Below are 144,179 nucleotides of genomic sequence, written 5' to 3'. Positions count from 1 at the left end.
CTCAGACTGCTGCAAGTCTTTAGGTAAATTTCCAGAGTTCTAAATATCTGATGCTATTTTTGCAGACTTCCAAAGATTTTATGGAGGAAAGAATTTTCAATGCCTCTCACTCCAACATTTTTGCTGATGTCCTATTACATACTTTTTTGAAACCTAGAACATATTTCTCTTTCCAGTCCCACTACCTTTTCAAACCCTGTCGAGATATTATCTCCTAGGTGTGCCTGTGATTTTTCTGAGGACACTGTCTTTTGGGGACTTGCCACTTTTTTTCCCCTCTACGTCCAAGGAGGCCATGACAAAAAGAGGTGGCAAAGAGACTGAATGCTTCAGAACAGGAGTTCCTGATGATGCCATCAGGATGATGATACCAATACAACTTCAGGGTGGCCTAGATCATTAGATGCAAATAGTCAAGACTGGATCTGTTTTTAAACTGATACACTCTATCCTTAAAAGAACAAACTGGTAAGTTGAAAAATCTCACTTTTCAGGGTTTAAGGGCATAGGTGCTATAGTAAGACAAGAATTCACTATTTCCTAGCAGCGATCATAATGGTACACACATTGTTGAGTCACTATGAAAATTAAGCGGAAAATAATTAAAATCCTTGACAGTGTCTGGCACAGGCATTTTCATTATCACTGTTAGAGCACCAAAACGTAGCAGCAATCCTGTATCGCACACCTAAATAGGAAGGGATGTCAGAAATCCATTCATTCAGTTGCATAACCAGGGCAATAACTCACAATGTCTCAAATCCCTATCAAATGATATCAAGTATATGTTTTAATATTTCCAAGGGAGTTGACTATATCTCAAAGATAGCTCAGTGCACTGCTGAATCACTCTCATTATTAGAAAGCTCCTTCTTCTACTGAGCCCCAAATCTTTCTCCCCCTCTTCCCTTGAATACCTCAAGAATAAAGCTATTACCATTTCAGCGTGACGATTCTTCCACTATCTGAAGGCTTCTCAGAAGCATTTTAACTCTTCCTTCTAGCTCTGGGGAAGAGGTTGGTACTTTTTACTGCTCACCAGCTTTCCCCTACCTCTAACTGCCATTGCCTGAGGTGTCCTGAAATCAAGCGAGATCTGGAAAGTGTGAATAAAGGAAATAAATTTCTTGTCAGATCACAAGAGATCTCATGATCTATTTTCTACCTCACTTCCCGTGACAAATGAATCCCTGCCCCAGCTCTATCCTGTGAACACTATCAGTGAAACGAACACACAAACAGAGAAGAGGTTCAATTTATTGGCTGTTCTTTGGGAAAGGTTATATATAACATTATTGGGGTGAAGTTAAATTCTAGTTACAGATTCATAAAACTTTGCTTTCCACCAAATTAGCTTTTATGAGACTACCAAATCCCCCCTTATCCTCATAGACAGCAAAGGACCTTGATCATAGTCATCATAATTCTGTTTTTCAAATGATTAAAGCAGACATAATACATAATGCAGTTGATATTAAATATATTGAGAATGACAAATCAGTAGAACTACTTTCACTCTTTAGCATTAACTTGTCATTTATAAATGTTCTGTACATACATTTTTTTATTTTAGACTTTCTCCATAAAAGGACTTGTGGACAATTCATTATTATTTGCTATTAGTATATGCACATTTAATTCTTCCAAAATAACATTTAAGATCTCTCTTAGGATGCCTCAGAAATGTTAACCTTTAAGGAACATTCAATTATAAAAATAAAAGCTCAGGTCTTGACTCTATAAGGAAGTTCAGATGTGTCAAGATTTTATTGTTTCCCTCTGACCTGATAAAAACATCCAACAACATACAATGTGCCAGCTTCTTCTTTGCTCAACTCAGAGGAAGTCATATAAAGGAGAAAAAAAAAATGCTTGAAATCACAGTGACCAAAGGATTTGAGTTAATAATTACATTAAATAACCATAACTTTTTGTTTAACTATTCACATTCCACACAGTGGAAATTATCCTTTCCTCCAGATTATTCGCTCTCATTTTTAACTTTGCAGAACTACAATAACAAAAAACAGCTTACAGACGCAGGATGTGTTTTTCTCTTTTAATGCCAAGCACAAAGTGTACATCATAAAATTCATATTTGGTGTTTGGCATTATTTTAATAGGAAAGATCTAGATCACAAATATCTTGCCATAAAAATTCTACTATAGTAATGAAAAAGACATATCATTACATCATCAGTGACTAATACATTAACAGATATGGCACTTTCAATAAATGTTGGAAGATGCATGGGACTTGGGCTAGTTTTAATATAGGCACAAAAAGAAAAGCAGACATCCCCTTCTTTGGGTAGTGCTGTGCTTTTAGGGCAATTATGTTGCTTATTATCCCAGTGAAGTTCATTTTGAGCAAATTCTCTTCACTTTAGTCAAATCCAACTTACATGCAAAACTGTGGTACAAGCTACTAAAAGAAGATTCCTGCTGCCAACTTAAGCCATCTCTTTTTAACAAAATTGCAAGCTTGTGGCAGTTAAAACAACAAGAGAGATTTGGTGTCTGCTGGTTCTGAATGTCATTTTTCCTCTCTAGTGTGGCTGTATATTTTCAGCTCCTTCTCCTTTCTTCTCTCCCACCCTCAAAATTCTAGCTTAGTATTTGCATGCTTAATTAAATCCATTCTGTGCTTTATTGTTGGAGGATGTGGACGATAGAAAGATTTGGGGCAGGGGCTACTGTGGATGTGAAATGCACAGACTATGTGTTAGCACAAATTCTCCTAGTGTAGAATCATCAGTAGTGAGTTTCAATGTTTTAAAATTAGACTCAATATTTTGGGTGTTCAAGATGACTTTCTGCTTCAAAGTATGGTTCCTATTTAGTTGTTAGTGGGGAGAGCACTGGACCAAAACAAAAATAAAATAAAAGCAGCCTCTTTAGTTGCAATGATTCTTTGAACGCGAGAGCCTTCATGGGCAACCTAAATGCAAGTCCATGGTGTTTGTTTCCCATGTTACACATGACTTGGCTGGTGAGACTGAGAAGATGCAAGGCAAAAAGAGTACGGGGGTGGGGTGGTTTACATATAAAACCTCAGGCTTGAAGAAAGCAGGTTGGCCAAATCCAAAATGCAGGAAGGTTTTCCCACCCTGCACTTTGGCCATTAGATAAATCCTAAATAGGCATTGCAAATAACCCAAGTTTAATCAGAGAACAGCAACTACCGGTAGGTTCCGAGTGGCTATAATGTTACATAAATCCTACCAGCAGTAGGACAGCTAATGCACACAAATGCTCTGATTTTTTAACTGGGGTTTCCCTTAGATCCTCAGAGGGTGAAGGAAGAAGTGCAGGTCATACGCCTTACATCTCCTTCCTGCCTTTTAACTACTCCTTAGCCAGAAGCAATTGCCTTCCTTGTCTTACTCTGCTCTGCTCTCCAGCTCAATCTCCTGCTGCTGCTAAGTCACTTCAGTTGTGTCCGACTCTGTGTGACCCCATAGACGGCAGCCCACCAGGCTCCCCCGTCCCTGGGATTCTCCAGGCAAGAATACTGGAGTGGGTTGCCATTGCCTTCTCTGGCTCAGTCTCCTAACGATGGCTAAAACAGACCCTGAATGAGTGGAAAGGAGCAGGCCCTAAACTCTCTTATCTCAGCCAGGTCCCTCGCTGTCAAGTACACTCAGCAAAGGACCAACAGGACTGTGGTTCTCAGAAGCACCACACAGGAACAATGAACCGGGGAAAAGGTGATGATAACTCAGCCAAAAGGACAGATAATCAGACCTTTTGCTTATGAGGTTTTTGTCTTTTTCCTATTCCTGTGTAGGAGTTTCTGAATTACATCTTTTGTCCATCTGAGGGGCAAAGCAGGAGGGGCTGTTTTGGTTTCACTCACTTCTGAAAATAGGAGTGGTCAATATTTATGTTTTAAGTTTGGAATTGAGTTACAGCTAATTTCAACAGTCACAGTGACTGCCAAAGTTAATGATTTTTTGGCAATTCTATTTCTCTTCTTTAAACATCAGGGGAAATTTTGCTAAAGCATGGGTCTCACTGTGTTTGGAGGTTGGCCTTTCCATACTCTGCCCATCTCCTGCCTGAATTTTGCTGGACCAACTGGTCCTCGCCTGCAATCTCTCTCTTCTCTCAACCCTCTATCCTTCTTGCCCTTGCACCATCAGCTTCCCCCCGAGTCTGAAAGGTCTTCCCCAAATAGGAAACATTTGCATCTATGATCAAGCAAGTTGCTTTAGAACCCTTGACAGGGAAGGTGGTGGACAGAAATAGTCACTGAGATCCTAAGAAGGGATGAATTGTGAGAGGGAAGAGGAAGGAGGGAAGCAAGCACAGGGTAAAACATCTTTTCCAAGGCCAGGGCAGCACAAAACAGGTCTCATGCCCTCAGAGAAGCCTCTCCATTAATATTCATTTGGAGGGCACGTGGAAGACCAAGGCAGACCCAGACCACAGCCTGCCCACCACCCCCTCCCCCCAAAGTGCCTGGGGTAGTAGCTTGGGTTTTTTTGTGTCATCCCGCAAGGAAGCAGATACATTTACATACTAGGAAGTGCCCTCTAGCAGAGACTGTGTTTCCTCTGGTGTCTGCAAACACCCACAGGCACCCACAAACACTCAGGAGCACAAACTACGCACTAGCAGGCTCCTGGGAGGAGGCAGCTGGTGGTCCTTCTTGCCTCTGGGTTTAAGCCAAGTAAGAATCAGGTTGATTGAGGTCTGTCTCTGGGCCCGCCTGGGGCCTGCATCCCAAGGACAGGCTGGGTGTGCCTGGCTTTAATCCAAATCGATGGATATGCAACGACACTGCTTGACACGCGTGACCCTCTTCTTCTTGGTGGGTGGCTGGAGTTCAGGACAGTTGAGCGTGACCATCATGGTGGTGAATTTCTTGGGCTTGCAAAAGGAGCAGGACTGAAAGGAGCCCTCCTCCTTCCGGATGTGCCTGGGGATGTAGAAGGAGTTGCACTGGCCGTAGCAGAAGCGGTTGATGATGGTGCGGCTGTTGCAGCCCTCCTCGTGGATGGTCTGCTTCAGCGGCTGGGTTTTGCACCAGTCTCGCTTCAGGTATTTGCGCTCGGTCACATGCAGGGCCTCCTGGCTGGACTCCAGCACCTCCTCTCCGGGCATGGCAGTGCCCCGCCCCTGGCCCCGCCCCCGGTTCCTGGAGCCAGGCTGCTGGGGAGACTGAGTCTGCTCCGAGTCATTGTGCTGGGCCTTGTCTGGTGGGGGGATAGCCCCTTGGGACCCCTTCTTTTTCCCCTCAGCAGCTGGCAACAGGGTCCCCAAGAGGAGAAGCAGGGCTCCCACAGTGTAGGCTGTGCGGCTCATGCTAAAGAGAGGAGACAGAGAGAGGAGGCATGAAAAATGGAAAAGTTAATTAACAAAAGCATTAATAAAACAGCCAGTATTTTATCAGGCACTTGGTAAACACTTGATGTAAGTGATTTCTTTTGTTTTCACAATATCTCCAGGAATTAGGTACTGCTGTTCTCATTACCCTCTGACCCATGAAGCCATGAATTAGCTCATCCAGAGTTATACAGCAAATAAGCCAAGATACGGACTCAACTGGGAATTCTAAGGTGGCTGAGTGGTAAAGAATCTGCCTGCCAATGCAGGAGACTCAGGAGACATAGGTTCAATCCCTGGGTAGGGGAAGATTTCCTGCAGCAGGAAATAGCAACCCACTCCAGTATTCTTGCCTGAAAATCCCATGAACAGTGTGCGTGTGTGTTCAATCACTCAGTCGTGTTGGACTCTTTGCGGCTCTATGGACTGTGGCCCCCCCAGGCTCCTCTGTTCATGGGATTCTCCAGGCAAAAATACTGGAGTGGGTTGCCATTTTCTCCTACAGGGGATCTTCCCAACCCAGGAATGGAACCTGCATCTCCTGAGTCTCCTGCACTGCAAGGAGATTCTAAACCACTGAGCTACCAGGAAACCCACCCGTGAGCCATACAAAAAGGCAAAAGGATATGACACCAGAATATGATTCCCCCCCCACCTGCCCAGGTCAGAAGGTGTCCAATAGGCTACAGGGGAAGAGCAGAGGGCAATTACTAATAGCTTCAGAAAGAATGAAGTGGCTGAGCCAAAGCAGAAATGACTTGCAGTTGTGGGATGTGTCTGGTGGTGAAAGTAAACTCCAGTGCTGTAAAGAACAATATTACATAGGAACCTGGAATGTTAGGTCCACAAATCAAGATAAATTGGACATGGTCAGGCAGGAGATGGCAAGATTGAACATCAACATCTTAGAGATCTGTGAACTAAAATGGACCAGAATGGGCAACTTTAATTCAGATGACCATTGTATCTACTACTGTGGGCAAGAATCCCTTAGTAGAAATGGAGTAGCCTTCATAGTCAACAAAAGAATCTGAAATGCAGTACTTGGGTGCAACCTTAAAAATGACAGAGTGATCTTGGTTCATTTCCAAGGCAAACCATTCAACATCATAGTAATCCAAGTCTATGCCCCAACCACTGGTGCTGAAGAAGCTGAAGTTAACCAGTTCTGTGAAGACTGACAACACCTTCTGGAACTAACACCAAAAAAAAAAAAAAAAAAGTCCTTTTCATCATAGGGGACTGGAATGCAAAAGTAAAGTCAAGAGGTACCTGGAATAACAGGCAAGTTTGGCCTTAGAGTACAAAATGAAGCAGGGAAAAGGCTAACAGAGATTTGTCAAGAGAACATGCTGGTCATGACAAACACTCTTTTCCAACAACCCAAGAGATAGTTCTACACATGGACATCACCAAATGGTCAATAACGAAATCTGATTATGTTCTTTGCAGCTGAAGATGGAGAAGCTCTATCCAGTCAGCAAAAATAAGACTGGGAGCTGACTGTGGCTCAGATCATGAGCACCTCATTGCAAAATTCAGGCTTAAACTGAAGAAAGTAGGGAAAACCACTATATCATTCAGGTATGACCTAAATCAAATCTCTACGATTATACAGTGGAGGTGATCAATAGATTCAAGGTATTAGATCTGGTAGAGTGCCTGAAGAACTACAATTGGAGGTTCATAACATTGTACAAGAAGCAGTGACCAAAACCATCCCAAAGAAAAAGAAATGCAAGAAGGCAAAATCGTTGTCTTAGGAGGCTTTAAAATAGCTGAGAAAAGAAGAGAAGTAAAGGCAAGGGTAAAGGGAAAGATATACCCAAATGAATGCAAAGTTACAGAGAACAACAAGGGAAGATTTTTAAAAAAAAAGTGGGGGGGGGGCAGTGCTTAAGAGAAAAATGCAAAGAAATAGAGAAAAACAATAGAACAGGAAAAATTAGAAATCTCTTCAAGATATAAAGGGAACATTTCATGCAAGGATGGGCATGATAAAGGACAGAAATGGTAAGGACTTCCCAGAAACAGAAGAGATTAAGAAAAGGTGACATGAATACACAGAAGAACTGTAGAGAAAAGGTCTTAATGACCAGGATAACCATGATGGTGTGGTCACTCACCTAGAGCTGGACATCCTGAAGTGTAAAGTAAGTGAATGGGGGTGATGGAATTCCAGTTGAGCTATTTAAAATTCTAAAAGTTGATGCTGTTAAAGTGCTGCACTTGAAAAAAGTTGCTCAGTCATGAGTCGTGTCAGATTCTTTGAGACCCCATGGGCTGTAGCCTGCCAGGCTCCTCTGGCTATGGAATTCTCCAGGCAAGAATACTGGAGTGGGTAGTCATTCCCTTCTCCAGGGGATCTTCCTGAGGTCTCCTGCATTGCAGGCATATTTTTTACTGTCTGAGCCACTAGGGAAGCCCCCAGTATGTCAGCAAGTTTGGAAAACTCAGCAGTGGCCACAGGACTGGGAAAGGTCAGTTTTCATTCCAATCCCAAAGAAGGGCATTGCCAAAGAATGTTCAGACTACTGCACAATTGTGTGTGTTTCACATGCTAGCAAGGTCACTCTGCTCAAAATCCTTCAAGCTAGGCTTCAGCAATACATGAACTGAGAACTTCCAGATGTACAACCAGGATTTAGAAAAGGAAGAGGAACTAGAGATCAAACTGCCAACATTCGTTGGATCATAGAGAAAGGAAGGGAATTCCAGAAAAGCATCTACTTCTGGTTCATTGACTATGCTAAAGCCTTTGATAGTTTGGATCACAACAAACTGAAAAATTCTTAAAGAGATGGAAGTACCAGACTGCCTTACCTGTCTCTTGAGAAACCTGTATGTGGGTCAAGAAGCAACAGTTAGAACTGGACATGGAACAACTGACTGGTTCTAAATTGGGAAAGGAGGGAGGACAAGGCTGTGTATTGTCACTCTGCTTATTTATCTATATGCAGAGTACATCATGCAAAATGCTGGGCTAAATGAATCACAAGCTGGAATCAAGATTGCCAGGAGAAATAACCTCAGATATGCAGATGATACTACTCGAATGGCAGAAAGTGAAGAGGAACTAAAGAATTTCTTGATGAGGATGAAACAAGAGAGTGAAAAAGCTGGCTTGAAATTCAGCATTAAATAAAGATCATGCCATCCAGTCCCATCACTTCATGGCAAATAGTAGGTGAAAAAGTAGAAGCAGGGACAGAATTTTCTCTTCCTGGGCTCCCAAATCACTGCGGATGTTGACTACAGCCATGAAGTTAAAAGATGCTTGCTTCTTAGAAGAAAAGCTATGACAACCTAGACAGTATATTAAAAAGCAAAGATATCACTTTGACGACAAAGGTCCATATAGTCAAAACTATGGTTTTTCCAGTAGTCATCTATGGATGTGAGAGTTGGACCATAAAGAAGGCAGAGTGCAGAATTGCTGCTTTTGAATTGTAGTGCTGGAGAAGATTCTTGAGAATCCCTTAGACTGCAAGAAGATCAAACCAGTCAACCCTAAGTGACATCAACCCTGAATATTCATTGGAAGGACGGATGCTGAAGCTGATGCTCTAATACTTTGACCACTGAAGAGCTGACTCACTGGAAAAGACCTTGATGCTGGGAAAGTTTGAAGGCAAAAGGAGAAGGGGCTGGTAGAGGATGAGATGGTCAGAAAGCATCACCGACTCAACAGACATAAATCTGAGCAAACTCTGGGAGACAGCGAAGGACAGGGAAGCCTGGTGTGCTGCAATCCATGGGGTTGCAAAGAGTCAGACACAACTTGGCAACTGAGCAACAACAAACACCATGATACAGTTCCAAATGATGAAACATGTCCTTCACATATACATGTGGATCTGCATGGGTGTGTATATGAAATTTACAAGGTAGAAAGTGGGCACAAGAAAACAGGTGTGTGCAAATATTTACATAGGTAAGTGCCAGAGATATGTTGAATAAGTTTATGATAGTGAATTATTATGACTGGGTCTGCAGTTAGATATGGGTCAGCAGGAACAATGGCATATGAACAATGGCAAAAAATTAAAATAAGAGAAGAGGAGGCTATAGGAAAACTGACCAAAAAGAAAGAAAGCAAAGATGGAGAGAGAGAAAAATGAATGGAATGAGGAGTGTAAATCAGAGAAAGGAAGACTATTTTAAAGCAATATATTCAAGGAAGGTGGGGGCAGAGAAGGAAGAACAGGAGACGTGTATTTTTCAAAAGGAGGGTGCAAGAGAGAAGCATCAGAGTATTAAGACTCTCCTGGGACAGTACTTCTCGAACCTGACTTTGCAGACAATACCCAGGGATATAGTTACAATGCAGATTGTCATTCCGTGGGTCTGCCTTTCTAACAAGCTTGGAACAGCAAGGTCTGTGGTACCCACAGCAATGGGGCATGGAAGGTGCTGTGAAAATGTGAAAGGATTTTCTTTTCAGTGAGTGCAGTTGTGAATTCACAGCCTCCCTCCTCAGGCTATAACAGCGAGCCTGATGGATCCTGAGGCTTCTCCTGTCTTGCACCGCCATTGTGGTTCTGAACCCAAGGACACAGCTGTGAAGCACCCATTTGCCTGCTCCCTTCTGACCACCAGTGTGACACATGATAACCACTAAGTGCAGTTGAACAGTAACCTCATCACACCCCTCTAGGAACAATACAGGCTGGAATTAGTAGCTGCAACAGTTACCTTTCAAAGACAAAGGCAGGGTAGAATCTATATCCTCTAAGGGGCAAGTCCTGTAGTAAAGACCATGCAACCCTAAGGATAATGTCAAATTAAGACAATTAAATATGAAAATCAAGATATTCTTAAATGGCACCTTTTAAACATTAACCTAATACTTTTGGGTAAGTTCAAGTTTGCAGCTGATAGTGACATTTAGCTCCTGCTCTGACTACAGACTCCCTGGCTTTTGTCAGTTTATGTTACAACATCCCCATTCTTTAAACAGAGCCTTTTTGGCCTCAACAACAACAAAAAATTAATTTCCTTATTTTGTCTTTTAAAAAAATTGCTCATGAGGACAACCCAGTTACAAAACAGTCTGATTTTCTCCAGAGACCAGGATAACTTGAGCTATGACAAGCTAGTCTCCTGAGCAAATACAGTGTGAATTTGGGAAGCTTTCAAAGTTTCTGTTCTTCACTCAATTCCAGGCCAGGATCTAAACTAAAATTCAGTCTCTGCCCATTTCCAAGAGGAGCGCATAAGACAGCCTTATCTTCCCCATCACTCCTAAAAGGGGCCTCCAGAAAAACTGAAGCCTCCAGAGCAAGACTGCAGAGCCAGCATCACAGAGGCCAATCTGAGACTTGACCAGGAATGTATGATGACTTCACAGGACAGGTTCAAGTCATGGGGTCATGGGGCCAGCCCTACCTACAAACATCTATCCAAAAAATGCAGTTTTCTTTCTCTTCACCGCTTAGGACCTTCTTTATATTCATCTTTTCTTATCTGGCATTTTTCCATCTGTCATTAAATAAAACCAAGTTTGAGAGTTCTAAGGGCTTATTCATTACCTCCTCTTTCATTCCTGGCAGAGTGGGCTCTCTTTTATTCAATGATGATTGTCATGGACCACACTGACCAGCAAAACTTCTGTTCTTTGCATTTAAAATGCATTCCCACAAGCTGATGAGCAGAGCCAACTTTTGATTTCTGTCTCCTTCTAGCCTTGGGAGCTTCTTAATACTTCTCTTCCTTTTTCTAGGAAAACTCCAAATACTCACTACTTTTTACCAGGTCCCAGGAGAACACCATGGGGTTTATTTTCCCATTGAAGCCATTGGATTCACTTGGGCAGAAACCAAGAATAAAGCAGTAAATTCAAAATTAGTCAACTGTGGTTTTCTGTTTTAATTTGGACCAACTTCCTGTTCCTATGGGAGTGTGCAAACCCCATAAGAAAAAGGGGTCTAGAGTGACAGATTCTTTTTAAGAAAAGTAAATTTTTTCTCAAAATAAGATTATGTGTGAAAAAATATTATGAAATGGCTACACAGAAATTTAAAGCTTACTCTTAAATATCTTCAGCTTTTGAGTTGTTAAATCTTATAACTAGTTATTTGGAGAGAAGAAAAAAAAAACACTTTATGAATCTCAGTCAACAGAGACCTCAACTTCTTAGAGCAATGCTCTGAGAACTCTGCATGTCCTACATGAGTAAGGTGGGGGGGGCGCTGGGGGGGGGTGATGAAAACTATACTTAGTCAAGTCATCGTGGTCAATCACTCAGCCTCCCCCCACACCAAATGATCTTGATCATGCATTGAAGGAAATAGGACTGATGTGTTCTTGAAATTCCAATTGTATTGTCACTAAATAATTTGCAATCTGTAAATATCTAGACATGAGGGAAACCAAGAAAATGTAAATTTCTTGCAGATAAATTCTTCACCTTGACATCTAGCAGAGTGCCCCGTTATAAAAAATAGAAGCAAAGACCAACCCAGATTTAGGTCTTATGGATTATCACCCATATTCAACCATGAGCTGAAAACATTTCTGGTAACTTGCATTCTGAAATGATCCACTCACATTATTAAAGCTGCAACTCATGGACCCAGAGTGCATCAGACACCTATAAAGATCTCCCTTATTTCTCCTTTGCAGATAATATTCTTCTTTCCAAAGGCTGCCCCTCAATGCATTTCTGCTTCACCAAATCATGTGATTATATTTTCATGGTGAGTTTTCTCTGCAACTGTTTCCCACCAGCAAGACCCACCCACCCCTACCTATTTTTCCCCTTTACCACTGTCCTCCCCTCTAATCCACTTGTCCCAGAGCACATACTCTCAAAGTATGTCTTCTCTCCCTGATGCTTTCCTTCAGGTTACCCTGAGTGATCAAAAGCAAACATCTGCCCAAAGATATATCAGCCACCATTGTCCTGTGTAGGTCATGGTGATTTATTCTAACCTTCACCAGGCCATAACAATACAATCATCTAATTCTTGGGAATGAGGAATAAAAATGCTATGTGTAACCTGTTTCTAATATCCTCAGTGTCTTTGGGAAAGTTTAGGCCAGCTCCTTTCAGCACTCTTCTTGCCGTATTTCTCATTTTAGCTAACCAACCTGCTTGTAATCAGTTAAATGGAGTGCTGAGTGGGATTAACAGTGAGGAGACAATGATCAGCAAGCCAGATGTCTGTGGCTGAATGTCTGATCAATGTTTTAGAAAGCTATTCAACAGGCGTGACAGCAAATTATTCACCAGTATTAAAAAAAAAAAAGATGGAAATGACAGCAAAGGCTCTAAGTGCAGGCCCAATTATAGAAGACCCTATTTCTTTTTCTTAGGATTAAATCTTTAAGGACAAACATTTTTAATTGGGTCTTTAATTTTTAGAAAGATAGTCAAATTTTAGAAATTGAGCAGTGATGTTCTAAAGAATCTACTGGGTTGATTTTCTGTTTTCAGACAATTTGTGCCAAAATGGTTGGCAAACTAGTAGAGGATAAATCTCACCTGTGTGAACTGCAAGCACACTAGCTGCATCTTTTCTATGTTGAAGGCGAGGCTAAGTCAGGCTGGGGCCCAACACCATAGAGGGCGTAGAAAAGCAACTCACGGGCTCTCCAGGCTCTTGGAAGATTTTTTTTTGGTGAAGTTAACGATAGTATACAATTTTTTGCGGTCAACAGGAAACAAGTTGGAAAGTAATGAATGTTAAATGTTTTTACTAAGCAGCACAATTGAGAGACAGCCAAATCATAGGTACTATGTTGTAGTAAAAGGTGTGTGTCGATCTCTGTGTGAGCAGGACTTGGGATTTAATTTCAAAACCATCTTATGGTACACCTTGAGGTCCTAAAATGTTACTGCCTCTCCAAATGGCACCACTCATAATAAGAGCTACCTGTATTTTTAAACCCTATGTGAGGCAATATACTCAATTCTGACAGAACTTTATAATTGATTTTTTCACAACAAAACAAGAGGTATATAATACCATCTTCCTTTTACCGACAAGGGAATCTAGACTCGTGGGGAAGTCGGGGTTTGAGTCCCATTCTTCTGAGGCCCCAAGCACATGTCCTTAAGAACTATTCTACAGACACACAGCACAGTATTTAATAAGGGGTACATGGCCTTGTTTCTAATGCAATCAAATTTGACGAATACTGTAACTCAAATAATTCTCTATTTTGCTCATATGTGAAGAAAAAAACCTTTCTGATCCCAGGAAATACTGTTGCGCTTCACATTTCTAAGAGCATATGTTAAAACTAAAGACTTCCTTGCAGATGCAAGACATAGGCTGATAACACTGGCCTGGTCTGTTCCTTTCAGTTGGATGCTAAGTCACCTCCTCTACCTGTCCCATGCCTTTTACATAGAAGGTTTAGGTTTTCCATCTGTCCTTCACTTTGTTCTGCACTGCTTTGCTGCTGACAAGCATTTCTTGGGAGAGGGGTTTGTGGCATAAAATTTCTTGGCATTATATCATTTTTAATACTTCAACCTTAAGGGCTTCAGTATAAAGATAAGGCAGGCAGCTTCCATTCAGAGATGCGGGGATGTAATAGGTTTCTACTCTCCCCTGTGTAACCACTAGGTTAGCCAACTTGAATTTCCCATAGATTGTGCATGGGTTAGCAAAACATTTCACTCAAAATGAACTTTTAAGAAAATAGAAAACCGGTGAAATTACAAAGTTTACAAAACACTTTAATTCCTACAATGACCTGGGGGTTAAACACACACATACACACACACACTACAACACGACACCCAGCATCCAAGTTCTAGAGAGCCCTTAAATAATTAATTAATACTGACAATTTGGAGTGTGCAATTTATTCAGTGATGGTTACTGGATCACCTACTGTCGTAAGGTGGAGTGTACCAGAGGGGAGAAGAGAATCTGTGGTTTTCTGAAAATACTTCTTTCCCTCGTTGCTTTGAAAAGTCCACCCTTTCAAGTCCCCCTCTTTCAAAAAAAAAAGAAAAGAAAAGAAAAGAAAAAGACGTGGGGGCTGAAAAACCCTGGGGTGAAAGAAGACTCCTTGCCCTGGGATGGGGGTTATCTTAAACTCTTCTCCGCTATTTATTTATCTTGTGTGTACAGTTAGAGAAAGCCACTACTCTGGGGTCCCTGGGGCAGTGTAAATCCCTGGTGACCCACTTAACACAATAGATTATTTTAATCAACTCGTGTCCTGGCACCATCTCGAAGAGGAACGTAAACAGACGCGCTCACCGCTTGGATCTGCTCTTTGCAGCTGGAGATCCAATTTCCTACCGATGGTCGCCTCTCTGCCCTTGTACCACTTAAGAAGAGACTTTTAACCCCTAATTTCGAGGTTGTATTTCTGTCTAAAAGAGTCGGGATTCAGAGACGGAAGGGGAGGACAAGGCGGCAGCCACCAGATTCTAGCAGGGAGCCCCTTCGGGCCAGCTCTGGGCGCGCTGGCAGGGCTTCACAGGAGAGACTCCTGTCTGCCCCCTGCCTCGCCCGGGGTACCTTATCAGCGCCCCGCTCTAAGAAAAGCCTGTCTGGGGCGCCCCCAAGGAGGTGCTGGGATCCGAAGACAAAGCCAAGTCAGAACGGTGGCGCGTCTGTTTTCCCAAGCCAGAAATCTACAAATAACTCCAACTGGCAAGGTGACGGCCCCCGACACCCTACCAGCCCCTGAGCCTGCTCTGTGAGCTGCACAGCCGTCAGCAAAGTGGCGGATGAAGACGAAGGATGACCTGGGCTTCCAAGCCGGGGACCAGCCTCCCGCGGCCAGTCCCGCGTCGTCCGCGCAGCGATACGCTGCAGGGTCCACTCGGACACAAATTAGGGCGGTACTCGCGGAATGAGGACCCGACGGATTGTCACTGCCCAGCGCCTGACGTCCGCGCTTCAGTCGAGTCGCGCATGGGGCAGGAAGAATCCTAGAAGAGGAAACGCAGCACCCAAGGGTGCGCAGCCCGCAAGTACTGGTGTGTGCTATTTGCGGTGTGAGCACCATGGGCTCGCGGGTCTCGGCGTCCCGGACGGCTCACCGTACCTCACCGGTCCGGTTACCTGACCCTCGGGTTTCCGCCGCGGCTGAACTCCGCAGCTCCGCCGTTGCACACGTCTCCGTCTCACCTTGAGGACAGGCAAATGGATACATCGCTCATTCTCAGGATCTTCCACCCCACCGCAGGATCAGTCACAGCTCTCCGACGGGCGCGCCCTGAAGTCCCCAGACCCAGAGTTCCGCCTCAAACACAGGGGACCCTCTCGTTGCAACTTTTCCCGTCGTCTGTGGTCGAGCCGAAGGGTCCCGCTGCTCCCCACTGCTCCCCGGCGCTCATTCTCCCTCTGCTCCTGCGCTCTGTACGCACGGTCTCCGCGCCCTCACCCAGCGGGCACGCCTGGCAAGCGTGGCTGCCACGCACACTAGCAGAGTATTAGCGGAGCTCTGGGAGGTGGCAATGGGATGCGGGGTTCTTGCTCTTAACCTCCTCTTTCCCAGTCATGCCCTGCACACTGCCCAAGGTGAGGTGAAAGCAGCCAAGACCTCGGGCACGAAGGACCCCGCGATGGTTCTTGAGGGTTCACCCAGGGAACGCGAGGCCTCGGCCTGCGCGCAGGAAGGGCTGTCGCGCACCGAGCGGGACGCGGGAGTCGTTTCCCGACCCCTACACACACATACACACACACCCACACCCACACCCACACCCACACCCACACCCACACGTACACACACACACGCCTGCGTCTCCGCGCTCACCTGTCAACGCGGCGGGCCTTCGGGGCCTGCGCTCTCGACGCGTGGCGCGGTGTGCGGCCGCGGCCAGAGCCGCCCGGGCTCCGCGTGGGGTCCGCGGGGCAGAGAGCACCGCTCTTGCGGCACACTGGGTCGCCCGGTCCGCGAAGGGCGCACCGAGTGAGGGGCATCGCGCCGTCTCCCGTTTAAATGCCGGCGGCGGAGCGCGGCGCGCGGGGCCGCGCCTCTCCATTGGCCAGGCGCCGCCGCCGCCGCGGGACCCGCTATCCGCCCCCTTTCCCGGTACTGCCCCCGCCCCCCGCACCCCTCCTGCCTCCCCGCGGGGTCCCCTCTCTCTGCCGGCCTCGCCTCTTTGTCTGCTCCCCCCGCCCGGACCGGCTGGGAGAGGTCACCCCAGGGAACTGCGCCTGGAATGCACAGCAAATCACATTTTCCGCTCCCGTTGGAGGGGGAAGCGCGGGAGGAAATCCCCCCGGCTCTCGGCCCTTCATTCCTCCTCCGCCCCAGGCCTGGGCTTTTCCTCTCGTCGGCCCCGCGACGCGCTCGTTCGCGGAGACTGCACGGGGAAGAGCAAGAACTCCGTGGGATCGCGACAGATTAGGCGATTCTTTTCCGGTGGAGGCAGCGAGACTGCCGGGAGCTCCGGTTGAGCGGTCGCCACGACTCTGGTGCGGCTCCGCCCGAGGCCCCCAACTTCGAGGGCGCTGACCCCGGCGCCCCCGTTAACCTCGGCGGGCTCGCTGGCCGCCAGCAGGAGCCTGTCGCCAACATGACACCCTTCTCTCCTAGCCCGCCACGGGCGCTTTCAGCTCAGATGCCGGCGGCCTCGGCTGTGAGTGTACAGAGGGAGTAACGGGGGGCAGAATAACCGAAAAGGACCCTAAAAATCTACAATGCAAAGTCAAGGTTTCCATGCAGATTACTTTTAAAAGGGAGAGAACAGTCGCTAGGAGAGGTTTTCCGTAGCAAGTTGAAGATGAATAAATCAAGAAAATAAAAAGTCAGACAAGGAAATAACTCTCTAGAAATGGAAGACAAAAACCTACGTGTGTGAAAAACCGATGTCACATTCTGTATTCATTACTGAGAACCCGATGAAGAGTGGCGAACATATCAAGCGCAGAAATATTTTTTGAAAGATGAGCGAACACTTCCATTTTTTCTCTTAGCTTGGAAATCGGTTCCTCAGAGAAGCCGTAAACTTTTGTATGTCGATGTTAGAAGCCCGTGCAAAAATCGACCCGGCTGCAAGATTTGCAGACCGGCTCCATCAGCGAGGTCAGATGATGACGTTGAAAAACATTTGTTACAGAAGGAAATTTGAAGGTGTTTGTACTGACTACAGCAAAATAAACAAAACAATGAAACCCATCAAAAGGTACTTGTGAAACATTCGTGGTTTAAGTACTTAGCTTAAGAAAACAAAACAAACCCCCAAACAGCCTGGATTTTTTTTTCTCTCTAGGCAGGCATTAGGGGGAGAGAGCAAGAAGTATTGAACTCCTTCTAGATGATGTTAGGAACTTGAAATCGATTTTTCAAAATAAATGAAACAAGAAGGAAGTCTGCATTAAATCACTATCTAGAGAATCTTCATCAATCTGCATGTTTTGTTTGTGCAGACGGCAGTTTCTACCCATGAACTCAGTGCTGCATTTTAAATGTTTTCAGTAATTTTTTGTTTAAAAAAAAAAAAAAAAAGCCATAGTTTGACCCATAGTTTCTAGTTGCCTGCAAGATTCAAACATTCAACAGGGCTCAAAGACTTATCTTGGTCAAGTGGACTGCAGGAGAGATACACAGAAATATACAAAATATTTAGGCAATTAACAGCCCAGCCAAAGCCCACCAAGCTGTAGGAGCCAGCTGCTCTCTCCATGTGTAAACTATTCCACCAAAGAAAAGGAAGCATATTTTACAGATTCATAAACTCCTTCTAATCTAAAATCAGCGCTTTAGTCATGGGTTTTTTTTTTTTTTTCAAGATTCATATAAATTGATCCAAATGAAACTACAGGGACAGAGTTTACCTCCTACATTGGAAGTAATTGTTTTAGAGCCCCAACACTCTGGTTTTGTATATCTCAATCTATCTCCATCACTATCTCTATCTAGTAGGATTCCTCCTCAGGAGGCTTCTCAGACCACACTCCCTACAGTAGAAACACCCCACCCCACCCCGCTATCCCACAGCTCTCTGCCTCATTTCACTGCATCATTTTTCTTCTTTGCAATTTTCTCTCCCTGCCACTAGAATATAAGCTTCATGAGAGTGGGCACTTTGTCTGTCTTGGCACTTTGATTCCCACGAAGTATGTAGAATACAAAGTGTCTAACACAGACTTAGGGTTCAATAAGTAGCTGTGGATTGGAAATATTCAGCATATGCCCACTAGGTATGATTATCAGCTGAACCAATGCTGAGGATATACCCATTCTGCATTGGTAAAGATAGGCCCTCCCCTTGCAGAGTTTATAGTCTACTCTGTTGGTAAATATTTATGTAGAGAGTTAAGCTTTCTGCCTCACATTTGTGTTTCCACAGCTCTCAACCAGTCATTGCAAACCATTATCCAATCTAGATGAAGGCATAAGAGTAAAAATTCTTCAGACCTCTTTAACCATAATTACATAATTGAAACCTGCTCTTACTAAGAGAGGAAAGAAGAAGAATGACTCCATGTAGGCAAACTTAAAATTTGAAATCTGAGATACCTAAACAATAATCACTAAATGATAAATTTCACTTACAGAAATCACTCTCAAATTAATTTGAGGCTGTTATGAGAGAAGTGTCAGTGCTGCTCAGCTACTGGTTTATAAAAGGAAAGTCCATTTCTCTTGTTTTGCTCACCTATCTATAAAACGTGTTTCTCTCCATCTAACTCACAAGATGCTAAGAGGAGGCTACTCTTCCAACCTGGAGAAGAAATTTGAAGGCCTTTGCATGGAAGTTTTTGCTTAGGTCTGCTAAAGCTATTTATGTCTGTTTCCTTAATTTCAGAGACCGTGTGTGCCATCTTGCATTGGCTTAAAAAAGAATAAAGCCCTTTGTCTATTTGGAATTGACCTTATGTGGTGATTGTTTAGTCACTAGGTTGTGTCTGACTCTTATATCCCATGGACTGTAGCCCGCTAGGCTCCTCTGTCCATGGGATTTTCCAGGCAAGAATACTGGAGTGGGTGGCCATTTCCTTCTCCAGGGATCTTCCTAACCCAGGGATCGAACTGGGTCTCCTGCACTGCAGGCAGATTCTTTACCAACTGAGCTATAGAGTCATGTTGACCTTATGTGGTCCTCCTTAAAAAAATGTGATAGTAATCTTGACAGTGATTACAGAGAAAAATATTTGCAATGGTCAAATAACAGTTAAATGATTTACATTCAGAATAGATTCTTTTTATAAAGTAACAAGAAAAAAATTCCACAAATATCTCAATAGGAGTTGGCAAAGCACATGACCAGGCATTTCACAAAAGAAGGAACAGCCAATAAACATGAAAAGATGCAGATTATACTAGTAAATTGTGAAATGCAAACAAATAAGAACTTACCCTTGCTTATCAAGCAGATTAGCAAAGATTTATGTCTGTCAGTATCCAGCATTGAAGAGTATGGAGAAGCAGGTAATTAAATGTATTGCCAATGATACTGTAGATTGGTACAGCCATCTCAGAGAATAATTTGTCAAAATGTGATAAAATTAAACATGTATCCAGTATCTGTGCTGTGCTTAGTTGCTTAGGCATGTCCGACTCTTTGCAACCCCATGGACTGTAGCCCACCAGGCTCCTCTGTCCATGGGGATTCTCCAGGCAAGAATACTGGAGTGGGTAGCTGTTCCCTCCTCCAGAGGATCTTCCTAACCCAGGGATCAAACCCAAATCTCCTGCATGCAAGCGGATTCTTTACCATCTGAACTACCAGGAAGGCACAGACCTAGTGTACCACCCAGCCATTCCACTTCTAGGCAGACACCTTAGAAGAACTTGAGCGCATGTATGAGGAATAGAAACTTATATGAGTACTTCTATTGTAGTTTGTTTATAACAATCTTAGTGCCTATTAACAAGAGTAGGAGAAGGCATAATAAATTATTTTATCCATATAACAAAATGCTTTACAGTTACGAAAAAGAATGTTCTAGATTTTTCCATTTCAACACAACAGCTCAAAAACCTAGAGATGTTTGAAAAAAAGCAAGTTGTAAAATGATACAAGCAGTATGACACCATTATGTATATTTTATAATAAACATATAAAACAATAGTATAAATTGTTTATGGAAACATATGTGTTTGTGTAAATATATAAATAGTGACTTGGAAATCAGACCCTTGATGGTGCCCACCAGAATAGAGTGGGGGAGGGAGTTGAACTGGGGGTTCAAAGACAAAAGAGATTTCAACTTTATAATGCTGTTGAAAGCCTGCTTTTAAAAAAATATTAAAATTAATGTGACAAAAACATTGACAGTTTTCATCTCTGGGTGTGGGCACATGGATATCTGTTAGACTATTCTCTTCATATTTTGGTTATTTTCTCAAATTTCTCAAAATTAAAAAAAAAAAAAAGGATTTGCTCTTTCTATCATGATTTCAAGAGTGATTTTGATCCTCATGTGGGCCCTGAAGACTTTTCCTAAGTGTCCTCTGTAACCAGCTCTAATCAAGATAGGCAGGCTTTCAGAACACATCCAAGCCCCTACTCGTGTCTGTCTGTCTGCAGATCTGAGAGTCAACTTCTGCCTAGTTACCTTGTTCTTCACACGTAAGCAGTAAATTGTTTACTGGTTTTCTGTATATTAAAAAATGCATGTTCATGTGAAAATTCTGAACAATGCTGCCAAATGAAAGGCTGAATCATGCAAATTTTAATACAGTTTGGACTTAATTCTATACAAGTATTTATTGTTCACCTTACATGTACAGTGCAGTATATTAAAGGCAGAAGCAAAAAGTATGGACCAAAGCATGAAAGTCCTTCCCAGTAGATATGTGGACATGGTGGAAAACACTGAACTGGGAGTCAGAAATTCATTTTTCTGATGCAGCATAGGAACCGAGTGCCCCTGGGTTAGATATTTAAACCTTCTAAGCCTGAATTCAATCATCAGGATTATAAGAATGGTAATAATACCAATCTCTAGGTGGATGATGGAACTAAGTAACATAAGCTCCGTGAAAGTGCCAGGCTCATAACAGACACATAATAAACAATGGTATCTGCATGCATACTAGAGTTCAATTGGTAGCTAAAACAAGACAACGAAACTATAATATCAGCATAAGTCATGTCTTTGATTCTTAATTTCGCAGTGTGTAATGCAATGGATGCCACATAGTAGGTGGTTGATAAAGCTCGATGAGTACTTGCAGGGGGAAAAGAAGAAAGAGAGGAAGGAAGAGAGGGAAGGGGAAAAGAGGGAGGAGGGAAAGGAGGAGAAAGGGAAAGGAGAAAAAGAGATAAAAAGAAGCAGTCCTGTTTCAGTAAATGGCACAGCAACTTCTATTTTTGGTAAAACCAGTGAAGAGTATAAATACCCCCACAGAGGGGCAGAGCAAAAAAGCAAACCCTTCTGGCTCTCTTCTGTCTGCGTCGTAAGAATCACTTTAACCCAAACTTATAATCCTCAGGATGTTTTCACTGCAGTGACAAAACTTGAGAAAAAGAGACCAGAAGATACCTGAACACATAACAAGACAGGCTGAAGCTCTGCCAGCCGAGGTCTACTGGCAGAGACATGAGACTGAAACAAGACAGGCAGAGAGAGAAATGTATCACTCGGCAAAAATTCACATCCCCAGTGCCAGAAAATAACAGAACCTGATGGATAGGAAGATCCCATCCTTGTGTGCAGACTCAGTGACTCTTGCTCAGTCTGAAAAGTCTCCATTTGTTTTGACCTCTTTGATGTGACCTTACTCTTAGAAAAAATTGGAGGGAATTTTCATCAATCATTGATTTCCTGCTTTCCGTTAGTATTTGAACTGCTGTGGGTCTTCATTTTCCAAATATTTTTTTGGGGGGACACTTCCCCCCAAAAAGCTGATCCTACTGCAAATTTTAAACGTCGGCACCTTGGAGAAGATCTGCTGAAGGTGCTTGTTAAACTGAAGGTCTCTTGGCTTTACCCCCATTGTCTTTCACTGCCCCGTTCCTTTTTCTTTTACTTTTGGCTCTATTTAACTCACAGCCTTTGTTCCTTTGAGACATTTGCTGTTTATTAGGAGCTATATTTTCGGAGAAGGCAATGGCACCCCACTCCAGTACTCTTGCCTGGAAAATCCCATGGACCGAGGAGTCTGGTAGGCTGCAGTCCATGGGGTCGCTAAGAGTCGGACATGACTGAGCAACTTCACTTTCACTTTTCACTTTCATGCATTGAAGGAAATGGCAACCCACTCCAGTGTTCTTGCCTGGAGAATCCCAGGGATGGGGGAGCCTGGTGGGCTGCCATCTATGGAGTCGCACAGAGTCGGACACAATTGAAGTGACTTAGCAGCAGCAGCAGCAGGAGCTATATTTTACGGCTTTATCTTTTTTTAAGACATGGACATCTATATCTGATTTTGCTCTTGCTATAACTGTCCTAATAAGTAACTTGTTCTGCCTCATTACATTTTTAAAAAAGAGCTTATAACATTGCAAAAATATTAATTCATCCAAGAAAACTTGGGAAAGAGAAAATACAATGAAAATTTCCATAATCTCATCCCACCAAACCACTGTTTACACATACCCAACACACACACACACACACACACACACACAATATTCATATATACATATATGGATTTACTTTCAGTGATATAAAGTGTGTATGTATATCTTAAAATTGATTTTATTAACTGCTTAACATGTTTCAAACCCTAATTTACATCTAATTTAATCTTTATAACAATCCTGTGAAGTTGCTGCTATTATTTGCTCCCTTTGAAGCTGCGGAAATGGATATCCAGAGAGGTTGTGTAACTGTCTCAAGAGCACACGGCTATATGAGACAGAGGAAATATTCACAGCCGGTTGATATTTACACCCCTTCCACACCATACACTGTGTAGTTGAGTCTATACTGCACACTGTGTTAGAGCTAGTATTCAAACACCATGATTGCACCACAAAAAAGCACCTTAAATGCCAAGTAATTTAAATAATTCAGTAGCTGGTATTGTCCAGACATTGACTGTATAAGATGTGAACACATATATGAGAAATACAAATTTATATTCTACATGACTTTATTTATAAAAAATTCTGAATACGTGAACACTGAAAACTCAGGTATGCTGTTTTGTTGGGGCTTCATGTAAAAACTGCTTTATTGTGATTACAATTGTTATTAGTGAGAGACGGTATCAGTCTGTTTTTAAAATTAGGTGTTCATTAATAACCTCAGTGTTGGGGATCTGCTCAGGGTAGAGAAATGGAGAGCTGAAGGTGGGAAAGTAAATTCAAGACCTACTTTCCCATCTAAAGAACAACAGGCACTCATATGTCAATTTGCACTGGGCTCACAAAGGGTTCAAATTTAAATCTCTTTTAAGTCTTGGTTCCTTCTTTACTTGTTCCCTCCCTGGCTTAAAAGGTTGGATCATCTGGAATATGATTTCTCATTCCTTTTTAAAAGAAAGACAAAAAATGTAAACTGTGGGCTCCTCGCTGCTTATGTCAGAGCAATACATGTGTGCTTTATATAAACTAACCATTTGTCTATTAATGTTTGTAAAGAGCTTCGTAGACAGACGGCATTTGGGACACACTCTCTAGAGAAATGTGGTGCCTTTGGAAAGAGGATCAGACAAGGATGAAACCAATGTAAAGAGAAATCCCTTTATGCTCACACCTAGAACGTGAAAGGAAATCTCTAAGATGAGCAGCAAATTGCATTTCCCGCTGTGTTGAAGGCCATGGCACAAAGTAGAACCTTCCAAGGAGATTAGGTAGCTTGGCATTTCATGTTGGTTTTTAGATCCTATGTTAGTTGTCCGTGTGACAAGAGAGAGAAAAATACAGAGGACATACTTCAGACTGGACAGCGTAATAGTGTATTCCCACATACTAGCTTTCAGATGACTTCCCAGGGGGGTTCCTGATGACTGGTTACCCCATCAGCCTGAGTGGTAAGGGGGTCTTGGGATCTCCCAGGGTCATGTGTCTACCTGCCTACACACCCACCATGGTGTAGGGAAATGCAGGTCTGGGCACAGACTCTTAAAGACTGTAATGTGTGGACAACAAACTGGTGAATATAACAAAAAAGAAGCAGACTCCAGATATAGAGAATAAACTAGTGGTTACCAGTGGGGAGCCTGGCGGGCTACAGTCCATGGGGTTGCAAAGAGTCAGACATGACTGAGCAATTAACAGCTAACATTGGTGGGAAAAAGAAGGGGGGAGGGGCAATATAGGGGCAGGAGAGTCAGAGGTGCAAACTATTAGGTATAAAATAAGCTACAGCAATAATTGTACAATGCAAGGAATACAGTCAATATTTTATAATAACTATAAATTTACTTCAATAAAAATAAAATAAATACTGTCAAGAATGGCTCTTAGTCACTGTTACATAGAGCCATAGAAGAAAAACTTTCTGAAATAAATCACAGTGATTCCTGCAGCAGCTACTCTGCTAGCCAGAGAGATCCATGAACATCCATGGGCAGATTAGGGTATACTTTCCTTGGACAAATCTCTGTGGCCATCTCTCAACACCATGCTTAGTCACTCAGTCTTGTCCAACTCTTTGCAACCCTGTGGACTGTAGCCCACCAGGATCCTCTGTCCATGGAGTTTTCCAGGCAAGAATACTGAAGTGGGTTGCCATTTCCTACTCCAGGGGGTCTTCCCAACCCAGGGATTGAACCCACATCTTTTGCACCTCCTGCATTGGCAGGCAGATTCTTTAACAGCTGCACTACCTGGGCAGCCTCAAAAACCTGTCTAGCCAAAACCTCAGGACACTAGCCTGAGCCCCTTGTTATGTTTCCAATATTCCTTGAAAGGATGGAAGGGTGGGAGGGAGAGGGAGAAGGAGGAAAGGGATCAAACAACAGCTTCCCTTAATTGGTACCTAAACTTTGGCTTTGTCTCTCTAAGTGTCTCTTTTAATAGTCATGATTGCTATATGAGCTCTGTGCTGTCAATCTAGGGAAAAGAATCTTGCCACTAGGAAGAGGAATTAGAGTTTGCTTTTGATAAAAACATTTGATATAAAGTTGCGCAAATACAGCTGGAAGAAGACGGGAAAGGAGCTACAAGTGGTTGCTCCTACCCCTGGGGACACTCTCAGTCTCACTTTCTGCAAATCCAGTGCTCTAGCCAGCTGGACCGCGGCTGGTCCCTAAGCATATTCCCAGAGCCCCACTTTCAGGCTTTTGCTCCTGCCGCTCCTTCCACTTGGAATTTCCCACCCTCACCTCTTTTAAATTGAGGCTTCCTTTCAGACCCTTGAGCATTTTCTGTGATTCTAGGAGTATATTTTACTTTGCTTTAGTTGCATGTCTACTTGGTACATCTTTGTCCATGGAATGTAGACTTTGAGATCTGGCATTATTTCATTCTTCATCCTTGAGTTCACTGTGCATCTAGGGTTGTGTCCTGAGCAAAGAAGATGCTCACTCAGTAAATGTTTGTTGAACTGGATTTCAATGAAAATAAAGGAGGCTGAATTGAATGGTATCAAAACTGCCCCAAATCTTATTGCTTTAGTCTGCTGTTTTATCCTATCACCTGTGGAAACTGTATCAGAAGTACTAAGCACTAGTGTTGATCCTTCAGCTAGATGCTGGTGTTGGCCATTCAGATGCTGAGTTCAAGCCCACCTCATCTCTTTGCTGCCAGCACCCCAGTCCGGGTCACAGTCATTTCTCATCTGAATGGATGTGGGATCTCTCTACTGACTGCTCTCCTCCATTCCATTGACATGGACTTGCAGCTGCTGGAGTCAGCTTCTTAAATCACATATTAGATGATGTCCTTCCCTTACCTAAGACCCATTCTTCCTAGCTCTTACCAGTCATATTATTCAGTTTAATTTACCTCATTTTTGTCTGTCTCTTCCACAAGCTCTGGGGGGCAAGGATCATCTCTGCCTGGTTCCCTGTCTCCCCAGGCTCTAGCAGAGTACCTAGAGTATAGTAGATGCTCACAGACATTTGTTAAATGAATAGATAAAAGTGCAGAGTTGTTATCATTCTCCTTTGCATTAGAAGCCTTGCTCTACCTCCAGTTTTCCTGGCTTTTGCACTTTGCTTAGAACTTGCTGGACAAATGAGCATGGAATGGCCCTGGATCTGAGCCTTCCAGTAGAACCTCAGTTCTTAGTTATTTCTTAGTGGAATCAGAGAGCACATCTCTATGCTCTGTGTGCCCCACCCACTGAAGACCAGCCAGTAATGATGGCACAGACTCATTCTGGGAACTTCAGCCACATCCTGTCCCCTTGTAAAACCAATCAGGAAACAACATTCCAAAGACCCCAGAGAAGTGAGGAAGTTTCACTGCCTGCCAGATAGGATAGCATCCACTCCATTAAAAATATCACAGTAAAGTCTCGTGAGAAATTAATAATGCACTGTTTCTCTTGTCTTTGGAGGAGACCTTAAAGATGTGCCATAAGCAGATATTTTCATTTTCTTAGCCTGCTGAAATAGGGCACAAAAGAAGAAAGCGATATTAAATGAGAGAAGGAACATATGTGTATGTGCCCAGGAATGATGCCCATATTGTCAACTGATTTTGGTTTTTACCTTTTTTCTTTGAAGCAGGGTTAAACTACACTTTCAGGGCATCCACATTTCCTGATGCCTTTTCCTTTACTATTTATTGATGGAGGCTTGCCTATCTCATCCTAATTCATCTTGAGGAGACAGGGTATAGTGACAACATTTTATCATGGTTGTTATGGCTTCTGAAAGCTCAGTTCCAAACCACAGGAGTATCTGATCGTCATTTGGCAGGAAGTAGGCTGGTTAGAAAGGTCTGGGGTCGCAGAAAACAATTCAGGTGATGCCAAGTCATGTTTTTCAGATCTGGTAGAATTTTGCGAGACTGACTGTGGTCAGGCGTCGTTCTGTCCACCGTTCAGGGAAGCCTGGCATGCTGCAGTCCGTGGGGTCGCAAAGAGCTGGACACAACTGAGTGACTGAAGAATAACAACAGAGAGCAGTGGAATGCCTGCATCCCACCCAGTCTCTCCTGATCTCTTATCTTCACTGGTGCTCACACTATCTCTGGTTCTAACTATAACCACAACACCCACAATTGTTGTCCCAAATGGACTAGGCATCAGAGTCCCTGGAGGGACTTAAACATTTTTTGATTCTCAGAGCTTGCTCTAGAATACTAAATCAAAATTTCCTGGGCTAGAGCCCAAGAATCTGTATTTTTACAGCACTCTTCAGATGATTCTCTTAAGTAACCAGGTTTGGAAATCACTGGTGTAGAGGAAGGAATTCTATTTGCACCTAAGCTCAACCAGCAATTGCCTAAACAACTTTAGACAAGTCACCTCTTGGACTATCAGGAAAACAGAAGAAATGATACCTTTATAACCAGGATGTGGCACATTTAAAGGACATTACATGTGTGGTCAACCCCTGTGAGTATTTAACAGGCCAAGTTAGTTAATACCCTGCTGGTGACCGAGAGGCTTCCCAGAATCTTTTTTCTGAAACAGTGTTTAACTTCTTCTTCTATGTTTAATTCCTTATGAAAGTTCATTTCTCCCTTTCTCAGTCACCAAGAACAAGGCCATATGTAGATGAATCATAAGACCATCATGCCATGTGTTCTAAGAGCCTTCCAAGTTCATTTCTGTAAGAAATGTTCAACTTTTAATGCATATTGTTTCTCGCTATCTCTTTCCAAATTGCCAGTACAGTTTCCATTTCTGGGAAATTACATAGACATGTCTGGATCCAGCTCTTTTATCTTTACATTTCCAACTGCTCTGTTTTCCTTCTTTCTTCCCATCAAATTTTCATATTTTGACAGTTTTAAGACCAGCTCTTCCTTGATCTTTTCCTTCCTATAATATATTGAATTGAAATGAGCCCATTCTCCTTGGTGTGCCTTCTCTCCAAACACAAAATATTCTAAAGTTCAGATTCTCTGTCTGTGAGTGGGTCAACATCACAAAAAGTTTGTGGTTTCCTCCATCATAAACAACAGTGTTTTAAATGAACTCTGTTTCTTTTCTTCTAAGCATCACAGAAAGGTTGGGACAAAAGGAAATGCATTTTTAGTAAGAAAAGTTACTTATTAAAAATAGTGATGAGAAAAGTATGTAAATTGATTCAGGAGAAAGAATGTGTAAAATGCTTTAACTTAAAAGGAAATACTCGTGTAGACATCCACAATGAATCAGGAGGAAAACACTCTAGCGTCTTGAGAAAAGCTGTTACTCTGTTTAGCATTGACAAATACTGTCCCCCAAAAGCCCTTTCCTCTTATGATGTGGAGGAAGAAGACAAACTGCATGTAAAAGCATCTGGTTATACATACTTCATTTGGGAATGTGTATCCACTTGATCTGAGTATATTAACAAGCATGGTATTAGCTGCTGACAGTGTTTTGTATTGAACACATCCATTTGTAAAAATAAAAGAAATACTCTATTCACTTTTTCAATTCTCTGCTTTATTTAAAAAACTACTGCAATGTGGTTTGAGTTGTGAATCTGTTGAAGACAGCTTTGATGAATCAAGAGTCAGGGCATATGTAAAAAGTGATTTGGAAAATTTTCTCTGGGTTATGAGGGGGTGCGTAGGGGCATCTCTCCATACTCTTTCTTGCTTTTCCATTGGCCCCTTTCACTCTCTAAGTTCATCTACTGTCACAATAAAAATAACTCCCTCTCTCTGATGCCAAACTCTCTCAGAGTTTTCTGGGGGTATGGTTGCCTAATTCAAAAGTTGTTGCTGTTGTCAGTTGCTTGATCATTCCTGACTCTTTGCGACCCCATGGACTGCAGCATGCCAAGCTTCCCTATCCTTCACCATCTCCCAGAGCTTGCTCAGACTTATGCCCACTGAGTCGGTGAAGCCATCCAACCATCTTGTCCTCTGTTGTCCCCTTCTCCTGCCTTCAATCTTTCCCAGCATCAGGGTCTTTTTCCAATGAGTCGGCTCTTCGCATCAGGTGGCCAAAGTATTGGACCTTCAGCTTCAGCATCAGTCCTTCCAATGAATATTCAGGGTTGAAAAGTAATCTGACCATTTTGGATAATAGGTGCCACCTGGATATGATGATGATTCCCCACCAGACACTCCAAAATAGCATCATCCAATCTGAAAGCTTCCAAAAGCCACAGAGGATAAATTAGGTAACAGCCCAACCCAAACCTCAATCAAAAAAAGAGCAAAGTATAGTGAAAAACGAAAAAGAAAAAACCTCTGTGTTCACCTTCTTCATTCATGCCACTGTCAAATGGGGCAGGGGGAGATGGTTCCTATGTCAATGCTGATGATAAAGCTTGAGTGTGATTACACCTTTGCTGCAATTACTCAACATGAATATTTTCATTTCAAAAGGAGTTTGAAATTTCAGTCTACAATTTGGCCATACTTTCTCCTGTGGAGCTACTATAAAATGGTGAATAATGGCTAAACTGAGATCAGGTCAATAGGCCCTACTTTGACCTTCAACAGAGCATTCAACTGACCTGTGCTTCAACTACTCTTAGATGGAAAAGAGAGATTTCCTGATGATTTACTTGATAGAGTTGAGCAGGAAGATATGATACGGACTATGGTCATGTCTAAGAATAATAGCTTATGAATGTTGGCTTAAATTTGTAAATCTATTAGTAATGATGATTAACATTTAGGATCTTCTATGCTGACACTGTGCTAAGTAGCTGAAACATTGGATATGGTCAACTGGTACACAATACTTATTCCTATCACCTTCTTTGTGCCTTTCTGCACAGAAGGACTGGAAAACTAAAAACTGCATTTGCTAACCTGAGGCCAGCAAGGATTCTGGAAGAAAATAAAACATCAGATAGACGCACTCCCATACCCTTTGAAAGAGGAGAGTATTTTTCTGCTGCTGTTTCTGCTATGAGAGACAGTAGCTGCACACTTGTGTCAAGACAGTGGCTTTGGGGGTATCATCATCTGTCAGAGCAGGGTGGTGGTGGTAGTGACATCAGTCACCACTCCCTGATGTCTGGATTCCAGTTATGCTGGTGACCTTGAACTGGTTAGGCCCAGTTGTGGCTTCCTGCCTGCTCCTCCACATCTTCAAATAATTTTCTAAGCACCTAATTCTTTGCATTAAATCACTTTCATCTGGAAATATACAGAGTAAAGAATTTGTTCTGTGCACTGTAATCTGACTAATTCTGAATTTGGCACCTACATCAAGGTTGAATACAGGTGTGGTAGTGCAGGGAATTTGTCCTTACATCAATTTAATGAACTAAGTATTACCTTTCCCACTTGACAGATGAAAGAATTAAAATTCATAGAGACAGAATAACATGCAAGGTCACTCAATTTGTTAATAGCAGAATCCAAGGTCAAATGCAAATCTAATCACAAAGGTTTTTTTTGCCTAACTACTCTGATGGTATGGGATCAACACAGAATATTTATGTACAAAGAGCCAAATATTTTTTTATTTGCTTTTCTGTACAGCACATGAAGGAAGAGTCTACATTTTACGTAGCTTTTATGAGGTTCTCAAATCCTAGAGCATTGCTCAGTATTTGATGCCTAGGTTAGGTCCTTGAAAAATGACTGCTGAAAGAATAAATGAATAAATGGACAGCATTGTGATGAGTTCTGACCAAGGAAAGTGACATCCAAAGACAACCATTTATATGATGGCCTGCTTGTGGTTTTATTAAAGTTGTCCAACTGATTTTATTAGCATATTTCTCACTCCTCATGTGTTCAGTTGCTTCTGCTAAGATTGAGGTGGTTCAGTCTCTAATTCATGTCCAACCCTTGTGACCCCATGGACTGTAGCCTGCCAGGCTCCTCTATGCATGGGATTTCCCAAGCAAGAATACTGGAGTGGGTTGCCATTTCCTTCTCCAGGGGATCTTCCTGATCCAGGGATTGAACCCAGGTTTCCTGCACTGCAGCTGGATTCTTTATGGACTGAGCCACCAGGGAAGCCCATGCCTCCACCAAGAGCGATTACAAGTATTTTTCTGTTTCATGTATATATACACACACACACACTTGGTTTCTGTTGGGAGGAATAGCTGATCAACAGGTTATACTCCCACATCAAAGTCATCAAACAATAGAACATGCAGTCTCTTAGGGTGGACTTTTAGATCTATACATTTCATCCTATCTTGTAGCATCTCTTTTCTAAAAATCTCTTTCTTTACAATTCACAGTAAGGTTTCTGAACCCAAATTCAAGGACATGTTCCTAGCAGAATCTTTGCAAACACCTTGCCTTTGCTTACAAACCTCAGAAGCCAAGGTAAGACAGCCACAAAGCTCTTGCTAGATTTTTCAGGGGTTTCCTCTGTACCAATAGCAACCCATTTCCCCCTCTAAATAGTTATGACAATTTTCAGTGGCCTCTGCTTTCTCAAAAGGCTGGGAGCTACCAGATTTGCTATCCTTGCTTACTTGTTAAGCCACTTCCATGGTGTCTGACTTTTTGTGACCCTTTGGACCGGATGATAGCTTGCCAGACTTTTCTGTCCATGGATTCTCCAAGCAAGAATACTAGAGTGGGTTGCCATGCCCTCCTCCAGGGGATCTTCCTGACCTACGAATGGAACCCGAGTCTCTTGTGTCTCTAGCATTGGCAGGCGGGTTCTTTACCACTAGCACCACCTGGGAAGCCCACCAGATCTGCTATATTCTACATTTTCTTTCAATTACCAAACCCATGAGTATTTTAGGAGGAAATTTGATTCATCTGTTTCTGATTCATCTACAATGAAGTTACCCAACTGAGGAGAGCAGCCCGACAGCCACAGAGTCCTGGTAGAGACTCTTTTATCCTTTAGAAACAGGAAGTCATGAATGTGAAGAACAAGCATTCTGAATCCTGCTGTACTCAGGCTGTTCACAAAACTGAGGCTTCAAGTGGCTTCAGGAAATGTTACTTTCTCAAAATATACACTTCTTTAAGTAGGTCTGGCTTTCAATAGTTCTCCTGATGAATGTCCTGGGAGTTGCTTTTTAGGGGTGATGGAACTCACCCACCCTTCTGACTTCTCCTTGGGACTCCTCTGTGCACTAAGCAAGTTCCCATGGATTAGCCAATGTTTCCCAAGGTCTCACTGTTCTAATTCCCAAAGCAGTTGCCATAGCACAATATAGTTAAAGACTCACATATGTCCTGTTTGCTTCCCACATGGCTACTGGATATTCCCCTGGTCAGAGGAACACCCAAAGATGAAAGGCCATAGTGTAACCCAATGCTGAGGCTGCCCAGAGATCTGCCTTCATGATAAGCAAGGACCACTCCCCTAGTCTAGTCTATTTCCTTGATGATTAAGTCATGCACAGCCATCGTTTGAGTACAGCAAATGGAGATATGTAGCTGGAACACCTTAGCTGCCAATATCTGGATGATGATTCAGAAAAGTAAGGTAAGGTTCTATTTCTGATATTTAAAAGAACTTGACAATCATATATACAACTTATTGTCAGTCTGTCAACTCAACATAAAGTAAAAGGTAATAATGGTAATCTTTTTTCCCCCGTGGCTGCACCATGCAGCTTGCAGGATCTTAGTTTCCAGACCAAAGATTGAACCTGGGCCCCGGCAATGGAAGCTCCAAGTCCTAAGCATTGGACTGCCAGGGAATTCTCTCATTCTTCCTTCTTTACACATACTATAAGATATTCAAACTCATATGACTTATTTAAAACATTTCATAATGGTCATTCATTCAGCAGTTACTGTGTTTATCAGGCCCTATGTAAGTACCAGGATAGAATGCAAAATGAGACACAGTCCATGACCTCAAAGAGTTTATAACCTAGTTGAGTGAGGCAGACACATCATAGACCAATAAGTATTGGCTAGCAGTGTGGTACAAAGATGGGTATTAACTATAGCTATCAAGAGACCAAAATTCAAGTTCCAGCTCTGCCACAGTCACAGAGTCTTGGTTAAGTTATGTAATGTCTCTGCCTTAATTATTTCATCTAGAAAATGTAAGAAGGGAGAATTAAATGATCCACACATACATAACCTGCTCTGCATACGTAGCTCAGTTCAGTCACTCAGTTGTGTCCGACTCCTTGTCACTCCTTGGACTGCAGCATGCCGGGCTTCCTTTTCCATCACCAACTCCCGGAGCTTGCCCAAACTTATGTCCATCTAGTCAGTGATGCCATCCAGCCATCTCATCCTCTGTTGTCCCCTTCTCCTCCTGCCTTTAATCTTTCCCAGCATCAGGGTCTTTTTCCAATGAGTCGTTCTTTGCATCAGGTGGTCAAAGTCTTGGAGTTTCAGCTTCAGCATCAGTCCTTCCAACAAATATTCAGGACTGCTTTCCTTTAGGATGGACTGGTTTGATCTCCTTGCAGTCCAAGGGACTCTCAAGTCTTCTCCACCACCACAGTTCAAAAGCATCAATTCTTCGGTGCTCAGATTTCTTTATGGTCCAACTCTCACATCCATACATGACTACTGGAAAAACCACAGCTTTGACTAGATAGACCTTTGTCAGCTCTGCATACATAGTAACTCATTATTATTATGCCCGGTTACAGGGACTGAATGGAAATACGTGGAGGTCTCCTAGAGACACACTCCTAGGAAGAGTGATAAAAGAGTCAACACTACTTGATGTCGGGGGAAAGAGTGACCTCCTACTGGCTGTATTTCCAGGTGAAAGTTGCTAGGAAGATCTGCCCCATACGTGGGAGCTCATATTCTCTACGAGTGAGTCTTGACTATTCTCATATAATGAGGTGGAGACAATATACTCGCCCAGTCCTGAGTCTACCTAGCTTTACAAATCTCTCCCAGGGCTCACAAGACCTGGAATTTCTATTTGCCTTGACATTTCAGTATTTTTAGCTCCCTTACCACCATCTCCTTTTTTTTTTTTTTCTTGTGTAGATTAGAAACTTGAACAGCCTTTGGCCTGGTCTATACACTACTGCCAGTGATCTTTCTAAAACAAGAAATTATAATGTTCCTACCTCTGATGAAATCCTCTTGAGATTTTTCACCCTTCAGGATAAAATCCATCCTTTCTAGTGTGACCCCTCTAGCTCTTTATGACAGTCTCTGCCTCCCTCACTGGACTCCTCTCTCAGCTCTTCTCTCCATGTTACCCCTAACACTACACCAGACGGGGCTCTCCCAAGCACTGTCGCCTCACTTTCCTCTGTAATTTTGAACATACACTCCTTTGCCTGAAACATTCTCCCTTCCATTCTCCTTCTTGATTTTGAAGAACTCTTTTTTAAAAATTTATTTAAAAAATATTCCTTTAAAAAAATTCTACTTATTTATTTATGGCTGTGCTGGGTCTTCATTTTTGGTGCAGCCTTCCTCTAGCTGCGGACAGTGGGGCTCCTCTCCAGTCGCAGTGGACTTTTTTGTGGCGGCTTCTCTTGTTGTGGAACATGGGCTCTAGGCGTGCAGGCTTCAGTAGCCAAGGCCTGCGAGCTTAGTTGCCCTGTGGCATGTGGAATCTTCCTACACCAGGGATCAAACCTGAGTCCCCTGCATTGGCAGGTGGATCCCTAACCACTGACCACCAGGGAAGCCGTGAAAAACTCTTTTGAGACTCAGCTTGGGTGTAACCTTCTGCTTTCCTTTCCTGACCCTTTCCCTCTGGGTCAGCTGCCCATCTTCTGGGTCCTCATTCTACCTACACAGACTCTGCCATGACTCCTGTCCTCCTACCAGCCCCTCTACATGGTGAGTTCCTTGGGCTCAGAAATCCTTTCTGTCTCCCCACCTAGCTCAGCCTCAGCTCATGAAATGTTTGGATGGAATCACAGAACCTTGGAGAGAATCTCAGCCATCCTCACACATGGAGGTACAGGAATGCCCTCCCCAGAGACTATAAACTAAGTGCCCAATGAAAGTGCAGAGGAGAGAGAGGCAACAGCGCATGGGGGGAGCCCCGTCTGGTGATAGTTTTAGGGGTAACACGGAGAAGTGAGCTGAGAGAGGAGTCCAGCGGGGGAGGCAGAGACTGGCATCAAGAGGCAGAGGAGTCACACACAAGCTTCAGATGCCAGCCTCTTGTGCGTTCAGGGGCAGAGTGAGAATACGATCTGCAGCAGAGACAAAAGTGAGAGGGAGAAGGGCCACTGGCTCTTCTTGGGTATCTAAGTATCCTGGGAAAGGGTGTGGCTGGACCTACTCCGTGTTAGTGTGCTCCTTTGGAGCGAGAGCAGGGGAGAGCATGACGGAGTGGCAGTGTTGGAGCAACTCCACATGCTCTTAGAGCTAGATTGTGCTCTAGAAAGCAGCCATGACTGTGGATGGAGAGAATTTTAACTTCATATTCCAACCATGGAGCTCCACATCAGCCACCCGGCTAGGCAAGTGTCTACACATCAGGCAAGACCACGCTTTACCAACAAGGCTGTGTGGCAGCAAGATGGCAGAGGAGCCTACCAGGATGTAATAATCTCTTCCCACCTGACTTCAGCAGATGGAGTGTCCTGGGGTTCTTAAACTGTTGCTTGGAGGGGCCCTAAGAAGAGAGATTCTGGACCACCTGCCTGGTATGTGCTTGAATGATTATTGAACATAGAACACTGCAGTTGATGGAGAGCGGTGTTGGTTGCAAAGTGGTGAGGAACCCAGTAGCCCACCAGGTGCCCTGTGCAGTTCTGATGCTCTGATGGAGCATCTTTCCCTCTTAAATAGGTGCTTGATGACTCCCAAAGGGCTGAGTTTGGATAAATAGGATACAGTTCTTAAGTGTCAGAGGAAGTGCAGGATTATTTTGTATTGGTCTCCTTTAATTTTATGGCAATTGTGAGATTACTAGGGTCTAGAGGCCCATAATATCTGTCTCTTGTTTGAGCTGATTGACCAGTGGGTTCAGGAGCTGCTGGCCTGATGGATCTACTAGCAATTAACTCTTTGATCTTTCACCTGGTGGTTAGAGGGCATTGAAGATTGTTGGCCATGACATTTCCTTTTGAAATCCCCCTAAGTTTTACTCCACCCTCTTGCCTTTTTCAAGGGCTCCTCAACAGACTTTTCTACTCCTCAGTGACAACCAACATGGCTCACAGTACTAATTTTAGCATTGATTTCTAAGGTTTTGGGGGTCACAGATCCCTTTGAGAATCTGGAACTCCTTCATAAGAGGAAAAGCACCCTTCCAGATATGCATAGGCGCACAGAATCCCACTGAGTGTCAGAGGTTCTTCGACCTCAGATTCAGCCTGCAATCTACAAGCCTGTGTACAACTTTGACCTTGTACAGAACCTTGCTCCCTTGACCTTCCCTATAAGACTTTACCTCTTACATTACTGATTCTGTCTTTGGTTCCCCTGACCTTCTACTTCAAGCCTATTGATCGTCAGCTCCACTCAACTCTACTTGCTGTAGTTGTCACAACAGAGACGTCATTCATTGTTACTTGAAATTTTTCCTTTGCAGAGAATCCAAACTCAGCTTCTCCCAGGCTGCTAACTCTTTTCCGTTTCCCTCTCATTCCCCTTTGTATCGATTGAAGCTTATTTTGGGTCACATCATTTCCATAATTCTTTTGACACTTTTCAGATCAGTTGAGCCAACCTGACCCTTCACAGAGCCTCGTGTCTACAATGGGGCATCTCAGGATTGCTTTTCCTCATGTCTTAGAATCTTGACTCCTTAATGGTGTACATGTGTCAGTTGAGGAGGGCTCACTCTCATGTCTACCCTATCAGCTCTTCCCCTGAAGGTGCTGAGAGTGCCTGGATAAGGTTACTAAACCATGTTGGCAGGGTCCTTACAAATCCAGAGTAAGTTACTAAACTGGGCTCTCAGAGCAGTTCACACCTTTCACCTTTTTCTAATTCCCTATTTCTGTACTACTCAAGATGTTGTTCAAGGGCCAGCAGCAACAGCACTGTCTATGAATTTAAACAAATGCAAAATAGAAGGCTCTTCTGGAACTACTGTATCAGAATGTGCAGTTTTAACAATATCCCTAAGTGAATCATGAACGATTAAGAAACACTCTCCTGTCTGTTCCCCACAGGAGTTGTTCTAAATTTTCTTCCACAATACTTCATTCTTGATTACCCTGTGGATGAGTGTATCAGTCAGGGACCAGTTGGGAAAATAGAAAATATCCTAAGGAATTCACACAGAAATAATTCAATATAGAAAATGGTTTATAGAGGTGATAGAAGGGCCAGGAAGCCAAACAGGAGTTGGTGAAATAAACCAGAGATTAACAATATGACAGAAGCCGTGACCTCCTTAGCTGCAGGGACCAGGGGAAGAGGTGACATAACTAGTGCCCTGGGGGGCCAGGCTTACCTGGCAGGAGATAGAGCCTCAGAGAAGACGCAACTACAGGGCGCAAAAATGAATTACCTGTTTTCTTTCATTTTCTTACTTTCTACTCTGCCCTCAGCCACCTCACGTTAGACCCAGCCAGATGTCAGCTGACAAGGGAGCCTAGGAAACAGGGAAAGGCCAAAAAAAAAAAAAAAAGATGGGGGGGGGGGGCTTGAAAGGCAAATGAGTCAAACAGCCACCTCCTCCTCCTGCTTCACTTATCCTTCCTTCCTCCTGACCTCGGAATATGTCTTTGGCCATCTTTCTTTCCTTCTGGTCAATCTTGGAGAAAAGGTGTCTTTTATTTTTTCTAAGAGAGCTGAAACTGGTATAAACTGTAATTAAAATGCTTATGAAACACAAAATCCCTAGGGTAGACCCTCCCAGCTCTAAACATCTCTGGAATGTGAGTGAATTTTCTTTTAAAATCAGGTGTTAATGATTCTTTTGAAATGATGCTATGGATTGTGGAGAATTTGCCTGCTGAAACCCTCTAGGAAAAATGCTTCCTACTCTGAAACAGGTGCCAATACCTCTCCTAATTTGTATAAGTGATAATAACAGACTCAGGTGCTAACTAAATATGGACAAGCTATTTCTGTTACACAAGTCATTGACATTTAGATTGAATAATCACGTATTAGAGCTTAGGTCTTCCCTGGTGGCTCAGATGGTAAAGCATCTGCTTACAATGTGGGAGACCGGGTTTGATCCCTGGGTCAGGAAGACCCTCTGGAGAAGGAAATGGCAACCCACTCCAGTACTCTTGCCTGGAAAATCCCATGGATGGAAGAGCCTGGTAGGCTACATACAGTCCACAGGGTCACAAAGAGTCAGACACGACTGAGCAATCAAAATATTAGAGCTTCCCAGGTGGCGCTAATGGTAGAGAACCTGCCTGCCAGTGCAGGAGACATGAGTTTGACTCCTGGGTCGGGAAGGTCCCCGGAGGAGGGCATGGCAACCTACTCCAGTATTCTTACCTGGAGAATTCCATGGACAGAGGAGCCTGGTAGGCTAAAGCCCATAGGGTCGCAAAGGGTCACACACGACTGAAGCGACTTAGCACGTAGCACACTTTCACTTATTAAAATGAAAAATGATCATTCTAGGACTTCCCTGGCAGTCCAGTGGTTAAGATTCTGTGCGTCTAATGCAGGAGACCCAGGATCGATCCCTAATCAGGGAGCTAAGATCTCACACGCTGTGTTGTGCAGTCAAAAAATTTTTAAAAAGAAAAAAGAATGATTTTTGTCCCTGAGTGCTTTCTCACTGTCATCTCCCTTCTATAGAAAAGGAAATTGAGGCCAATGATATCAAAGCCTGAAACCATCATCTCCTTTACAGCTGTACAGTGAGGAGGTATAAAGAGCACAAAAACAATCTCACCAATGAACTAATTCCCACCAGCCTTTCTCTGAATTGATTTTCTCACTTGGGAGGGCTCAGCTGAAAGAAGAGGGCACGAGTCTTCAGAAACATGCAGGAAAGCACGTCTGCATCTGCATTCCAAGATTTAAAAGTAGCGTGGAGCTGACTGACCTACCTGGAGCTCACAGATTGGATGCTTTGCTGCCTGAGGACTTTGCTGGTGTCAGTCTGAATCCCCAGTGCACCGCCCGCCCCTACCCCCCACCAGAGCCCAGCTCTGTGCCTGACACATGGTAGAAACCCAAAGTCTGCTGAATAAATAAAACAACTCAGTCAGTTGACCTTAGTCCCTGTTTGTTGACTGTGCCACTTTCAGCTTTTCATGGAAGCTGAGTCTCAGTTCCATCATCTGTAAAATGGGACTGATAATACCAACTCCATATTTACTTCACAGTATTGTTAAAATAAGATCATATTTAAGATTTTGTCCTAGTAAGCAATCATTCATATAATGCTCTAAATTTAATTTTTAAAATTAATTTTTTTAATTTTAAAAATTTAGAGCCTCAAATTTTAAAAAATTCACATACCTGTGCTTGCACATTTATTAAGATGTACCCAAGTGAAATGTGTCAGCTCCTCCTCTTGGATACTGTTTCCTTTACTGGTGTGTAACAGTGCATAAGGGCTGACTGAACTGCACAATAAAAATCAAATGCCAGCTTTTTATAGTCTTGGCCAAAACATTGCCACCCAAAACACCATTTTAAATTGCAAGAAATCAGAGGACATTTCATTCATTTGCTTTTTATTGTTGTTGACACATACACTTCAATCTTAATGCTCAATGCAGATCCACATTTAAAGGGGAAAAAAAGCTCTTACCCTAATTTAGCAGAAAGCAGAGCTATCGGCATGAAGGACAACACAATACCAAAATACGTTTGCTTTTCGTCTATACTTATCTGCATTAGAAACATGCTGCCCTTCACAGGGGCTCTAACAACACATGCGCAGAAGCAGTACCAAGGAGGTATAGCAGGTCACAGGAATTTCCACACTGCGTCTTCACTTTACTCTGGGTCCTTATCTTCCTCTGAAAAATGGGGGACTGACTTCTTTGCAACAACATTGTCCAGTCTCTGTCCTTGTAGATACGGATTGACACTCTGAAAAATATACATGGTTTAGAATCATACGTGAATAACAGATACAGACATCTCACAGAAGAGGTGAACGAGAACTCTTTCTCACCTATTGGGTTAACTAGGTTACAGTGGAGCCTGCTGCTGCTGCTGCTAAGTCGCTTCAGTCGTGTCCGACTCTTTGCGACCCCATAGACGGCAGCCCACCAGGCTCTCCCATCCCTGGGATTCTCCAGGCAAGAATACTGGAGTAGGTTGCCATTTCCTTCTCCAATGCATGAAAGTGAAGTTGCTCAGTCGTGTCCGACTCTTAGCGACCCCATGGACTGCAGCCTACCAGGCTCCTCCATCCATGGGATTTTTCCAGGCAAGAGTACTGGAGTGGGGTGTCATTGCCTTCTCCAATCAATACCTCAGTAGCCAGAGAAACACTGACTGACAGATGTGTCTAATTATTTCTTTAACACAACTTTTTCACACAACTCATTATCAGATGCAGTTTGGTTCTGCTCCCTTTTTTGGAATAAAGGTTTGAAGTGAACCAGCTAATAAACCCTCACTATTAACTTAAATACAAAGCCTCACATGAAACAGAATTATTATCTCATGGGCTTAGAGAAGAGAGAATACAAACTGAATTAAACCATTTTACAAGAAGAATGTTCTAAAGAAGAGGACAGAATGGAGCCAAATGGGAAGAGTGGTCACAGATTACCTGCTGCTGTGACTGACTTCTTCCAAAGCAGCATTCCACTTAAAAAGGACTCATCAAGGGCTCTAGCTATCACTGTCACCTTCTCTCAGTCAAATTCAAAAGCCAAAGGAAAGGAAATTATACAGAAAGCATCTTTATTTATTATTATTTTTTAGGATGTATAAAATAGTGATATTTTATTTTTAAAATTTTTAATTGTAATATAACTGATTAACAATTTAGCTTCAGGTGTACAGCAAATACATATGTCCACTCTTTTTTTAAATTTTTTAAGATTCTCTTCCCATATAGGCCATTACAGAGTACTGAGTGGAGTTTCCTGTGCTACATAGCAGGTTCTTACTAGTTACTTATTTTATATATAGTAATGTGTATAGTGAAAATTGCTCAGTTGTGTCCGATTCTTTGTGACCCCATGGACTATACAATCCATGCAATTCTCCAGGCCAGAATACTGGAGTGGGTAGCCATTCCCTTCTCCAGGGGATCTTCCCAACCCAGGTATTGAACCCAGGTCTCCCACATTGCAGGCGGGTTCTTTACCAGCTGAACCACCAGGGGAGCATAATGTGTATATGTCAGTCCCAATTTATTCTGTCTCCCCCTTATTCCCTGGTAACCGTAAGTTTGTTTCCTACATCTGTGACTCCAAACTACAGAGGTATTACCTCATCGGTCAGAATGGTCATCAAAAATCTATAAACACTAAATGCTGGAGAGGGTGTGGAAAAAAGGGAACTCTCCTACACTGCTGATAGGAACATAAATTGGTACATCCACTATGGAGAACAGTATGGAGGTTCCTTGAAAAAACTAAAAATAGAACTATCATATGATCCAGCAATCTACTGTTGGGCATATACCCAGAGAAAACCATAATTAGAAAAGATACATGCCCTCCAAAGTTCATTACAGCTCTATTTACAGTAGCAGGACATGGAAGCAACCTAAACACCCATCAACGGAGGAATGGATAAAGAAGATGTGGTCCATATATACAATGGAATATTATTCAGCTATAAAAAGAACAAAAGAATGCCATTTGCAGCAACATGGATGAACCTAGAGATTGTCATACTGAGTGAAGCAAGTCAGACACATAAAGACAAATGACACACGACATCACTTATATGTGGAATCAAAAAAAAAAGTGCAAATAAACTTATTTACATAACTCCTTTATTTTTGACTCAAGACTCCGCTGTCTGAAATTCTTTTCATCTGTTGATATCCTGAATGAGTCAATGTTTTTCCATTCCTTCTTTATTTTATACCTATTTTTTGAGGTTTGGATTTGAACTAGGAATTGGAGTTTTATAACAGTATGTAGCAAGCAGACAAAAATTCAGGTTTTGAAAGGTATTTGTTTATTGAAGTTGTCTTCCAATAATTAAACATAAGAAAGAAACTGTAGTTACAATATATCTGCAATCCCATGGCACCTCTAGGCCCCACGGATGAATGGAGGCATTTCACAGGGGCTCTCTCTTGCCCACGGGACATTGTCTGCTATGACTTTTGAGCAGACGTTCTCCTAAATAGAAGGCCTGGAAACTGAGTTTAGTATTTAAAAATGTACTTCCACATTCTGATAGGTAAAAGTATGAATGATGAAAGGCCCAACTTATCCTGCAAAAATGCATCACAAACAAGCTGAGAATTACGAAGTATGCCATGTTCTTATTGATCTGAAAAGTGGTATGTCACCAAATAACAGTACTTTGCTGGGAAGCATCTTTAAAATATTTTAAATAATTACTTTTTAATATTAGGAATTGTCAACTAGAATGGCCTGGCTTAACCCAGAGAATCATTTCAGAATCTCTAGCTAGGTGGAGCACATATGGACTGAAAAAGTACATTCAGTACTATAAATATTTTTTATTTTTTCTTAGTAAAAATATATTCTGAAATTTCTAACTATTTAAAAGGATATGAAATATTCATTTAAAAATATTTTTTCTAAGCTATGCTCTTTATATGATTTTTGAGCATTTAAAAAATTTGATATCAACATATAGCTGATTAACAATATTGTGATAGTTTCAGGTGGTGAGCAAAGGGACTCAGTCATACATATACATGTATCCCTTCATGATAGTCATGTTTATCAAATATAGAAATAAAAGGTTGACGAACTCTTTAGATAAGATAAATAGCAGATCTCAAATATTAACAAGACACCTCCTAAGAATTAAAAATTTGTTGCCATTTAAAAGGTCATCTATGGACCTTTTCTTCTTGAAGCAACTAGGAATTCAACTGGATTTGAGCAACTTTAGAAAGATACCTAAAACCACCCAAGGCTCTGTTGAAATTCTGGGGAGAAGCCGTCCTGATAAGGGACTGTCATGAGAGCAAGTCTTTCTGCCCAGACCTAGGCCACAACAGATGAAGCAGGGAATGAAGGAGCTCAATTAATGGGGAAGTAAAAGGAGCAATCACTTGAACTTCTTTGGTAAATGTCTGAGTCCTGAATCCTACATACAAAGTTGATAATAATGATGTGTGTGCATGCTCAGTTTCTCAGTTGTGTCTGACTTTTTGGTGACCCCATGGACTGTAGCCTGCTAGGCTCCTCTGTTCATGGGATTTCCCAGGCAAGAATACTGGAGTGGGTTGCCATTTCCTCCTTCAGGGGATCTTCCTGACCCAGGGATCGAATCCTCGTCTCCTGCATCAGCAGGCATATTCTTTACCACTGAGCCACCAGGGAAGCCCAATAGTGATGATACTTGGTTTTAAATACCTTCTGAAGAACTCAAGGCACTTAGATATTTACCTTCTCCCTTGGGTGAGAGACTGGCTAGGTTACACAGTTGCTATTTCACAACTGACAGAACCATTGGGATTGGACCCTTGCCTCTGATGACCTCTGGAAACCCAAAGCAGATGCTGAGCTTCACTGGAGAAAGCCCTGATTTTTCACAATAGCAAGCCCATAATTTCTTCATATTGATTTGTATACTGAAGGGAGCGGTCAAAGTCATCAATCAAGATGGGAACACAATCTGAGGTCTGATGACAGGGGAGGTAAGTTCTGTTTCTCCTCCAGACCTGAGAGGCCCCTGGTTTATGGCATGAGCATGGATCTTTGTAGATGTCTGAGAATAGGAAGAACTTGATACCTCTGGGTCAAAGCGACCCTATTTTCATAAATTCTCAGCCTTTCCTATGTGGAGTAAGATGAAGCCAAAATAAAATCCTTTATAACATGTGTGCTAGCCAAACTGAGTTTTGGTCATCACTGGTCTCATACAAAAATGACCTAAATCATGACCTGCAGTCATTAACCAAGGCAGGCCAGGAGGAATAGTGAGCCAGGCAGCAGAGACAATTAAAGCTTCATGCTAAGACACCCATTTCAGTATGGTCACTGTTCTTATTTGGAAATGTCCTTATTGTCCCATGGGGAGACATTCAAGCCATCTTACTGGTAAATTATGTGTATTCTGAACTCCTGGAATAGAATTTCTTGATGTTCCCTCAAGATCACATTACACCCTTCAGACCTTCCCTGCCACCATCTACCACTGGAAACTGTAATCATCCAAGAAAAATCTCTGAATAACCCCATTAACTCTCTGAACATCTGTTTCCAAAGCAAAACTTTGCTTCTTGAATAGAAAACTGGTCATGGGTCTTCTGTATTTTGTCAGGCAGCACAGGGGCTTGGAACTTTTCATTTTGGGGGCCTGAGGAATTAATGCTGAGTCCAGAAAACCTACACCTCTTCAAGTATTCTGACTAGATTTGGCAAAACTATTCAGAAAGGCCTCAATGACCACTGTCCAAACTCCCCAGTTTTGCCAGGATCCAGGTACTTCCTAGTCTAAATAAATAGTCAGTGGCCTTGCATGTATGGTTTGGTTTGTATATTTTAACTAAGATGGTTACTATCTGGCAGCATTTTATTATGGAACAAGCAGACTTTAACTTTTAAAATCTGGTTAAAAAAAAAAAAAAAAAAAGCAGGTGGGACTTCCCTGGTGGTCCAGTGATTGAGACTCCATGCTGCCAATGTTGTAGGCAGAAGCAGGTTGTGGGAGGGGCACAGGTTCAATGCCTGGTGGGGGAACTAAGATCCCACAGGCTGTTCAGTGCTGCCAAAATTTTGCTTTTAAATGGCAGGTGGCCTGGCACTTTTGTCTAAAAAGGCACCAACCACCGGCCACTTGTTCAGTCTCAACACCATCAAATACACTGGAAGCCCAAAGTCAAGTGACATTAGCTTTACAAGAGGAATCACTGTAGTGGCTAAATGAACAGCACCTTGGGCAGCCCTGGGATGGTGAATAACTAACCCTGCAAATTCCGGTCAGTAAACAAATAAAATGGACCTAGTGGATTTTTACATCAATCTGGCTGGACCAAGAAAAAAAAGTATGCAGAAGGAATGAGATTTGTTCATGTCATCTTTTGCCCCGACATTTCTTCAAAATTATTGCCTGGAGCAGGCAGTTCAACACTTCCTGGTTCTTGGTTTGAGTTTTTATGTAATTGATGCAGATGGATTTGTGGGCAGTTTCCCCCCGTGGCCTATAGATCCTTTGAGGAAGGACATATCACTGCTGTACTCTGCACATCCCTATCTACACCCACGGGTGGGATGCAACTGATTTTTTGTGAGTGCAATGATGGTGGTGGATTTGCCACAAAACTTACTGTGCCAGATGAATAACCAAAGGATCTACTGTATAGCACAGGGAACTCTGCTCAGTGTTATGTGGCAGCCTAGATGGGAGGGGAGTTTGGGGAAGAATGGATACATGTATATGTATGGCTGAGTCCCTTTGCTGTCCACCTGAAACAATCACAACATTGTATAGTCATGCCTGTACTCCAATACAAAATAAGTTTAAAGTTAAAAAAAAAATTAAGCTTGTCCAGTGGGAAAGGATGGGGGAAGAGATGGAGGGAAGGGATAGTTAGGGAGTTTGGGAAGGTCATGTACACACTGCTATATTTAAAATGAATAACCAACAAGGACCTACCGCACAGCACATGAACTCTGCTCAATGTTATGTGGCAGCCTGGATGGGAGGGGAGTTTCGGGCAGAACGGATACATGTATATGTATGGCTGAGTCCCTCTGGTGTCTACCTGACACTATCACAACATTGTACAGTAATAGCTATACTCCGATACAGAATAACAAGATTAAAAAAGAACTTGGTGTGCCACTAAAAATTACATGCTAGAGCCTGGAGAAGACATCGCAGAAACCAAGGGCAGACTTTCTAGGCACAGTTATCACCAGGGACCACTGTTCACCCTCGCCCCCACGCAGGACTGTGCGTGAAAGGACTGTGCTACTTTCTGTTACCGCCCGAGGGAAACAGCCTGTCAACTGCCCGGCTCAGAAAGCTCTAGACATCCCCCAGCCTCACAGCCAGTCAGACATTACCCTCCGCTTGCGTCTCTGTCCTCCCTTCGTCTTCTCATAAAGGAGCTTCTTGTTCTGAAGTCGAGAGAAAAGAAAACAAATGCAGAAGTATGGGTCACATTTGGTCAACGGCTATTATATCCTCGGTGTGGCCCCCTGGATATTTGCATACACATATTTTAGAAATAAAACCAGATGAAAGGAGTGTCGTGTCAGAAAGATAGACCACAAGAGAAAAGCCGGTGTTGTGCAGCTTTTAGTAAAGTTCTCTGTGATGCCCCAAGGCACACCCATGTCATCAACAATCGTATAAATCAGAAAATACGACATTCTAACACACAAGGGGCACTGGAGACCCATCTCCTCACTTTGAACAGCCTTTGTTTAAAACAAACAATTTTATCTTATTTTACTTTAGTGTCTAACTCCCTTTTTATGAGCTGTACACATAAACTGTTCTCTAGAGGAGTATCTGACTATTAGCAACAATCCTCTATGTAAATAAATGAGACATCCGACTTCTGCAACCCTCCCTCTTGTGGCTTGAGTCAGTGCCCCCAGTCAAGACAATCGGAAAACCATTTGGTCTATAACATTTTTAATAGAGTGAACCTTTAAAAAACTGCCAAAAATCTTCTTGGCAGAAGAAAAGCTATGTTGTTGAGAGGAGTGCAGGACAGGCTCTGTTACCACAGTTTGTATAAGTGTTTCCACATATTTCTGGATTCCAAACACATAGTGGATTTAAATGAGCTCTAGAAGGTCACGTGCATGTTGAATGTTTCCTTTCTATTGGGATTATAAGAGACAGGACACTTAACCTGAAGAGAGAATGGGAAATGGGGAATTGGGGGCTTTCTCAAGTTGTTTACTTAAAAAAACTTTTTTTTTTCATCAGAAGGGAGATAATATATAAAAGAGGTGATTCATCTTACTCTAAAATACCCTGACATTGATTTTTTAAAAGAAGATGACAGAGTTCTGGTAAGGAACAAGTTTATACAACCCTTGTATCTTCTGGGGTGTTTGGATATCAAGTTCTTTTTTTTTTTTTTCATGGTAGATTTGGAAATGAAAATGACAAATACCAAGAACGAGGTCATAGTTTTCACGTTCATTAAAATCTACTCCACCCACAATTTACAATGTGTATCTCTTGCCCAACCTCAACTATGCACGGAGGCCGTGCCAGAGCGTCAAGGAGCCTCCACAGCCCCAAAGATCGGTCCTGGCTGTAGCCTGAATCTCATGCTCACTTGGAGAACTGATGAGTTTCATCTCAGAAGGGAGAAAAGTGCAGATCACTCACTCGAGGAATGAGGGTATTGCTGTGAGTCTCATTCCCGCTGTCTGTGCTTACCTTTCTGTAGATGGAACAATTCCTGGTGAAAGAGAAAGTCCTGGGAATTCATGCCAAAGCTGGGGACAGGGGTTGGGAGATAGGGGCCAGGAAAGAGGCTTCTGCATATCACTGGGATCAGTTGCCTGAGCCGGAGGGAGGGCACGGGGCCCTCGAGCTAGTACCATGGGGTGGGACCGCCAGTCAGCCATGGTCGAGGTCCACTGTGCCACCAGCAGGGTAAAGACAGCAGCATCTTAGTTACTCCCCTTTAGAAGGCCAGGGTTATACTTATAAGAGCTTTCATTCAAAGAGAAAAGGAAAGGTCCTGCAAGCCTTCCTCTCAAAGATGGTCCCTGTATTTCCCTAACAGTGCAGGTGAGGATGAGCCAGATACTTTCTCACCCCTGCCTGCCAGTGACCTTTGTATTCCTGATTAACCCTGCTATTGTATGGATTTGAAGGCAGTGATTGACAGGTCTCCTGTGGGTGAAAGAAGTACACAAAGCCAATGAGAAGAGACCAGCCCCCCTCCTGACACCCATTCCCTGTAGATAGGGTGGGGAGGGGGAGCAGTGAGCCTGTTTTCCATGTGAGCAGCAGGTCTGAGTTCACAAAGAGGGCTTTCCATTGTGCCATCAAGATTTTGGACAACTGCCTAGATCTTGGTTTCAAATTCCATTCCTAAATGGAACCAGGGAGGCTTCTTGGAGAAATGTCTGATTCCAGAGCTAGGATAGGGAAAGTACAAGGATGAATGAAGTTGGGATATCTAATTGGGCCAGAAAGTAAGGAAGTACTCAAAAAGTGATGCAACATGGCGAAAGGAAAGAAAAGCCAGCCTGCAGAGACTCCCATTGGCTAAATCTAAGACAGTTTGAACAGCAAAACAAATAATAATAGGAAACAATGAATCTATACTGATAAAAATTTTTTTTACAAAATGGGGAACAGGGGAAACTCTTGCTTAGAATAGAATGCCGACCAAGAAATGCCGAAAGAATAGTAACATTTTAAAATAAATCACCATTTTAAAACTACCATAGTTATCATTATTCTGGTGAGTGCCATCAGTGGATACTAAAATTGTTAGTTGAAAGTTTAATGGGGACAGAATATTTATACAGTCTTGAAGTAAATCCCCACAGATTAATTATTAATTTCAAAGGGAAAAATAGTAACTTTACACGGGAGAAATCTGGCAGACACCACTTTGCCCAAGTCACCACCAATTCTGGGATAAACTGGCTCCAGGCATTTCCCAAGGGGAACACTAAGAACATATCAGAAAGGCATAGCTCATGACTAACGACATGGAAACATGAGAGAAACCCAAAGTGAAGAGCGTGTGACTCTTCAGACACAACGAGGGCGTGAAAGACAAAGAAAGGCAGAGGGTCCTGTGTCTCATTTCTCCCACGGCTCAGGTTCAAGGCCTAGCACAGCTGCATCCGGTTAAGAAGGAGCCTCTAGTCACCCAAGCTGCTGGTGAAAAGATGTGAAAAGCACTTGGAAAGGAGAAACATTTGCTTTTCAAGACAACTTCTTCCTACGTGAGTAACACTCAGTAACAGATGTGTAAAGGAGGGGTTGGCTGACATCTATGGTAGCCAGCCTTTGTCTACGGCAGCTCCAGGTGACATATCGTCTGAAAGACAACCAGTTGCAGACAAGACTCGACAGAACCACTGTACAGGACACACTGTGAGTGCTGAGCCATGGAAAGAAAAGGGATTTGTCCAGTTTTTAGGGAACTCCTAGAGTCCAGTGTTCTGGTTCAAATCCCAGTTCTGTCAATGATCAGCTCTGTGGGCTTGGGCAGACCTTTTAAACTCCCTCTTCATGCATCCCTGCTTAGTCGCTCCAGTCGTGTCTGACTCTTTGCAACCCCATGGACTGTAGCCTACCGGGCTCCTCTGTCCATGGCATTTTCCAGGCAAGAATACTGGAGTGGGGTGCCATTTCCTTCTCCAGGAGATCTTCCCAACCCAGGGATTGCACCTGGGTCTCCTGCATTGTAGGCAGACGCTTTACCATCTGAGCCACCAGGGAAGTCTCTAAGCCTGTATTTTCTCATCTGTAAAATGAGCATGATAGGGAAGGGCAGATTGAATGAAATAATTCACATAAAGTATTTGGCACTGTCTGGCACACAGTATGTGCTCAACAAATGTGACTTACTTACTGTCTTATTATAAAATACAATGGCTATTATCATCTTTGTGTCGGACATGACTGAGCAACTGAAGTGAACACCAAATGCAGGGCCTGGAAGGTATATGATGTGCATTTAATAAATGTATCTTCATGCATTAACAAAGAGAGAGAAATGCAGGAAATTAGACAGACGCTGATATTTATGTGAATCACTACTCAAGACTCAGCTGAGCGCCAGCTCAGCTCAAACACAGGGAAAGATTACCAGCAAAAACAAAAAGGAATCAGGATCTTGTGTGTAGCTCTCTTGTGAAAGATGATCCCTTTGCTAATTTAAAGGACGGTGGAGCTTGAGACCATCATTCTTTATGAACGCTAAGGAAAGCTTGGGGACCCCAGCTTAGAAAAGCAAGACATACTCAATTCACACTTCCACCTGAAGTGGAACTCATGCTTGACTGCTAGGTGGTAATGAGAAAATAAATGAAGGAAACAAGTTAAAACAGACACATAATTACAGATGAGGAAGGTGTGTAAACATTGTTCCTGGTGATCTGTAATAGTCCTAAACTTCTAGTCTTTAGCTCTAATGTAGACAATGAATGGCAGTGACTCAAAGGAAAGAAATCAGTATTGAAAAGAGGCAAAAACAAAGAGATGGTAGCTGACTTCATAGTGGAGTGCTGGGAGAGGCACATGATGAGAGAAATCTGTAAAGATTTTCAAGAAGAGGGGAGGAAAGTTGACAAGAGAGAAGTTTCCATCTCTCTCACATCCTCACTCAGGCTGGTCTCCATCTTCCCCTTGCACCTTTCCCTCGCACCTTCCCCTCATTTCCAGATTAGCACCTTCGGCATCCTCAATGGTTACTGTACAGTTGGCCATGTGAGTTCTCAGTCCTGGGTCTTCCTTGCCTATTCTCTTCCATCTCCCCCAGAAACTGCACCTGGTAGAGCTTGATCAGGAAGCTGAACCATGCTGAGGTGGGTCCATTTTATTTTCATGCAACTTATCCCAAGTTGCTTAGCTCCTTGAGATCAATATCATGTCAATGACTATTGTATACTGAGCAACCAGCACAGTGCCTGGAACACAGAAGGCTCTGTCCAGGCCCTTGCTTCTGTTGGGTGGCACTTCTGCCCATCTCTTGTAGATTCCTTCCTACTGCTCCTCTATGACCTACTCTTTCCTACTCTTCCTCTGCTCTTTTCTCTCACTCCTACTTCCCTCTCTTCTTCCTTTCTTTTAAAAAAAATTTCCTCAGAGGAAACGTTCATACCATCCATTTCTTACAAAACTGATATAGCTCTTTTTACCTTCTCATGCTATGTTTATGCCATATACCAAATCTAGTCAGTCCCCTGGTTCCCTTTGAAATGTCTTGGATTCTTATTGCTTTAGTGAGAGTCACTTAAATTCTCTGTGTTCACAGCCTTCATAACTAGAATTATCTCCTTTATTTTTTTTCCCACCTTTAGTTTCTTCTCTCTATATCTCTTCCTTCCATATGCCACCAGAATAACTTTTATAGAACACTTTCATGATTTTAGCCTCCTATTCAAGAACCTATAGATGGTTACCTATGTAATTCAACATGTTTAAACCCTGCTAGTAGGCTTCCAGATGGCTCTGCAAACTCTCCCTAACATCACTGCTTATGAAAAAGAAGAGAAATAGAATAATGCACATTGGAGGAAGCAAAATTAATGTAGAAGGCATTGTTGCTTTGTCATTTTAAGGCAGGAAACATGTGCATGTTGACTGGAGAGGGAATCAAACTCAGTGCTTGGATGATGGAAAAAATGGAAGTGGTCACTAATGAGGAGGGACCTCTCTCTCTCTAAAACAATGTAAAAAGAAAGAGAGAGAGTTTAGTTCTGAGACCACAGTATTCCCAGTAAAGTAGGTAGCAAGTTAGCTGCCAGTGATGGAGACCTATAGCTTTAGATAGCTTTAGGCAGTTAGGAGTATCTGCTCATTCCTCATTCACTCACTCCTCCTACAGGTGTATTGGCCACCTCTGTATACGTGAACTAACCCTCCTTAGTAGTTTTCCACTTTGCTCACATGGCTTCTGCATTTGATTACATCATCCAAACCACAGGAAAATAGGTCTATCTCCATTCCATTGTGATCTTGTTCAATTCATTATTCCAGCCAGTTGGGATCTTCTTGAATCCCAACTCTGTCATTCAATGCTCTCCCTTCCAACTCTGTGTCTTTCTTTGAGAATCTGATAAGCATATGCTCTATAGCTTTTATTACAAACATTTATAAAAATGTGGAGTGGGATATCGCTAAGACACACAGGATACATGTGAAACTGCTCTCCCTCTTGACATGGACTCTTTAATAAGCTCCCTTTTGGTGATGTTTTCCTGCCTAGGTTCTATCTCTCCACCTCTTCCAACAGGATATCATGAAAGAGCTCATCAAATACTTTGCTAAAGTCCAAATGCACCATGCTCACTTCATTTCCCTCATCAAGCTGGCAAGTAAATGAAGAATGCTGGCAAGTGGAAGAATACGATTAGATTGACAAAACTTGTTTTTAGCAAACCTATGCCAAATGGTCATGCTTTCTCTTTCCAAGTACGTATAAACAATTTCCTTAACTGGCAGTTATAGGTTCTTGCCATTGATGGCAAGTTCACTGCCACATATTTTGGAATTTTTCTTCTCTTTCCATAAAGCAGAATTGCGTGTCTGTTTCTCAGATTCTGGCATGGTTTTCCCTTAGTTCTGCAGAGATCACCTCCCTCAGTCTAGGGAAAAAACCTACAAATTTTCTTAGTATCCTTTTTTTTTCAAAACAGAAGTTTCATATACTTCCTGTAAGAGGTGCATGAAACACTGGTGAGATTTTAGGACGTGTTATGACACAGCCTATGGAGCAGACCACAGTAGAACCCTCTTGAGATTAGAGCTGATGAGACTGGTTCAGGTCACTGACTCTTCAGATGGGTTGGTATATTGTGCTCTAGGCAGTGAGTGTGGTTTGGAATTAAAAGTCCCTCTCAACTAGAGATTTTTGGAAAAATCTCTCTCCCCACCCATATTGTTTCTCTCTGCCATCAGTACCTTCAGAGTACCAGAGTATATGACCTACTAGCAATTAAGATTGGACTTACCCACTTGCCCAAGCCTGGATAGTCATGTTCTGGATCAAAAAGGTGCTGGTGTAACTGGAATTCTCGACTGAACTCTGCTGTGTCAGGGGTGTTTTCTAGACATCCATCATCTACTGCAAACAACAAAGGGTTTTTGAGGAACAGCCAAGTATCTATTGTTATTCTAAGAGTTAATTTATTAAAAACAACTAGACATCCAAAGGTCAGAATGTATCCACATCAGTCATTCTAAATCAATATCCTTCTGGGATTTGCTCATCCCAGATTCCCATTCCTCTCCTACCCATGTCAGAGAATGGTTGGCTGCTCACCAAACCCACTTCCCATTCCCCGTCGGCACATGGCTAATTTCCCAGCCTCGCTATGCAATCAGGTGGAGTCATATGCCTGGATTTGTGCTGATGGAATGTGGGCAGAAGTGATGTATTCCACCTCCAAGCCTGGCCCATAAAAACCCTCTGGAGGACCCCCTCTCTCGCTCTCCCAAGCCCACCCTCACCCCCAGTATCTGTTGGTCTGCTTGCTACATGTTGCTGACCAGGGCAGCTGTGGATGTCAAGTGTAAAGATGAAAGACGGCAGTCTGGGCTGCTGCACCATCCACCTCCACAACACCCTCACCCACCTCTGGCAAGACTTCACACAAATAAGAAATAAACTTCTGTTGTGTTAAGCCAGTGTTATTTTTTGTCTGCCATAACAGCAATTATTTCCTTTACTGATATACTTCCATTTCACATGACTTACTCTGTTTTCTCTTGGGTGGCTCTTTTGAAATGATTTTGGCTTCTTGGAGAAAGTCCATTATATAAGAAAAATAATTATTAGACAGAACTTGATGGTGTGTGTTGTAGTCGTAACTGGGTAAGCCTGGAGTCAGAAAGATAGACCCGAGCTCAGGGTTGAAATCTTAGCTCATGAGTGATAGATGGGTTTAGTTCCTTGGGAGAGTCAACTTAGCCTAAGTCCATTTATTCACCTATGAGAGGAGAATAATCAAATCCTTACTTTTCAGAGTAGCTGTGGGGAATAGAGATGATCATATAGAGCATCTGGCACACAATAGATTTCCTCTATGTTTTAGCTCCCTTCTCACCATCTCTCTTCAAATGACAGTTCATATTATCAATGCTCTTTGAAATAAAGCATGTCTTCCATTCAAACATAGAAAAAGGTTATCCCTCTTGGCTGCTGCTTTTACCTAAGCCCCATCATTACAAGTCACAGTGCTCTGAAACTGAGTCTTTTTTCCTGTCTCTAATGTGCTTTATAGACAACAGCTTTAAAAGTGGTGGGGGGCGGGGTGGTTGGGAAGGTGGTTTGTGCAGGACTAGGGAAATGAAAATGGCAACCCATTCCAGTATTCTTGCCTGGAGAATCCCATGGACAGAGGAGCCTAGCAGGCTACAGTCCATGGGGTTGCAAGAGTTTGACACGACTTAGCAACTAAACTACTACTAACTAGGGAAATGAAAGAGACTTCCTTTCAAAGGGAGAGTGAAGCATCAAAGTCAATGCTAAAAGAGGTCTAACACAATCAGGCAGGTAGTCTGGTCTCTTGAGACCGCTCTGACGCCTACCAGCAGCTTTCAGCATGCAGTCCGTCAGCCCTTAGCAGCATGAAGCTTGTGAGGAAAGCACTAGCATTTGGAAAAAACCCTTATGTGACTCTAACATGGCTCCCCACTTCTCACTGAACTGGTTATCTGATTTCTTCATCTAGAGCAATTAACATGGAGGAAAGGGAGAGCAAAGCAAAGGAGGTCAGGCAGTCTGCTCATGGCAGCTTTACAACCTCTTCCTAATCGTTTCTCAGGTACCTTTGAGTGGGCCCGAACTGAGATGCAGAGATAGAGCCCTGTGGCTCTGGGAACCGACGGTGTCTGGAGCCCGAAAATGCTCCCTAATTCACATCCCTGAGGACCAGGACAGACTGTGAGTTCTGTTTGCTGCTCTACCGGGCTGAGTGAGCCATGATTCAGAGGTGAGTGTGGCTTAGGGAGGGAAGTGAAGGTTATTCTTGGATGGCTGGACTATGTGGTGTCATGATTCTCAATGAGGCATGTCTCAAGCAATTTCTAACAAATAATGGCTAAATTTAGCAAGTGAGTTTTTTTTTTCTAGAATGCAGATTATGATAGAACAAAGAGGGAGAAGTATGTTAGCTTAATGAAAAGGCAGGGAGGGAAAGGGAAGATAACGGCAGACAAGAAAGGGCCTGGGAGCTGGGTTTCTATCCAACTCTATCAGCCAGCCAGGACTGCTCCATCTCAGAGCTCCTAAGTGCTACTGATTAGGGATTGATTACATAGATCTCCATATTACTTGTTTCAAGGATTACCAAGGACTACACTGAACGTTTTTTAAGGCGCTGACTATGTCTTCATTTTACAGATGAAGAAACTGAGGCCCAAGGAAGTAAACTGACACACTGTAATAAGGACTAAATAGCAGATCTGTTGGCTCAAACTCTGGCTCTCTTTCCATTCTCCTCTAATAGCAGTTCTCCAGACTTCAGTATGCTCCAGAATCACAGGAAAGGCAGCTTAGAATACAGGTTTCTGCATCCTACCCCCAGGGTTTCTGTTTCAGTGGACAGAGGAGCCTGGTGGGCTACATACAGTTCATGGGGTCACACAGAGTCGGACATGACTGAAGTGACTTAGTAGCAGCAAGCAACTAACATTTTACTTTTTTATTTTTTACCCCCAGGGTTTCTAAATCAATAGCTCTGGAATAGGGGTGAACATCTGCATTTCCAATAAGTCTCTAGATAATACTGATACTGCCAGGACTACATTTTAAGAACCATTGTCTGATATGATATTGAATCAGTTTAACCAAATCCCCACAGAGACTGTTACTCTTCAGACTTTAAACTGGTCTTTCTTCCTGCTCATCCAAAGCCTCACAAGCAAGTGAAATGTGGCTGAATCACTGGTTCTGTGCAGTCATTTAGATTTTCCTACAGTCCTGGGCCAGCATCCCCACACTGGCTTGGCCACATCCAACTATTTGGTTGTCCCATCCCAGGATGGAGGCTCTGTCCCCCATGGGAAACAGAGACCTCACCGTAAATGAAAAGAAGACTATCTTTCAGAAGGAACCTCTTTCAAAGAGAGCCTGTATTGTGTTTAAGAAAAGCTGAGGCACCAACACTGTCAGAATTTTCAGAGCAAGGCTGCATGTCTTAGTGGGTAGGTCCACGGTCCTGAATCAGATAGACCCAAGTTTGAGTCTTGGCTCAGCTACTTGTTACATGAATAACCTTGAGCAAGCTATTTTGGAAGCTTCAGGTTCATTATATGTAAAGTAAGGATAATAAATACTAAGTGTAGCGTTAGTCACTCAGTCGTGTCTGACTGTTTGCGACCCCATGTAGTCCGCCAGGTTCCTCTGTCCATGGAATTCTCCAGGCAAGAATACTGGAGTGGGCTGCTGTTTCCTTCTCCAGGGATCTTCCTGACCTAGGGACGGAACCCGGGCCTCCTGCATTGCAGGTAGATTCTTTACCATCTGAGCCACCAGGGAAGCCCAATAAATACTAACATTATTATTATTGGGCTGGAGGGAAAAGACTACTCTGGTTGCTCACTAGTGGCAAAGCTATTTACAGTCCTTACTCTGTGTGAGGTGATGTGCCCAGTGCTAAACATAGATAATTTCATTTAATTCCCCAATAACCACCATTTTGCAAATAAGGAAGCTGAGATGCAAGTAGTTTATTAACTTGTTCGAGGCCACATCTCCTGACCAGGGGTTTGAATTCAGGTAGTCCTCTGTCTAGAGCAACTACTCTGAATCAGCAAAGTAAGCTGCTCAAAGCCCAGCATAAGTGAAGCTCACTCACCGTTCATCCTCTTTGGCACTGGGGGGTAGAAAGTTGGGAGCAATACATGAACAGCAAGGAAGGTTTCAACCTACTTCCTTAACCAACTTACTTTCCTGGGTCCCCTCTCTCTCATGCCACCTCCCAACTCCCAAGGAAATATTTCAGGATAGATGCTCACTAGTTACAACATAGTTGAAATGTCAATTGTCAAGAGAAGTGAGGAAAACAAAAGGACATGGATCATCCACAAAGGAAACAAGCTCCAAAGTGGGCAGCAACTGTATCAAAGAAGAGGCAAAAAAAAGAGAAAACCCTCTCTTTTATTAAAAAATGAAGCACATGCAGAAAAGAGCCTCAGTTCCCAAAGAGGAAGAGAGAAGATGAAGCCTTGGCAAGAGAGTCCTCTGCAGGTATATCTGAATACCAGAACTCACCAAGAGTTCTAGAATCAACTTCCCTTTCCAATCCACCTACAAATAAATACATAGGGGCTCATGGGACTAGAAATACTATTTCTCTGAACATATGTAGCCAATGTTAGCATTTTTAATTTCCTCTGAAAGCTCCTACCTTTCATGGGAACCCAGGAGCGTGCCCACTAATGCCCACTACCTGTTTTTCCAATGGGACAGGGGTTTGGAGGGTCTGGGTAGCCCTGGTCCTCACTGAAGTCCTTAGGAATGTTGTCACCGGTCAACTCTGCTACGATGTTTGGGATGTTGCCAAAGGGACCCAAGTGTTGCAGACCTTCATGAGCTCCACCTGCCAGGAAATCAAAAGTAGATCATTTCAGGGCAATGCCATTCATTTCAACCACTATTTATTCAGGCACACCACACAAGCAAAGTACTGTGTTCTATGCTGTGGAGAGAGAAAAGGAAATAGAATAGTTCCTACCCTTAGGGGGTTAAAATTTTCATTGTGAAAACAGGCACAAACTGCACAAATATCATTTCCACTCAGGGCACACTGTGTATGTGCTATACTGGACATGTTAAAATACAGTACTTGGAACAGAGTAAAGGGAGAGTTTCATTAGGCTGATAGGATGGGAGGGCTTTTGGACAAGTTGGAGCTTGAGTGGCACTGAAGGGCTGGGCTTTGCAAGTTGGGCATGGGGCTCAGGGAAGAGAAAAGGGTGCAACTGGCATCCAGATAAAAGAACAGGCTGAATGACAACCAATTACCAATAAAAGGGGATGAAGAAAAAAATATTTGACCTTCTCCCATTCTAGATCAACCACTTAAAACTGGGTGTATTTATTTCAATCTTTTCTTCCCTGTGCATCTTTTTCTATGCATTTGTTCCTTTTTCATCTACTATTAAAGCATGTGGCTGCACGGTCTCTATCCCCATGATTATAAATGCCCATGTAGTCTTCAATCCAGTGATTCTACCACAACATATTAATCCTTCTCCCATTGTGGGACGTTTAGTGTTTCCCAATTTGCTTTTAGGCATTTAATTTTTTCCATATTTTGGATTAGTTTTCCTCAGGAAAGATTCCCAGAAGTCAGATTACTGGGTCAAAGGCTATAAATATTTTTATGGCTCTTTATATTATATTGCCAAACTGTTTTCCAGAAAGGAGGTACCAATTTATAAAATATCAACAAAATCTGAGAATTCTATATTTATACATCTTAACCAGTATTGGGTTTTACAAAAATAAAGTTTTATGTTTTCTTTGCTAATTTTAAAGGCTTTTAGAAAAAGTACTGTTTCACTTTGAATGTCTTTGATTTCTAGCTCAGTCGATTTTTTTCCATGTTTATTTACCCGATTTAATTTCTTTTCTGTGAGTTGTCTGTTTATGCTCTTGGAATTTTAGTGTTTCTCTTATCAACTTTCAAGAACATTTTACATAATAAAGGTATCAAGTCTTGGGGCATTACATTTCCTGCAAACACTTTCCATGTTGTCTGACTGACTTCTGGATATTATATTTGTAATAGTTTGCTAACATAAGTTTTTAAAACTTAAGTAGGTTTGTTGTTGTTATCCTTCAAGATCTCCTCTCATCTTCTAAACTTACAAAACTATTGGCCCTTCACAAAAGTACTATCAGTACTTAGATATTTCAGTTTTCTATTTTTAAAATTAACTCTTTGGTACAGCCATTGTGAAAACACTGTTGAGGCTCCTGAAAAAATGAAAAACAGAACTGCCATGTGATCAAGCAATTCAACTCCTGGGTATTTATCCGAAGAAAATGAAAACACTAATTCAAAAAGATATATGCAGTCCAATATTCATTGCCGTATTATTTACAGTAGCCAGGATAGGAAAGCAACTGAATGAATCAACGGATGAATGGATAAAGAAGATTGTGTGTGTGTGTGTGTGTGTGTGTGTGTGTGTGTATACATATATATACACAGAGAGAGAGAGAGAGAATGTCAGGCAGTGGAATATTACGCAGCCATATGGTAACATGGATGGACCTGGAGGGTATTAAACTAAGTGAAATACTATATGCTCTCACCTATAATATGAAGTCTCAAAAACAAAACATATGAAAAAAAAAAAAAAAAAGAAACAGATTCAGATGCAGAGAGCAAACTAGTAGTTGCCAGAGGGGAATGGGGGTGGCAAGGGGTTGAATGAAAGTAGAGGAAGGGAATTACACAAACTGCAGTTATAAAATAAGTCAAAGGTATGCAATATACAGCACACGGAATATAGTCAATAGTATTATAATAAATTTGTATGGCATGTAATCTATAGAAATATGGAATCACTAGGTTGTGCACCTGAAACTAATATAATATTGCAAGTCAACTATACTTCCAAAAAAAGAAAAAAATTAACTCTGTTATATATACACTGTGTTTTAGGGCATGTAAAATAATTAACCAGTTATCCTATCGGCACTTGCTCAGTGATTCTGTCCTTCTCTACATATTTCATCCCTTCAACAAATATTTAGTTGTCCCATAGATACCAAGCCTGCTCTGAACACCAAGGCACAGCAGTGAATAAGAACAAGTAGGTTCATGTTGTATAATGTGCTTTACTTAAATATCCTGCCTGTCCTCCATCGCTCAGTCATGTCTGACTCTTTGCGACCCTGTGGACTGTAGCCTGCTAGGCTCCTCAGTGAGGGGGATTCTCCAGGCAGGAATGCTGGAGTGGGTTGCCATTTCCTCCTCTAGGGATCTTCCCAGTCCTGGGATCGAACTCTGTTTCCTGCATCTCTTGCATTGGAAGGCGGATTCTTTACCTCTGTGCCACCCAGGAAGCCCCTTACTTAAATATAATGTATGTCAATTTCCAGACTCTTCTCTTGCAGCCTTAATATCCTATAAGGCTCAGGAATCTTACTCTTCCAACACTACAGCAGCCATTTCAGGAATGAATTCCTATTTATTAGGTGTGTCATGACACAGCTCCCTTGATGCATGATCACTATGGACATAGACCTAAACACAAAAGGGCAAATCAAAATGTGCTTGCTTGATGTGCATGAAATTAGAAACAAAATCAGGTAGCTCAGCTGGTAAAGAACTCACCTGCAATGCAGGAGACCCTGGTTCTACTCCTGGGTCGGGAAAATCCCGTGGAGAAGGGATAGACTATCCACTCGTATTCTTGGGCTTCCCAGGTGGCTCAGACAGTAAAGAATCTGCCTGCAACATGGGGACCTGGGTTTGAACCCTGGGTTGGAAAGATCCCCTGGAGGAGGGCATGCAACCCACTCCAGCATTCTTGCCTGGAGAATCCCCATGGACAGAGGAGCCTGGCGGGTTGCAGTCTCTGGGGGTCACAAAGAGTCAGACACGCCTGAAGCGACTAATCACAGCACAGCATAAAGTAACCATACTTTCACCTTCACAGGAAGAATGGTCTTGCCAGTGGGTTCTGTAACTTAAGTCGGGCTAGGTGAGTCTCCCTTTTCCCCTGGACAAGTTGTGCCAAGGCATAAACCTCTGACACTTGTTTTTCTCCCTCTTTGTTGGTTGAATCAGCTCCCATTTAGATCAACACATATTTTTCCTTTGGAAATATTAATATATTTAGTAGGATCATGGCTAGCTCCCAATGTCCTGGGAATACCATTGTCTCTTTGAAGTCACATTGCATCTTTCTGTCTCAATTTATTGTGCTTGATTAACACTTATTCTTTTGGTTTGTTTTTTTGTTTTGACCACATAGCATGGCCTGTGGTATCTTAGTTCCCCAACCAGGGGTCAAACCCAGGCCCCCTGCAGTGGAAGAACAGAGTCTTAATTCTTAAAAGGATAATCGTACCTCTAATTCCAAATTCCTCTAGCTTCCAAATATGGACACCATGAAGTAACTGGGTTTTTTAAATTTACATTTATATGATAGCTCACTGAGTGAGTAGTGCACAAAATTTCTGGATTTTTAAAGAAAGGTATTATTATTTATTTTTTTTAGAAAGGTATTATTTTTATAAATTTCCCATGTGAGTATTTAAGATGTATTTTTACATAACCCACAAATATCTAAATATAGCCATATCCAACATCATTAATCACATTCTTTATGTCCTTATTCATATTTTATCTATCATAATCTGATGGCTGTGTTAAAATCTATTACTACCAATAAGTGTCTGTCAGTATCTTTAATTTCTCATTGTTTTTGCTTTAGCATTTTGGCGCTATGCTAATTGCTATGTCTAAGCGTATAAATTCTTCATTTTAATCGTCATTAACTGGCAAAATTAATAACAATTGACAAATCATATCTTGACACATTATTTCTGCTATTAGCATTGCCACTTTCATTCTGTTGTTTTGTTTTGGTGAACCTTTGGTCATTTTATTTTTAAACTTTATCTCTCTGAAGATTTTTTCAATTCATACTGAGGTGTCTGCCTCCAGAGACATTCTAGAAATTCACATTTATTATCTCACATTAACCCAAGACCCACAAAAGTTTAGAGAGACAGACCGGTATGCTTGGTATTGATATATCTGAGGCTTTATACCATCTTGGCATTAGAGCCACCTTGGTGATTGCTATAGGGCATGCCTTCTGGTGTGTCAATACATGTCTCAACTTTTGAAAGCACCCTAGGCTTAAGTGCCAGGAATTATCCAACTTGGCTTCAGGGAGATGCATGTCTTAATGCTCCACTAGTAATTAATGGAGGAAGCAAACACAGTTTCCTTTATGGAAGGCCTGCCAAGGCTCTGTTTACCTCTGTGCACCAGTGCCATTAGAATGAATGGCACACTTGTTAGGAAGCAACAGATGTTAGCACAAGGCAGATATAACAGAGGTTCTTTGAAAACTACATTTAATTACACCAAATCAAGAAATACTTGCTGAGGAACTATGGGAGTTAGATGGAAATTAAAAAAAAAAAAATCTATCTTTTGCACCTGGATGGGTGGAGGGGAGTTTAGGGAAGAAGGGATACATATATATGTATGGCTGAGTCTCTTTGCTGTTCAACTGGAACTATCACAACATTGTTAATCGACTATACCACCGTACAAAATAAAAAAAAATTTTTAATGCTATCCTTTGTTCTCCAAGAGCTTGAATTTTATAGATAAGAAAGTGTTAGTTGTTCAGCCATGTCTGTCTCTTTGTGACCCCACGGACTGTAGCCTGCCAGGCTCCTCTGTCCATGGAATTCTCTAGGCAAAAATACTAGAGTTGGTTGCCATTCCCTTGTCCAAGAAATCTTCCCAACCCAGGGATCAAACGCAGGTCTCCCATATCTCGCAGGCAGATTCTTTACCACCTGAGCCATCAGGGAAGCCAGCCAAGAAAACTAACCACGTATAGAAAATAACTAGAAAATTATATACTTGAGTATACAATCAAATGCTAGTTAACTGGTTCAGTATAATGTTTAGATTATGCTGTTCTATTTTGCACCTGAAACCAAGGCAATCAAACTGTTAGGATGCCAAGGATGCTATCTGGTCCATTTGTCTCTAAAAACCAAACATATTTTAAAATTATTATTCAGTCAGCTTAAAAAAATATTTCTTGAGTATATATGACCGTCAAGACATGGACTAGAGGGTCAATGATGAACCAGGTAAATATGACCCCTGCTCTTACAGAGTTTACAGTTTTGTAAGGGATACATAATGAAATACACATTTAATGATAAAAGTGAACTTGTTTACAAAACAGAAATAGACTCACACACATGGAAAACAAACTAATAGTTACCAAAAGGGAGAGCAGGAGGAGGGGAGAGAAAAATTAGGAATTTGGGATTAACACATACACACTACAATATGTAAGATAGGTAAACCACAAGGACCTACTCTATAACACAAGAAACTATACTCAATATTTTGCAATAACCTGTAATAGAAAGGAATCCGAAAAAGTATGTGTGTATATATATATAACTGAATCACTTTGCTGTACACTTGAAACTAACACAACCTTGCAAATTAACTATACCTCAATAAAAAGAAAGGAAATACATTTAAGATGCAGAGTTATGATGTGACAGGGTTACAGTGAGATGTCACAGGTACGCAGAGAAGCAATATCTAACCTAGATCTACAACATGAAGGACTGCCTGCAAGAAGCAACGTACCAATGATTATGCTGTGTGCCATAGAAAATACAAATGTGAAAGACAGGATTCCTGCTCCCTACTTAGTTCTTCATTCTAGTTGGTTGTTCAGCACCAAAACAATAAGCCAGTGGTACATGATAAGGTACATTCCTTGATATAATCCATTATGGTATTATAAATGATGTGGAAATTCAGGAAATAGGGAACCTGCCAGGAAAACTTCCATGAAAGAGGTGACATTTGAGTTGAAGCAGGAAAGGCAGGATCCGTCCTTACTGGTGGTGAAGGAAAAGCCACATGTAGGGCACAGAGGTAGGTGAGAACAAGGAATATCTGAGCATCAGTGATGAGCACTGCTTGGAAGGGAGGCGCTAAATAGAAGGGGAGACAGCTAATACCAGGCAGAAAATTATGAACTGATATAATAACAAACAGCAACCAAAGCTTTATAGGAAGAAGAGTGATATAATAATTGGATGTTGTGTAGAGCATTAATTTATCAATAGTTTCAAACCCTCTTTCCCACCAAGGGTGCACATCAGAATCACTTATGGAATTTTTAAAAATCCCAGCCCTCTACTCCAGATCCAGTGTGCTCAAGCATCTCTCTGAAGGCCACTGTACAAAGGTAGACCGGAGGGAAGTTAAGAAGGCTTAATAACACACTACTGCTAAGACTCAGGGGAGCGGTGGCACAGATTGGGGTGGAGCCGCCACAACACGAGCAGAAATGAGAGAAATCTCAAACAGTGCAGAAGGGAGAGATGAGTCAAGTGTCCCTGCGCTGCTGAGAGGTGAGGGGGGATCTGGCTGCTCACTGCCCCAAAGCCAATAAACATGCCAGGTTGGTGGAAAGGGAAGTTTGCTTCATTTCAGATGCTGGAGACCAGGGGTGGGGGTGGGGGCGGACATCTGTCCAAAGGCCGACTCCCCCCTAACTGGCGACTAGTGGGGCAAGAGCTTTCACAGACAGAAAGAGGGGCTACATGCAGAAACAGCACAGTCTTCTCTGATCTGACAGTCGTCTTCAGATTGGTCTTCGGTGCTCTGACCAGGGTCATCTCGATTGCTTCAAGCACAGTGAACCTTCAGTTCCAGGGTCCATTTGTTCCCATCTCTTTGAGGACAGTTCCTAGAATTGTGGCAGCTCGTGTCCTGGGTACAGTCTGGTCATCACGTAGCTAACTTCTCCACCTGATGTTGTAGTCTCTATAAGACAGCTCACAGGATATGGCTCAGAATATTATCTACAGCCCTTGAGAAAGAAAGAAAGGTCCTTGACTATGCTGAATGACTACATTATTATTATTTGGTCTCTGTTGACTGCCTTTGTTTCTGCAAGTTCTCGTTTCTCTGATTAAACTTATCCCTTGACTAAAGTTTTCCACAGACAAAAGGCAGGCAGAGGTCATGGTGGGGGTGGGGTAGTGGGAGGGACCATGAGGGTTCTGCTCCATTTCACATGAAGTTTCCAAAATCTAGAGGTCCCTTTATTTGGGAAAATAATGCCATTGGTTAAAGATGGGATCTTTCACTACAGCTTTTAAATTATTTCAGGCAATTAATTCTATCCGGTGATAATGCTTTATTTATCTGTTTCCATCATGGCCATATCACTCCATAAATGTCTCTAGAATAGACAGAAAATATTTCAGTTTTGCCAAATAAATGTTAAGCCCTTTTGCTTCTATAAACAGCAACTTCGGAATATGACCTTACCTCTTCTTGATACTTTGGGACTATTATTGGGAATACCTGTGACTCTACAATGCTGTAGCAGTGTGTTCTCAGAGCATTAAAATGTATACAGTAATACAACTGTAATAAATGGTCCCAGCTGCTAGAGCTTTTAAAGTTCTTTGTCTTCTCCTTCTTTGTAAGCTATTAATCCTAGTCATCCTCAATCCTTTTCATAATAAAGTGCAGTGCATAAATAAATAGTAGGTCTAGGTCCTGCAAGTCTTGTCTTCTAATTGGCTTTACCACACACATATGCATAACTTGAGGATCCTGTCAAAATGTAGACTCTGATCAACAAATGAGGGATGGACCTGCCACTGCATTTCCAACAAGCCCCCAGGTGATGTTGATGCTATTGCTCCATTACCCATGCATTCAGTATCAAGGGCTAGAAAGGGAGAGAGCCAGACTTACTCAAGTTAGATGCAAACTAAGAGTAAATTAGCACTGAGAACATTGGCATGACCATCTTGGTTCGTGGAGTTTGTGACATTCAGTGTGGCCACTGAGAGGCTTTTTGAAAGTCACTTAAGGTTTCAGATAAAGGAACTATAGCTAGCTGAAGTCCCTTTACAGACGGTTTTATTCTAATTATAGAGGCACTCTCACACATTTCACAAGAAAAGGAGCCCACTGCACCTTTCTTCATTCAAACTAATCCTGTAGGGACTGGAAGCAAAGACCTCGCTCATGAAGCATGAAGGTACGTTCTCATGGAATAAGCAACGTCCTCTCAGGGAATAAGCAGAGCCCCATGGCTCGCCCCGTGATGCAAGAGCTGGGGTCAGAGGGGGATGGTTTTGGTAGAAGTCAAGTTTGGTCAGAAATGAAGAAAATAAAAGGGACTGAACCACTCCCCTGCCTTTTTGTAACATTATGGTTTCAATTGTTTTAGACTATTTGAATATCTTTATTAAAAATTTTTAGTGAGGTCAGTAGGACAAGAGTTACTACTCATAACTGTGAGCAAGTGAGTCCTGGGAGACCTTTACTTGCCTAAAGCTGCTCAGCCAGTCAGTGCTATTTGCAGCCTGGGATCCCAGGGCTGTTTCCACGCCCCCATGGGGCCTCAGGCAGCCCATCCGGACCCTTTCCAAAGATTAGCTCAAGAGCAATCGTTGTTAGAATGACCTGTCTGCATAAGAGAGGCCTCTCTCATATTTTCTATCTCACTCTGAGGCTCCAGAGTGTCAGCAACCAGTGGGGGTCAACATCCTACTGGAGCCAGGCACCAGCAGAATGACTCTGAGATGGGGCGCCAGCCACGGTCATCACCATCGTGGTTCCTGCGTGTCTGAGTGCCAGCCTCATGCCAGAAGGTTTAGAGCATCCAGACACAGCCCCTGCCCTGCAGACTCTGCCTTGCAATCTGGTAACACCCTGACAAGCTCGCGGCCAGCTGTCTCACCCGCAGCCCCATGCTGGGGCCCCTGGGGAGCCATGCGACTGGGCAATAAAGGAGAATTGTGGTGGGGCAGCCTGGTGCCAAGGAGCCAGTCACCCACCTCATAAAGAGGGAGTTCCGTGAGGAGAGTCTGGCAGGCAGCGGGCACACTCGCCTGAATACCAGCCATTCAGCTGAAGGGAAGGCATCCAGCAGTTTTCACTTATGTTACCACAAACAGCAGACGCTAAAAATACACTGCGGTCTGGGTCTTCATTCCTCCGCATGTCTCCATACATCATTCACAAAGCGATGACCAGCTTTCCTTTTGTTCACAGTCTGGGAGACCGAAGCAGTCAGATCGGTGATTCCAATGAGTGTAGTCCTCCTTTGTTTCTCCCTTCAAAAGTGCAAAGGAGGGGGCAGCAGAGAAAGAGGAAAGAAAGTGGCGAGACAACAAAGGCCCCGGTGGGGCTGACATTTCTGAGGTGTGCGTGCCGTCGTGTCGGACTCTTTGCAACCCTATGGCTTGTGGCCCGCCAGGCTCCTCTGTCCATGGGACTTCCCAGGCAAGAATACTGAAGTGGGTTGCCGCTTCCTTCTCCAGGGGATCTTCCCCACCCAGGGATGGAACCCACCTCTCCTGCACTGGCAGGTGGATTCTTTACTGCTGAGCCACCTGGGCAGTCTCCCCCAGGGGCTGAGGAGGAAGGTGAAGTGGGGCAGGCAGGGCGCCTGAGAGTGGTTTCCGAGGCCACAGAGCAGGTGTGGGCCCCGTGACGGGGCTGCACCGGCTGGACGTGAGGGGACACGGGGGCCTTAATGAGGAAGGGCTGGCTGGCCCGGAGGTTTGTGGTGTTTACCTCACAACCTGGAAACACACACACTTTTACAAAAAGAGCCATCACTCCTCAACTTGGAGGACGCTAGGCAGGCCTTGGGGATGTGGCGGGCTTGGTTCCAGACCACTGCCATCAAGTAAATATCACAATGAAGCCAGTCACACAAATGTTTTGGTTTCCCAGTGCATATAAAAGTGATGTTCATGCCGTACTGTAGTCTATTAGGCGTGCAAAGCATTATGGCTAAAAAAAACTATGTACATACCTTCATTAAGAAGATACATACATTCTTACTATGTATCACGGAGCTTCTCTGCTGTGTACCTGAAACTATCACAACATTGTGAGCCAGCTATACTCCAATATAAAATTAAAATTTAAAAAAAATGAAACTGGTATCAGGGCACATTTGAAAAAAAAAGACACATTTTTATTAGAAAATGCCAATCATCATCAGAGCCTTCAGAAAGTCATAGTGGTCACAAGATCACTGTAACAAATATGATAATGAAAAAGCTTCTAGTAGTGTGAATCCAGTATGCTTGGGCTTTCCTTGTGGCTCAGCTGGTAGAGAATCCACCTGCAGTGGAGGAGACCTGGGTCTGATCCCTGGGTTGGGAAGATCCCCTGGAGAAGGGAAAGGCTCCCCACTCCAGGATTCTGGCCTGGAGAATCCCATGGACTATAGCGTTGGACACGACTGAGCGACTTTCACTTTCCCTCTCAGTGTGACAGTCACCAAAATGTGACAGAGACAAGAAAAGAACAAATGCTGTTGGGAAAGCGGGACTGATCGGCTTGTTCAATGCAGGGTTGCTACAAACCTTCAATTTTTTTTTTTTTTAAAGGCAAAACAAAACCCTGCATCATTTGTGCAGTGCAATAAAATGAGAATGCCTGTAATCTGTCACCTCCTATACAATCATGCCTGGGTTTCTCAGCATAGCATTCAGGCAGTTTCAATGCACATGATTGTCTGCACTGGAGCAAAGAGTAGAAGCAAGGAGAAAGGGCTGGAAAGAAACAACTTAGCCCTTATTAATGAGGGAGAAACACCTGAAGAAATGGCCAACTTAAGGGGTGGGATTTTTAAAATTTTTTTAATGTCTAACCTTTGTTTCTTCTTCCTTCAAACCCAGTAATTTCAGTGGGCTCAAAGGAAGAATGAAAACGATTAAGAGTAGTTTCTGCAGACTCACATAGAGGCATGGAGAACAGACTTGTGGTTGCCAAGGGGGAGAGCAGTAGGGGAGAGAAAAACGGGGAGTCTGGGTTAGCAGATGCAAGCTATTATATATAGGAAGGATAAACAACTAGATCCTACTGTACACCACAGGGAACTGTACCCAATATCCTATGAGAAAACCAAAATGGAAAAGAATATGGAAAATAAAATATATTTATATGCATAACTGAATCACTTTGCTGTACAAAAATTAATACAATATTGATTTATATTTACTGTATTTATACTTCAATAAATTATTTTAAAAAGTAGTTTCTGTACATATCCACTCTCAAAATTAACTCTGTGCATTAAAAAGCCTTTTTTGCCTTGATTCCTGGTGAGAAATGAGAGTCCTAAAGTGCAAATGTAGTTGTGAAAAGCAACTGATTTTCATTTACTGAGGATCCACAGACAAGCCTGGGTGAAGAATATGCCTGCAATGCAGGACACAGAGGCGATGCAGGTTCAGTCCCTGGGTTGGAAAGATCCCCTGGAGAAGGAAACGACCGCCCCTTCCAGTATTCTTGCCTGAAAGACCCCATAATCAGAGGGGACTGGTGGGTTACAGTCCATGGGGTCTCAAAGAGTCAGACACAACTGAGTGACTAGACCGGAGAAGGCTATGGCACCCCACTCCAGTACTCTTGCCTGGAAAATCCCAGGGACGGAGGAGCCTTGGTAGACTGTAGTCCATGGGTCACTAAGAGTCGGACACGATTGAGTGACTTCACTTTCACTTTTCACTTTCATGCGTTGGAGAAGGAAATGGCAACCCACTCCAGTGTTCTTGCCTGGAGAATCCCAGGGACGGGGGAGCCTGGTGGGCTGCCATCTATGGGGTCACACAGAGTCGGACACGACTGAAGCGACTTAGCAGCAGCAGCAGCAGAGCGACTAGGCACACATGCACACAAAGAGAGCACCTTTTTTATTAAGAAACTTCATAGCTTCCCTTTGTTCAGGTTCAAATCCACATGTTTTCAGGCATCTGATGATATCCCAAGCCCTTTTTAACTTGGGCATAAGATACAAAATGCATAGCTAAGTGCCTGGAATGTAATGAGCACTCAATAAATGTAAACTCCTTCCATTATCCAATCAACATTTCCTAATAGCACAATTCTGTTAATTCACGATCTTACATATTTTTCATTCTGATGCCCACAGTTCTGTACCTGGGGCAGTTAGTAACAAGGGCTCAAAAACAGCTGAACTCTTTATTAACAGTAGCACATCCTTGTTCACTTAAACCTAAAAATTAATGCTTGAACTCATTTCACTCATTGTTTTCAAGGCAAGCACACCACCCCCTCCCCAACCAGGCAGCATCATCTCTTTCTCAAGGATTTGCTATCCAGTTACAGGAAACAAAACATGTCCACATAAATACACACCTAATATAAGTGCCAGCTTCATGGAACAGACCATGAGCACTGTGGGAGAAAAGAAAGACGCACCCTAGAATGAGAAAATAGCCTCTAATCATGTACAATTAGCGATGGATGCTATGTCTTCAATTCTCCTCCTCCCTAGTAACGGAATTCAGTTTAAGCTGTTTAGAATGGTGAGGACTTATGTTGCAATATTCACATTCTCTAAACTCATGACAAGTGACCCCAAAGCACACAACATTTGGTAATTGAGAAAAACAAAGGAATGATTCTATCTATGCTGAATTGGCTTATTCATTGATTTGCCCCAGGGCAGGAGGCTAGTCCAGGCGGCTTGCTAAAGCTATCCTAATGCTCTGAGTGTGAGCCTGGTTCCTCAACAGGGACTTCCCCACGTAGCCAGCATCCCTGGTAAAAGCACTCCATTTCGCTGGCATCATCCTATATGTGCCGGAGAGATTTGAGTTGAGTCGCGCCTGCTGGCAAGGAAGCAAAAATAGAACTCACTGTTCAGATATTTTGTCTTGAAAGGCATTTGTTTTCATTCCTTTTCTTTCTTCTTCTGCTTGCTCCCTCATCCTAGGATCTAAGAATCTCAGGTTCCTTTGGGACCAAAGGCAACATTATCAGCATCTACTCGGAGGCACGCAAACAGTGAAGGCAGAAACTCCGAGTCGAAATGTAGTACGTTTGTAGCTTTCACATGTCCATATGGTCCCAATTTAGGATCACAAGCAGAGTTGTTTATTTTAGAAAAGCTTTTTAGTTCACTTTTAAGGTATTTTGCTTAGGCATTGCTTGCTTTTCAAAAGGAGAAAATGTGTATTTTTTTCCAAAGCGGTGTTTGTTTTGGATGTTTACTCATTTGCAAAAGTTCAAATTCTATTCTTTGAATTTAACTTATTTGCCTGCAGCCGCCACAAGCCCCGCCCCTTCCTAACACGTACACCTCAAACCCCAAATTAAAGTAAAATGCATTTATTTGAAAATGAGGCATTTTCAGGATAGCTGTGAATTTTGTGGGTTTTGAAAAAATTGTTTTAACAGGTAATTTACATTGTAGCATTTCCAGTCCCTTCATGTAAATTTATTTGCTGCCTGAAATGAAGTCTCTATTTGGCGATTTGTATGGAGACCAGGTATGTTTTTGTACTGAGGTTAGAGCCAATTTGGGGTCATTTAAAACCTGTAGTCTGTGATTCTTGCTGAAATTATGTGACTTGACTGGGAGGTAGTGGGGCTTGAGTTAAGGTATCAACTAATGTTGAAAAAATAATGGGACATATAAACAAAACTGGTCCCATCACTTCATGGCAAATAGATGGAGCAAAAGTGGAAATAGTGACAGATTTTATTTTCTCAGGATTCAAAAATCACAGCAGATGGTGACTGCAGCCATGAAATTAAGATACTTGCTCCTTGGAAGATAAGCTATGACAAATCTAGACAGTGTATTACAAAGCAGAGACATCACTTTGCCGACAAAGGTCCATACAATCAAAGCTATGATTTTTCTAGGAATCATGTATGGATTTGAGAGTTGGGCCATAAAGAAGGCTGAGCACTGAAGATCTGATGCTTTCAAATTGTTCTCTTGAAGACTCTTGAAGAATCCCTTGGACTGCAAAGAGATCAAATCAGTCAATGCAAAAGGAAATCAACCCTGAATATTCACTGGAAAGACTGATGCTATAATATTTTGGCCACCTGATGCAAAGAGCCGACTCATTGGGAAAAACCCTGATGCTGGGAAAGATTAAGGCCAGGAGAAGAAGGGGGTGAAAAAGGGTGAGATGATTGGATGACATCATCAACACAATGGACATGAGTTTGAGCAAACTCTGGGAAATCGTGAAGGACAAGGAAGCCTGGGGTGCTGCAGTCCATGGGGTTGCAGAGTTGGAGATGACTTAGCAACTGAACAACAACACAAAATTGGGGTAGGGATGGGTATTAGGTGAGGATATTGGTTTTTATAAAAAAGGCAAACTATGAACTTGGAGTCTCCAGCACCTGGTTCCACCTAGAGTCCTGTTGTCTCCAATTACTTAAAGCTCCCAACTACATCTTCCTTTCTGAAACTTCACTTACTGAAGACATCCTCTGTCCAAACTCTGGGCCCCACATCTCTGTTCTCAGTGATGTGACAAGTCCTGGGTGTCATTCCTGTGGGTGAGGGTCTCTAATGAGTATGAATTAACACATGGTACTCTGCTCCTGTATAAGATCTTTGCACATTATAGAATTCCTGGGATAATAATTTTAACTTAAGTTCATGACTTCACTAACAGGAGTTCCCGGGCCCCTGGGTTACCAGCCAAAGAAACAAGCAGGCTACGTCAGGTTCTCAGGTCAGCAGAAAGGGCAATGGCAGTGATGATCCAGGTAGGCAGGCAAAAATCAATGTAAGGAAGACCTCAGAGGCCAAATCAGAACCAAGGAAATGGCTACAACCTTCACAGTTAGAGACTGAACATCCAAGGAAATAGCTTCCAACACAAAAGAAAATAAGGGATATCTGAAAGTGAAGTGAAAGTGTTATTTTTTCAGTCGTGTCCAACTCTTTGCGACCCCATGAACTGTAGCCCACTAGGCTCCTCTGTCCATGGAATTCTCCAGGCAAGAATACTGGAGTGGGTTGCCATTTCCTTCTCCAAGGGGATCTTCCCTACCCAGGGATCGAACCTGGGTCTCCTACCTTACAGGCAAATTCTTTACCATCTGAGCCACCAGGGAAGGATGTCTGCAGAAGCATAAAATAGGGAAGCACTGAATGGGTGAGCCAATAGGTGAGATCAACAGCAAGTCCTCATGATCATGGAGGTGGTCCTCTACCCCAGACTTAAGCTCTTTGATAAAGCTTGAGTGTTACAGGGGAAGCAGGCCACTGGGAACACACTGAGAAGGAAGTGTGACTAAGGGGCAGCAGAGACCATGAGGGGTCCATTCTGAATGGGATGGAGATGGGGGAGGTGACAGGGCTTGGCACTCCACTTGCTTGGAGTCGTCTCCTCTCTGAGGTTCTGCACTGGCCAGAGGAGCAGCAACCTGGCTCAGGAATCCAAACATTTCATATGTCAGCCCCCTTGTCAGTAGATTAAGACAAAGGAACTGAACCGGGGTCAGAGAAGGCTTTGGGGCCATGACAAAGAACACTCCCACTTGGTCTTACTAATCGGTACCTGCACAATATAGTTCCTATTTCCCTTTCTCCACCCAAAGCTGCTGTAAGTAACTAAGCATTTTTATAAAGAGCTAGCATAAGCATTTGTTTTGGACAAACTGTGATCTCTTTGCAGGACATTCTTTTCTGAGTTTCTAAGCAGCTGTTACCTTTTTCTCTCTCTTTTTATTGTTTCTGAATTCTAGCCTTGGGAAGAGAGGGCAGGTGGTATGTATGTTGGAGGAAGGAGGGGCACTTGGGCTAAATCTCCTGCAGACATTTGGTATACAGTGTTTCTGGTCTGTAGTCTTCCTATCTCACACAAATATTCCCAACTTCTTCCTTTTGTATCCATGTAATCTCTGCCTGGCAACAGTTAAGAATAAAACCACATCCTCAGATACTGCCGATGGGAATGTATCAATACCAGGAGGAAGCTGCTCTGGGAAACAATCTGGCAGCTTCGCAAACAGTTCCACAGAGCTATCCTATGACCCAGGTGTTCCAGGTCTAGGTATTGATATATACGGGACAGAAATGAAAACATATCCCCCGACAAAAGCTTGTACTCAATGTTCCAGAGAGACGGTAATCCATAATAGCTAGAAAATAGAAATTTAAACTAAGTGTCAATTTAAAAAATAATACGACAACATCAAAACCAATAAAAAATGCTTAGCTACTTATTCAATCTTCATTACTTAGGATAAACTAAGTGCCAAGTGCCATATCCAGAGCTTGGGCCCCGTGGCATGCTGGAGGAGACACAAAGTCGGTTGTCACAAAGTGTGTGGAATTGGAAGCAGCTCCCACTATGGAGGACAGTAGAGAGGCAGCAGCCACGCAACACTGAAATCATAGATCACAAGTTCCTTCTGAACCTTAGAAACGGCAGTCTTTCTTACCCACACATGGTACCGAGAGTGAAGAAAGCATAATTCAAATTCATTCATAAACCCAGGCTTACATTTTAAAATAGCCTTAGAAAACAATTTTTAAAAGTTTGAAATGGCTTCAACATCCCCACCCACTCTACTAACCAAAATTTTAACTACTGATGAAAAACAAATTTCATAGCCCCTTCTTTACTTGCAATAGTAGACAGCAGTGCTATCCTATAGAAATATGATGAAAGCTACATGGTTAATTTTAAATTGTCTAGTAGCCTTATTTCAAACAAATAAAGAACAGATGAAGTTTAATTTTAAAAAATGTATCCCAATAAATGCAAATTGCTATCATGTCGTAAATAAGAAGGGCTGATGAGATATTTTGCATTCTTTTATTTATTTATGTATGGTATTGCCTTCAAAATCTGCTGTGTGTCTTATATTTAGAGTACATTGCAATTCAAACCAGGCATCTGTCAAGTGTGAGGCAGCCACCCGTGGCTGGGGTCTACACAGACAGCTCAAGTCAGAGGGGGTGAGGTATGCTGTGCAAAAGCAGTGAATCCTGGCTCCATCATACTGTATGACTTCATCTATAAAATGTGGATACAAATTATATCAATTTTAAGAGGTTGGTATGAGGATAAAATAAAAAAGGATGGGGGGAAGGGATAGTTATGGAGTTTGGGATGGATATGTACACACTGTTATATTTAGAATGGAGCTCTGCTCAATGTTATGTGGCAGCTGGATGGGAGGGGAGTTAAGGGGAGAATGGATACATGTGTATATGTGGCTGAGTCTCTTTGCTGTGCACCTGAAACTGTCATAACATTGTTAATACAAAATATACCCCAATACAAAATAAAAAGTTTTAAAAAATAAGATAATAGAATAATGAAATGCATAAATATAAATGAATACATGAAGATAATTAAAATTTTAAAAATTAAAAATATTTTTTAAAAATTTAAAAATAAAATAATAAAGTAAAAAAAAAATAAAATAAAATAGACCTTGTAAAGTTTTTGCAGGATCCTGGCAAATGTTAAGTGGTTGTCATTTTACAATGCACGCACTCCATGCTTTAAAATTTATGTGATCCTGGACAAGATATCTTTACCTTTTAAAATATTCATTTTCCTTTTCTGTAAAACAGGGGTGATAGTAATGCTTCATTAAGATTAACTGGTACAAACAGAGAACTTAATAAATGTTCTTTTCTTTCACCTTGGCTTCAGGTGTTACCAAACAGAGAAATAGCCAAAAGATCAACAGAACAGCAACAGAGGTAACTGGCAGACTCAGTCGTCACAAGGGAACTGCAGGCAAACATCCAGATGGCTCCAACCTACCCCGGGCAGTTTGAGAGGGCCCACAAGATGTGTTTCTTTTGTAGTGCCTGTACTTGAAGCCTTCTGACAGCAAGCAGGCTCGCTGTTTCATATGCTGGTGGAGGATGGAGTTTCACCTTCTGTGATATGTCCCTATGTATGCCCAATTCAACAGACGGCCATTCAGTATTTTAAAGTTACAGCCTTGACTTGATTCTCTTGGTGTTAATAAGAAGAAAAACAAATAAACTATTCGTGTGTTATAAAATTCAAAACCTCTGATGGTAGTGGCTGTGACTGCTTTCCTACTCTGGGGTTTGTTTTTTTCATATTTAATGGCTTATACAAGATTTTGAGAAGGAAAACTTAAAAATTTTAATTAGAACCATATCCTAAATATCCTTCTGCTCCTCTGCATATTTGTTTTTCTTAGGATTGATTTGTTAAGAGTTTTGGAATTACCGGAGAAGAGCTTTTGAGGATGTTTGAAATCCATGATTCAAAACAGGGAGGGTCCCAAGAGTGATAGGATTGCTTATGACACCAGAAGGATCCAGCCATTCCTCAACCCAGGGGCTCAGAACCTTCCACCCTGTGCTTCAAAATGCTGTAAACCCTCCCAAGGTTTTAATGTCCCTTCATGCTTTAACGTTCCAGAAGTCTCTCTCTTTTTTTTTTTTTTAATAATAAAGCTGCCACGAGAATCACAGTGAGCTTTAGATGACACCAAGGGCTCAGCCATTCCTCCCACCAATGGAAAGGGAAATTTCAGTTAGACATGAACAGTACTTGATTTTACCTAAAGGGACTCACATCTCTGACTCCTCATCTCTCCAGGGAAATCAATAATTTCCTTAATAAAACTAAGGGTAACAATTTAAAAATGAAATTTTTAAAAATGAAATAAAACAGCATAAAACACCCTCTACTGACCTAGGCCCCCTCTTGACCCAGACTTATCTCTATCACCATTTCTTTCTCCCAGAAAGTGGCAAAACCCACACCTTTAAAAAAATACAGGAGTTAATGCTGATATGATCAATTAAATAAACAGAATTGAGTACAGATGTCTTACCAAAGGGCTTCCCAGGTGGCACTAGGGGTAAAGAACCCATCTGCCAATGCAGGAGACATAAGAGATACTGGTTTGAACCCTGGGTTGGGAAGATTCTCTTGGAGGAGGGCATAACAAACCACTCCAGTATTCTTGCCTGAAGAATCCCATGAGCAGAGAAGCCTGGCAGGCTACCACTCATAGGGTCACACAGAGTCAGACAGGACTGAAGTGACTTAGCATGCACACATTTCTTACCAAAGTGGAAATAAATATCTGAGAATCTTCACAGAGATTTTTCAGGATACTCATGTTATTCTAACTATCTCAATGGCATCAGGCACATTTTAGGGAAAAGGGACCCTGATGGATGAATGTACTTTTAATTCATTTGAAGGCAATGATTTTAGATTTAAGGGACTTTGCAGTGGGTTGGGAAGGGGTGCCCAACCACAGATATGTCATTTAAACCGTGAAAAGGTTTTTATTCAAAAACCCCAAGAGTTTCACTCATATTGGTGTCCATTCCCCATCTGACAGAGGGAGAGGAATGACCGTGAAAGGAAGAAGGCTCTCTGAGACCAAAGTTGGAGACACAAATAGAGGCTGAGATCCCTTAGGCATCCATCCCTGGCCCAGCCCACGGTTGGGAAGAAAGAATGGTCTCGGGATTTATTATCATATACTTTGGAACTGCATATCCTGAGACTGTGGTCTCCTTACTGTACTTACTCCTTACTTACTGTGAAGTGAAGTGAAGTGAAGTCGCTCAGTCGTGTCCGACTCTTTGCGACCCCATGGACTGTAGCCTACTAGGCTCCTCCATCCAGGGGATTTTCCAGGCAAGAGTACTGGAGTGGGTTGCCATTTGCTTCTCCAGGGAATCTTCCTGACTCAGGGACTGAACCCAGGTCTCCCGCATTGTGGGTAGACACTTTACCGTCTGAGCCACCAGGGAAGTTCCCGTTACTTACTGTACTTACTTCTTACTGTAGCCTCTGTCCCCTTCAGTATTCTTTTTTTTTTTTTTTTAATTTGGCCACACAGCTTGTAGGATCTCAGTTCCCTGACCAGGGACTGAACCCAGGCCACAGCAGTAAAAGCCCAGAATCCCAACCACTAGGCCACCAGGAAATTCGCCCCCTTCAGTACTCTTTATATACAGCAGCTACTCAAGACGTATTTGTTGACAGAATGGCCTCCATTTGGTGAGACTGGTGTAACTAAGTGGTTCGAAGCAGGATATGTGTGATTTACACAAATAAAAAAATTCTAGCAGGACACACATGATCAGGGATCTTGCTATAACTGTTTCTAGAGGTGAACTGACAGTGAAGTGAATGAAGCTGAAGATTCAAAGTCTCTCGTTTGCATAGATTGCTTCCAAGGCCCTGGACCTAATTTTGTAATTTGGTACTATTTGTCTTAAAGAGGGTTTCCAAATTACATAAGCTTCAGGCCTCACAAAGCTTGGATCTGTTCTGGGCTTGTTCTTAAAAGCCATCCATGAATGCCATCGTGGAGTTTTCATCTGCCATTATTTTAACTCCTACTTATCCAAGGCAAATATAAATCATTTAGCTCTGGAACCCTGGATAAATTAGGCCTGGGTTTCCTCACTTCTGGAAATGACAGGTGACTCAGGAGCATTCCTCAGATCCCCAAAGAGAGAGATGTGAAGTGAGACGCAGTGGGAAAAGAAGGCGGCAGAGGACGCGAGCCCTCAGCTCCACTCCTGGCTGCACTGCTGGTCGCTGGTATGTCCACCACCTCCGCAAGGAACTTCAGGACCACAGTGTTCCCTACCATGAAACAAGACAGGTGGACAAGATGCTCTCTGAAGCCCCGTCTTGTCATGCGCTTCCCTAATCTAAGCCAGGGGCCACACCTCTCACCCACTCTCACCAGATGCTCACAATAGCTCCAGGGAGTATTCAGTGGAGAATTCTGGTGAGTTTCTGGCTTCTAATTCAGTGTTCTTTCTGCTATACCCCATTCAAGCTATTTGCCAGCCGAGCAGTATTTAAATAAGGCTGATGTCATTGTTTTTGATGGCCTTCAAAAGTGCACTCTTGTCACGCCGAGTCAAAGATGACGCTCTGACATGAACCAGCCTTGTAGCATGTGGTTGTGGCAACCATAAGCGTGCAGCTCCCTTCCCACGAGAGGCGCTGGATGTCAAGCTGCAGCTGAAAGAGATGGTCTGCAGGAAAAGGTCATTTTGGTCTCATGCCTCCATATTCCAGACCAGGTTTCTTTTCCTCCACTACTTGACTGCCCATTGCCGACGGCTAGACAATCATTGAATCACCTGGGGCACCAAAAAAAATAAAAAAAACCCGCAGCAGCCTCAGCTCCCCAGAACTACCAAATATGAATTCCTGGAGAAGCTGTTGGTTAGTTGCTAAGATGTGTCCAACTCTTGCGACCCCACGGACTGTGATCCACCGGGCTCCGCTGTCCATGGGATTTCCCAGGCAAGAGTACTGGAGTGGGTTGCCATTTTCCTTCTCTAGTGGATCTTCCCGATTCAGGGAGCGAACCACATCTGCCTTGGCAGGCGGACTCTTTACCACTGCACCACGTGGGAAGCCCTCTGGAGAGACTGGGAGCCAGGAATCTTTAGTTCCATAAGCTTCCCAGGTGAATCTGTTCATCTGTCAAATGAGAGTCTTGCTGTTGTCTGTCGTTCTCTCTATCCTAATAGGCCTGGAAATGCCACAGCACTTGAAATAGTCTATCCAGCTACTCTGATGCCTCTTGCTACAAAGTCAACTGGGGTAGTGTTGGCTGGGACAAGTAGTAACAACCAGAGAATAGCCCTTTCCCAAGAGAACACCCGTTGTACAATCCTGTTACATGAAGTGTCCAGAGTACACAAATCCAGACAGACAGGAAGTAGATTAAGTGGTTGCCAGGGACTGGGAAAGGGGAATAGGAAGTGAAGAGGGGGGGTGGGGGGCAGAGATGGAGGGGAGTGATAGCTAAGGGGAAGGGTGATAAAAACGTTCTAAAGCTGATTATGGTGATGAGAACATGCTGAAGACCATCGAAGTGTATGCTGTAGATGGGTGAATTGTATGGTACATGAATTATATCTCAATAAACAAGCCAATAACCAGTCCTAACCTTCCCTTCCTCTTCCGTACACACATATAAAAACACATACACACACCAGGCCAACTTGTGATCACTGGCAGGTTAACTCCAAACACCCAACAAGCCTCTGTGTTTGACACTCAGCCTCCTTATCACCTCACTCACCTGTGACCACTTATACTCTCCTCTCCCTCCCGCACCAGACACCAAAATCGTCCCAGGCCGATAGCACCACCTGGTGGCCATCACGGGAACTCTCTCACCAGGTACTTGGGCACTCCCATCTCTCTCACAGTCTGAGGACCTCAGGCATAAGCCATTCTCTCCTCTTTTCTGCTTCCAGCTTCAGGGTTCGATTCATTCTAATTTAGGTAATCAATTATTTATACACAGGCATTCCCTTCCTCTCTTCTCCCAATCCTTTCCCAGAGTCCAATCCCTCAATCAGTGCTAAAAAGCGTAAGGAACTTCAGTTATGAGCCTGCACTGTGAAGAAGGCAAAATCTGAAAGTGGGTAGACACTACTAGATTTACTAAACAACACATCTAATTAACAAATATTTCGGTGAATAAGAAAAGCAAATAGCTATATGATAGAAAGATGGTCAGTTTTGTTAGTAATCAAATAAATACAAACTGAAAGAGATGTCTTTATTGCCTGTTACATTCAAGGATTTGTAAGGTAATACTCATAGTTAACAAGTGAAATAAGATTCCCACAAACGAGAGAGAGAGAGCGAGAGAGAACAACCTTATTAGTCAAACATTTACAGAAATCAATCTGATACTATGTAGGAAATGGAGCCTAAAAATATGCATGGAGTTTGACCTAGTTTTTCTTTTCATAGAAATATATGCAATTATATCTGATTTTCCAAATCATCCATAATGACCTTTATTACTTTTATATTAAAAATTAATATAAATAATTAGTGCATACTATCTAGAGAGTCTTTAAGTGAAAGTGAAGCCGCTCAGTCATGTCCGATTCTTTGCAACCCCGTGGACTGTAGCCCACCAGGCTCCTCCATCCATGGGATTCTCCAGGCAAAAATACTGGAGTGGGTTACCATTTCCTTCTCCAGGAGATCTTTCCAACCCAGGGATTGAACCCAGGTCTCCCGCATTGCAGGCATATGCTTTAACCTCTGAGCCACCAAGGTACCCCCAAATATCCTTTTGAAATGTGCTGCGGCAGGAATAATAAAGCCTGTAGAAAACTGGTTCTCCACAGGGGCGATAATGATCCGCAGGTGACATTTCTGGTTGTCATAAGCAAGGGCGTTCTGCCAGCATCTAGAGGTGCCCCACAACAAGGGGAGTCTCTAGCCAATATCACAGGTCCTGAGAATGAAAACCCTGCTCTAGAGTCAGACTCACATGATTTGAATCTAGACCCATATCCCCCTTAGCTAGTCAGTCCTGCCCAATTAATTACTCACCGACTCTACACCTCAACTTGTCCTTGCAAGAGGAAAGCATCGCATAGGATTTCTGAGGACAAAAATGCGTATATATATATATATATATATACACACTACACACACACACACATGTGTATCTACCTGCAATGCAGGAGACCCACCAGCAATGCAGGAGGCCTAGGTTCGATCCCTGGGTTGGGAAGATCCTCTGGAGAAGGAAATGGCAACCCACTCCAGTATCCTTGCCTAGGAAATCCCAGGGTCAGAGGAGCCTGGTGGGCTACAGTCCATGGGGTTGTAAGAGTTGGACACAACTTAGCGATTAAATCACCACCACCACCACATATATATATAGTGTCTGGCACATAGTAGATACAAAATAAATCTTAGTTCTCTTCCCCTAACACATTTAAAGAAAGAACACTATTATGTATCCCACTAGTTGCTTCTCAGCCCCTCTGCTTAGATTGGAGCGAGGCTGATGGTCACCATGTGCTCGCCTCGGTGCTGTTACTGGGGGTAAGGGATGAGATGTGACTCGTCATTAACCACAAATGAATGCCCGGAAGCAGGGTCGGGAGGCCTGGGTGGGTGGGCGGGCTGCAAAGACAGCTGTGTGGGTACCAACTGCTCTCTCTGCTCAAGGCCTGGATCTGGAGAGCTGAGAGTGGGCTGACCGCTCCCTGCCTGCTCCTAGGCCACAGCCCAGACCCCTAGGCACCACAACTCTTCCTGTAAAAAAAGCTAGAGGTGATGACCGGGCTCCAGAGTGCTGTATACAGACTTGGTTCAATGAGAACCAACTGCTAAAATTCTCTTCACTGACCACACATGTGGGGAGGAAAAAAAAAAGTCCTTCTGATATTAGCATAATGCATCTTTTACTGTCAGAAGAACTGCTCTTGTTCCCATCCTTTTGGAAACATTTTCAGGCAAGAGCACCTGTATTGTTGCCATATTTTTGCACACTCCAGCGACCAAGGACTATTCAGAGTCTGGACAAACTCAACAGATGACCCCTCCCATCATCTGCTGAAGGATTAAGAAAAAAGAAGAAAGCAAGACACCCACTGGTTCAGCTCGGGAGACGGGCATCTCTGGTAGTTTACAGCAAAGGGACTCCTCCCAGCAAGCCGGTCCACTCCTGCTGCCTGGGAGGAAAACGTTAGTCACCCACATCTCATCCAAACTGGGCTGGGCTTGTTGACAACAGGCCTGCTGAGTCCTTGGACCGGGAGGATGGTACCAGGAAGGTCCCCTGGGCCTCTGCAGGGCCGGCCAGTCTCCTGGATTGACTGTCTCCTCGGCCACAATGTCTCAGGCAAAGATAAACTCTGACAGGCCTCCATGGGAGAGGGCCAGTGGTGTCCTGAGCCTGCCGGGGAGCCCCAGGGGAGGGGCCCATCACCACAGTCATTACGGGCCCTGGGGGAGCATCACTCTGCTTTGCTCAGGCCAAATGCCACGCCAAAGCTCTCTTCCCACTGCACAGTGTTACCTGCCACTGGGCACCAGTGTCCGCTGAAGTGCTGGGACGGGTCAATGTCTGCTCCCCTGGGGGCTTACAATCCAGGGTGTCCAAGGGAAGAACTACCCAGGACAGTGAAGCCGCTCGAGGAACGGGTGGGTCTGCAGGTAGATCATCCAGCCGGTGCTGAGCGTGGTGGGAGGCAGGCTCCCTCTATCCTCTGACGTCCACACGCGCTGAGTGACTGAAGCGACACCCACCTCCAGTCCCTGAGACTCCAGTGGTGCTGTCCCTAGCGTGCATGCATTTGACCAAAACACAAAGCAGTACCCAGCCCACCTCCACCCAGTACCACCAGCCCACTGCTGCCTCCAGGGCACCTCCAGACTCGGGTGACCTTTCTATCTGCCAGCAGATAGAGAGCTCATTGGACACTCTGCAGACAAGGGGACGGGCTGGGGAGGCAGGTGCTTCCCTGGGGGAGTTCAGGGCCCTGAGCCTCACAGACCACCTGCCCCTGTCCTCAGGGGCGCTTGCAACATTCTTTGTATACATCGTTTTTTTTAAGAGCTTTTATTTCTTTATTTGGCTGTACTGCTTGGCATGTGGGATCTTAGTTCCCCAAACAGGGCTCAAACTCATGCCCCCTGCAGTGGAAACACAGTCTTAACCACTGGACCACCAGGTTAAGTCCCCCCAGATCCCCTTAAAGAGAGAAATTCAGTGGCAACCTTAAAAGTGTCCAGCCTTCCTGCCACCTCCTCCCACCCCTAACCAACCTGCACGCAACACATTCTAGATAAAAAAGTCTATTTCCTCCTGCCTCTTCCTTCCTGAACTGGAGTCCCTCTGATCCACACGCTCTCTCCTCAAGGAAGCCCAGCTCAAGTTCAGCTGGCCTGCTACGTCTTTTTGACTGGTGGGGGGCAGGCTTACTCCCCACAGTTCCTGTCACGGTGACTATGAGAACTATATCCTGGACTCCCAGCTTCTATCTCAGCCTGTGGAAAGCGTGCATTTCCATTCTTACATCCCTTTTCCTCACCTAGACTTCAAGCTGCTTAAACAAGGGCTTCTGGTTCCAATAAGAGAACACGGGCCCAGCCACTAACCAGCAGCTCCTTGGACATCAGTCTGTGTTTAGCCCGCCCAGCCCACAGGAGCTAGCAGGCATGTGAAGACACAGCTCATCATTCCTGGTCTTGCCTGTGTTTTCTGATTCTTATCCCTCAGGAGGGCTTCCTAGGTGGTGCCAGTGTTAAAGAACCTGCCTGCCAATGCGGGAGACGTAAGAGACGTGGGTTCTATCCCCGGGCCAGGAAGATCCCCTGAAGCAGAAAGGACAACCCACTTCAGCATTCTTGCCTGGAGAAGCCCACGGACAGAGGAGCCTGGCGGGCTACAGTCCACAGGGTTGCAAAGAGACCTACACGACCGCAGCGACTCAGCACACACGCGCTCCTCTGGAGGCCCCGAGACTGAAGCGCCGATGGAAAACGTATCCGGGGTGTGAAAGCAAGGGGAAAGCCTGCCCAGGGCTGCCGCAGCCCCGGTTCTCAGGAAAACGCCTCAGTCCCTCAGGTCAGAGTTTAACCTTTACTAACAGGTTAGAAGATAACGGCTGACTCTTAACTAGTTCACAAAGATCCTTTGTAAATACATTAGATGTATGTTGGTTGGTTTGCAAATGTCCAGGCCACAGTTCCTGGCACATAGTAACATGCTTGCTCAGTCACTTCAGTTGTGTCCAACTCTGCAACCCCATGGACTGCAGCCCGCCAGGTTCCTCTGCCCATGGGATGCTCTTGGCAAGAATACTGGAGTGGGCTGCCGTGCCCTTCTCCAGGGCATCTTCCCGAGCCAGGGATCGAAAACTCGTCTCCTTTGTCTCCGCTATTGGTACGCAGGTTCTTTACCACTAGCACCATCTGGGAAGCCCAGATGTGTAGGCACTCAATAATTACTTAGAAAGTTAATAAAAATGGAAAGATGTTAAATGGCATTTTGATAGGATGCATGGTTCAGGGGAAGTGTACTGATCACGGCCTGCCAGTCACGTCCATGGAAACACAGACATGTAGACAGCCTCCTCTCAAGCCACTGAGAACACGCTTTCCAACCCATCTGCACACCGTTCTCACACCTACATGCACATGAGCATGCTCTTGGCTTGGCAGTTGACTAAACAGCCAGTCTTCCTGACCTTTAAGATGGTTCTATAACCCACGTCACAGCCAAACACAAGACTTATATAGCCACCCAGGAAAGAAGTAGAACAGAGCACTGTTGAGTATGGAAAAGTCACTCTTTACTGGTTTTCAGGAACCATCCACCCTCACTGCAGACACAGTCGCTAACTCCTAAGATAACACGAATAGGCGGCATAGCAGTTCATAAGGCCAGAGGTCAACTGGTTCCTCTAAGTCTAACAGGCAACTATTGCAGGCGGTTTTCCCCAGACCAAGTCAAGGACACAGGGAACAGGAAACACGTGATACCACCGCAGACATACCACCTTCCAGCCCTGGAGCCATTTACACCTGGAAATACATACGGTTGAATGAAAGCAGTAACCACCACGACAGCAGTACTTCCCATTATGAGTAAAACTTCATACTGCCCCAAACGCTTCATATACCTGATTTAATATGACTATTATATCAACCCCGAGAGAAGGTCTGGGCAGCTTACCTCCATCTTCAGACTGGGAAACTAGATTTCATAGAGTTTAAGGGACTTACGTAGTGCCACACAGCTGGTCTGAGCCAGGACCCAAACCCCTGGGGTTCGAGCCTCACCGTTCTTCCTGCTCGGCTCCACGGTGACCACGCCCCCCACCATCCACACCACGTGCCCCTTATGTTACTCCAACCCCACAGCCTGCCTCGGGTGAAAGTCACGCTTACTTTTAACTGTAGTGCCAAGCTGGGATCTGCTAAACCCTCCCAGCTGGTTTCCATAGCTTTCTTTACAACCACAGTGCCCAAGGTATTTGCACCAATTTGTTCCAAGAGGGCAGTTTTGTCAGACGATTTGCTTTCTGAAGCTTCCTACCCGAGGAACACCATCTGCCCCAATTCGCCCGTGGTTTACCAGCACTCCCAGCATCATTACAGCTTCTCAGCCAAATATCACAGGATTAGCCAAGTCGATGGGGATGGAAGACAGCTGGCTGGAGAAATGCAGTCAAACCTAACACAGCTGGCTTGCCAGCTAAATTGAAAAGCTCAAGCGGTGTAAGCAACATCCACTTTTTTTTTTTTTAATGGTTAGAAAGGTTATATCACATGAGACAGGGCTCAGGAAAGAATTTTTTGCAAACCATAGAGTATTATGTAAGATTTGGTTACCATTTTCCCATTTCCCATATGTGTGTGATCCGCTTTTCCCATTATCTGTGGACATCACGCCCTGCAGTGACTCAGCAGCTGCTGTTGCCACACCCTCTCTCCAGATGGTGAGTCTCAGGTGATGTGGGACAAGGTCGAGGTCCCAGCTTGAACCTGCTCTGGGCTTTAGATGGGACAGCGTGTTTGGGAGGACACCCACCAGAAGCCTGTGTGCACCAGGAATGAGATACCTCCTGAGGAAAAGCTCAAACTAAAGGAAAAAGGAGTCTGGCTGGCCAACCAGAGGCAGGGACAAGCTCTGCCTTCATGGCCAGTGGGGCTGTGGAGGGAAATGGGGCTATCCCTTCTCCAGTGGATCTTCTCGACCTGGAAATTAAACTGGGGTCTCCTGCATTGCAGGCGGATTCTTTACCAACTGAGCTCTCAGGGAAGCCCCTTTCATTTTCACCCCTTTGGTGCCTGATGCTCAGTTATGTGTGTCTCCCTGTGCAACCTCTCCTGTGAATCTATGGAGAGCACGGTGTTGGGGTGGGGTAGTGGGTTGTTGGGAACAGTGAGAAATAAAATGGAAAGCTCTGTTTCCCTAAATCTCTCTAGGGTTTAGGGACACAAGGTACTCAGAGTAGTCTCCTCCTATCCATGCCACCCAACACTTTATGACAGACTCCCTGAGGCTGCAACTGCTCAGTGGTTGGAGTCTGGAGGATGAGGTGGTGCCCAGCTGAAGGGGACAAGGAGAGGAAAGAGGGGAACATGGGTAAGTGCCCCAGGGTAGGGACCAGTCCTCTGTGTTCTGGATCATGCATGGATTTAAGACACTTGAGCTGAGATCCTAAATCAGCAGGTGGGAGGAAAGCCAGTGAGTATTAGATTGTCAGGGTTCAATGCTCAAAATATACTTACAGGCTAGATGATCTGACCTAAGATAACACCAGCTTCACCTGCTGGCATCTCGGAGGTCAATGTTTCTAGGACGCGTGCTGTGAGAGGTTCTTTCAAAAAACATTTCGTGAGCATCTATTACATGCCTGGCCCCGTCTAGACCCTGCATACAGAAAAAGCATGTCAGACCCTGCATCTGCTCCTGCAGATCTCATAGTTTGGCGGGGAAGGGAAGCAACCCTTTATCATAAATGCCACTTCACAGGCAGTCTATATGGAGCAGCAAATTCAAAAGGTCAACAATGAGCCCAGGAACAAGGATCATCCCTAAAGATAAACCTGTTTTCCAGTTTTGCCCAAGATCAAGCCTGTGCTCTACCAACCATTAATCAACTAGCCTAAGAAGTAGCATGCTGTGTACAGCAGGCCAGAACAGAAGAAGGGTACACCAGGGTCTAGTGCGTTTGAACCATGTTCAAATACTAACTGCATCCCTGGAGAAGTCACTTCTCTGAACTTTTCCTTCCACCTCTGTACAATGTGGCAAAGAATACCTGGCCTCCTCGACGGAATTAAGAAAGTGACTGTGGGGGGCGAGCATGAACAGCCGACTCACTGGCAAAGACCTTGATGCTGGGAAAGACTGAAGGCAGAAGGAGAAGAGGGAGACAGAGGATGAGACGGTTGGATGGTGTCACTGATTCAATGGACATGAACTTGGGCAAACTCCGGGATATGGTGAGGGGCAGGGAAGCCGGGCGTGCTGCGGTCCATGGGGTTGCAGAGTCAGACTCAACTTGGCAACTGAACAACAACGACAACAACCAAGCGTGAGCTTCACTGCATCCCGACACACTTCTGCCTCTTCCCTTTTTGCCCAGTTGAGGAAAGACCTAAACCCCGGCCTCCATCTGAGCTCTTGGTTTCATCTCCTCCCATATCCTGAGGAACATTTACCCCTCAGTCATCTGCCCTTCATCCCACAACTGTAACTCTCTCTCCATCGTGTGTGCATGCATGCTCAGTTGCTCAGCCATGTTTGACTCTTTTGCAACATCATGGACTGTAACCCACCAGGCTCCTCCACCCAAGGGATTCTCCAGGCAAGAATACTGGAGTGGGTTGTCAGTTCCTTCTCCAGGGGATCCTCCCAACCCAGGGATCAAACCTGTGTCTCGTGCATTGTAGGCAGATTCTTTACTGTCTGAGCCACCAAGGAAGCCCCTCTCTCCATCAGCTCTTGCTAATTAGCACTTCGACAAGTTCAAATCTCTAAAACAACCTACACAGAAACCTGCCTCATCTCTCTGTCACCAACCCCCCTCATCCTTCCACAGCCGTTTCACAGTCTTCCCCCCACAGCCCAACATTCTGGAACAGCTTTTATACCGTGCCTTCTGTTTCCCACACTGTGGTTTCTGGCCCCCACTATTCTGCAGAACCTGTTCTACCCAAAGTCCCAGGAACTTCAGGGGGGTTACACTCAGGGTACACTCTGCACCAGTGGTCCTGATTTCATACAAACTCTCTGCTAATTTTGACAAAGTGACCACAGCCCCTTCCTGAAACTCTCATTCTTTGTTTACACTGCACCTGTCTGGTTCTCCTTAATGCCCAATCTTGCTGGGTTTCCTTTGCAGATTCTTCTACCTGACCCTATAAATGGAGTCTTCCTGGCTTTTTCTCAGGTGTCTGCTCTTCTTAATTAATACTCAGCCAGGAAACTTCATCCATTTCTATGACATCAGCTCCCACTAATATGATAATGGCTCTCAAACCCCTTCCTTCACCCAAAGAGCTCTCCTGCGTCATATACATCTAAGTACCTTCTGGACACCTACACCTGGATGTCCCAGGACACCTTAAAAGCAACAGTAAAATAAGTCATCATTTTTATCTCCTTATTCCCCTACCACCAGAAAAAAACCCCAAATTTCCCCCTACTCCTTTCAATTTCTTATCACTATTGGTGTCATTGCCTAAGACAAAAAACTGGAAATCATCCAGGGAAATATTAAGGATTTGAATTCAGGGGGAGCTCAACAGAACCCCAAAGGACATGAGCCAAACTGGAGGCCCTGCTGCACTCAAAGACAACCCTTCAAGCCCATTGCTCTCATTGGCTCTCCCAGAATGAGGATAACCTAGAAACAGATTTTAGTCAAGATATCTGCCTCAGCCCCCACCCTTTCTTCCAACTGCAGACAGAGGCTAACCTGAAATTGAGAGGCTCAGGTCAGCTGATCAACGTTTAAGACTCTTCTCTCCAACCTGCATCTTTAGTGGCTCATCAGTAAAAAATCCGCCCACAATGCAGGAGACCACAGCAATGCAGGAGATTAGGGTTTGATCCCTGGGTCAAGAAGATCCCCTGGAGAAGGAAATGGCACCCCACTCCAGTATTCTTGCCTGGGAAATCCCATGGGCAGAGGAACCTGGCAGGCTACAGTCTTTGACGTCTCAAGAGTCAGACATGCTTTTTTAGCAACTAAACCACCACGAACCTTCAAATAGGAGGCAACTGGTGCCCCCTTGTGGTCAAATGGAGCCACTGCGGTTCCTTTACGAGGCCAGAGGTTGACGAAATAGAGGCTCCTTAGATTCACCCCTTTAAATAGACCTTATCTTACAGATTCTTTCTCCACCTGACATTTATTAAGTAAATAATTTTTGTTCTCTTTAAGGTAAAAAAAATTTTAAGCCCCAAATTTAGCGTTATGAAAAGGAATTTTGGCATTTTTATGTTTGGCAATATTGGTTTAAATTTATTTGGGATCCATCAATTGCCAATATATATAAATCCCTCAGTGGTTTGATATCTGGTGTCATCAGGTGGTGTAGGAGGGTAGGGGGAAATGAACCCGTGGCATTGAGCAGACCTCTTTCTACCTGAGGCTGCTATCCTGAAAATGGAAGCACATTTTGTGATTGGATTCATCAAAAGCTAACATTAGTGTCTGCTGGCAGAGCCACTTCTGACTCCCAAGCATCGCTACCTCATAGCTAATGGCTCTCTGAACTAATCTCTTGGACAGCTGGTGGCTTTCCTTGTTTCTGGAGGAAATATAACAACAGTAGCCACTTATCTATGTCATTTTGACCAATGAGCCGATTTGAGCTTGGGGACACTGCTGAGATGCAAGGTGCACGGTAGCACTGCTGAGCTGTACTGCTAACTGGGTGAATCATCCATAATAATATCAGGGAAGGCCATTAAAGGCTGCAGCTGTGCTCCTGATACTCCACAAAGTGAGAAAAGGCTGGTCTGATTCAGTTACTAACAACACCCACTTTTCACATGTGAGTAGGCTGGAGCCCCACTTTATGTATAAGAAAATCAAGTTTCAGAAAAGTCACTCAGATCACACACAGCTTGTAAAAAGTATGCTTAAGACTCAATCTGGAAAAATAAACTACCATCCAAAAAAAAAAAAAAAGGACTCAATCAGGTTTTCCTTTCCATTAAAGCACGTTTTTTTCTCTATAAAACAATAAGCTGGTGCCTGTTTGTCTTTACTCTGTATTTTTGTTTTGCTTTGGGTTACTAATTTACACATTTGAAAGATATTCCTTACCAAGTTACGGTTAAGGTACCTACGGAGAAGTGAAAAATAACCCCCAACCTCTTGATGTTTTGGGCAAATGATTCCTCTCCAGTGACCATCTAGAGCAGCTCAACAAGGAGACTGGCTTAACAACCGGCCGCCTGGGTACCAGGTTTCAGGAATCCTCTTACATCTATATGCTTCAGGTCTAGTAGGCCCTCTGCTGGTTTCGTTCCATAACTGCAAAAAGTCCCCATTTCTCAATACGCCCCTGTACAGAAGGGAGGAAACTTGCACCCTGGTGATCAGTCACAGACAAAGTAAACAGACCTTTTGACGAGCACATTATCACTGAGTTCCTGATTTTTAACAGAGAGAACGGAAACGGAATATTTTCCTTGACCTTAAGGGGAAGAAGTCTCAAGAGACCCAGGTGTCAAATAGAATATAAATTCTATACTCATATACTTACTGCTGCCAGATATGTTGTTGTTCAAAGTTGTATCCAATTCTTTTCCAACCTCAGGGACTGTAGCCCTCCAGGCTCCTCTGTCCACAGAATTCTCCAGTCAAGAATACTGGAGGGGGTTGCCATTTCCTTCTCCAGGGGATCTTCCCAACCCAGAGATTGAACCATGTCTCTTTCGTTGTAGGTAGATTCTTTACCCTCTGAGCCACCTGGGCAGCCCACTACCAGATATACTGAGTTTTAAAATATTTATTCAAATACACATTCACTCTTCAAATATTTACCAAGTGCCTACGATGTGTCTGGGTATAAAGCAGTAAACAAAAGATGTGGCCTTGTGGAACTGACATTCCAGTGGGAAGACAGACAATAAACAAGCAAGGAAATAAACATTCAGTATAATTTTTTTTTTAATGCTAGAGTGTAAAAAATACAAAAGAGCACCGTGGCAGAGAATGGGGAGAGCTACTCTGGGCAGTTGGGCAGGCCTCTCTGAGCGGATGACTTTGAAAGTGCAGCCCCACCAGCTGCCCTGCTCTCATCTTGAGGTTTTTGCATTTATATCCTGGGTATTCTTCCTATAAAAATTAGAAAACCTTTCTAACTTGGTCCTTCATAACAAAATACTAAAATAAATGTTGAAGGTATATGGAAGATAACCCATGCCTCTGTCAGACCCCTGGGAATTAGCAGGAATGATCGTCTGAGCAGAGAGAATGCAAATAAACAAGTGAGCTGAAACAATCATTCACTCACATAAGAAAATAATAGACCACGCGATAACGTAAATGGCAAAGTCCACAACCGGGAACCAGTCAGGCTTCTCAGTTTGTTTCCTCTTCCCTCTAAAGTCTTTGGACTATTTTCTCTGTTAGTTGCATTCAAGCTGTAATAGGTAGAATTCTATGATGACCCCCCCTCCTCCAAGATTCCCACCTACTGGTGCACATGGCCTGCATGAACCCTCTGCCTTCAAGCGTGGGTGGGACCTGGGAACACGGTGGACTATCACTCTGTTGACAAATGACAAAGATAAAGGGACCATCACTCCTATAATTATACTGTATAGTGATTAGCAGACTAAAGGGACATTCTTCCTCTGGCTTTGAGAAAGTAAGCTGCCAAGTTGTGAGAAGCTTACAACCAACCTGAGGGACCCCGCTGACAGCCAACCAGAGAAAGGGGCCTTGGTCCCACAAGAGCAAAAAATTGAATGCTGCCGAAAACCTAGATGAGTTTGGAAGAGAACCCCAAGCTCCAGCCAGCGCTGCGTCTCCTGTCAACACTGAGATTTCAGCCTGATGAGACTCCAAGCCGAGGGCCCTGCTAACCCATGCCCGACTCCTGACTAAAGGAAACTCTGGCGTAACAAGTAAGTATTGTATTAAGCTGCTAAATGTCTGATAAATTTTACACAGTAACAGAAATCTAGAACACAAGCTGGTATTCATACCTTCCACAGACACTGTAAGAAGAGCGCCAGCATGGCTATGACATCACACTGCCCGCATGCTAAGGCGCTTCGTTCGTGTCCGACGCTGTGTGACCCTGTGGACTACCGCCCACCAGGCTTCTCTGTCCTTGGGATTCTCCGGGCAAGAATACTGAGAGGGTTGCCATGCCCTCCTCCAGAGGATCTTCCCAACCTAGAGATGGAACCCACATCTCTTACATCCCTTGCACCAGCTGGGTTCTTTACCACTGGCGCCACCTGGGAAGCTCATGACCTCACATTACCCCAAGGGTAATAAAAACAGTTTTTGATTCTGAATTGTTCTAAGCCACGCTTTCATATCTCCTTGCCTTTTCGCTTGCCATTCCCTGATAAATTCCTATTCAAACTTCAAAACCCAGTTCAAACATTGCTTCTTCAAAGAAGCATTTCTCTAAAGCCACCTCCTCCATCTACACCCAAGCAGAATAAGTTATACTTTGTTCTTCACTTCCATGGTAGCACCTTGCCTGTATATCTGTCAAAAAACTGGCCCTGACACACTGTAATCACCTCTCCTCATCCCTACTCCCAGACAAGAATCCTCTAGAACAGAGCTGTCTCAGAGCCTCCTGCACGGTGGCGGGCACAGAGCAGGTGCCAAACAGCTGGCTGCTGAGTGAAGGTAAGGAGGCTCTGGATAAACCCAGGCTGCTGATGTCCAGGGATTTGCTGTTTCTCTTCTGCACAGATGATCAGGCTTCCAGTATTAACGGAAACCTGGGAAACTGTCTCCATGACAACAGCTGGGTGACTAAACAGCACTTATGGATAAAGGGGCAGATTCACTGTCTTGAAAGACCTGGTCTGAAATGGGTAGGTGTGTTTTAAGCCAGAGGTAGCAGCAGGTGCTGGGCAGGATTTAGATTCACCCCAGAAGGGGTGGTGTGAAGCTCTGTCTGATTTGTTCCACCTCAAGCCCTGTGCTAGGCTGGCACGCTTTTGATTCAAGTCATCTGCGTTAATCCACTCCTGAAATCAAATGTCAGTCACATAGACAACAATCCCATGGAGTTAGTGTTACTCAGTGGTTTAGAACTATGGGTAACACGACAGAAATGAGAATCACATGTCAACAATATCCATGGCATTCCCTGGATCCTCAAGGCAGATAGCTGTTGTAAGAAATTATGGACTTAGGCAAAATTATACAAAATTGATGCACAAGAAATAGCATTTGCTGGATGTGTGTTTTGACAAAACTCAGAGAAAGAATTCACATGTTTTCTTCAGACCCACTCCTGTGCACTTGTGTTCTCTTGTGTTCAAATGAAATCAACCATGCTCTGGCTCTAGAGCTCCACCTCAGTGGAGAAAGAGAACATTCAGAATCAGAGATAAAGCCAGGCATGGAAATAAGGCCCCTGCTCTTAAAAGCTGCTCAGGACCTAGACTCCAATTCTCTATAAATAAAGCGCTAAGCAAAAAAGTACCACTTTCTAATAAAAGTATTAAAAATATATTGCCAGAAACTCAGGAAAACTCAAGGGAGCAATGGTCTTACCACTATGAAACAATTAAATTAACATTTGTTATACTTTAAGATATATTTTTAAAGTTTTGACCTAAAGTCTTAATGCCAGTACGTCATTGGCTCCTTCTGGGTTTATCTGATGTCCTCCTTAAGAATCAAGTCAGATCCTTTAGGTCCTATATTTTGAAGATCTTTTACAAATACCGGCTGGCAGTGGCTCAGAGGTAGGCAGCTGGGGATACAATTTCCCAAAGATCAGTCTGGGGAGAAGATGTGGGATCTGGGTTCTAATCTTTTTTTAGTGACAACACTAGATGTTTCTTCATTCCCTTGATAAATACTAATGTATCAGGCTTTGTGCTAGATGCTAGGGCTACAGCTGTGAATTAGATAAGGTCACTGTTCTCACGGGACATATTCTTATGTGTCTGCATGTATATGCTGTATAGTATAAGAAGAAAGGGAAAACAGGGAGAAAGTAGAGTTTCTTCAATATGTATTAATCATTTTACTGCTAATACTGGAGGACAGGGAAGCCTGGTATGCTACAGTCCATGGGGTTGCAAACAGTCAGACACAACTTAGCAATGGAACAACAGCAATGATAGAAACTAACTGGCAGAACACAGCAAATACCTTCGATGCTCTGTGGGCCCACAAGGTTCATGGCCTGGTGAGCTGGGTACTCTACCCGCGGCCTGGCAATGCCCAGCTGTTCCATCACGCCATGGAGCAGCCTCTGGATATCTGTTTCTGAGACCCGGTCTGGGGTCCTTGGGCTATAAGCAGCAGTTGGAGTCCATCCAAATGTCAGCCATAACACCAGGACAGGCAGCATGGTAGAAACCATCCTGGAGACCATTTTTAACCTGCAAAAAAAAAAGACCACACACAGATCGATTGGCCACAATCGTCAGCTGTGATGAAGCAATCATGTGATTCCCTCCAGGGAGTGATTCAAGGACTGCCCAGAGAGAGACTGCAGTGAAAATTTTTAAGGGTTTGCTTAGGCCTTACATGTCCACGCTACCCAGGACATCAACTGTGAGAAGGTACTAAAGAAACAAAACTGTCAAAGATGGCCAGTTCCCTGTGTCCTCACATCCCGGGGAAGACTAGACTATGAGGGCAGTTCTGTCATCTTTTATTGTCGTTACAGCTCTCTGGAAGTTCTGCACCATTCCTACACCACCACTCTCTCCTGCTTTTAAACAAACAGAAACAAACAACAAAACTCTGCTTCAATCTTGAGAAAGGGACAGAGAGAGTGACATCTTGGCTTTCCTAGTCCTGGGGAAGAAAAGGCTCATGGGAAGGAGTTGGAAGACATACATGGTAAAGAAGCACAGAAAGCTCGGGGCTGGTAGAAGAGACCATCTTAGCTTAGCAAACATGGGATACACTTGAGATCCTGAGTGGGCATGAAGATATACAGGGCTCAGGCCTGCCCTGCAATCTGGGAAGGAAGATGAGGGCTGCTTGCTGCACCAAATGGGAGCAAGGGGTCGTGAGCAAATGCCTCAGCTTCTTTCTCTGCAAAAAGGGACGAGAAAAGCATCTGTCTTTTAGGGTCACTGTGAGGATAAGTGTGGGAGCACATGCAAGAGCACTGAGAACAGTGTCGGGCACAGAGACCCCCAGACTGCTGTTATTATGTTGGCAATATTACCTCACTGTTTTGGAGGTTGGAACTGGGGCAATCGAAAGGTGATGAGAGAAAACAGAACAAGTGAAAGAGAAGGTGAAAATCTGGGGAGTCAACCTGTCCTGAACGTTGGCTTCTATGCCACCAGAAGCCTGCAGAACAAGAGAACAAATATTCACACAGATTCCTTCTGCAGCTGCTGGACCTTAGGGCGGACACCTCAGGCAGGGGCCCTGCAAACCCTCTTCTACCCATCCTTCTCTGGGAGCCGGCAGAGATGGTGGCAGTCTGCATTTCTCCCCTGAAACGGAAATATTCATAACCCCCAAATTCTATTTCTGTAAAGGAAAGGGTTTTAAGAAGCCACTCTCAGATGTAAACCTTGTTCTACAAAGAGCTGAGACAAGCAGAGCCCGCAATCTGACCAAAAGGCCAGAGGCAGGCATCCGCCTCTCCGGCCATCTCCGTCTTTCCCACCCCGGCTCTGCACGCAGGATGTCTTTGTTTCATTTACACCCCCAGCCAACATCGTTCAGATTTGATGAGCTACCCAACCTTCTTCCTCCGCGACTCTTTCCCTCTCATTTGGAGCCGACCCTCCGATTTTCGCACCCATCCTTTGTTTGCCCTCAGCCTCCGGCTCAAGGATTTCAGCAGGGCGCCCTCCCCGCTCCCGATCGCGAAGAACCGGTCTGTCTCGGGTGGGCGTCAGGCTGAGGTCTGAGCTGGCATCAGCGAAGGACTCACCGAGCTGCAGCCGGAGAAGCCTGCCGCGGTCTGGGCCTCGGTGGGGGTCGGGCGAGAAGCGGGGCGATCTGGGTCGCTCATGCGTCACCTCCCTCCTCATTTTAGCCCCGCCCCGTCCCTCCTCCAGCAGGTGGAGGCTGCCTGGCCAGGACTCCCCAGAAGGCAACCCAGAAGCAGGGAGCCTTCCGCCCACGCATTCCACAGACACATCTCCCCGACGCCCTCTTCCTCTGTCGACCCCTATGGAAGTAATGAACCTTTTCTCAAGCAATTATCGAAACAATCTGCTAGATGCCTCCTCACTTCTGTCCTTCATTCGCAATAGCACACCTTTAATTTTGCCACCTTTCAGCTTTTTAAACATCTTTCAGCTTTAAGAGGAAACAGGCACTGGGGCACCGATAGGAGAGACAAACAAAAGTTGAGGCCTTAAGAACCTCTAATGATGGCAGTGATCAGGTATACTGAGTGCCTTCAGAAGACTTTTCATTGAGCAGGAAAACTATGGAGATATTTAATACAAGATGCTCTAAATTTCTGTTAAAGTGATAATCCAAAACCACATGAAAACCTCTAGGACTATTAGTTCTGATTGTTATCTCTAAACTTCCACACCAGCTATCAGATAAGATTTCTTTTGCCTGGAGAGAAATCATACTCTCTGCACATCGGAAAATGTATCCGTTTTTATTCTTTTCAAACACAAGAATTGAAATGTAAAACCATAGGATGAATATAAGTATTTCAATTTCTTTCATCAAGACTGGGGATGAGTAAAGTACTTGGAGATCCCAGAGTGAATACCTTGATGAGGTTAGAATCCAGAATTCTGTATCCTTGTTCTGTCCCCAAATCCATTATCATCTACAGCAATTTTACACAATGAAAAGGGGCCTGCAAAATTCATCCATGACCTTTTGGTTTGAAGCCAACCTCCTTCCTAGTACCTTTTCTTCCATGGATGCTCTATGCTTCCAGCTTTTTATTTCAGTGCATGCTAACAGTGCAAAATAACAAATATATTGTCCATTGGTTCTAGGCTTAAAGACCATGCTGGAGTTTAATATTTATTATTCACACATAATAAAGGCTTTTTCCAATTCTAAATTTTACTTTAATGTTTCACTATTATCTTCATTTTATGCCTGGAAAAACAGAAATGCCATAATTGGCTGCCTTTGTGTTCAATGGAAATCTGACCAAATACACTGTTCATGCTTCATGTGAAATTTTATATTCTAAAAACAAAACATCCTGGGCTTGGTGATTTTCAAAATCTTGTATCAAAAGTTTTTAGTGATTTTAGAATGTTGCCAAGCTATCTATTAAGTTCTATGTATAACTGTATTTTTTGTTGCCCATAATAACCAAATTAATATTAGATTTTTATTTACTTATAAGAATAAAATGAAAATAGGTTTTGGAGTTACCACACATGTCCAGACTTTTAAGTATGTTTGTATATCATATGATTAAATATCCCCATGAGATTAAAAACATTATCTCTATATTGTATAAGAAAAAATGAAAACACAAATACTAAATCAAGTCTAAAACTCAACTTTCCCAACTCTCCAGTTACTACATCTCCAAGCTTTGCACCTGCATAATCCTTTACTCTGTACTGCAGCTTTCAGCTAACAAAAAATGGAGTGACATGTGGGTAGTTTTTCTTAATAAATATCTTTTATTATTAATCTCTCAGAAAATCCACTGATTCAGGTGATTTGTACAGTTAATTTCTTGTCTTCTAACTGAATTAGGCTTCCAATTCAACATTTCACCTACTCCCATGGAAATCAAAGGACATTAATACATTTTAAAAAATAAAGTTAAAAAAAACTGCTTGCAAAAACTAACATCTCAGAATTTAAGAATATTTTCTATATCTACTTACTATCAGAAATACCATCAACAGAAATGCATACCTGTATTAAAAACCTGTTTTGATGTCAGGTAAACATGATGTTTCTATCTATAGATTTTAGTCTTTATATAATAAGTAATACTTCCTAATTCTGAGAAAGGGTCCATTCCTAGGTAGTGATTATAGAAGTAGGAACTAGCTTTTAAATAAGATATACTGCTATCAAGGAGGACTTGGTAAAGCAAACCTCTGATGACTTTCAATTCCTCCCACATGCTCATGCTGCCTGGGGGTTCTGAGTGGTGTGCGGTGTGGCTCTGTTCTGCCCTCGCCTTTGACTGTGGCATTCTAACACCAAAACTGTCTTTAGTGAGTGATTCTGCATGCATATTCCTTCTTCTAAAACTTAAATACACTCTACTGTTGACACTATTCTGTCCTTAAAACTTTGTTATTTCTACTAATTTAAATATCAATTTAGATAGATTAGCTTGACAATTCGGATCAAATTCTAAAAGGTACTTTGAATTTCCTTAGAGTCTCAGGCAAGTCATTTTCCAGAGAGTTATCTTTAATGTCTATGCTAAATAAATAACATTTACACACATGACAAAATCACCACAGGTTCCTGTAAGAATCCAAGGTAGATGCACAGAGGCGTATCAACTGCTTCCAAGTCTAAAACCAAGCATCTGCATACAAGCAATCACTTTGATTAAAATCTTCCAACCTTAATTACTCCTTCTTAAAAAATTTTAAATTCTATATTGGACAAAACAAATGTATTTGTGCAAATGAACTTTAAAAATATAGTATGGCTTAAAAGTCATCTGTTATTTCTGCAGCCTCATACTATATGAGCACACTTGAGTCATCGTCATTCTGCACTGGCCATTATTCTTAGTTCAAGGGAACACACTGTCACATCTACAGGCAATATAAGCCTAATTACATCCAAAAGGAACAAAGGATTAAAATGCTATTGAAGCAAATTTCTAGGGATTTTTAAAGACACTGAACATTAATGGAATTTGAGAAATAAGATCTGCAGGGCTTATCTCTCCCTCTATGTGTTGAGATTTCTTGGAGAAACCTCATCTGACCTAAGAGTAACAAGAAATCAGCACAACTCATTCCATTCTATCACACGTTAAAAAATAAAATTCATCCAATTCTCAAAAATTAACTTCTTATAAACCCAGTCAACAACTTCTTTAAAAAAGTAAAGTGTAACCTCTGCTTTAAGAGATCACAATAAAATTAAAGACAGCTTAAATATTGCCATAATTAAGAAAAACAAGAATTCAAGTTCCTTGTACAATGAAATTAAATTCATCACATAACAATCATCCTGAGCTACAAACACATCAATTACCTTGCAAGTCATATCACCAATTGATAATTTTACATACATTAATGACAAGTACAACATTTACCAATTATAAGTCTACAGGTTTACTTGTTGGTAGTAGTTGAACTTTTCCAATAGGATTTTTTGGAGAACCTTTATACCAGATCCTCTCTTTTTCTGATGGTTTTCTAAGGACCCTGCTGCTTACGCCAGGGGGAAAGACCTTATCATTACTTACAATAGATTTTACTATATCATGGTTTGTTAGATCATCCAAGGGAACCTTAATTTGCCTATTAGATATCACTTCTTGTTTACAAACTCTCATGGACCCAAAAGAAGCATTCACAGAGTTTGAGTGCCTCTTCATTTGTAAGAAAGATGTAGAAGTTACCTCCATGCTTGATTTTGAAATCATATCAATATTTGACTGCTTGCAAGATGACTTCTGTTCTTTAGGACCTGATCTGGTACATGGATGGGAGGAATCTTTTGTCATACTTTCTACACAAGAGGGAAGAGCACTCTCACAGCTCACTGATTTAACCAGAGGAGAAGCAGTATCACCAAGACTCACTAATTTACACCTTGGAGGTTGTCCACCATACTCCAACAAAGAATTGATTCTTCTCACTGACTGACGGACGGGCGTACGCTGAAACTTAAGAGGTGACTTAACTTTTGTCCTATTTGGTTCATTTAAAGAGAGCCTGTTAAACCACTGTATGTGGTCGGAAACCCTTCCATGCTCTGTCATTTGTAAACATTCAGAAACCGTTTCATCACGTGCTTCCACCAGTGACTGCTGTTTAATGATTCCCCTAGGACCAGGTTTTGACAGGTTTGCGCTACTGCACGTGCTCTGTCCCGAGGAAGAGCTGCTAGCCACAACCTCCCTAGAAGCTGTGTGTTTCGGTAAGTTCTCTTCAATCAAATTTTCATGCTCCTTTAATTTAGTATTGAGGGTAACCCTTGGGGACTCTTGTTTCCCTACACGTTCATCACTGCGCAACTCCTGCTTGCTTAAATAATCTGTTGGTATATTCAAATGAATGTTGTTTTCTAGTTGTATCTTCATTTGAATTGAGTAACATTTTATAGTGGCTTCTCTATCCGATTTTTGAGGCTGATGTAGTGAGAAGTCTCTTTCTGAAAAGCTCTCTTCATCGTTACTGGTATGGTGTTCATTTGATTCTATCACAGTCAAATTAGTTTTCAAGAGATTTTTCTCTGGGCTACCTTTGGTAGAAGATGTTTCATTGAATTTTACTTTCTCCACATTAGTTAATGATGACTGCTTGTGGTTTATCAATGCATGAAGATTACTTCCAGATTCAGAAAATGCTTTCTGAATTTTCACCACAGTTTCTGTGGTCAAGTTATTTTCATCACCACTAAGAGAGCTGCCAGTTATGTTGTTACTATGCTTACTGTGTACATTAGGAGGGGTGAGCTCGTATGAACTAACAGGGGACTTTTCAACCATCATATCAGGCTCCAAAGAAGAGTTCTCCACCTCAAGAGTTCCATCTATTGGAGAAGCTTCATTTCCATCTACTTCTTGAAAATCTGAATTACTAGGTCCTATCCAAGATATCCGGTAATTTGTTCCACTTAGTCGCTCTGGAGTTAATAAGTTTTCCTCCAACTTACTGATCTTTTTCGAACCTAAAATAAAGCAGTTCAGTGTTTTTAAACTTATATTTGACTTACTTTTGAAATGTTATTCAAATACATGATAAATGAAATACTAAGCATTTAATTCCAATAAATTAGATTTGTATTAAAAATAAATTTTTATGATATATATGTATGGCTGAGTCCCTTTGCAGCTCACCTGGAACTACCACAACATTGTTAACTGGCTATACTCCAATACAAAATAAAAAGTGTAAAGTGTGGATAAAAAATAACAAGTCAATACAAAAAAAGTAATTTTTTAGTGTATAAATATTAAACATTTTTGTATTTACATTGTAAAGATCCAATTGTTCATACAAACATACTCCCCAATTCAAATATTTTCACTATTCAAACATGAATTTTCAATTTCTAGAACAGTAAAGTACTTAATACATTTTATCATTAAAAAAGCAACTAAAGGTTATATGTCAATTATCTCAATAAAATGGAAAGAAAACTAAAAAAAAAAAATTAAAGTAGGTTTTTGGGGTAAAACTCTATCAATATCACATAAACATACCTTTCTTTGTTAATCTTTCATCAGTATCTGGGCTAAAAAGCAGACCTGTTTTTACAGAGTCAATCCTATTTTTTAAACTTTGTTGATTTGCAAGTCGTCGACCAACATTTTCAGATCTATTGACACCAGAACACTCATTCTGTACAGAAAAAATTGAAAAAGTTTTGGTTAAGAAATAAACCTAGTTAATTCAAAATATTAAGACAAACTATTGTTTTGTAGTTATCAAAATCCTCTATAGCTAGTTTTAAAAGGTAGATCTATATAAATTAGGAATAATTTTATAGCAAACAATATATTTGCATACATACTGATGGAAATTATAAGCATTTGACTGGCTATTAGTGGATATATTATGATCTAAAATAAAAACAGCCTGATACATTAACTTAAAAAATCTTTTTGTGGTGATTATGTGCCCAGGACTGTTCACAAGAGTGAAAGAAAACAAAAACAGACCAAAATCTTACCCTCATGGAATTTACATTCTTGATGGGGAGATTTAGACCAGAATAAGATAGACAATAAATTATAATGTACAATATACAATACACAAGATGAAAAGTGCTAGAAGGAAAAGTAAAACAGGGTAAGAAGGATACGGAGTGCTGAAGGGTCAGGGTATAATTTTTTGTGGCCGGGGGCAGGTACAATTTTAAATACATTGATCTGAAGATGATTTGTGAGTAAAGAGAACAGAGTGAGAACGTATAAGGGGAATGAACACTCCAAGGAGAGGAAAATGCCACTGCAGCCTCTAACACTGATGCAAGGTTTAGCACATTCAAGAAATCACAAAGAGGCAAAAGTGAATGAAGTCAGATGAGCAGGGAGGAGAGCTCCAAGAGGGAGGCCAGGAACAGACCATGTGGGGCACTGCAAGTCAGTGTAAGAACTCTGACTTTTTTTTTCCCCTGAGAGTGAAGCAGGGAGCCACTGTAGGGTTCTGAAAAGAGGGGTGACATAACTTAACTCTGCTTTTTAGGGGATAATTTTCGCTCTAGTACTGCAGCAAAGTAGAAGCAGGTAGTAGGAGCTTATTGTAGTAATTTAAGTTTTAAATGACATAACTCAAAAAGTTAGAAATAAAGTGCTGTGAAAAGTGGTCAGTCTGGATAGACTCTGGAAGCAGAAGTTAGACAGGATTCCCTAGTGGTTTAGATGGTACGTGTGAGACAAAGTGAGGGGTCCAGAATGTCTGCACGGCTTTTGGCCTTAGTGCTTGGAAGAATAAGTTCCCATAACTGAGATGGTGAAGACTGCAGGTAGACGCATGGGTTGGAGAGACAGGGAGGAGTAGAGAAATAACAGCAGTGAAGAAATGCATCTAGGGAGCTCTATTAAGATGTCAGTACCTCCCACCTGGGAGGTCAAATAGGTAAATGTTAAGCAGTCAAGTTGTTCAGGAGAGCAATTTGGGCTAGAGATACAAATTTGAAGTCCTAAGTAAATACACGATATTTAGTTAGAGCTGATGATCACCGTGAGTGAGTGGAGTGAGAAAAAATCCAAGGGCAAAGCTTTTTGGGTACTCCAATATAAAGGAATTAGAAAAGTAACTGGCAAAGAAGGAAGAAAATCAAAATGTCCTTGAAGCGAGGAAAGAAAACATGCCAAAGAAGAGCAAGTCATTAGCTGGGTTACATGTTGCTGATGGATTGAGTCCGCCTGTTTGAGCAGTGCTGAATTCATGAGTAATCTTGCAAGATCTACTTCAGGAAGAGTTTGGGATGAAAGCGTCACTGGAATTAATTTCAGGATAGAAAAGAAGGAACTGGAGATAACAACTCAAGTGTAAATGCTTGGTATAAAGAAGAATTGAGAACAGGGCAGGAGATGGAGGAGAGACAGGGTTAAGAGGATCTTTTAGCATCAAGTCTTCAGCTTTACACTAATATAAATAGCAGTGAAATGGTGAAAGACACTTACTCCATCTTTGCTATTTTTCCCTAGATTAAATTTCAAACGAAGAGATCTTCGAACCTTTTCTTTACGGCTGATTTTAGGAGAGAAGCAGCCTGCTTTTCCTGATTCCACCCTAGAAAGAGTGAAATTAAAAACATCAGTTTACAGCATAAGAACTAGAGGAATTCCTACAAAATAAAGTTTGAAAGCCCAGAGCAAATCACACTGTTAGTAACTGAACAGAGTAATATTTTTTTAGGTTTAAGATACCATACATGAACACATTGTATCTGCATAAAAAATGATCTTTCCTGTTGATCGCAAGAGTTTAGTCACTTATAAACCAGAATCATTAGACTAGCTTTTTATATTAACAGGAAACTTAAAAATTACCCACATCAACATAAAACAGGATTTTAAACAGGCAAAATGGACTCAAATTAGGAATCTTTCTCTGGAGGATAGGCCCTAGATTAATGAGACTATAAACGCAAAGGGGATTTTAAAAAATTATTATTCAAATATGATTCTCAATAGAAAGACAAAATATTTTTTAAGTATATATATCAAATTTTACCCAACCTGGATAACTTACCTGCAAACTTTTTTGCTTGCAAGCCTTTTACTTCGCCTTAGCACATTTGTACTGATCAAATGGTTTCCACTGATGGCGACAGGAGAGAATGAACTCTGAGATGACCCTTCCGGGCTTGTATCACAGTGAACTATAAAAACAACCACATGTGACAGACCATACATACTTATTTTCTTTTCAAAGTATAAAATATTAACAGCAATTAGATTTAAAGTCTTAATTTCCACCCCTAAACAACAACAAAATCATATAATTTCTGGTTAGACTCTTCAAGGGTCAAATAACCCAAGTTAACTAAAAAAGAAAAAAAAAAGTATCAATTTCTTTTTAGTTGCCAATTAAAGGTCAGATTCAACATTATTTTTATATTACAGTTTTACGTTAAACTCAGTACTTACAAGGGAGAGGTGGACACTGTTGCAGATTAGAGAAATAAGCTTTTGAGACAGACTTTGAGTTTGTCCACCACTTACTAAATGGCTTTAGGCTCTAAATTTGGATTTTTATGGTGAATGTAAGTATTGCTATAATGTATATAAGATGTCTAGCACAGAGCCTGGTGCATAAGATTAATTAATGCCATTATCAAAAGTGAACTACTGAAAAACAATTTAGTGTCTGAGTATGCAGTATGCACCCGCTAGCCAACCTGCTGTCTATCTGACTCTAGAGTGCAATCTGTCCAATATTTTTGACAAAAACTGATGACCCATAACACACATCTAACCACATGGTTACTGCCATATTCCATGCTAACAACTGGAGGTTACAATAACTCATTTTGATAAAGTTATTTAAGACTATATCATGAAACCAACTATAGTGAAAACAATTAGGGGAAAAGTATTATGAGTTATGAGCAAAGGCTCCATATACATTTGACTTGTGTTTGAATATTGCCCAGGATACACTCAGTGAACATGAACCCTCTCAACTTCCCACTGGTACTGATGAAGAATTTACACAGGTCCCCAGAGTTTTCCATTACAGTGACTTTTTGGGTGCATTTGCCTTAAAAAAAAAAAAAAAAAAGCTTGGAGGCTATATGATATATCAAATGTGACTCAGGTAGCTTTGTTCTAGGGTCAGGAGCTTGGAGAGAAGGAGGTTTGTTTCCTGGGGAAGATATTGTGTTGCTAATAAACAAAGGCAAGAAGAACTCCGATGCACATCTGCCATTTGGAAATACTCCTCCAAAGTGGAAAACTCTGAACATTAAAAATATCCTAAGTTAAAGCTTGTATCTCCAAACTGTAAACGCTGGAAGAACTACAGACATAGCTTCAGAGTTCTTATCATTACACTTAATGAACCATAGAGAACCTGAAGGACTACAGAGAACAAGTTGCTAATCTGTTCATCTTTTAAAATAAAACAGACAAGTAAAATGTAAAGCTTTTGGAAACAAAACAGAGGCTTTTGGGAAGAAGACCTCATAATCCAGCTAACAAATTCAAAGTAGAACTCTTAACATTGTCTGAAAACAAAGAAAATCTAAAAGAATCTGAGACCATTCACATTTTGACTAAATGTGAGACAAATATGAGATGGAAGACTCTGAGCTTAGAGCTTCATTTCATTTGGGGTTGATCATAGTTTAATACGAGCCAACTTGTATTCTACACAAACATGTTAAAGGAGCCAAGCCAATCCAAGATCACACTAAACCTGGTATTCAAATTAGTGTGATTTTATTTTTCTCTGCAGGCTCTGGTTGGCCACATTAGGAACTTGCAGTTAATTCAGAATAAAATGACTAGGCTGGTAAAGGGATGTGGAAATCTTGCCATAAGGAATGGTGTTAAAGCTAAAGGCTTTTTATAAAAGCTGCTGCTGCTGCTAAGTTACTTCAGTCGTGTCCGACTCTGTGTGACCCCATAGATGGCAGCCCACCAGGCTCCCCCATCCCTGGGATTCTCCAGGCAAGAACACTGGAGTGGGTTGCCATTTCCTTCTCCAACGCATGAAAGTGAAAAGTGAAAGGGAAGTCGCTCAGTCGTGTCCGACTCTTCGAGACCCCGTGGACTGCAGCCTATCAGGCTCTTCCGCCCATGGGATTTTCCAGGCAAGAGTACTGGAGTGGGGTGCCATTGCCTTCTCCTTTATAAAAGCTACTTGAGTATAAAACTAAAAATACTACCCATCCCCTCAGCTAACCCACAATGATTACATTAATGGTAACACCCCCACTCTGAATTCAGAGACACTCAAATGCTGGTGACCTCAATTCAACAGAAGGCAGCAATCTAATCACAGCCATAGATCCAGAAGTAACTAAAGTAGAATTGAGGATATTCAATCAGGTAAAACCTGAGCGCCAGTACTATTCCTATTCACAGTGACCCATAGCTTTCAACGGGAAAGGCAGTAAAACACACACACACATGTTAATTATACTGAACCACACTGTCTATTTTAAAAGTTAGGGGACTTTACAAAATCCAGAGATTTGATAAAACAGATAATAAAATCTGCCTCCTAAAGGAATTATTATGAAATAGCACTTTGTCCAGAATAAGCACTCATGTTAATGTTTATAATCCAGTTATACAAATTCTATTTGTTACCTGATATTGGTGTAGAACTGCTACTGAAGAGATTACTTGGCAACAACTCAAAGTTAAAATTGTGCTTGATGGACTTCCTTTTCTTACTTGAGAAACCATGAGAATCTACCGGCAGTTTACGCTTAGCGTTTGGTGTAAGGATTGCTGGTGAAACGGATACCTGGGCTGAAAAAAAAATTTGTTTTTTCTCCCAGAGTTGATAAAAATACAAACACTTCATATAATTTCTTCTTCTAAAGCTATTACTTAAAATTAACCAATAATGGGGGGATGTTTACATTAGCATTTTCAAAAATACATTAATAACTAAATTAACACTATGTAATTACTTAAAAAGTCAAGTTGTAAAGAAAGAGGCAAGATTCTTAGTAACAGCTGAAACAAAAACTAATCTAAATATTTTTGCTTTTCATAATAACTATTAACCAACTAATATCTTCAATCTGGAAAATGAAAACAATCAAATTTTCTATTACCAGGTTAAATAATTTTAGCCACAAGCAAATCAAAATAAAAAACTGGAATAAACACTAATAATTTTCTGGTTCTAAATAAAAATGAGATTGAGGTTTTCAGTCTCACATGTTCAGTAGCATCCCACTTGCAAATGGAAGAACATGACTTAGAAGATCACAGATCTAACAACAGACTAAAATATTGCATATGTATGGCTGAGTCCCTTAGCTGTTCACCTGAAACTATCATAACATTGTTAACTGGCTATACCCAATACAAAATTAAAAGTTCAAAAGAAAAACAAGAAAATTAAAACAAACAAACAAACACAGACTAAAATAAATTCTTACCTATAATATTAGGTTCAACATATCCAATGTAATTATATATGTAATCACATTTATATCCAATGTCATAATACAGTATTATAGTACAATATCTCCACTAAAAATTACACTTGGAATTGATTAAACATAATAAATCAGGTAACTATTATCACAATTAATTTCTGTATAATATACATGAAAGTGTGAAATTTAGTTGTTCAGTCATGTTTGACTCTTTGTGACCCCATGGACTGTGGCCCACCAGGCTCCTTTGTCCATGGGATTCTCCAGGCGAGAATACTAGAGTCAGGTGCCATTCCCTTCTCCAGGGGGTCTACCAGACCCAGGGATAGAACCTGGGTCTCCCGCAATGCAGGCAGATTCTTTACGCTCTGAGCCAACAGGGAAGCCCATACTGTACATACATAAATGTCCAATTAAATAAAAATATATAATACCTACCAATTCTTTCCTGGTGAGGTGTAATAGAAGGTGTCCTGTTAGATTTAAATTTATTTAATGCTCCACTAACAAAATCTGAAATGCAAGGCATATATAATATAATCAATTATAACATCTGCCTATCTTTCATCAATAACTCATAATAAATAGGAAAACATTAAATACAGAATGAGTACAATGTATAAAAGAGTATAGAAGAGGGTATCATTACCTTTTGAGGAAGGGAAGAAATGGCACCAAGAGAGAAAGCTTGGAAAGGGAAATAAAACCTTGTAGGTGTTGATTAGGTAGAAGGTAGAATTCAGGCTAGGTGATATGAAAAAGCATGTAAGAAAAAACAGAATGTATGTATACTAGAAGCCAGGAGTTTGATACAGCTAGAGCAACTAGTGAACAGTGGATATGGTTAAGAGATAAGTCTTGTGTGTTAGGAAAACAAGGCTGTATATAATTTTGAAGAATCTGAACTTCTCCAAAGGGAAAAAGGAACAAAACCATAATTTCTGCGCTTTGACAGCAGTATGATAGATTAGTTGGGGGTAGCATATATGTGTGTGTGTGGGGGGGTGTGTGTGTGTATAAGCCTCCTTGGAGATAGGAAAACTAGCTAAAGGTTCTTCTAAATATGTTATTCAGTCATTCAACAAATATATATTTTGTACCTATTATGTGTCAGACACAATGAGGATACAACAGTAGCCAAAATATGAAACAGTGACCTTTATGAAACTTTCTATTGGAGAAAGAAACATTAAATATAACAAGCAAATAAATACCTATGGAAAAATGGGTAAACAGCGTGAAATGCAAATACTAACAACAGATTTAAATCCTGGAGTTAGAGAAGGTATCCTTGAGGAAGTGGTATTTAAGGTGAGACCTGAAGGAAGAATGGGAATTAGCCAGGCAAGAGATGAGGCTCTGAACTGAGGTAGGTCCCGTGGAAACAGAGGCAGTGAAAAAGGTATTTACAAGATCAGAGTGATAAGACTTGGGAGACAGTAGGATATGGGAATGAGAAAGGGGCAGACAAGAACACGCAGAATTCTAACCTTGATGACTAAGGACAAGCCAGGACAACAAGCCAGGACAGATTGGAATTACATGACATACTCAAAATATTTAAAGATGAAAACTGTCGGCTATATTATTCAGATGAGAAGGAGAAATGGAAGCTGAGGGAGTTCATCAGTGCTGGACCTGCCTTACAAAAATGTTGAAAGGAACTCTTCTACCAGAAACAAAAGGCAAAAGTAAACAAAGCTTTGAGTAAGAGGATAAACAGTATCAGAAAATTGCAACTCCGTATGAGAATAAGTTGCCAAACAATTATATATTAAAGGTTAAAGGGAAAAAAGGCACTAAAACTGCAGCTACTTCAATTTGGCAGTGAACACACAACATAAAAGTATAATCTGAGACAACACAAACACAGAAGAGGAAGAGGGAAAGGATGAAACTCACACAAGCCAGTGAGGCAGTAAGATGCTATTGGCAGAAAGGGACTATTCCATCCACAAGACAATTTATACCAGCTTCACAGTGACCACAAAACGTGAACCTAGAGCAGAGACACAAAACACGAGAGAGAAAACAGAAAAGCACCATGGAACAAAATGGAAGACAGAAACACAAAGAAAAAGAAGCAATGGACAAACAGAACAGCCAGAAAAGTTTTAGTTTAGGCAGTACTAAGTTTTCATCTGTTAATAATCATCCTAAATGTGAAAGTGAAAGTGGTAGTCACTCAGTCAAGTCTGACTTTGCTACCCCGTGGACTATTTTGCCAGGCTCCTCTGTCCATGGAATTCTTCAGGCCAGAATACTGGAGTGGGTTGTCATTCGCTTCTCCAGGGGATCTTCCTGACCCAGGGATCAAACCCAGGTCTCCTGCACTGCAGGCAGATACTTTACCATCTGAGTCACCAGGGAAGTCCAAGACTACTGGAGTGGGTAGCTATTCCCTTCTCCAGGGGATTTTCCCAACCCAGGGATCGAACCCAGGTCTTCTGCCTTGCAGGCAGATTCTTTACTGTCTGAGCCACAATGTACATGGACTGAATTCACTGATCGAAAGATACAGAGTGGCTGGATGGATTAAAAAACAAAACCCAACTATACACGGCCTCCAGGAGACCTACCTCAGCTCTAAAGATAGATACCAGCTCAAAGTGAAGGGCTGAAAGGTGATACTCCAAGCAAATGGCAGCAAAAGAAAGCGGGTAAATGTAGGTATATGTGCATGCTCAGTTGCTATGCCGAGTCCAAGTCTTTGTGACCCCATGGACTGTAGCCCACTGGGCTCTTCTGTTCATGGGATTTCCCAGACTAGAATACTGGAGTGGGTTGCCATTTCCTTCTCTGGGGAATCTTCCCAATCCGGGGTTCAAACCCACGTCTCCTGCATTAGCAGGCAGATTCTTTACCACTGAGCCAGCAGGGAAGCCAGAAAGAGTCCAGAAATAAACCCATACATATATGGAAAATTAACTTATGACAAAAGAATATAAAATACAGAGAGAATAGTCTTTTCAATAAATGGTGTTGGGAAAACTGGACAGTCACATGCAAAAGAGGGAAATTAAACCATTGTCTTACATTACAGACAAAAATCATCAAAATGGATTAAAGGCCTGAATGTAAGACCTGAAACCATAAAACTTCTAGAAGATAACATAGGCAGTAGCCTATGTGACATCAGTTTTATGAAAGGACAACCTACTAAATGGGAGAAGATATCTGCAAACCACGTATCTGATAAATGGTTAATATCCAAAATATATAAAGAACTGATATAATTCAACAACAACAACCAAATAAAGCAAACAACCCAGTCAAAAAATAGGCAGAGGAACTGAATAGACATTTTTCTAAAGACACACACATGGCCAACAGGCACATGAAAAGATGTCCAAAATTACTATTAGGGAAATGCAAATCAAAACCATGAGATACTACCTTACAACTGTTAAAATGGTTATTATCAAAAAGGCAAGAAATAACAAGTGTTGGGAGAGGATGTGGAGAAAAGGGAACCCCCATATATTGTTGGTGGGAATGTAAATTGGTGCAGCCACTATGGAAAACATTATGGAGATTCCTCAAAAAATTAAGAATAGTAGTATTCATTATATATGTACATACTACATCTTTATTATTCATCCATTGGTGGATACTTAGGTTATTTCCTTATCTTGGCTATTGAAAATAACTCTGCTATGAACATAAGGGTGCATATGTCTTCTCAAATTAGCGTTTTCATTTTCTTTGGATAAATACCTTGATATGGGATGGATCATAAGTATTTTGTTACAGAACAAAGAAGGCACAAGGAAAAGCTACAAAGAAGGCAAGAAGAAACAGAAGGTGGTAATACCATACAAGCCGAAAGATTCAAAAAAGCAATGAGACAGTTAATAACTTATGTTTTTTTATGTACAGACACTTTTCAGGCAAAAGCAAATTGCCATACCTCCACATATGGGACTGCCATGACCACTTACCTCCTACACTTTGTCTTTGTTTTCTCTTATAGTCACCAGGAGTTTCGTAATTGCCTTCTTCAAAGCCTTCTAGCGATGGAGTAGCACAGAGACCATCAATCCCCAACATAGCTGGTATCTTTTCTAGGATAAAATCTGGAACATGCCCTAAATGAAAATGTTCACAATCAGGATTTTTCCTCTAGCCCTCCTCAAAATGTTTAAATAGTACATAACCACTTCCTAACAGTTGTCTTGGCAACTCACTTAGAAAAAGCTGGGATCTCCCTCATTTAAACAAATTCCATTACTTAAGAATGCAACTACATCTTACCGATATCTGATGCATAATCAATAAAAGTTTGTACTACTGCAGCCTGTAATCGTAGTTTTTTTTCTGTGTTAGCAGACATCTTTTCATGTCCTTCACTTGTCTGAAGAAGATTTGGTGCAAATATTACAGCAAGATTGCTGCTATCCATCTTATTCTCACTGGACCTTAAATGAAAAAAAGTTTTATAAGATGGAGTCAAAGATAAAAATACAGTTAAAATAACACTGAGCACATTCTGAAGACCTCTCACTTTACCAGTTAAACACAAACCAAGATACAGTTACCCCTCACCTACCCATCTACATGATTGACTTGAAATAAGACAGAATCAGAAATACACAGCCTCTGTGCTTAAATATATGTCATGAAAACACTGCTACCCCTAGGGTCCACACTTTTCCCCCCCACACAAATTGAACACATTTCTTTGATTTTCACACACAGAAAATTCAAAGTACTGAAGGCAATAAGTATGTCTAGAACAAACAGGCTCAATGACAGCCAGGAGAAGGGACAAATTGAAAAGCAAACCACAAATATTTTAAAAACATAGTAATCATTAGAAGCCATTTAATGGCCTAGAATCCTATAACACTAATAAGGCATTAAGGCATTCACAATGGCAACCCCAAGACAACAAGGAAATATTACATATTTTTCATTATACAGGATATACTTCTTGTAGTAAGGAAAAATATATTTTTAAGAAAAATTTCTATTCCAAATGAAATTTATTATCATAAGGGTATATCTAACTAGTTGAGAAATTAAACTGTCATCTCCCCAAAACTTTTATTTACTACTTACCTAAGAGAAACTTTCCTGAGAAAGTTAAAGAAGTATCTTAATATATCAATTGTGTGGTCAGCCATAAGACAGGAGAGCAACAATGTAGCTTTATTCTTCTCCTCTGTTTTTAATTGTTGAGCTTTGAAAAGTGCTTCATGCAAATCAGCTGGGAGAATGGGCTCTGGCAATTCCCTAAAAAACTGCTTAAGAAGTCCCGCAGTATCACAAGGAGGTGCAGAAGACAGGCATCTTTCACCATGATCTAGTTTATTCTAAAATAAATGTAATCATTTTGAGCACTCTGGGGTTTGAGGGTTTAACACAAATAAAGTATCCTTCCTTATAATCTAAAGAGCTTTCTTGAACGAATTTCTCTTAACTCTTGTTTTAGTATACATCAGTACTTTTTAGAAGGCTAAAAACAAAATTTTAAACGAACTTTCATTTCCTATCATACACAGCGACAAGGACCATGGGTTTGAAAGTACTCTGTAAATTTTTAAAGCATTATATAAATAGCTTGACTGTGAAAATGATTTCACAGCATATATGTATATCAAAACATCAGGTTGTATGCTTTAAATATATTTGTGAATTATACCTCAATTTTTAAAAAAAAGCATTATATAAATGCTACACACTTTGGAAAAACGTTCTTCTGTCATGAAAAAAAGCTATTTGCAAACTCAATTTCTGTCAATAATTCATGTAATAATTCTAAATATTTCAATCCGAAAAACCAAATCAAAGAGTGGTACAAATATAGTTCAAGTACATGCTTACCTTTAGTGCTTTTAGACGAATAACAGATCCTGATCTCCTAAAAAGCCCTTCTGTATGAACATGCTCTTCTAAAGACGTGCAAGCATCAACAAGAAAACTAAAAGACAGAACTCTTTTCAGGTGGCAAAATGCACAAATGCTCTGCAATCAAACTCATCCCCATCACTCCATCAAAGTCACTAAATGGCCTCTGCCCTGCCAAATCCAGAGTCAAGTCATTGTCTTTATCTGGCCTGATACATGACCGCTCCTGACCATCTTGAAAATACTCTTTTTCGCTACACTTATTTCCTGCTGTCTGCCTGACTGCTCCTTCTCAAACTTTTCTGGTTTTTCTTTTTCTGCCAGACTTCTCCATCCTAAGATCACCCAGGGCTCCAAGGCCTTCTCCTTTTCTTTACCTATTCTCTTTCCACAGGTGATCTTGCACAACACACATAGCTTAAAAAACCTAGCATCTGCACATTTGCCCCAAAATAAGTTAAGGTTTTTTCCCTCATCAATATTACCTCTTAGAAAGTCGGATAAATTGATCCCAGTCCTTACAATACTTCTCATGTTTTTAGAGGTATGTGCTCAATTTCTTTATACTGAATAATTTTTAACAATCAATATTGGCTTTACATGCTTAGTTAACAGCTGGTGACACAAATTTGAATGGGAGTCAGCTACAAGAAAATGAAGGCATTCTACTGATGGAGAGTGGCTGAAGGTTGCAGAGTTATTGACAGACAAGTTTTCTTTTTAAAGCAGGCAAACAAGTTACAACAAAGATTTAGTCATGATTACTAGGGACATGGGGCTTCGCAGGCGGCACTAGTGGTAAGAATCCCGCCTGCCAATGCAGGAAACACAAGAGAGGTGGGTTTGATCCATGGGTTGGGAAGATGCCCTAGAGGAGGGCATGGCCACCCACTCCAGTATTCCTGCTGGTATAATCCCATGGGCAGAGGAGTCTGGCGGGCTACAGTCCCTGGGATCACAAAGAGTCGGACACGTCTGAAGCGACTTAGCATGAACACATACACTAGGTTTATGACTGCAATTCTAAATGTTGAATATCATCATAAAAAGGCCTTTCATAGGCCATCTAAAAGGCAAAATACCAAGTGGTTACCTCATGAAGACTGTGAATCTACAGTGTGAGTGAGGGAAAATTGTCCTAAGGCAAAAAGGTGTTCAAAAGCTTTTAGAGAATGCATCAACTAAAAACTTAGGTTACTGGACAATAATAGCCAGAATGAACCTTATTTTGGATAGAGGAGAAATGAATTAGTAAGAGCTAAGGTAGTTTGTTTATATTACACACTTTTAAACTATTTTCTTAAGAGGTAAACTTCCCTAGTAATTTCTGATGCAGTTAGTCCAAAAGGTTATTTACAAATAGTGACATAAAAAAGTTCATGGGTTACATAATTTATATTCACAAATACCCCAAAAGCTTAAATATTCTTTTAGCCAACATTTCTAAAACAAAAAATAATAAAAATTATAACTGAATTGGTAGTTTAGTATATCACTGAGTATAATCAGAACAGCAGTGAAAAGACTGATAGAGAACCAAAAATTCTTGTTTCTAACATTTATTCATTACTGAACCTTAAAATTCAATCCTAAAAATGAATACAAATTAAAAAGTTAAAATATACAAAAATTTAAAAAGACAACTTTTAATCTGAGTAAATGTTGAGAAATAAAATCATTTGCTAGTTCCAACTAATTGTGTGCATCAATTAACTATTTTCATACATTCAAATAGTAATTTGAAATATTTACTCTTCATTTCAAACTTTGCTCACCTTGGAATACGTCCATATTCTGGTACAACAGCCTGGGGCAATGCATTTAATGGTACTCCAAATATTTTACCCTAGAATGACAAATTCAGTTACTCTAACACAAATATTAGGCTCAATATAAGCTTTCTTAAATACTAGGTAAATTAAAATTTTTAATTTAAATAAAATACTAGGTAAATTAAAAATTAAAAAATAAAACAAGATAGCAGAAATAAACTATTAGTCAAGACAAAAAAAACAATTACATCAGTGCATTTGTTAAAAAGTATACTAAGATACTAGGTGCTGGGAGTACAAAAACAGTCACTTTGCCCTTAAGCAAGGAAGCAAATTCCCTCAGTTTCCAATTCCGTAATGGAAAATTAATCCATTTAGTGTTCAGTCAGGAAATTTTTACACAGAATTTGGCCCAAAATACTAACATTTCTGGAAAATACTACAAGCTCCTTCAGTAACTACATATAAATACTGACCTTAGACTTTCTATTGGTCACCTTGTAAATATTTACTAACTTGAACAGAAGACCAAATCGACTGACCTGACCCAGGGATTGAACCCACACATCTCTGGCGTCTCCTGCATTGGCAGGCAGAGTCTTCACACTGCGTCCCAGTCTTTACACTGGGAACCCGTTCCACATTACTGGAGAGCACTAAGCAAACTGCTCTGAATATCGAAGGAAAGGATTTTGTAAACAATTTAAATTTTATTTCACACTTTGAAAACCATTTTTAAGAAGTTACAATAGAATGTATTATGTTAAAATGTTAATACATTTGAAGATCCCAAGAGTATATCCATATGTTGATTGAGTGTGCTTACCTCTGAATAAAGAATCTATCACTATCTTTAGGCATATATTCAAACTTCAAAAATGAGTCACTGTTTAAGAAGGCTGTAGCACTATCTTGGACTTGAATTTATTTTTAATTCAAGCCTATACATGTCTGCTTATATAAAATTAGATTAAGTGGGCATACCTAATCACATTATGTTAATTTATTTTAGATACACCTGCTCTCCCTGAATGCTCTTGAAGCACTTACCATTTTAAAAGCATATTATTAACATTTAACTTTTATTTACAATAATAAATCATTCAGGGAATTTCCTGGCAGTCCAGTAGTTAGGACTCACTGCTTTGAGTCAGGGTTCCATCCCAGGCAGAGGGAACTAAGATCCTGCAAGCTGCATGACATGGCAAAATCATTCACATTCTTAATGATCTGACAAAATCTTACTAGTCCTTTCTTAAGCATCTGGTTCAATTTAATAGATGAATATAGAAAAGAGCAACAGAGTTCCAGAAAAACATCTACTTCTGCTTCATTGACTATGCTAAAGCCTTTGACTGTGTGGATCACAACAAAATGGAGAATTCTTAAAGAGCTGGCAGTACCTGACCACCTTACCCATCTCCTGAGAAACCTGTAAAAGTTAGAACCGCACAGGGAAAAACTAACTGGTTCAAAATTGGGAAACGAGTTTGACAAGGCAGTATGTCGTCATCTGCTTATTTAACTTCTTTGCGGAGTACATCATGCGAAATCCCGGGCTGGATGAATCACAAGCTGGAATCAAGATTGCTGGGAGAAATATCAACAACCTCAGATATGCAAATGATACTACTCTAACGCCGAAGCTGAAGCTCCAATACTTTAGACACCTGATATGAAGAGCTGACTCACTGGAAAAGACCCTGATGCTGGGAAAGACTGACGGCAGGAGGAGAAGAGGGTGACAGAATGAGATGGTGGAACAGCATTATGGATTCAATGGACACGAGTTTTGAGCAAATTCCAGGAGATAGTCAAGGACAGGAAGGACCAGACTGCTGCAGTCCACGGAGTCAAAAAGAGTTGGACATGACTTAGCGACAGAACAACAACAAAAGAGACAGAGCAGAAAAGAGGAACAGAGATCTGAACCCTGGGGAAGATCCACGCTTAAGGAATAGAAGAAAAAGGGAGCCGAGGAAGGAGATGGAAGAGGGATGAGCAACTGAACAGTAACAACAGCCACTCTGACGGCACAAAGTGAAGAGGAACCAAAGAGCCTCTTGACGGGTGTGAAAAGAGGAGAGTGAAGAAGCTGGCTTGAAACTCAACTTTTAAAAACTGAAGATCATGGCACCCAGTCCCATCACTTCATCCCAAATAGGAAGGGGAAAAGGGGAAGCAGTGACATTTTATTTTCTTGGGCTCCAAAATCACTGCAGATGGTGACTGCAGCCATGAAATTAAGACGCTTGCTCCTTGGAAGGAAAGTAATGACAAACCAAGAGAACGTATTAAAACGCAGCAACATCACTTTGCCAGCAAAGGTCTGTCTAGTCAAGCTATGGTTTTTCCAGTATTCATGTACGGATGTGAAGAGTTGATCCATAAAGAAGGCTGAGTGCTGAAGAATTGATGCTTTCAAACTGTGGTGCTACAGAAGACTCCTGAGAGTCCGTTGGACTGCAAGGAGATCAAACCAGTCAATCATAAAGGAAAGCAACCCTGAATATTCATTGGAAGGACTGATGCTGAAGCTGAAGCTCCAATACTTTGGCCACCTGATTTGGAAGAGCTGACTCATTGGGAAAGGCCCTGGTCAAGGACTAATTTCCCACATGCTACAAGGTGCAGCCAAAAAAAATTTTTAAGGAAAAAAAAGAATTATGTTAGTATAGGCAACCCCTTATTTGGATAAATCAGAATTTTCTTGATACTACATAAACAAAATACAAAAATAAATCATATGCCGAAGCTGAAGTTTACAAATGTCATACATACCTAGAATTGAGTTGGTGGGTTTTTTTGTTCATTACACTCAATAATTGACTTCACAAATAAGTGCTATAATTTAATCTCATAAAATAAAACTAATAACATGCTTTTAAAATTTTATTAGAACACCACTTACAATATCATCTTTAAAAAGATGCCTAGCACTTTTCGTAAAGAGTTCAAAACTCTCATTAGATAATAAATACCAAAGAGCTAAAGATATCTAGTACTTAAATAATTACCTAACACGTTAGATCTCATAACACAATGATCTTCTGTATTTCTCTACTTTATTAGGGTTTCTAGCATGAATACTAATCAGAATGTAGACCTCTGATTATCATAACAACCGGCTGAATAAATAAGTGGCATGTGACAGGCACTGTGTGCTAGTCTTATCTACAAATCTTATTTTTTGACTCCCCCAACAACTCAAGGAGAGATGCCATTCCAATTTTATAGAGTAGGAAACTGAGGCTTAGGACAAGCAGCCCAAGATCACACCCCAAATAGGAGGAGAGCAGGAATCAAAAACAAATCAAAGTCTATCTGACTCTAAAAGCAAAGTGTCAGTTTTCCTTAGAGGTAAGAAAAAGAAATATGCACACAAATTCTTTCACACACTTACAAACCTACTATATTTGAGATCTTAAAAGAAAGTACCATATAATTAGATGTATATATATATATATATATGGTATATATTTATATTTAGATATAAATCTAAAACAAAATCCTTATATGCAACTTATTTTTCACAATGAAATTCTTCAGGATTCTGTACAAATATTAAAATCTCATTCAAAATCCCCTTACCTCAACCACCCAAAAATCAGCTGCTTCTGAACCATTCCACTGTGGTTTCTCAATTTACTCATTTAAAGCCTATACCTAATGCTGTCACATCTCCTCATTTACTGGTTCATTTAGAAAATGTACTGGTATCCCTTGTCCCTCTCCAAATATTACTCAACAGTGGTGAAAGTTTGTCTCCCTTCCCATGTGCAACTTGTTCAAAATACAGTAAGTTGGCAATCTCTGGAGACATTTTTAATTGTCACAATTGGGACACGCTATTGGCCTCTCGTGTGTAGAAGCCAATGCTGCTAAAGATCCTATGATGTACACGACAGCTAACCCCTAGGCCCCTCAAAGAATTATCTAGTTCAAACTGTCAATGTTACTGCGGTGGACACACTTAAACATACTCTCTTTTGGATCCATACAGAATGAACATTTTAGTATGACCTGGTAATAAGCGATGGAACAGAATGCGCTCCCCGCCCTGGCCCCTTTTAAAATCTAAACCTCTTTCGCCAGAACTTACCTCTGTTTCCGTGGTTGCTGTTTCCTGTCTCCTGCGATCGCACTGCGCACGGCCACCCTTGACCTTAATTCCATAGGCAGCCCGAAGCTGCTGTACAACCGCCAAACGCACCAGCCTCTGATCCCACATCCCGGACATGTCGCTCACTTTCCGAGGTGCGATCTGAGTCCTGACCCTCTTTCGCCACCAAGTCTTCCAGTTTCCAAACACTCTCAGTTTTGCGCTCAGCTCCGCTGCCTTCCGGCCCCGTCTGACACTCTTCCGGCCCCGGACCCCAGCCACTTCCACGGCTTTTTCCTTGATCCTCTATACACTTTCACCGACCCTTCTCTTAGCTCTGTGCCACTCCTCACCTTTCCTTCACTTTCACTGGCCTCCTTTCTTGTCACTTGATTCTTTCAGCCACTTACACAGATTTCTCTTCTTTCTCTCAGATCCTTTCAGTTCCTTGCAGCACGCCTGTTACCAGCTTCTCACTACTTCCAGCCACTCTCTTCCAAACCTCCCTTTGTCCTCGTCTCTCTCCGAACAGTAAAGACTACCCTTCTTCTCGCCTTCCTGACCCCAGCAGGCTCAGCTGAGCGTCTATCCCTGCGACCCCACGCCCCCCACCCTAGCCCAGCCACCGGACCAGCCGGCTGCTCAGGGGCCTCTCCCAGTCCCGGTCCCCGCCCGGGCTGGTGGCCGCCGTCACCCCGTTTCACAGGCTGCTCCTTCCCTCCCCCATCAGCCTGCCGGCTGCCCCGGCCAGCACATCCCGGTGCGCTTACTGAAGTCAAACGACCCTCTTCATTCCTCCGCCCCCACCGCCTCTGCAGACACCCGAGGCGCCGCGGCCGGCCCACCCTCGGTTTCAGCCCAAGCTCAAATGGCAGCGCCAAATAGCGCTCCGCACTCTGATTGGTCCGCTCCTCTTTTCAAAATCAGGACCCCGGGAGGTGGCCAGGAGCTGCCTGTCCAGGGCGTTACTGGGTTACCGGCCGGGGGAGGGCGACGGGGTTGGGCACGAAGGGTGTGGAGGGCAAAACTAAGAAACACAGAAAGAAAAGTGAATTCCACTTGCTCTTTCTTAGCCATAATTTATAGGGAAATACTGTCTATTGTGTATTGTAAAACGCCTGGCCTGAACCCGAGATAATATATTTGGGGAAATGTAATAGACACCTCATTCTCTCTCTCTCTCTCTCTTTTTTTTTTTAGATCTCGGCGGAGGCTGAAGTCCCTTTTACGAAGAAACCGGTTCTACGGAATCGTAAGGGAGACCATTTGGTCGGGATTCATCAACGTTGATTTTAGTAACCCTAAGCCGGAATGTTTGGTGGAAACTTCGGCTTTGGGAACTGGTCCATACTTAGGGGACTGATGATGACGCCCAGATCTTTGCGTTTAGGTAGTTAAAATAGAACAAAGAAGACCTGTCAAGAGAGAGTGGAGTGCGGGAGGAAAGTCTAGGGGAGGCGGCCGCTGCAAAAGCTTCATTCGGTGGGGTCTGGACTTAGACCACGAAGGAGACTGGTTCCCGGCCCTCACGGTGCAGAGAGCGTGGTTTATCTTGTTGACAGACAAGACTGCACATACCCAGCCCTCGTCCCCGGGCTGCTTTTCCATTCTCAAACGTCAGCAGTCCCATCAGGGATTAAGTATTTTTAGGGCTGGAGATGTGGACTCAAATACTACAGACAATACAGCATACGTTTACTACCACCCATGCTTAAGTCCCATGTAAACTTGGCAAGAGTAGCAAAAACTAAAACAAAAAACAAAACTTTATCTGCCTTATCCAGTTGTGTGCTTATCGCCTTATAGTGCCAGAGGCCAAATGCGTCATTTGCCCGACTTGAAAGGGTTTAAATGGGAAACAGTTTTCTTAGAAGCATTCTGTTCCTTTTGGAGTTCAGGTATTTAGATATTCTACCTTTTCCAATCTAAAGAGGATGCCCTGAAATGGAAACAAACATGGCAACCCTCTGCAGTATTCTTGCCTGGAGAAGCCCATGGAAGGAAGAGCCTGGTGGCCTGCAGTCCATGGGGTTACAAAGAGTCAGACAGGACTGAAGCGACTGAGCACACACGTGCAGTTTGGTACAGGATGAGTGAAACCAGACACGATTTTGGCCCTCCAAGGGGAGGAGTAGGGGAGAATATCAACCAAGTAATTATATGAATGGGGACATAATTATTAACTAAGAGACATGCCCTAAGGAAAGGAATATTCTATGATAGGGTATAATGAAAGATCCTTGATGGGGGAGGGGTGATGTAACAATGAACTGATCTGAAGAATCAGCAGAAATTAACTGAATTAAAAGTGAAGGTGGGATAGTGGACTGGACCTAGCATTCAACAGACAAAAGCACTACAGAAAAAGCCATCAATTTTAACAGGACCAGAGCGTCAGAGGCTATACTAAACGTATTTCTCCTCTTCTTGCTTCAGACATAGCTATAGAAAATTACTTACATGGTTCTTAGTCTCCTCCTTTACCCAAACTTCCCTTTGTTTTGGGTTTTAGGACCCACTGTATCTCTTGAATATTAATTTCTCTAACTGTATCTTAATGCTTTTTCTTTAAAGCTGAGCTCTTTGATTTTATGTTTTGTCCTTTCTCTTAAGATGAAAATACTAGTTCTTAATGTATTGACACAATTATTTACTTGCTTTATTCATGTTTATAAATGCACACACATATCTATGTATAAATAATACATATGTATTAACAGAATAAGAATAGCAGTATTGCTAACAGACTGCTGAATGAAGTTTAAATTTGCATGTGTGTTTTTTCCCTCTATATTAGTGTCCCACTGGAAATGTACAGAAAAAACACTATGTTTTAAATGAGTTAGATATACATCTTCTCTTTGGTTATTATGAATGTACTATAGTTTATTCAACCAGACCTCTATTGAGGTGGCTTCTCTTGTTACAGAGAGTGGTTCTAGGGCATGCCGGTAGTTGTGGTGCAGGGGCTTAGTTCCTCTGCACTATGTGGGATCTTCCCCAACCAGGGGTCGAACCCATGTCCCCTGCATCAGCAGGTAAATCTTTAACCACTAGACCACCAAGGAAGTCCTGTGTTATACTTCTAAAAACTAACCTTTATTGGACTATTTGCTTTGCTTGTCTGTTGTCTGTTTAAACTGTAGTTAAAATAATCAGCCTCTTCCCTTAATGAGACTCTGAATGATAGGTAGGAATGTTTTTCCCATTCCCAAGTTATAAAGGAATTCATTTATTCTTTTTGAAAAAATACCGGTATGGTTTCATTTTTAAAAAATTTAGATCTCTGACCCATTTGGAATTTATCCATTGTAGAATAAAGTATGGATCAAGGTTTATCTTTTTCCATATGGCTACTCATCCCTAGACATTTTGTCTCACTTCAGCAAACTCCCACACCTACCTCTAGAAGTAGCAAGACACTACTACTGAATGCCCCACAGAGTAACTTGACTGATCATTAGACTTTGCCTTTATTTTTATCTATTTATTTTTAATTTTGTCTGTGCCCTGCAGTTTGTGGGGATCTTAATCCCCCAATCAAGGATTGAACCCCATGTCCCTAGAGTCCTAACCACTAGATGGCAAGGAAATTCCCTAGACTTTGCTTCTAGTTAGCGCCACTAGGCAGCACACATTTTTTCTTTAGCTATCTCACTCTCTTTTCTGTGAAATTAATCAAGTATCTCTCAAAGTTCTTCCCTACATTTTCTTCTTGCACCCCAGCTTGGGAGAAGGTGACTTGAGTAGCTTTCTAAATCAGATCCGGAGATATTCTCTGTAAAGCCAAAGTGATCAGCCTTGAAATCATTGCCTTCAAGGCCTGGCACGTTGCACAGACGCTATTTCATTGATTAATAAAACCAAAACATTTGGGAAGATATCTAAAAGTCAGCTTGACTAACAGAAAATAATTTAGTGATTTTCTCAGGTCACTGGAGTTCTCACCAGAATAATGGCACAGCAATGCTTCACCTACATCGCCCTCCAAGGCTTAGATGCTTGCTCTTCTTTGCTTACAGAAGTATTGGCTACAGAAGGCTCATAACCAAGTTCCTTTGAGGACAAAGAATTGCTCTCACAGAAGGTAGCTGCCTCACCCGAGATGACACCTCCTCCTGGGGGCAGTCTGTGTGCCATGTCTGGTCCATGTCGGGGGACATAGACCTGTCCCTTACCTCAGTTCAGGACAACTGAAGGGCCTTCCAACCTTAGAAAGTCTTACAGGATGAGCTGAGGCCTATGTGGCAACTGTATCACAACTTAGTCTTTCCATCTGTCCAGTCCTGCTTTCCAAACTTATTTGCTCTTGCTATTCCAAGAGTTTGCCCCAGTAAGCCTCCTGCTCACAAATCTTCTCAGTGCCTGTTATTCAGGCAGCCCAACTTAAGGCATAGGGTTGATGCCTTCCCTAATCAGTGCTCTCAGCTAGAGCCTTGCTATCAAAATGCGATCCATGAATCAGTACCACTGCTGTCAACATGGAAAAGTTAGAAAAGAGTAACTCAGGCTTCACTCTAGATCTACTGAATCAGAATCTGCCTTTTTATAAGGTTTCCAGATGAGTTGTCTGTACACTAAAGTTTAAGAAACTCTGGACTAGGCTCAAAGTACAGTGGCCTGAACTGATAAATATTTCTTACTGAGGGTTATTAGGTGGGAAAACCCAACAAAATGTTTTGTTGTATTTTATATTATGCAAATAGAATGGAGAGTAAGTGTTATCATCTGACCACTCAGGTTGAGGTCTTTTAGTCTCAGGCCACAGGGTTTTCTCTTGCCTTTTGAGGTTGCCTTGTGTGGTGTTCTGATACCCAAAAGAGTAGCCCAGGACTTGTGACAACTCTGAAATGACAACAGAAGGTGTCAAACATAGAATAATAGCCTTCTGAGACTTGTGAGCAGAAGAGACACATGCAAATTTCTGTTCTGTTCTAGAGCAAGAAATTCAAGCTGGTTTTTTGCAGTGGTGTGAGGGAAGGTAGGAAAAATGGAATGGAAAAAAGACAATGATAGATAAGCCAAAATGATAAAATACAAACTGTAAGTACAGAAAAGCTTAAGAATTTTTCCGTCTTTCACAAAACTACAAAGTGGACGGTTTAATAGTGCCTTCAACCACAATACAGGCTTGATAAGTTATTGAGTGCCATTACATAGATAATATAAATTTATTGATTTGGAGGATGTTTAAGATATAATTTGAGGAAAAGCAAGTCACAAAGTTATATGTATAGTATGATTGTTGTGCTTCATATGTGTATATGCAAAAAACGGAATGATGTTAACAGTAGTTACATCCAAGTTATAACATTGCCAAGTGACTTTTACATTCATCTTTGTGCTTTTCTGCTATTATCACTTTTTACAGAAGTGATAATATTTAAATATTTATAATGGATATAATGGGTACACTTGAATATTTATAATGGGTATATTGTTGAGGGTTGAATTGTGTCCCTCCAAAAGATATGTTGATGTCTTAAACCCCAGCATCTCGAAATGTGACATTATTAGTTAAAATAAGGTCATACCAAAGTAGGGTGGCCCCTTAATCCAATATAACTAGTATAATAAGAGGAGGTACAGTCATGTGAAGTAAGAATGCTATGTGATGATGGAGAAAGCAATTGAAGTGCTGAATCTGCATGCCCAGAAACACCAAAGATCGGTGGCCCCCGCCAGAAGCTAGGCAGAGGTAAGGAAGGGTTCTCCCCTAGTTTTCAGAGGGAGCACTGCCCCACCAACCTTGACTTCTAGCTTCCAGAATTGTGGGAAATAAATTTCTGTTGTTTGAAGGCACCCAGTTTGTGCTACTTCTTTAAGATGGCCCTAGGAAATTAATACAGATGTTACCTGACAATCATTAAAAAGTATAGTCGTTGCCATTTTGAAAATTAAATGGAGCTGTAATTGATCTGAAGGAAGATGACACTCATCAGCCTGCACAAAGGTGATTTCTCCCACAAAACCTTCCTTGAGGCTTCAGAGAGGCAACACTAGAGTCCTTGGTGGGAGCAGCTAGTTGCACTCATCACTTTCCTCCTCCAGGTCTAAATTCCCTTGAGAGGGCAGGGGCCAGGTTCATGTCACTTCCCATAAAATGTAGCCCTGAACTTGGACTAAAGATCTCAATGAATGCTTTTTGAATTATTGAATAAGGGATTCTTATTAGCAAAAGCTTTCCCTCCCACTCTTACGGAATAGGATAATCAGACAAACAAAAGCAACAAAACACCTGGAGGATGAAAACTGAAAGACTCTGGATTTGGGAGGAGCAGAAGGCAGAGGTCCCATAGGCCAACACGTCTGTGGGCACAGACTCCAGATCTCTAGCTGTTTAGAGTGTTAAAAAGGTCTCCTGTCAAACAAATGGACCAATTTCTTCACCATAGGGACTCTAGGGGCTTTTAATACACCATTGTGCACTGGGACTTTACAATAAGAGGAAGGAGTGAGGCTGCTCTTCCTGTATTTGACTGGTAAATTATTTTTTCTGTCATTATTTCCAAGCGCTTGGTGGTGGGTGTTTGAGGAATGTTCACCATGTTCATGTGAGCCCATTGAGAATACCCTTAGGAGAGAGTAAAGTCAGGTGACCAGAGGTTGAATTTCAGCTCTACCATGTAATTATGGAAAAGTTACCTAACTTGTCTGAGCCCCAAATTCCTCACCTATAGTGGGAAATTATTAGAGTATCCACCTTTTATAAGACTTACATGACTCATGAAATTATTAGTGTCTTGCCCAGTGCGCAGAAGACCTCAATAAATGTTAACTGTTAATAAGTATTACAGGTATTTGTCAGTTTGGTTCAGTTCAGTCGCTCAGTCGTGTCTGACTCTGCGACCCCATGAATTGCAGCACTCCAGGCCTCCCTGTCCATCACCAACTCCCGGAGTTCACTCAGACTTACTTCTGTCGAGTCTGTGATGCCATCCAGCCATCTCATCCTCTGTGGTACCCTTCTCCTCCTGCCCCCAATCCCTCCCAGCATCAGAGTCTTTTCCAATGAGTCAACTCTTCGCATGAGGTGGCCAAAGTACTGGAGTTTCAGCTTTAGCATCATTCCTTCCAAAGAACACCCAGGACTGATTGCCTTCAGAATGGACTGTGGATCTCCTTGCAGGTATTTGTAGCTGGTACAAACTCAGAAGTCTCAGCCGCTGGGGAATTCTGACAGCTGGAGGAAATGCCAAACCATAGGAGAAGTTTACCCCTGTGTGCCATACGGTGTGTAGAATTCCTCTCCGGGATCTTTTGAATGTGATCCTTTCTCCCTACTCCTTAGAGCAAAGGTGTTCACTCCCAAATGCTGAACACAAGGGGAAAGGACAGCATCCCCATCTCACTGTTAGACAGAGCTGGTGTGAGACTTCCCCTTTGCAAGTGTCCTTCAAAGAGTTTACTGTGTTTATCTGTGTCTTCTGTGTGCCTCGTGCAGAGAGGTCAATAATACTGTAAACAGAGAAGAGCTCCAGACTGAGTAAAGCAAATTCCAGAAAACTGAAAAGGTCATGGCAATAAAGTACATTACTATAATCCACAGAATATATGAGGCTTTAAAATCCAAATGCCTTGACTTTTGATCAAAATTTATTGGAGATGAGAAGAATGAACTACCTCAGTACATTTTTATGGCCAGAATTAAAACGAGTGTATTCTCTTAAGCCCTGCCAGCAGTCTTAAATTCACTGAACCACCTTCGGTGTCCACAGGATTCTGTCTCTGTGGAACTCAATGTGTTGGGGAGCTCTTATGGCTTTGGAACTTTCCCTGAAGTTGAAAGGTGAGATAAGAGTGGGTGATACAGCTAAATAAGTGTTCTAAATCTGTGGTTCCCACATCTGATCAAAACCACCTAGAAAGTTTGTTTAAAGATTTTAAAATAAAATGTTTTAAGATTTGTGTTTCCCAGTCTAACCTACTAAATCACAATGTCCAGGACTGAAACCTGGAGATTCATTGTTGGTTGTTGTTTTCAAAGCTTCCCAGGCAATTCTGATCAGGCCAGTTTGGAAACCACAGCTGGAGAATGTGGTAAAAATGCAGAGATCCAGGCCTTCCCACTGAAATGTTCCTGGGCTTCTGTAGGCTCCGTTAGTTCTCTAGGTGATTTTGACACATACCAGACCGGGGCTGCCCAGGTGGCACTAGAGGTAAAGAACCCGCCTGCCAGTGCACTAGACATGAGAGATGAGGGCTGGATCCCTGGGTCAGGAAGAACCCCTAGAGGAGAAAATGGCAACTAGAGAATCTCATGGATAGAGGAGCCTAATGGGCTACAGTCCATAGCGTTGCACAGAGTCTGACATGACTGAAGTGACTTAGCACGCACGCGTGAAGACTGAAAACCACCCTCCTAAGAGATCAGAAGCCAGATACCAGAGCCTTTGGTGGTTTGTTTTTAATGCCAGTTGTTATAAATTTTACACAGTCTTTTTAGACCTTCAAGTTCTCTTTTGTATTACCCATTCCAGGTAGAGTTTTTATTACAATGATTCTGAAAATAATAGTGGAAGAACAAGTTCTCTGTAAAAAGAAACTTGATTTTTATTCAATGATTTGAACCCCTGCAAAATCACAAATAAATGGGAAATAAGTGTTGTATTCATGGTAGTTATTGACCTTCAATATGAGTTTGTTAAAGTGTTATACTGATAAGAGTATTACGGAAATGGAGACTTTTAAAAATACCTTTAAAATGAAGGTAAATGTTACTCTGTTATATGTTAATTTACTAGCACCAGTTGCCTTGTTCCAATTCAGTACTTGATGTAACTTCTCAAATACTGCTTGGAAATGTGACCATTTTTTAAAAAATTGAATATGTTTTCTTTTCCCACTGGCTGACTCAGGATATTTCTGCCTTTTCAAGCATTGCTAGAGGCTGGCCTGCCAGCCCTTCTGGATTTTCTCTCCCAACTGGTGAACATTATGGCCCTGAAACCAATTAAAGAAGAAAGTGAAATATAATTCCTCTCCATATCCCTATCTGTAAAGAAAAGAGAAATTAATTAAGATAAGAATAAAAAAATATTTACATGATTAGAAATGTGATTATATTAAAAATAATTAGATCTTAAAAAGAAAAAAAAAAGAGTGGGTGATAGATCACAGGACCAGCGGGTGAGACATCTTGACACATTTGAGACCAGAGTGATGGTTAAGGAAGTGCTGGTGGTTTCTCAAGGATACCAGGCACCTGACCCCCTGGTCTATGATGCTGACCAGCCTAAATTCATAACCTGTTCTTCCACTATCCATGCAGCAGGGTCAGCTCTACATGGATCTGTCCCTCTGCACCGTTCCAAGCAGAAGTGGTATGCAGGGAGTGTGGGTTCGACCTCTAGTTGGGGAGCTAAAATCCCATGTGCCTCATGGCCAAAAAACCAAAAACTTAAAATGGAAGCAATTTTGTAACAAGTAGAAGCAGTTGTTCACTGTAGATAGTAGCCTTGCAGCCCAGAAAGAGTATACAGAAGCAAACACTAAGCTCCATGGATCTCTCACATTCAGAGAGGATCCTTGATACCTACAGAAACTTTGGGTGAGGCAGCTATGGGGCCTGGTTGGTAAATATTTCTAGGAAATAGTTCTTAAGAAAAATTCTTCAGAAAGAGCATACTCACCTTCACAACTTCATACCTGAAATGATCAATGGTGTTCCTGTCTAACCTTTGGCATCTAACTCTGCCATCTGAGAAGTTCCACCAAGAGAAGCGGCAGAAGGAATTAGTATTTATTGTATGCAACATGTCAGGCATTAATCCTCATGGCAGCCCTCAGAAATAGGTACTGTTCCTGTTTTACAAATGAGGAAAATAAGGGTTAGCAAGGTTAAGAAAATTGTACAAGGTCCTAAACTGTTAGATGACAGAGCTAAGATTCCAGCCTGGCTCCAGAATACACACTCGGTCTGACACACACTCAGCTGGACTGCAGCACCTTTTCTGCAGGGAATGCCGGTGAACTTGAGAACAGCCTCTTTTTGTTTTTGTTTTCGTACTTTTCAAAAATTTTGTTTTCCATCTGGAGAATAGTTGCTTTACAGTCTTGTGTTGGTTTCTGCCCACAACATTGCAAATCACATGTAATTATATATATATATATTCCCTCCTTCTTGAGCCTCCCTGCCCTCTCCCATCCCATCCCTCCAGGTCATCACAGAGCACATGGCTGGACTTCCTGTGTTATACAGCCACTTCCCCCTAGCTATCTGTTTTACACATGATAGTATATATCTATGTAGATACTACTTTCTCAGTTCGTCTCACTCTCTCCTTCCCCTGCTGAGTCCATAGGTCTGTTCTCTACATCTGTATCTCCATTCCTTCCATGCACACAAGTTCACCTGTTCTATTTTTCTAAATTCCATTCCCTGGTGGCTCAGATGGTAAAGAATTCGCCTGCAATGTGGGAAACCTGGGTTCAATCCCTGGATTAGGAAGATCCCCTGGAGGAGGGCAAGGCAACCCACTCCAGTGATATTGCCTGGAGAATCCCCAAGGACAGAGGAGCCTGACAGGCTACATTCCATGGGGTCACAAAGAGTCGGACAATACTGAGCAGCTGAGGACACATACACTTGCGTTAGTATACAATATTTGTTCTTCTCTTTCTGTCTTACTTCACTCTGAACAACAGGCTCTAGGTTCATCCACCTCACTATACCTAACCCTGAATATTCATTGGAAGGACCAATGCTGAAGCTCCAATACTTTGGCCACCTGATGCAAAGAGACAATTCACTGGAAAGGACCCGATGCTGGGAAAGATTGAAGGCAAAAAGAGAAGAGGGTGGCAGAAGGTGACATGGTTAGATAGCATCCCTGAATCAATGGGCATGAATTTGAGCAAACTCAGGGAGATAGTAAAGGACAGGGAAACCTGGCATGCTGTAGTTCATGAGGCTGCAGAGTCAGACACGACCTAGTGACTGAACAACAGGAATATTCCATTGTATATATGTACCACAACGTCTTTATCCATTCTTCTGTCAATGGACAATTAGGTTGCTTCCATGTCCTGGCTATTGTAAATAGTGTTGCAATGAACATTGGGCTGCATGTGTCTTTTTGAATTGTGGTGTTCTCAGGATATATGCCCAGAAGTGGGATTGCTGGGTCATATGGCTTCCCTGGTAGCTCAGATGGTAAAGTGTCTGCCTGCAATGCAGGAGACTGGAGTTCAATCCCTGGGTCAGGAAAATCCCCTGGACAAGGAAATGGCAACCCACTCCAGGATTCTTGCCTGGGAAATTCCATGGACAGAGGAGCATGGGAGGTTACAGTCCATGGAGTCACAAAGAGTCGGACATGACTGAGCAACTAACACATGGCTTATTCCTAGTGTCTTAAGGAATCTCCCTATGTTCTCCATAGGGTCTGTATCAATTTACATTCCCACCAACAGTGCAGGAGAGTTCCCATTTCTTCACATCCTCTCCAGTCTTTATTGTTCATAGGTTTTGTTTTGTTTTTAAAATTTATTCATTTTTTATTGAAGGATAATTGATTTATAGAATTCTGTTTTCTGTCAAACCTCAACATAAATCAGCCATAGGTATACACATGTCCCCTCCCTCCTGAACCTCCCTCCCATCTCCTGCCCCATCCCACCCCTCCAGGCTGACACAGAGCCCTTGTTTGAGTTTCCTAGGCCATATAACAAATTCTCATTGGCTATCTATTTTATATATAGTCATGTAAGCTTCCATGTTACTCTTTCCATACATATCACCCTCTCCTCCCCTCTCCCCATGTCCATAAGTCCATTCTCTATGTCTGTTTCTCCATTGGTGCCCTATAAATAAATTTTTCCGTACCATTTTTCTAGATTCTGTATATATGCATTAGAATATGATATTTATCTTTCTCTTTCTGACTCACTTCACTCTGTATAATAAGTTCTAGGTTCATCCACTTCATCAGAACTGACTCAAATGTGTTCCCTTTTCTGGCTGAGTAATATTCCATTGTATATATGTACCATAACTTCTTTATCCATTCATCTGTCGATGGACATCTAGGTTGCTTCCATGTTCTAGCTATTGTAAATAGTGCTGCAAAGAACAATGTGTCTCTTTCAGTTTGGGTTTCCTCAGGGTATACGCCTAGGAGTGGGATTTCTGGGTCATATGGTGGTTTTATTCCTAGTTTTTAAAGGGATCTCCATACTGTCTTCCATAGTAGCTGTATCAATTTACATTCCCACCAACTGTGCAAGAGCGTTTCCTTTTCTCCACACCCTCTCCTGCATTTATTGTTTGTAGTCTTTTTGATGATGGTCATTCTGATATCTTATGGTAGTTCTGACTTTCATTTCTCTAGTAATGAGCAAAGTTGAGCATCTTCTCATGTATTTACTAGCCATTTGTATGTCTTCTTTGGAGAAATGTCTGTTTAGGTCTTCTGCCCTTTTTTTGATTTGGTTGTTTTTCTGATATTGAGCTGCATGAGCTGCTTATATATTTTGGTTTTGATTTAAAAGCCATCACACATCTTGATTTGAGTAGCAACTGAAAACCTTCCTATCCTCTGTAATTTCCTGTTAGTGGCTGATCACTTCAGCTTTCATTCTGACTTTCTTTTAAAACTGAAATTATACCGAGAGACATGACCTTGATAATATTAGATCATGCATCACCAGAGGAAGAGAAAAAGGACTTTATAGAGAAAATGGCAAAAAAAAAAAAAAAAAGGAACAGTTGGAGGTGCCAAGTACTTGAGTCTATTTCAGAATTTTACCTGTAGCGAACCCAGTGATCATATTTGCTTTTTAGGAAGAATAAGTTCTATATTTTAGAATGTGCATATCTATCCAATGCTACTGTTGTAAGAAATAAATGATACTGATGCAAGGAAGTTTTGTAAACTAAATGGCTTATACAAACAAGGTATGGTACTGTTTCAGTTTGTGAGTGAACTCAGTCTTATGGCTAAATGCCCTTTTCCTACTATTCCATGTGGCTCTATTCTCTTGGGTGCATGCATGCACAATTGCTCAGTCATGTCTGGCTCTGTGATCCCATGGACTGTAGCCCTCCTGGTTCCTCTGTCCATGGGATTTTCCAGGCAAGAATACTGGAGTGGTTGCCACTTCCTACTCCAGGGGATCTTCCTAACCCAAGGATTGAACTCATTTCTCCTGTGGTTTCTGCACTAGCTGGCAGATTCTTTACCACTGAGTCCCCTGGGAAGTCCTCCATTCTCTTGACCATGTATTAAATACAAGTATGGGGGAAAACCATATGTGGACTCTAGAAACAAATTATATAGGCAATGAGCACTGAAGCATTGACGCTTTTGAAGTGTGGTGTTGGAGAAGACTCTTGAGAGTCTCTTGGACTGCAAGGAGATCCAACCAGTCCATCCTAAAGGAGATCAGTCCTGAATATTCATTGGAAGGCCTGATGCTGAAGCTGCAGCTCCAATACTTTGGCCACGTGATGAGGAGAACTGAATAACTGAAAAAGACCCTGATGCTGGGAAAGATTGAAGGCAGGAGGAGAAGGGGACAACAGAGGATGAGATGGTTGGCTGGCATCACTGATTCGATGGACATGAGTTTGAGCAACCTCCGGGAGCTGGTGATGGACAAGGAAGCCTGGGGTGCTGCAGTCCATGGGGTCACAAATAGTCAAAGACAACTGAGTGACTGAACTGAGGCCAATGATTTATTCTAGAAAATAATGTTTAACAAATCGAACTGAAAGAACTGCAAATTTTTTTCCATGATTTTCAACATTATTTTCTCTTATGGTTTTAAGAACACAGTGAACATTTTCTATCAACTTTTCAATAGTTAAGCACTATATTAGAACTTACCAGCAGAGGGGAGTAAAGGAACACAAAATATCTTTCAGTTTAGGATAATTTTTGTGCATAAACAGGGCAGAAAAGTCCTCAAATCCATGCCTTTTTAAAAAAATTAGCCAATATGGATCCACACGAACACATTAAATTTTATGGACAGCTTGAGCCTCTGACAGAGGTAAACAAACACATCTGTAGGTAAAAAAGGCATTTTTAAATTTATTTTATAATTGCTCTATAATATCATGTTAGTTTCTGTCACACATCAACATGAATCATCCACCTGCATACGTCCCCTTCCTCCTGAAACTCCCTCCCGCGTCCCACTCTATCTCACCCCTCTAGGCCATCGCAGAACCCAGGGTTTCAGCGCCCTGTGTCACACAGCAAACTCCCACTCTTGGTTTACATATGGTGATGTGTATGTTTCAATGCTGCTTTCTCGATTCATTCCACCCTTTCCTTCCCTCACTACGTCCACAAGTCTCTGTCTCCACCACTTCCCTGCAGGTAGGTCCATCAGTACCATCTTTCTAGAGTCCATATGTATGCGTTAATGTATGATATTTGTTTCCCTCTTTCTGACCTAATTCACCGTGTATGACAGGCCCTAGGTTAATCCACCTCAGTAGCACTGACTCAACTGTGTTCCTTTTCATGACTGAGTGATATCCCATTGTATATATGTACCACATCTTTATCCATTCACCTGTCGATGGACATCTACATTACTTCTATGTCCTAGCTATTGTAAATACTGCTGCCATGAACATTGGGGTACATGAGTATTCTTCAATTATGGCTTTCTCAAAGTATACGCCCAATAATGGGATTGTTGGGTCATATGGTAGTTTTACTCTTAGTTTTTAAAGGAATCTTTCTACTGCTCTCTATAGTGGCTGTATCAACTTACATTCCCACCAACAATGCAAGAGGGTTCCCTCTTCTCCATACCCTCTCCAGCATTTGTTGTTTGTGGATTTTTTTTCATGGTGGACATTCTGATTGATATGAGGTGATACCTCATTATAGTTTTGATTTGCATTTTTCTAATAATGAGCAATGTTGATCATCTTTCCATGTGTTTATTAGCCATCTGTATGTCTTCTTTGGAGAAATGTCTGTTTAGGTCTTCTATCCATTTTTGATTGGGTCATTTGTTTTTCTGGTAAGGCATTCGCTTTTGATCAAAAGTTATGGTTGATGAGAAGAATGAGATACCTTAGTGCATTTTTATGGCCAAGTTTGCCAAGTGTTCTGTTTTCCAAGAAGTTCTATTTTCCAAGTTTCCTGGAACTATGGTGAAATCAATTATACTGTATTAAAATCAATTTCTTAATTTGCATGTCTAGTTCTGAATGGAGAAGGCAATGGTACCCCACTGCAGTACTCTTGCTTGGAAAATCCCATGGATGGAGGAGCCTGGTAGGCTGCAGTCCATGAGGTTGCTAAGAGTCGGACACGACTGAGCGACTTCACTTTCACTTTTCAGTTTCATGCATTGGAGAAGGAAAAAGCAACCAACTCCAGTATTCTTGCCTGGAGAATCCCAAGGATGGGGAAGCATGGCGGGAGGCTGTCTATGGGGTCGCACAGAGTCGGACATGACTGAAACAACTTAGCAGCAGCAGTTCTGAATATTCATTTAGAATAAAATTTCAGTGAAATGCATTTTTCAGGGTAGCTCTATCTTTATGAGTGGAAATTTGACTCTCACAGATTGTATCTCAGACCTACAGTCTTTATTCATATGAAGAGTGGATGTAGTAACACAATCTGAGGCCTGTTCAAAATGTACCAGAATTGGGTGCTACACACACACACACACACACACACACACACACACACACACCCTTTGAAAAGCCAGTTATTTTCTTCTAAGTAGATGGTAGTTAATATTCCAAAATCTCTTTCTCCATATCTTGAAGGAAGGCAACTAGATTAGAATGTTTGAAATGCTTTCTAGAGGGAATAGATAGCAGGGATCATTGCCAGAAGCCTGACATAAATATTGAGTGATTCCCATGACAGGCATTAGAGACACAGCAGTGTAGTAGAGGCCATTACCTTGGGAGGGAACATCCCACTGAGGAGGCAGACCAGAGTATATTTTGTAGTGAGATAGCCCTTAGAGGAAAGACAAGACCATTTACATGAATAGATGCGAATTGCAAAATCGAATCCAGGTATTATTCACCAAGATTTTCCCTCATTCATTCAGTCCATAGTTTTTATACAGTGATGTTAACAGATAAACTGACACATATCTGAGCAAAAATATATTTGAAATAGTGCCAAACCTGAAGTGGTGAGGAGTGCTCCGCTAACAGGAGCTCAAGTGAAGTCGCTCAGTCATGTGCGACTCTTCACAACTCCATCAATAGTAGCCTGCCACACGCCTCTGTCCATGGGATTTTCCAGGCAAGAATACTGGAGTGGGTTGCCATTTCCTTCTCTAAACAGGAGCTCAGGGAAAGACTTTTAGAGAAAGGGTGGAACAGAGCAAGGAAATTGTTGATTAGGTATAGTTTAAGCAAGTTGGCTGTTTGTGATTGGTTGTCCTCAGGCTTTAATTTTGTAACCTGGAGGCACTTATAGGCTGAGATTGTGCTTTGCTCACATGGGCCACAGTAGAAGTAAAGCCATCCCACTCTCATGGCCTCCTTGTTCAATCAATTGGACTGCGGTAACCAGAGTTTTGTGCTCTTACCAGAGAATTCTAATCTGGTAGGTGAGAGAAGTGTTAACTCTAGATTTCATTTCAAGAAATATCTACTCATCAATTTCATTAGTTTTCTATGCAGGATCTAGGAGTAATAACATCCCCTGTCCTTCAAGGAATATACTGTACACATTGTTACTCACCTGGTTTAGAAGCTTTGAAGGCCCATTGTGGTAGATATTAGATAGTGCCATGGTTGCATAGTAACCTCACCATTAATGAACTCAGGATCCTTCTTTTGCTGGTAAATCCTAAAGAGTAATGCCTAGGAGAAAACTTTTGTTTGTTTTTGGATCATGCAAACCAAAGGTGACTTTTACAAAAGATTTAATTGGAGTTCTAATGACTAAGAGGAGTAGAAATTTAGATAGAAGGATTTGTATTTCTGTTATTGTTTTAAAAATAGAGAAAAATGTTGACTCACTTTTTATCTTCGCTGAGAATTAAGAGATTTGCTATAAAGAATAGGAATGATACCACTTACATATACAGATGTATACTCTAGAACATCTTTTTTTAATCTTCTTGAAGCAGAAGGGACTCTGTTTTGGTCAAATGTGCTGTCTTTACTCATTATTTTGAATCCATCCATTTTTCAATTCACCCATTTCCCCCCTTCTTTTCCATTGCCAACTTTTTCTTCTTTACTGCTTCCTAATATGCACCTCAGAAAAACTAACAACCATAAAAAGTGAAAATAAAAACTTTCTTCTGGTTCTCCAGCTATTTCTCCTACCCTCTCCTCTTCCTTTTTACAAAAATCCTGAAAGAGTATTCTGCATTTAGGGTTTTCAGTCTCACTGCAATCTGAGTTCTGAAGCCTTTAATCCACTGCATATGCTCTTGCCAAGGTAACAATAACCTGGTTACCAAATTCACTGGGCAATTTTCAGTCATAATGTCACTTCTCTACCTGGCCAGAGAACCCTTTTCTTCTGGCTCTTCTAAAGTCCTCACCCTGTGAATACTGGGGTCCCTGGAGCTTTGTACTCAACCTTCTCCTGATCAGCATGGTCTGCTTAAATAATGTCATCCCCTCCCGTGGCTTTACTAACTTACCAATGGTGACTTCCAAATCTATGCCATTCTGGCTCAGACCTCATTCTGGGACTCCAGCCTAATTTTTCCAATTATGTCTTTAAGCATCTTCATTTCTGTATCTCACAGGTGCTTCTTACCACTCTATCTCCTTGTCATCTTCTTGGAGTCTCACCCTGACAAACACCAACAGTCTACTTGTCCTTTTTCCTATTTTCTCTTCTCAGGTAATGCCATCACCCTTCAGAAATATGAGACATATCAGAAATCTGAGCCATCCTAGATTCCTCACCTTCCATTATGCATCGCTTCAAAAAGACTCATCAGAGCCCATGTATTCAACCATTAAACATCTTTTGAATCTGGCCCAACATCAACATCTCTATTTAATTTAACTTGTAGAGGACAACTGAAATTTCTGAAGTGTGCTCCTTATCTTTATTCTTGTCCTCCCCGACCCTACACCAGCCCCATTACACTTTGCAACCATGTCACTTTCCTAATCATGGAAGTGACATCCTCTTCCAGAGCGTGACACATAAGACTCTTCATATATGACTCTTGCTTACATTTTAGCGTCAGCTCTGCCATTTCCTTCCTCACATCCCTTTGTGCCTTTTCACACTTCTGTCCATATGCTATGCTCTGACCATACCCAGAAGAAACAACTGGTGGTTTCCTAAACTTGCATGTTCTTCCATTCTTTTGTACCTCTGCACATGCAAAATCCCTAAGCCTTCTTTCTCTGTCTTATGTTTCAAGAATCAGCTCAACCACTGTTTCCTTGGGGTTCTCTCCCCAAGCAGTTAAGTACTCCCTCCTTAATTCTGCCATGTAACTCTGTATCTGAGTGTATTTTGACACTTGGCACATTGCTCATGCGATGTACCTGTAACATGTTTATCACATGTAAATACATGATTATATATTTACAGGTCTGTCCCTGATGCAACTGTCAGCTCTCTGATGGCATGTAAGGTGTCTTTTAAAAAAGTCTTTGTATCCCCTTATGCCTATCACAAAGTCGGTGCTAAATGAAGGCTGAGTGAAAAAAACCGAAACCAAGAAATTTCAGTAGTGAGGATTATAGGAGACTGAAATGGACCCTTAAAAAAAGTTGTGGAACCTGTTAATCAAAAGTCGACTCATATCTGATGGCTAATATCGGAAAAACAGAAAATAACAAGTGTTGATGAGGGTGAGGAGAAACTAGAACTCTTGTGCACTGTTAGTAAGACTGTAAAAAGATTCAACCACTATGGAAAACAGACAGCGGTTTCTCAAAAATTTCAAAATACATCTATAGTATGATCTGGCATTCCCACTTCTAGGTAGGCCTGCAAAAGAATTGATGTCAGGACCTCAAATAGATATCTGCGTACCTATGGTCATAGCAGCACTATTTATAACAGCCAACAGGTAGAAGCAACTCAAACGTCCATCGATGAATGAATGGATAAACAAAATGTAACATATACATGCAATGGAATATTATTCAGCCTTTAAAAATGAAGGCCATCCTGTCAGATGCTACAACATGGATGAACTTTGAGAACATTATGCTAAATGAAATAAGCTGATCACAAAAAGGACAAATATTGTATTATTCCACTTACATGAGATGCCTATTATTTCACTTACATGAGAGTAGTCGAATTCTTAGAAATGGAAAGTAGAATGGTTGTTACTTGGGGCTGAGAAAGAGGACAGGTGGGGTTGTTTTATGGGTATAGACTTTCAGTTCTACAAGATGAAAAAGTTCTGTAGATCCTTTGCACAACAATGGGAGTATACTTAACCCTACTAAACTGGACATTAAGAACGGTTAACATGGTAAATTTTATGTTATATGCTTTTGCCACAATAAAATAAGTCAATAAAAACACCATAGACAGTGCATTTGAAGTGAAACAGATGCTGTCTAAAGGCCAAGAGTTTGATAGGAAGACTAAACATTTATGACTTCTGTTTTTATAGGTCACATCAGGCTGATTGTCTTTCTCTCATTTATCTCATTTGGGAGTAGGGAGGGCAAAAAAGGATATACAAAACACTTACTATTTTAATTTAATAAAAAAATATGACAATGTGCATTGATAATATGAATTATAATATGATAGCAATATCCAAAAAATTCCAATTCCCTTTTCAGGAAAATCCTCTATCTTACACCATCTCTATCATGCTTATGTTTTAAGCATCATCAGTTCAGTTCAGTTTACTCACTCAGACCTGTCTGACTCTTTGCAACCCCACAAATCGCAGCATGCCAGGCCTCCCTGTCCATCACCAACTCCCGGAGTATATTCAAACTCATGTCTATTGAGTCAGTGATACCATCCAGCCATCTCATCCTCTGTCATCCCCTTCTCCTCCTGCCCCCAATTCCTCCCAGCATCATGGTCTTTTCCAATGAGTCAACTCTTCGCATGAGGTGGCCGAAGTATTGGAGTTTCAGCTTCAGCATCAGTCTTTCCAATGAACACCCAGGGCTGATCTCCTTTAGAATGGACTGGTTGGATCTCCTTGCAGTCCAAGGGACTCTCAAGAGTCTTCTCCAACATCACAGTTCAAAAGCATCAATTCTTCGGCGCTCAGCTTTCTTCACAGTCCAACTCTCACATCCATACATGACCACTGGAAAAACCATAGCCTTGACTAGACTGACCTTTGTTGGCAAAGTAATGTCTCTGCTTTTTAATATGCTATCTGCTGCTGCTGCTGCTGCTAAGTCACTTCAGTTGTGTCCGACTCTGTGAGACCCCATAGACGGCAGCCCACCAGCCTCCCCTGTCCCTGGGATTCTCCAGGCAAGAACATTGGAGTGGGTTGCCATTTCCTTCTCCAATGCATGAAAGTGAAAAGTGAAAGGGAAGTCTCTCAGTCATGTCTGACCCTCAGCGAACCCATGAACTACAGCCTTCCAGGCTCCTCGGTCCATGGGATTTTCCGGGCAAGAGTACTGGAGTGGGGTGCCATTGCCTTCTCCGAATATGCTATCTAGGTTGGTCATAATACAATAACAGAATTCAATACTCAGTGATATGGGAGTAGTCCTATTGGAGCTTATGATTCAAAAAATATGACCCCAATGCAGACAACTGTCCAGAAAACTTAAGAGAGTTGTCCAAAGAGTACACATAAAAATATACACACGCATGTGAGCATGCGTGCACACTCACACACACAGAGACACAACTTGCTGAAACTCATGAAGCATTCATGAGTCAGGTTTTTGAATAATTAAATAATGTTGAGAAAATAATTCCATAAAAGACATATATTGAGAAAATGTTTCTAAAGACAGTGGAACTGGAACTTCAAAATGTCTCAACCAATCTTCATTGACTTAAACAGATTGACATAAAGTCTCTAAGTAGCAATCGCCAGTCAACCAAAAAGTGGACCTCAGTTTGAGCTGATTCTTTAGTCTTTAACAATCTATTTGCAGCAGGAAGCATCTCAAACTTTCCCATTAGAGTTTCAGAAATTTCCTTTTTCTGAACATACACAATTTTATCTCTCCCTTGGAAAACATAAACACCAGGGGTGAAATGGAATTCAGGATTCTTAAATGATCCTCTGCTCTAATACGGTTCATTTTCCATCATTGAACCTCTGGGGTTACTTTAATAAAAAAGCCTGTTAGCCATTGAAATTGGGTAGCTGAGTAAAACTGGTTAAACTGACAAGGAAAAGACCTGTGAAAATTGCCATGTGTCTAGGGTGCAGTAGGAAATCCCTGACATAATACTGCTTTCCTCTGTGTCTGCAGACTAGAGACTCAGCACACCCCCTAGGCCTGACTTCTCATCTCTTTCAAATCTGCATGAAGTGCATCTCTGCTAGTCTGAGCCCTGCCATTGCTGAGCTGCCTGGGAGCTATAGGAAAACATCGTTAACTCAATCTGTGTTAACCTGAAATGCTGAAAATAAAAATAGCATCTCGGAGGCCACTTCCTGAGCTTTCTGTTATTTCATATAAAGATTTTATTTTTCCTTAAGCTACTGTTACTTGCTAGCCATCTTCCTCATCATAGCTGCTCTTTCATTTTTCCATCTTGTAAATTTAAGATGCACAAGGGGATGATTTGATACATGTATATATTATGAAATGATTACCACACTAAAGTTAATTAACACATTCATCACTTCACATAATTACAATTGTGTGTTCGTATGCACTGAGAACACTTAGGATCTTCTTTCTTTACAGCTACTCTTTAAAAATTTTATTTGCATTCATTCTGCCTGTAAGCAAATTTACTTGTGGGAAGGGAAAATATCCTTCCACTCTCTGTGCAGAGACAGGAAGTCAAGGGTAGCTGATCCATTATACTGTGGGATCTCCTCCATAGGCCCATATATATTTATGCAGATGGAGCAAGTAAAATTGAATGCCTTTATTTTTTTAAATAAATATGTCAGTTTTAAAAAAGAATATTTGTATTTATTTGGCTGTGCCAGGTCTTAGTTGTGGCATGTGGAACCTAGTTCCCTGACTAGAGATCAAGCCTGAGCCCCTGTGAGTGCAGAGTCTTAGACTGGACCACCAATGGAAGTTACTGGATTTCTTTAAAAAGCAGGCTTAATGGGAGAAATCATCAAAGCTAAAATCCTCTAGAAACCCTTTGAAAGAACATGGAGGAAGAGAGGTCAGGTGAAATGCAACCCTATGCATGCACTTGGACTCGGGTGGTGGAGGGTTTCTAGGCTGATGGTGTGTTTCTAGGCTGATGGCATGGTGGGGGGCGGTTACTGAGGCCTATAACAATGTACCATTAACAAACTTGCTTTTTATTTGTTAGCTTGCTCATTTGTTTTGTGGTATGAGCTTGCCACATTGTCACTGACACTTGGCACCTTTTCTCCTTCAGCAAATCATCCAGGGAAACTGTTGCTTGATTTTCTGATCCCAGCTCAAAAGAGATCTCTTGTAGAAAAGCCTGTTACCCAAACTTACCTATAAAGATGACTATATCACTGCTCATATAAGTCAGGACACATTTCAAAGTCAAAGTGGGCTCTGAAAAGAAGCGGTAGACAGTAACTGATCTACAATAGGTGAAAACATATGATCCATAGTCCACTGCTAGGAGCCTGAATAGGGATTTCCAGGTGGTGTAGTGGTAAAGAATCTGCCTGCCGATGCAGGATACTCAAGAGATGCAGGTTCGATCTCTGGGTCAGGAAGATCCCCTGCAAGAGGACATGGCAACCCACTCCAATATTCTTGCCTGAAAAATTCCATGGACGGAGGAGCCTGGTGGGCTGTATAGTCCATAGGGTCGCTAAGAGTCAAACATGACTGAGCATGGGCATGCACGCACAGGCACCTGAGTAGTGGCAGTAATCCAGACCCAGAATCAGCCCAATTCAGTTTTCAGTGGGTTATGGTGCTACTGCTTTCCTCCAAACACCCTGGAAACAAGGATAAGACTGCAAAATCACTAGGTCATTCTATTTCTGCTTTACATCATAACCGCAAAAAGAAGTTTCTTATTTTGTTTAAATGCTGATTAACAATTGTCTATTAGGATATGTATTAATTTGGTAGGGCTGTGTTCACTGCATCTTGCAGACCTTCCAGTTGCACAGTCATGAGACAAAAGAAAGAGCCCAGAGACAGCAATACAGACATCAGTGGTTTGTTAAATAGGGAATCTTACAAATCTGAAGCAAAAGGTCCTGGAGCAACACCCCACTGTGAAGGACAGACAGCAGGCAGGCCTGGGCAGCAGTCTACGCTACTCAGGAAAGAAGGAGGCTCCCATTTACAGGGGGAATTAATGTCAGGTAGGCTCATCAGTTTGGAGAAGGCAATGGCACCCCACTCCAGCACTCTTGCCTGGAAAATCCCATGGACGGAGGAGCCTGGTGGGCCGCAGTCCATGGGGTTGCTAAGAGTGGGACACGACTGAGCGACTTCACTTTGACTTTTTACTTTCATGCACTGGAGAAGGAAATGGCAACCCACTCCAGTGTTCTTGCCTGGAGAATCCCAGGGACGGCGGAGTCTCATGGGCTGCCGTCTATGGGGTCGCACAGAGTCAGACATGACTGAGGCGACTTAGCAGCAGCAGCAGCAGCAGGCTCATCAGTTACCAGGGAAACCAGTGGCTGGGGCAGTGGGCAAGTACACAGGCAGTTACTGATGATGCCCTCTAATTAAGAGGATTAGAAGGTCAAGTGAGAATTGAATAGTCATGTGAGTGAAGGGGCTAGTTGAGCAAGGGGATGCACCAAGGGCAAGAGAACAGCCATCTTGAATGGCCTGACCACACAGGCTGCCATAGCAAAATATCACAGACTGGGTGGTTTAAAAGACAGAAATTAATTTCCTCACATTTCTGGAGACTAGAAGTCCAAGATCAAGATGTTGGTAGGATTAGTTTCTTCTGAGGCCTGTTTGTTTGCAGATGGCCACCTTCTTTCCCTGCCCTAACATGGTCATTCTGTGTGCCTCCATAGTGTCTCTCTGTGTATCCTAACCTCCTCTTCTTATAAGGACATTGATCAGACTGGACTAGGGCTGACTCTTAAATCCTCAACTTAATCACTGTTTAAAGGCCCTATCTCCAAACACATTCTGAGGTACTGGGGTTAGGGCTTCAACATGAATTTTGAGGGGGACACAGTTCAGTCCCTACTACTGTCTCTTCTCAGTCTAGCTCTCCATCATGCAAGAACACAGCAGTAAGACATTTATTTACAAACCAGGAACAGGACTCACCAGACCCCAAATCTGCTGGCACCTTGATCTTGGACTTCTCAGATTCCAGACTGTGAGAAATAAATATTTGTTGTTTAGGTGCCCCCCATCAATGGTATTAATACTTCTGCTATAGTAGCCCAAATGACAAAGACATGATCTGATCATTTTGCAAACTGCAAATAAGTGGAATTATTAAGAAACCTGGATGAGGTGCCAAGGTGTGCCAGACCTCTAGAGATAGTGGTGACACCATTAAACTGAGCCAGGTGCTGAGATATGATCAAATGTGAGCTAAAATCATCTCACAGTACTGCAATCAAGTTTCTTGGATGTCAAGTGCCTACTGAAATCAGGAAGTCTGTCTGTTTTCATTATATGTTTAAGCATTATTATGTTTCGCTCACAGAATGAGGGAGCCCATGCAAAACTTCCAGGCTGATGATGCCTTAATACTAGTGAGTATATCAGCACTCATTATCCTGGCATCAGGAGTGGCAGCCGGGGAACTCCTGGGGACATTTCATTCTTTTTGTGAGACAGAGTGTCAACATGCTTTCCTCTGACACAGAAAAGTGATATACAGGGATGCGAAATTGAAAAAGAAATTATGCAAAAAGTATTATTTAGCTTTCATTGTTTGCGTTTATGAGCTGCAAATAAACCTAGGGATAAAACCATGAAGTAATGAGAACTGGAAGAACTTTGGTAGATTCCAAATTTGTTTTTTTATCTTCTAGAAGGACTGTGCCAAGCCGTGACTGATGAAGGATGGGGGAAACACTGATAATGAGACCTCTTGGCCTAAATGGCCAAATGTGGTTGATTAGTGGGTTTGGTGTATGTTTTCTAACATCACCAAGCCATTCTCCAATTCTTAGTGGTCATACTGGGTGTACTGCAAATTTAACTCAACTCTGACACTATCAACGAGGAGAGTGTCAGACCCCACAGGCTGAGGGTTCAGTCCTACAAGACTGTCCCACTTCCCATGGCATTTACAAGTACAAGTTGTTACCTGTGTTTCTGACCCACTGGCTCTAAATTGGTGGTTCCCGTGATTCCTCCTTGAACTAAACCATTTTGCTAGAGCAGCTTACAGAAATCAGACATTTTCTTACTTTT

At 42.1% G+C, this 144,179-nt stretch overlaps 3 protein-coding genes across 6 annotated transcripts; all 3 read right to left on the bottom strand.

Annotated features, from left to right (window-relative positions):
* Positions 1-1,238: 1,238 nt before the first annotated feature.
* Positions 1,239-16,290, bottom strand: GREM1 (gremlin 1, DAN family BMP antagonist). Its single transcript, XM_040227002.1, has 2 exons — positions 16,060-16,290; positions 1,239-5,311 (listed from the first exon to the last, which is right to left on the bottom strand). The coding sequence occupies exons 1-2, from the start codon at positions 16,224-16,226 to the stop codon at positions 4,756-4,758; spliced, it is 723 nt and encodes a 240-aa protein (XP_040082936.1). The 5' UTR covers positions 16,227-16,290; the 3' UTR covers positions 1,239-4,755.
* A 23,376-nt stretch (positions 16,291-39,666) lies between these two features.
* Positions 39,667-95,991, bottom strand: SCG5 (secretogranin V). Of its 4 annotated transcripts, none has more exons than XM_040227004.1 (6): positions 95,748-95,991; positions 93,992-94,224; positions 57,214-57,363; positions 52,771-52,883; positions 46,165-46,218; positions 39,667-40,066 (listed from the first exon to the last, which is right to left on the bottom strand). In XM_040227004.1, the coding sequence occupies exons 2-6, from the start codon at positions 94,215-94,217 to the stop codon at positions 39,971-39,973; spliced, it is 639 nt and encodes a 212-aa protein (XP_040082938.1). In that variant the 5' UTR covers positions 94,218-94,224; positions 95,748-95,991; the 3' UTR covers positions 39,667-39,970. The 4 variants fall into 4 exon arrangements, with proteins under 4 accessions (XP_040082938.1, XP_040082939.1, XP_040082941.1 ...); XM_040227005.1 differs by having other exon boundaries at positions 52,771-52,880; positions 95,748-95,917; XM_040227007.1 differs by lacking the exon at positions 46,165-46,218 and having other exon boundaries at positions 39,677-40,066; positions 52,771-52,880; positions 95,748-95,854.
* Positions 95,992-96,415: 424 nt separating this feature from the next.
* LOC120853252 (rho GTPase-activating protein 11A-like) lies at positions 96,416-119,620 on the bottom strand. The gene is made up of 12 exons (XM_040226995.1): positions 118,766-119,620; positions 114,667-114,737; positions 112,868-112,964; positions 112,103-112,356; positions 111,296-111,459; positions 110,983-111,129; positions 107,480-107,554; positions 106,236-106,400; positions 103,669-103,798; positions 103,098-103,206; positions 101,169-101,307; positions 96,416-100,633 (listed from the first exon to the last, which is right to left on the bottom strand). The coding sequence occupies exons 1-12, from the start codon at positions 118,901-118,903 to the stop codon at positions 99,054-99,056; spliced, it is 3,069 nt and encodes a 1,022-aa protein (XP_040082929.1). The 5' UTR covers positions 118,904-119,620; the 3' UTR covers positions 96,416-99,053.
* Between the last annotated feature and the right edge of the window lie 24,559 nt (positions 119,621-144,179).

The sequence above is a fragment of the Oryx dammah genome, unplaced genomic scaffold (assembly GCF_014754425.2).
Source record: "Oryx dammah isolate SB20612 unplaced genomic scaffold, SCBI_Odam_1.1 HiC_scaffold_26, whole genome shotgun sequence".
NCBI classification, from domain to species: Eukaryota; Metazoa; Chordata; class Mammalia; order Artiodactyla; family Bovidae; genus Oryx; species Oryx dammah.
This window is presented reverse-complemented; position numbering and strand designations above follow the sequence as displayed.

Coding starts and splice junctions, on each gene's coding strand:
- SCG5 (XM_040227004.1), bottom strand. CDS start 94,217: ATGGTCTCCAGGATGGTTTCTACCATGCTGCCTGTCCTGGTGTTATGG. Junction 52,884..57,213: donor CTGTCCCATTGGAAAAACAG/GTAGTGGGCATT, acceptor TGTTGTTTGCAG/TAGATGATGGATGTCTAGAA. Junction 46,219..52,770: donor ATCCAGGCTTGGGCAAGTGG/GTAAGTCCAATC, acceptor TCTCGACTTCAG/AACAAGAAGCTCCTTTATGA.
- GREM1 (XM_040227002.1), bottom strand. CDS start 16,226: ATGCCCCTCACTCGGTGCGCCCTTCGCGGACCGGGCGACCCAGTGTGC. Junction 5,312..16,059: donor AAGGCCCGCCGCGTTGACAG/GTGAGCGCGGAG, acceptor TCCTCTCTTTAG/CATGAGCCGCACAGCCTACA.
- LOC120853252 (XM_040226995.1), bottom strand. CDS start 118,903: ATGTCCGGGATGTGGGATCAGAGGCTGGTGCGTTTGGCGGTTGTACAG. Junction 112,965..114,666: donor GAATATGGACGTATTCCAAG/GTGAGCAAAGTT, acceptor TCTGTCTTTTAG/TTTTCTTGTTGATGCTTGCA. Junction 106,401..107,479: donor ACCTCACCAGGAAAGAATTG/GTAGGTATTATA, acceptor TTTTTTTTTCAG/CCCAGGTATCCGTTTCACCA.